Source organism: Haemorhous mexicanus, chromosome 8, assembly GCF_027477595.1.
Source record: "Haemorhous mexicanus isolate bHaeMex1 chromosome 8, bHaeMex1.pri, whole genome shotgun sequence".
Lineage (NCBI taxonomy): Eukaryota > Metazoa > Chordata > Aves > Passeriformes > Fringillidae > Haemorhous > Haemorhous mexicanus.
Genome location: NC_082348.1, coordinates 25,543,822 through 25,667,936, shown reverse-complemented (window position 1 = coordinate 25,667,936; position 124,115 = coordinate 25,543,822). Strand labels below are relative to the sequence as shown.

Genomic DNA, 124,115 nt, shown 5'->3' with positions numbered 1-124,115 from the left:
GTTAGGTAAATTTTCTGAAGCTTTGTTTTGTATATAGTCAGACAGTGTTTAGGCTGATTTGATGGAAAAGGCTAATGAAAAGCACAGGGCTTAAGAAAAGCTGCTTAGCAGAACTCCACACAGATTTTCCACGTAGATTTTCCTTGTGTTGTATGTTTCAGAATGAGTTATAGTCATCAAGATAAAGGGACTGCCTGACTCATTAAAGAGGCTAGAAATCTTATTTTCTGTTGGTAGCACCTCAGCCATCTTCTTGAAAGACCTTACACTGTGGTAGTGAGATTAATGAACGTTCCTCATTCTTTCTGCTAGTTTTGGTCAAAGGAGGCCTGAATTACATGTACTGCAAACACTTGAGAATTTACAGCAAGAAATAATGGTATGCTACTGGAAACTAGTGGTTTGTCTGTAGCAAAGGAAGTGTAAAGAGGGTGAAAATTTAAAAAAAAGAAATTTATTGAGGGAGGAGGGAGGACCCCAGAGAACAAATAGTGATGAGGTAATTAGAAAGTGGATATACCCATATCATAACATAAATAAACATACTGTGAGATAGAAGCTTAGTAGCTTTTGCAATATGCCAGTGCCAAGAGACATGCACAACAATCCAAGGAGCCTGCTTGTTGATTATGGGAAGATACCCATCAGCTTCTGATGAGGCTTTACATCTCCTTCTAGTGTGTGCCTCTGAATTCAGCTTGGTTGGAAACAGTAGCAACTGACAAATGCTGGTTTGGTGTGAAGCAGCATTGACCAGACCTGGAGCACAAATTCTTACAAATAGATATTGCTGAACTACCATGAATTGTTTTTTCATGTCATTATGTAAAGACTTAAAGGGTTGTTTTCCATGCTAAGAAGCAGTTGTTTAGCTCACAGATCCCTGTAAGATGAAGGGGACAAAATCACAAGGTCTTTATTTTTCTATTATTCAGTTCAAATGACAGTGAAGGAATTTCAGTCAGGCATGTTCATCCCATCCTTCTTCTGACACACACTCTGACTGAGAAACAGTAAGCCAGGAACAGTATCTGTAAAAAACAATCCTAGTTCATGCCAAGATCTGCCATGAATTTGATAAGGAGCAGTGCTAGGAGGCAATATCCTGTCTTTGAACACAGTGACAATTTAAATGTTCCTGTAGAGCAGATCTACTTTCATCTCAAACTAAGAGCTCTTGTTATTGTTTTTTTTTAATATAGAAACTCTTTTATCACTTGCACTCTATCACTTGCAGGTTTACATGTAGTTAGTTGCATCCCCTTTTTTATTTCAGCACAATTAATAACACAGGTTGCCTCTTTACATCAGCAATTTCCAAATGTTCTCCATAGTGTGATCTATCCTAGAGATTGATCTGTTTTGTCAGTCTTGCCTCCACATCCTTTCCTGCCCATTGCCTCAAAGGCTGAATTTTGCTACAGCCTATTAATTAAGAAGCTTACTGAAGCAGAGAAGTATTGTGAATCCACTTGAGCTAAATATTGTCTTGGCCCATAGTGGTATTTCTGTCTGAAGGGAGGCAGAAAGCTGACATGAGCCAATTCCTAAGGGATCCTGTTGTTGCAGGTGGGACCTGTCTAAAGTGGAATAACTAACAGCTGCCCAAAGGGCCCTGTGGAAATGCACCTCAGTTAAACAGAACCTCTTCAGATAATCTGTTTGGTTTCACATTTGTTAGAGTTTGGGAGTGTATGGGAACAGGTAACATCTGCTCTACTCCAGTACCAATCCTCCTGGGCTGAGGCTTCACACTCTTTGTCAGGTGCTGGTCTTGGTAGCTGTAGGGACTGTGAGTGAAGACTCTCTTATATTGATACAAAGTTGCAACAATAAGGCTTTTAGATATATTACAATAATATAATGATGAACAACATCAGTAGAGGAGAGAGCAGATCTGTTGTAACACTGCTCCTGCTGCCCTCCCACGGCAGCAAAGCACTCCCATAGCCTGTGGCTGCAACTGAGGGTCTGTTGCTGAGTACAATAAACTCTGTATTCCTGTGTTTATCCTGCTTTAGTGTTCCCTCTTAAACATTTAAATGGTTTGCTGCATGCTTAACTTGAAGCACGAATTCAGTGCCATTGAAGCTGCTAGCCCTCATACAGTTTTTTATTTGCTTCCTGAAGTCAGGATTTCCCTCAATTGGACTGTGATTAAGACTTATTTTGTTGGTGCCAGTAACCATTTCAAGGTTTCTTTACACGTTTTGTGACTTGAACCTATTTCTGCAAGTTGATGAACAACCAGGAAGACCATTTTTCTGTGGGCATTTGGGAAAAAGTAAAAAAAAACACCACCAAATATTACTACGTGCTCAAGGAAAGCAACTTTGAATTAATAACTAAATGTAATAGCCCTGGAAAGATGAAATTCATGGTTTCATCCAGCCAGTCTGGCAATGGAAATAATTTATACCATAAAAGCAATCAAATGTTTCCTGCCATAAGTTGTTTTGCATTAGTTTAAGGTCAACTTGCCTGCTAGGTTATCAATAAGAGTCAGAAAAAGCTGATTTTTCTACAAAGAATTTGTAAACTAAAAAAGAAGCAAATGCAAGTTATATATGAGGATTTTTGTAATTAAACATTTTAAGTGTGAAAGGAGAGAGTTGGTAAAATCTGTTAACCCTTTTACTGGAAAACTGAAAACATTTTTGGAAGGTATTTTTCATGTAGAAATATGCACCATTTTTCTTGAGTAGGATGATGTCTCTGTACAAGTGTACAGCTCTGCATGCAACCAAATATCACCATCTCTTCTCTAATCCTGTCTTGGAGCCAGTGGAGGTTTTTTGACAACTTCCTTCTCTGCTTGTCTATATTTTATTGAAGGATCAGTTATTTCCTGTTTTGGCATCCAAAAGACAAAATAGTTTGAACAGATCACATGTATTACAAAAAGCCTGGTATACACACAGATTAAAGTAGGCAACTGCTTATAAATCATGCAGTTTAGTAAGGAGACTAAATTCATAGGTAATTAAGAAAACTCATAAATCCAAGTTAATCAGAGATGCAGTGCTCAAGGTTACATGCCTTCTTCCACCACATAAATTGACATAAATGGGGATTAAAATACAAAAAATAAAGAGAAATAGTTAAAAATTATCTACAAATCAAAATCTTAGACTATATGTGTAATTTCCTCTTTTTTCCTAGCTCTCCAATGATTCTTCCAAGTAATATAGATCTACTCTTATGTATATGGATACTTATTAAATCTTCAAATGAGTCTTTCTTCTTCAGAACTGGTGACCTCTGAATATGAGGAAATGTCCCTGAAAAGTGACATAAAAATGCATATAAGTAAATAATTTCCAAACAGCAAAGAGCAGCTGAATACTCAATTTCCCACATCCATGTTTCCTCTGCCTTTAGCTGCTGCTGGTCCTATTTTATCAGCATTGCCCCCAAGCCTCTTGCCTGATGATAGTCATATCCCTCCATTTGCATGTTGCCTTTCAGTGTCAAGTCACTTTGATCTTTTCCCAGTATTGACCTTTTCCTTTAGTCTTCCTGTAAAACTCTTCTACTTGTAATTAGCAGAATCAAAGTGCTTAAGTCTGCTCAGAATCCTACTACCCCACTGGCCTGTTATCAACCTCTCTGCACAGTTGGTGAGATTCTCACAGTGTCACGTTTGTTATTTCCTTGAGGAACTATGGGGTGTTTTCTTTGCAATGATCTCTAAAAGGCAGCTGGTTGGTTTTCTTTCTTTTAGACATATTTGTCTTCTGAAAAAGTAACTGATTAACACAATACTGATTAACACAAGATTGTCTTCTGAAAAAGTAACTGATTACCAGACCTCAATTGTACAATAACTTTTGCCCCCCAACACCCTGCAGAGCTGGGACAGGAAATGTCTCTCTTGGGCCAGGTGCCAGGTGTGGTCTGAGCCTAATCACCTGCACCTGTGAGGGAGGTGTGCACAGCTGAGGCCACTGAGTGGCAGGGGGCAGTGGGACTGCTGGGTGAAAAGAGAAAGGAGAAAGAAAGGAAAGAAAGGAGAAAAGAGGCAGAGGGTTCGTATCTGTAGTCTTCAGATGTTTCTAGGGAGGATGTGCAATGTGGCTTCTTGAGGAGGATCTTCTTGTACAGCTGCTCTTCAGGAAGATTGCTGTGAGTACAAAAGCTATGTGTTCTTGGTGGCTCTAAAGTCTTATTTTGGTTAGAGTTGTTATAGCTGTAATGTAACTACAGTGTTGTCATAGATTGGAAATGCATTTATGAAACCTGCTTTTTCATGGTGTTTTTAGGGAAAAGGGATGAGTTACTAAAGATAGCTTGGCCAGGTATCTGAAAAACTCTCCCTACTTGTTTCTACTTACAGCTGATTAAGAATTCTCTGAAGAACATTTAGGGAAGTTGAAATGCTGCTGGGTTAAGTATGGTTTTAGGTTGATTGAGACAATTTGTCAGATTACTCATATTCAACTGTTCTGATATTGTAGTCTTTTTCATGGGCTGTGTAGAGTTTAAGATTATCTTCAGACTGTGACTACAGTCAAAAGCCTGGAAGGACTAGACTGGTCCAGAAAACAGTGTTTGAATCTCTAAGTCTGGAACTGGGCTACTTCTCCCACTTCTTGGTGCACACTTGAAGAGAATTGTTTCCCAGGAGGACCAAGTATGGGTAACTGTGAAAGTGCCTCTAAGATGTGACAAAGTAGGGGTTTTTTTCTCCTTAGAAAAGTTCCTTATTCTCCATCTTCACAAGTAGGATTTATCCATTAGTTCTGAAATGTAATGCAAATAATAGCACCTTAACTTGAGTATTTCTGTGCCAAGTTCAGATCTCTGTCTTGCTTTTCCAACTCAGTGATATGTTTAAGGAACAACAGAGAATGCAGGTTACAGATTGCTCCTCATTCCTGATTTATGATCCTATTTGCAATTAAAACAAAAAAGCAAACCCCAAACACATTGAAATTTTAACTATTTAAGAGGAATAAGATAAAAAACTTGAGTATGAAGCAATAAAATTACCAACTGTTACAAAAGCAACAGTATAAAACCAGGAAATTTTGCTTTATTTTTGGATTTCTGGAACAAGCCTACTGAAAGCTATTTATACCTGCTCATGTAGATGTGAAGTACACAAGGTAATTTAAGTGCTTTTAGTGCTGCTCCCGGGACTGAGGAAACAGGCTTGTACCTCTATGCATGAGAAGTGCAAATTCTATTCCTCATCATTTGCTATACCATTTCTAGCTGCAATTATTACCAATTGATTTCTACTTTCACTGGTGAAATAAGGCAGTCGGACCACAGGTTACAAAGATTAAAACAGCTGGCTTTGTTAAGAAACTGTGAGACTTGGATGAGAAGTTAGATAGCTCCTCTAAAAAAAAAAAAAATAAGCTGTCACTGCTATAAGCTGCCTGCAACAGACTGATGTTAATCAGCTGTATAGAGAAACCAGATTAAATGATTACAATTCACAAAACAAAGAGGGAGTGAATACTTAGTAGTACTTAAAATCTCTTTCTATAAGAGTGAAGAATGGTCAGAATTTATCATAAAACCCTTATCATAAAACCCTTGATTCTTCAAAATACATCATACTGTTACTCTTTAATCTTGACTAGAACAAAAACTCTTTGTGTAGGAAAATCACTGTGTGATATAGATATGTAGACCCAGATGTAAGCAAAAGGCTAAGTGGGAGTTTAGACAGTGATATTCAAAGCTGCAATCCCAAACAAAAAAACAGTTTAGTGCTGTAACACCTGGTGGGTTATTTCAGTTTTTGACAATACTACTGCTGTGTTGTCTAAAGCTGGATTCTCTTTGCACCCAATAGTGCGTCAGTTTGGTAAGGACTGAACAACTTGTTGCCTGTGTGATGTCCAAGACCATTTGGAACCAGAAGTAGGTTCTCTGCTGCATGCCAACACAGTAAAGATCCAGTCAGAACAGATTCTTTGCAGAGCAGGATAGGATCCAGTCCTTGCTTTTAATTGCAGGTGGTGGTTGTTTGACTCATAGATTAGAAATTGACCCTGTGTGTGTGAGTTTTTCAGTCTGAGGGGATTGAGTCAAGCTCAACTCCTATCTCAAAGTTCAGAATACTGCCTGTAGGTAATAGGACTGAGAGGTCCTTACCCTTTCTATCTCAGATTCTAGCTTTCAATACTCAAAAATCTTTAAGGTTTGTGGGCAAGAGTGGTCTCCCTGGGATGTGAGAACCCTGAGTTCAAATCCATTTTTTAGAGACACTCTAATGGGTGAGCCCTTGCTTATAGAGGCTCTTCATTATTCCACGAACATTCCCCCCAAACATCTTTGTAACTAAGACACTGCTCTAGGAAGTGGAGATAAGGGTCTCAATCCATTGAAGTGTAAAGGCAGTTCTGCCTCTCACTGTGGGCTCATGCACTACACTGTTGGTGATGGAAACAGCACTCGTACCTCTCCATCAAATTACATCTACCTCTATCTGAAAGTGGATATAGCAGGATCAGAGCTGAAGCCTTGGAAAGGACTGAGATTTAGGTAAAGCTATACTGTGTCTCCCTTTTGGGAATGAGGGTGGTAATTGACAGGCATATGGAGGGGGGTTGGGAACCTGGAGACTAGGAATTGCAGCACTTAGTGTCACGGGTAGTGGTGTTCTTTCTGAAGCTGTAGTTGTGTCTGAAAGCCTGCATGAATCTAAAGCTGAGATCTGTTTCCATTCCTTGTTGGGTGAAGTTACTGGTATGGAAATGAAAAGTAGCTAGTGACTGATTGCTAGATGGCAAGTAGACACACCTTCACCCTTCTGCCAAAAGGCTGCCACTCTCCCTAACAGCACAGTGCAATGCATTCCTTCAGAAGGGGGAATTCAGAGCTAGCCTGTTCATAGCACAACTGTGGTAAAAATGCTGCTGTGGAAGAATATATTGGTATATTCATATATATATTGCTGAGCTGCCTTCTTTGTTTGAATCCTCCTGTATCATACTTTTTGCTGCTTTTCTTACCCTATCAAACTGAAACTTAAAAGCTGTTGTTAGAGTTCAGGTTGTTTGGAGGTAAAATTTTTACTGAGATCACATTGAACCTAAACAGAGCTTTACACTTCAGTGGGAGGAGTAGGGGGTTTTTGCACAGCACTGTCCTCTGTTTCTGTGCTATAACCAAATAGCACAATAGGCCTCAATCTCTTTTCTTTCCACTAGACTCTAATTATTGCCCATGAAATGCATATTAAAGAAGTAGTGACCTTGGTTTCTCCCTGTGAACTGAGAACGTAGAGTAGCCATCTTTGTGCTTCTGACAGCTTCTGACAGCTGCCTTCTCCCCAGCCCATGGGTTCTGGAGAGCACACAGTCCACATAGATATCCCAGAAGAGCTGAGCCAGGTCCCAGAACAAAGCCCCATGTTTCAAGTTCTCTGAGGATTTCAGAAAGATCATGAAGTCCCAAAAGCCACTGACAGAGTCAGAAATGCGAGGCTTCCTCATCTCCAGTAAAACAGCTGAGGAGGATTCCCAGCACTGGGGGTCTGCCCGCCCAAGAGCCAGTGGATCAACTTGACTATGGCAGAGGAAAGGTGTCACACAGAACACTGCCATGAGTAGGAGAGAGCAGGTGAGTCTCATGGTGCAGTGGATTCTTCCTCTGCTTCCAAGATCCATTACATCACTGAAATATAAGAAAACCAAGAGAAGTTGAAAAAGTCTCACTCTTAGATGCAGGAATAAAATCCTGTTACTTTACATGATATGCAAGGCACTTAAATACTGTTTCTCTGCTCTTTAAAGATTTGTGTATGCTTTTTGCATGTATATAAATACAAGAGGAATGACAATGCTCTGTGCAGCAGAAGCATGTGTAAAAATTTTCAATCATCCTCAGATCTGAATTATCCTCTGTCTTATCTGGAAGTACTTAATATTGAAAGTTTTTTTGCCATTTTTGCTTTGGAGATCCCAAATCTTTTTCAGTAAAAATCCATTCCTTTTTACATAACTTAAGCTTCTTGGCAGTCTTGATTTTCTCAACATTTTATGAGCCCTTTCAAGTAGTCTTCAGAATCACAAGGATCAGTAGACAGCAGGTGGAAAAATGTTGTTGAAAATGTGTTTCAATGGTTCTAATTATTGCAGGTTTCAGATTCCTCCATTGACCAGGAGTGGTTTAGGTGCAAAAGAGCAGAACAGTTCTGAAAAGAGGGTATAGCAAAGCCATCACATAGCAGCTGGACTGTACAACATGTACCCATGCATGTATAATCATAGAACAGTTCAGGTTGCAAGGGACCTTTAAAGGTCTCTAGTCCAACCCTTCTGCCATTGGCAGGAACATCTTCAACCACATCAGATTGCCCAGAGTCCTGTCCAACATGACTTTGAACTGTTTTCAGGAATAGGGCATCTTCCACTTCTCTGAACAGCCTGTTCCAGTGTCTCACCAGCCTCATTGTAAAAGATTTTTTCTTTATATCTAAACTATATTGGTCCTCCTTCAGTTTGAAGCCGTCACTCTTTGTCCTCTTGCAACAGGCCCTGCTAAAAAGCCTGTCCCCATCTTTCTTATGAGCCCTCTGTAAGTACTGGAAGGCTGCAACAGGGTCTGCCTGGAGCCTGCTCTTCTCCAGCCCCAGCTTTCTCAGCCTGTCTTTTCAGGAGAGCTGCTTCACCCTTCTCATCATTGTCATGGCCCTTCTCTGGACTTGCTCTAACAGGTCTGTGTCTTTCCTGTGCTGAGATGTATTTGTGTATATTTAGAAGTATAGATATGTATTGCAGGTCACTGAGAATTAACTGTTTAAACTCCAAAATTTGCTAAGTAGTATCAATAAAGGATAGGTAGAAATTCTGACAATGATAGTTTTGTGGACAGAAAGGCCCAGTCGTCTCCATCAGATTTCATCTCTAGTACATAATTCTCTGTTATATTTTCTAACAAGCTTCTAGCATTTCTGATATTGAACAAGTTTGAGGGGTTGTTTTTAGTGTCACTCATGGCATATGGAGAACTTCCCATTTGTGGAAATCAGCTACATCTGAGATCAGCATTTAGGACAAAATTCTGCTTAATGCATGTGCTGATCTACTGAGTATTCATGCTTGTATATTTACAGTTTGGTTGTTGGGGGTGGGAAGCTACTTCTCTTAATGAACTAGATAAGCAACTGGCTTTTTGTGTAGAAAGTCTCTTCTGTGAGTGATCCTGAAGAAGTGTTCCTTTCCCATGTGAAGAAAAATGCCAAAGGCAGAACATTGATGTGCAGAGAGATTGTACATGGGAAGTAGCCCAGCCACAGCCTGTGTGAGATCAGGGAAGAGTAGTCTGCTTTGTGGAATATATTTCCTTATAGAGCTAAATGACTCTTCACAGATTTCAGTCCTAGAAATGTTATTCTTACCTAGCCCCCTGTCTGGCTACCTGGTCAGGTTCTGGGAACATTTTTGAGGTATTCAGACTATTCAGACTTTATTCCCCAGCTGCCTACAGTCACTTTTTAATCCGAGTTTGGGTGCTGTGAGAAGAGCTGGCTTGACAGCCCTGGACCTGAACATTGCATTTAAGGAACAAAAGAGGGACAGCTTGCTCTTCCCACACTGCACTGCCTAGTGGATGTCACTTATGACAGTGGTGGTAGTAATAGGGCTGTCCCCCTGCTGCTTCCAAGATCCCCAAGAAACATCATTCTTCTGTACCCTACTCCACAAGGCAGGCTTTGATTGCTTTCTCAGAAGCAAGCCAAAAACATCCTGTGAGTCACTACTTCGTTCTTGTTTGTGCATCAGAGTCCTTCCACTGGGCACAGACACCTGTGTGCCATGCAGTATGCACATATGTCTGTTTACTGAGACTTTTTCAAGGGACATAGCTAACTTTAGCAAGTTTCTGGTTTTCAGAGCAGTTTAGCTGTCTCAAATATGACCATGAGGGTGAGGACACAGACACAGGACAGTGGGTGGGGAGCTCCAACAACAACGAATTGTTAAAACAAAGGAATAATACTAAAAGAGGCTAATAATACTAAATAATAATACTAAAATCCTTCAAATTATGTTTCTGTGACTTTGACAGAGCCCATCTCATTTGTACAGGTTAAAAATGGAACTGGTTGCTTTGCATTTTCTGCTCCCCAGCACATATTCTAAACTTTGTAAGTTACAAAACTGGCTAAGACAAGGGTTCTGCATTTGTCAAAACAAGGGGACAGTCCTGGGCAAGGAGTTGGTAGGCATTAATATGAGAATCAGTGCCCTTGAAAGTGTGATGTGCGTGGCATTTGTAAGGGCCAGTAGCAACGGCCACTAACCCTTATGGTCTGGTCAAACTCGGGCAGCACTGTGCTGTTAATCTTCCACAAGGTTCAAGATTGTATTATTTTAGATAGTTGAGAGTTGGAAGGGATGCCTAGGAAATGCCAGATTGCATTAATCTCTTACCTGTGCGTGTCGTGGATGCTTCCATGCAGTTCATCCCCTACACCGTCCAATCTCTTGATATTTCTGTCCATATATTGAAGTTTTTGTGTGTGTGAGTGCTATTTACACTTCCTGATTCTGTCTTTTCCCACCCTCCGCCCCCATCCTTGCTTCTCCTTGCAGTGTAGTCTCCTGCTCCACTCCCCGGCATGCATAATGCCTTACAATAATAGTTCAAAAGTTCAAGTTAATCAGTTAATTTGTCATTATCATCTAACTTGGAGCTCTCGTTAGCTAGTCTCTCGGCCGTGCAGCTGCCGCAGCCGGTCCCGGGCCGGGTGCCCGCTCCGGTGCAGCATCCCCGGGCGGTCCCGCGCGGCTCCCGAGGCTCCGGGCAGCGCCCGCTGCCGCCGCCGCTCCCGCCCGCCCGCTCCGCTCCCGCCCGCGGCTCTCATGGCTTACCTCGGCGCTGCGGCCAGGGCAGGACTCTCCGAGCCCGCTGCCGCCGCCGCGCTCCTTAAGAAGCCGGAGCGGGCAGCCCCGCTTAGTTTTTACGTCAGGGCTCGAGAGCAGCCCCCACCCCCCGGGCCCGGCCGCTGCTCCCCGGCACACGGAGCTCCCGCTTTCTCTGTGCGGAGCTGTCCTTGCTGCAAGTCTGCTCCGCTTCTCCGTCCCGCCTGTCCTCCTCTGTTTGCGGACCCCTGTCCTCCCGGGGCAGCCTGGGGGCCATGCTGCCTCTGGCCGAGGGGAAGGGGGACACAGTGGGGTGGAAGGGTAACAGACCTGGCAAAGCTGCGGCCCTCTCCTTGCTGCACCGGGCAGGAGGGGAAGAGTAGAAATCAAGTCTGCCCTTGGAGCTCATATTGGCCAGAGCTGGCTCAAACCTCAGGTATCTTGCTTTATGTGCTTGGCTGTTGCGGATCCCTTCACCCCATAACAGGAATCTGCCTGGCACCATTAGAGCTATTTGCTGGCTAGGGCTCAGCCCACATGCTACAGCTCATGGAAGTTGAAGCAGAGACCTAGAGAAGAGCCACAGAAGGGCTCCACTTAAAGGCATTAGTTGTAGTTGGGCTGTGCTACCCACTGCAGCTCAATTTACACAACTTTATCTTAAGAGCTAACTTGGAGGGCTGTATGTTCTCCAGCAGAAGGGGATGGTCTGGTTCCATTTTCCCTCCCAAGAACAATAATGTGGTCTACTGTTGTTGCATTTTCTCTCTGTGAGGTTCTCAGCTGGATTATGACTTCTGTGTAGCAGCTGGAAACCCTCTATGTGTTGGAGAAATGAGTTAAGCTAGTAGGGAAGTGAAAGAAAAGCATTGATGAAAAGGCTGTCTCCTGTTACGTGCAGCATGGAGAGAAAAGCCTGAGCACAACTCTGCAACTGACAACTGTGCCTGTGCTCACTGTGCCTGCTGTGATCCCCTTGCATACAGAAAACATACTACTCAAAGAGCTGGGGCTCTGTGACCATGCTGATAACCAGTGGTGGGCAGAACTTGCTTAACACCAGCTGTTTGAAGCAATAGGCAGGTGAGACCATTCTTTTTTCCCTCGCTCTGTAGTTTCTAGGCCAAATCATGTAGCACCTTGCTGCATGTCTGAAGCCAGTGCAGCTGCATCTGTCCATACCAGCTGGGCAGCAAACTATTTGTTTTTCCAAGGCTTTCACTGGCAGATCTCTTTTATCTCTGCACATGGAATCATAATCCCTTCTCCAGAAAGAACTGTGTTTCAGTAACATAAGGCGTATCTTCGTTGAAGACAGTGGGGCTGCCCTGGTTTACATCGGCTGGAAAGTTGGCTTGAGACTTTGATTTCTCTGATGTTCATCAATACCTTTATAGTTTGCATTCTTTCTGTGCATCCAGTCCATGGAAATGGAGAAGCAACTTCCTTTCCAAACCCTTGGTCGTGCAGTTTGCTTGTCAAAGTGTATTTTGTGTAAGTAATGCTACTGTTTAACAAAAGTGCAAGGAACTTTTTGGGGATGAGTGAACACTGCCTAGAACAATTGCAAATAGCTGTACTGTAGGACTTTGGCCAACTTGCAAATGTTCCATTTATTTGGCTAGAAGTGTGAGTTTGGGAACGGTGGGAATAGTGATCACCAACTGCTGAACAGACTTCAGGATGAAATGAAGAGTGTAATACCTTGCAAGGGGCCCTTGCAACGTGCTGGAGGAAATGTCTCTTATGTAGGATCTCCAATGTTTCTTCTCTGTGCTATGGAATACAGGCTATTCCAGTAGACGTCCTTCTCCTGGGTTCTAGTGCTGAAATGATCCTTAAGGACCAGCTTTTGGTTTTGTTTCTTTTTAAAATCTGCTCTGGACCCATGTGCAATCTGGAGCCCCCTTGGCAAGTGGGTAGCCAGTGTACTTCTCCTTGCCTGTGTATGTGGGGGTTGAACGAGGCAAAGGAGAGAAGGAAAGTGTGAGGGTAAGATCTGGGTGTTGTGAAGGCAGTTCCTGGCTAGAAAAAGCTCTGGGGCTGCTTGTGTTCATGGTTGGCCTGGCTGCAGGGGCCAGAGCTGAGCAAGATTAAAATGCCACAGAAGTGGTTTTTGCTGCAGTTTCTGTATCTGTGGTGTGTCACTCCAAGGACTGTCCCCCATGTTGTTAAGTGTAGAGCCAAATGGAAAGGAATAGATAAAATGTTTCTTGTGAGTTGATAAATTTCTGTCAACCTGCAACCTTTGTGGAATCATTGTTAAGAAGTGAGTTTGAGTCCCCTTCTGGGGTGCACTTTATCTGGTTTTGGATCGAGAACAACATTGGTTTCATTCCTCTCACAATCCTGGCAGACCCAAGGGTATTGCACCAGGGGCTCTCACAGAAATGAGAGTTGCTGCTCAAGGGAAATACTGCTAAATAGATAAAATAGTTGGCTCCACAATTACTTCCTGAGTTTACTACATTCTGCTCCCTCTGAACCAGAGCACTTATATTCTATTTCTGGGAAAGAGGTTTTTGATAATTAGATTGATCACCTCAGCCTCCTAGTGGAGAAGAAATTTACCAGGATTGACCAACTCATTCAGTTCCACACACTTCCTCAGTCAAGCTTTCTGTGCCCTTCTTAAGCTATCAATAATCTTTCTTTCTTTGCAGCACATGATCTATTCCCCTGGCAGCCAGTGTTCATATCTTCTGTGGGTCTCCATATCTTATGAATATAATTCACATGAGCTGTAGATCATATGGAGTCATTTGCAGAAGGATATTTTTATCAAGAAAAGTTGATTATTTACTCACAGATGAGACAGAGGTTTCAGATCATGTAACACTACAGAAAGGATGCTATTTCTACCAGAAAAATATAAAAATAAAACAAAAAGTTAAATGATCAGGATAAAGGAATAAGGGATAAGTAAGAAAAGTAGGAGGCTATTTCACTGGTATTGGCATTTTAAATAGAGCAAAGGTGTAACTAAATAGAGTTGCTTTCTTCCTGCATTTGCTCCCAGCAAAACTTCTGGTGGTTTCAAATTAACATTTAAGTTAATAGGCAGTGGCTTATGGTTGCTTGAGCTAAGTAAGCATTTACACATAAAAAAAAAAGAGATTCAGCACTGAGGCTGAGAGACAGTAACATGTGATGGGATGCACAGCTCGCCTTTTATTTCCATAAGCAGCCACATCTGAATGCAGTATTAAGCTTTTTAAAATGTCCCACATCATGAAAGACACCTGTTTTAGGCTTACTAAAAAAAATGCTTTACAGACATATTCTTAGCTGAAAGTTTGAGTCCTGCTGAATTGGGTTCCAAGTTATTCCGGCCTTATGTGAAACTTGGCTAAGTGATGGCAAAGGCAAAACTTGTGATTGTCAGAGTGGGGGATACCCAGAGGTCTGTTAGCTTTAAACTCGTAGTACCTGGTAGAGGCTTGATTTTTCTTCAAAATCCACAAAGGAAGAGTGTGGAATCCTACTCCCATTTTTAACTTTTCCAGTTCTCTTCTAAGCAGAAGATTAAGCTGTCCTTAAAATTGGCTCCCTGACTCCCAAGAGCTTCTTGGAAATGAAATTGAATACTTGATCCAAAGTCTGCAGCTTTATTTTACTATATGTTAAAAATGATATGTAGAGAGCTTTAAGTATCTAAACTTGGGTATTTTTTAACTTTTCATGTCAAGTTTTCTTTTTTTTTTTCTTTTTTTTTTTTTTGTGGATTGAAATCTCTATTCCCAAAGTGTTTGATGACCCCACACTGCTCTAAACAACCTTCTAGGTCTATTCTCTGTTGAAATGGCCAGCAGGAAAATCACTGGGTGTGATGCAACACTTAAACAGTTCTAACCAGTGGGAAGATGTAGTTACTATACATTAGTAATGTGTAGAACATACAATTCTTCAGTGCTGTACACTATTGCTGATGACCTGAAACATTTCCATGGGGCTGGCAGGAGACCAGGGTATTTCTGAGCCAGGAGCTGGAGCCCTGTGGACACCCTGGCATGTCTGTGACCTATGCTGAGAAGTGGCCTTCTGCTAGAAGGTTTGAGGAACTGCAGCTCCCCATTAGACTAGCTTTGTCTTTCTGTAATAATGTGTCTCTCTCTATGCCTACCAACTGTTGGTGTGAGAGGCTCTGTCTCCAGTGCCATATTCAGAGTGTTTCTTCAGGAGTCAGTTTAGGGGACATGTCAGAAGTGTGAACTGGCTTCATTGTGGAAGCCACTTATTTAAATTAATTTGTGGAAGAGGTAACACTTCTCCTGGCAAATGTATTTAACACAAGCTTTGAAGAGACGTGTAGAGCAGGTATTTTTACAAGTGCAAGCTAAGCAATGTTGGTTAAAAATTAATATATATTTTTGAAAACATAATCTGGTGATATGTGACACTATAAATGCAAATGACCTTTGTAAAGGCTGTGACCATATTTCTCTCTAGACTTAAACATTCCCAGAAAATAAGAAAGAACCCCAAACTAATAGTATAGTACATTAAAAGTTAATTGTTTGTGGTACATTAAAAGTTAATTGTTTGTGTCTTTTGGGCAAGTTGTCTCACTTTAACCACTCAGTTAGAGAGCTTTTGATTAATTTTAATGGCATTCTGAGTATTTATAGCCAGACAACTATGAGTTTTTGAATTAAGGGATTCATTGCCATTTGGGTGCTGGGCTGATATCAACATGCTCCAGAATAAACTCATTGGTTCTTCCTGACTCAGCCCTCCTGCTTCCTCATGTCCCCACAGACAATGGGGAAACCCTTCAGCACTCCAGGCAGACAGTAGAGTCACCCTGGGTATGCCACAGCTAGAAGAGCAGTTCAGTAAAACATGTTTTCATAAAACTGCCACTAACATCCAAGAAAGCAAAGCTGTTAAAGGATCAGTTTCTCCCAGGGAGTTACAGCCAAATCTTCGGGGGAACAAAAGCACTTTCACAGTGCATTCTTTCCTGAGGCTGAGCAGGATTGCAATGTGGAACCTCCTACCTTTTCTTTCTCTGAGAGTGTTTCTTTCCTGCAGCTCTTGGGAGAAAAGGGTGTTGGAGCACACTTTCCTCAGGGCAGCTTCTGGGCTATGCCAGTGGGCCACCAAGGAGGGGTGCCAGCCTGCCACTGTCACACTCATCCCACAGCACAGACACTCCCCTGACAGCCAGGACTCCATGCAGGGAGCCTGCACACTCCCACTCCAAGTTGTTTGGGGAAAATAGCCTTCAAGAAGAAATTGGAGGAGGGGATAGCAAATTATTTAGGGCCAAGGAGTAGGTCACAGGAGATTCTGGAGAGCAATGAGGATATTCTGTCTCATGTGAAAGGCAGTTGGGGGGTCTTTGGCTCTCCTTGGTTGCCTGCTCATTCTCAGACTCTTTGCTGGACTATCTGCTTTGCTCTGTGTTTTGCTGGTAGCTCCTGCTAAGGCTCTTTGGCACTCATGTAGTACTTGCAACTCTTCAAACAACAGATGTGAAGCCTAGTAAGTACACTACTGCTATTGTCAGAGGAGAAAGTTGGGGGTTTTTGATGTGCATGATCTGTCATGAATAATTTACTGGCAGAGAAATCTGCCTTCTGGAATTATTTTCCTGAATGCAGTAGCACAAGCTCTGTCATTTAGAATAGGTAGATGAGTAAAACCCATACATTATCAGTAAGGAACCATGTGATAGAGGCAGATAGAGCATTGGTTTGCTTTTCTTAATTAAGTATATAGTTTATTTTTTTTAAAAGGTCAGGCCACTCAGCCTTTGAAACTTCCATTTATATTTCACAAATGTACCCTTTGAAACCTATTCTCAAAGGAGATGCTAAAAAGGTGATACTAAAGTGAATTTCTATGTAGTGAGTTTAATTTGGAACTTCTGAAAAGATTATCGTTTAATTTATCAAGGTCCTTTATTTCCTATCCTATTACTGATTAGGCAGAGCTGAAAAGCTGCATATTTCATGAAGTTTTTAATTTTTTTGAATACCTGGGGAGAGGGTTTGTCTCAAACTTAGCCAACCAGCTCTGCCAAAAACCAGAGCTCCCTGACCTGGGGGTAAAGGTCACCTTTGCATACAACAGTTCCTGTCCTAGAGATCTCGTGTTTGAGCTGAAAATGCCCAGCCAAACCACAGGAAGGAAAACTGAAGCAAAAATGTAATGAGACCTGAATCTTTTACCTACCTGCCCAGCCCTCTGGTCCAACAGCACACAGAGAGGGTTCTGTAATGTAAGGAAATTGTTTCTTTCCTTCTGCAAATGAGGCAATTTTCAGTCTTGTGTTCAGGACCTCCTCACTACGCAAAGAAGTTAAAAGATTTTAATTTCCTGAAGCTTTTCAGTGAATGCTGGAGGGAACTAGAATAGTTCCATTTCTTGGAACTGCTTTCTCATTGCACAGAAATCCTGGTCAAGCATTCATTGTCTGTAAACTATGGTATTGTTAACAATATCTGTAAGAGTAACTTCATAATGGAGCAAGTCTTGAAATAACAATACAGAGTTCAGATGTACATGAAATAGGGGAGAAGTGACTGACTCCAAAGGAAACAGGCTTGCTTGTGTACTTTGCCTCCATCTGATTTCATTGTGCCACTTCCAGAGTGGGGCATGTTGACAAGGGAAAAGGTATGGGGAGGAAATGAATGGTCAGAATACGTAAAATCCCAACAAAAATATATGAATGGAGTATGGAGGCTTAGACTGTGGTCCTTGTACTTACTTTTTACAAGTAACTTGAGCTTTCTCTTTGAAAGAACAGATTGAGACTGCTTAACAAAACCATAAGCACTGCTACTGCAAGTTCTGTACATTTATTCTCTAATTATACAGTTATTAGTGTGCTTTGGAGCAAACCAGACAGCTAGAAATCATGTTTTGGGAAGAGGTCCTTGTTAGGGAGATGAACATCTCTGTTTACATAAGCTGAAGAGAGGAGTGGAAGCATCTTGGTGTGACTGCACTAAGACTGAAAGTCAGGCTTTGCTATAGACAGGTGGAGCTTTAGGTGTCCCCAGTGGTGCTGCCACACAGCTCGGAGCACTGACCAGAGGAAAATAGGGGTGTGTTGTGCTGGTAGGGTCTGGGCACTTCCTTCAGCTTGACAGCACAAGGTGTTGCTCAGCACAGCTCCCATCAAGGGTCCTTAGGACATTGTCAATATGAGCTGCAGGCTCACAGGAATATCAGCTGGCACTGCTGGTGCCATTTCTTCTGTAACCCTCGGGCAGATTTGAGATATTTAGACACTTTTCATTCATGAGAATAAACTGATCACCATCTCCGTTGGAGATAGGACACCAGTCAAAAGCAGTTTGCCTGTGCTGTGTTTTGGCTGGACAGTGTCCAGGTTAGAGTGCAGGGAAGCAGCACATGTTATGTGTGGGGACCCTTTCTGCACAAGAGGCAAAAGCAATGTTATAACCCACAGCATGTTACCAGTGTGTAATGTAAGGAGTGATGGGAATGTAAGGAGTGTGTCGTGCTCTTTGTCACCAGTTAAATACAGCTGCACTAACCAGCCCTTCTCTCAGCTCCTCTGTGCAGTGCAGGTGCAAACACAGCCTCACAGTCTCCAAAGGAAACTCAAAGCCTCCAGCAGCTGGACTGATGGCTGAGGAAATCTGTGAATGTACAATATACAGTGGGGCAAGTGTTGTGCTTATGAAGTCTGACAACTGGACTTGGACCATGTAAAATACATTTAAGTTCCTCCATGCTTTGAGCTACCAGCTTTGATGGGGGCAATTCTTACACTGGCTCAGAAAGTGCCACACTAAAGCATGGCCTGTTAGAGTATTAGTGGTAAAGATGAGGCCTATCCCATGACTTATTACAAAACCAAGCTTTTTAGAAGAAAATTTTAATAAGAAAAAATCAACTGACACTTGATTATGGGTTTTCTACAAACTAGAGCATTCATAATTACACTGCCCTCAGCAGTTGCTCAGAAATAACATGTTAAGTGGCTGGTGATGCTGGTCTGATGTGGAGTCCTTGTACTTATCTAGGGGTTGGGTCCCCTCTTGTGTTGCCTTTTCCCACTAAATAACTTATTCCACAAACCTACAACAATGTGACCAATAAATCACTGAATTGAATTACAGTGTGTGTAGCTTTAAGATAATGTTTTTGTGAACTTTTCCTTTCAATTGCACTGGTTGGAGCATCTCTACTATTAAATTTCTTACTTACTTTTATTTAAGCTTTCCATGGACACTTAAACAGTCTCAGTGATATTAACATTAAATTAACTTTTCGGCTCCTGTAGGTAGGAATCTATAGGAAGTACATTTAGCACAAAAGAAGCTTTTATGGGTTTATACAATGTGGCTTTGTGTTGTGTTGCTTTTGTTCATAAGTGCCCCAGCAAGATCAATCTTCAGTGTTTGTGCTGAAACTGAGAAAGTTTTCAAAAACAATTCTAAGAATTTTTTCTTGTGAAATCAAAAGCAGGCATGCATCTGTCTCTATACTGCTTTTCTATTCATATGCTGCAAAAGACTTAACTTCTATTTTAAGGCATGACTGTCTATTCTAATTATAGCCAAAATGTTGCATGTTTATATTGAGTTTATGGATAAATCCTATATTTAAATGACAGGAAATAGATGTGGATAATAGTGGATCCATTAGTGAGAGTGTTCCCTCACTCTACCATTCTAAATGAGAAAGATGTTTTCATACAGAACCTTGGGAGATACTAACACAAAAGTGTATTTTGTTTCCCTGTCTGGAGCTGGAGAAAGCAAAACATTATCAGTAGTTATCTGGTAACTGTGACATGCACGCATTTAACTTTCCCAGGCTGGCTTCACTAGAGTTAGTCTGACAAAAAAAAGGAGAGGGAGATGAAGTTTCATACAGTATTCCATTAAAGTGATGGCCATAGTATGTGGTTGTTATGATGTAATTATTTAAAGAATACTTCAAGGGCCTTATTTTGGACTTCTTGTAATTATATAATTCAGATTTTCGAGCTGGAAAAGGCTTCCCTCCACTAACAAAAGCCTCCAGGTCTCACTGAACTCAGTGTAGCCAGCAGCTGGGACTGAAGCAGGCTGGGCCCATCCTGGGTGCAGAGGCGCTGGTTCCATGCACGGCAGAGAGGCTGCGTGCAACGTCCTCCCACAGACAGAGCCTCACTGTGAGATTTGACACAGTCTGAGATCTTTCATAAAAGAAAACTCCATTCAATTTCCACTACTACAAAGGTGATGATTCTTTGAACGCAGAAATTAAATTAAACGGAGAGAATAAATAAGAAAAAATAAGATTGAAAATTAAAAACTACTCCATTCCATGTTCATGACATTTTTAATACTCATCTTGCTAAGATGCAGAACAAGGACTATTGAATTTCCATTCATTAGCAGCCAACAGGATATGAATGAGTATTAACTTCAAACAAAAACTTGATTTATAACAACGAGTTGTGCACTTAAAAAAATAATTACAAAACATTTTTAAAAGGAAGAGTAACAGTGGAAGCAGTAATGAATATAAAATATGACTGATTAGGCTTAAAACATAACTTCAAGTATTCTATGGCATTTCCTCAGACATTTGTCTCATCTGTTTGTGCAATACCCATCTTTGCATAGTAAAGAAAAATTGGTTAGACTCCAGCCTTAAGTAATCTGTTTCTTGACCATGCACCTATACAGCTGTCACTTTGCCTGGCAGACTTCTCTTTTAGGGGTATCAGATCAAATCAGTGAGATCATGCAGCAGACTGGAATGAGCTATACAGTTACCACAGCTTCTTGTCCAGCTGAATAGGTAAATAATGGAGCAAATGCAGAGTGGATGAAATGGAGGCAGAGTCAACCTGGTCTTCTTGTGGTGATGCTTTGCGATGAACAAGTTACTGCTAAATGGATATGCACTTCCCAAAGCACAGCGAGGGCTTGTACAAAATCAACACCTATCAAATCCAGGTTTTTAACTGTCTACCAGCACAGGAAGCACTTCAGCCTGTACCTACTCTGAGCTGTATTGTCACTTGTGTTGTGTGCACACAGGGCAGAAAGTTTGTTCTTCCCATGCACACAATGGCTGAGGACTGGAGCATAAATTCAGTCAAGAAATCCTAATTGCTATGAAACTGCTGGTGTAAATCAAAAAGTTACTCCAGCACTGAACATATATACATAGTAGTTGGGGACCACTGTGGTCTGATTTAAAACATCACATCACACACTAACAATGTTGTTTGTGAAATGCTTCTCCAAGGTTTATTACACAGGTAGTTTATGTATTTCCAGTTGACTTTACTTATTGTAATTTTTGATAGCACTGGTGTTTCTGTTGTGGGTTATGCTTGCTTTGGAAGCAGAACCTGAAAAAAGTTAGACATTGTGTTCCCAATCACAGCATTTTTAGAGAAACAATACAGTTGCAAGTATTTTTGGTTTGTCATCAGAGAAATGTCCCTAATTTAATTCTGCTTAAAGCCAAACAGGAAATTTTCAGAATAAGGTTTATAATTTCTATTAATGTCAACTACCTGTGTGTGCAGCACCTTTTAACTTATAATGTAGTAAGTGTAAATGTGATTATGTTAAAGCTGATTGAAAATATTTAATAACAACTGTGAATCAAAACCAATATATTGAGAATGTTGAATTAAACATTTTCATAATAAGAAAAATAACTGAAATGAGGTTTTCTAACTCACAGGAAAATGTCTGCAGCATTTTTTTTCATGTTTTGGATCTTAAAGCTATCTTGGGAAATGTATTTCCTCTGAACAAAGATGCAGGAAGTAGTGTAACTGGGCTTCTGTTGTTACTAAACTACAACTTTTAAATTAGATCCAAAAGTCTTTAATTCTGATTATCAGTCAATTAATCAGCAATTAAATTTTCAGTTACTTCACTTACCAAATGATTTAAGTCAAGATTAAAAGGATGAGCCAGACTGTCCAGCTCTGTACTTTAAGGGAGCCCTAAACTTGACCTCTTCACAAACCTTTCTCAAGGCAGCTGCAGCCCGGTGGTTCCTAGGGACACTGGACTGCTGCCCAGGACTACTCTGTAAAAGTCTGTGCTGGTGCAGAAGGTGTCTCTAAAAGTAATGACAACACACCTGAAATTGCCTGGGATTTTGCACATATTGTGGTGGTACCTGGCTATCAGTAGCCAAGGGCCAAAGTATTAATCTTGCATTAAACTTTGAAAAGTGACATGCATCAAAGAGATACAGGGAGTGAGTTAAAAAGGTCAGTCACCTTTGCAAGCTGCTTTGAGTGGATGGGCAGAAGGCAAGAGAATAATAGCTCATTCCAAGCTTTAACATTTTTTTGAGTATTTTAAGGCTTGTTTAAGTTTTTATTTTACAGGATCTAGGCAGGAAAAAAAGTAGCTTTTCTTAAAAGAAAAAAAAGAGCTTGGCACTTCTGTGATTAGTTTGAGTGTGTGTTACTTATATCGTGGAAAAGTCTGTATAACAGCCAAAAGAAGTAATTCAGACTTATAGTCAATACATAGATATGCATTTATACATTTTAATTGTTTTTGGTTTCAAGCATACAAACTTTAGATCACATCTGTTTGGTGTCAGAACTCCCTGCATCTGCATGCTGTTATCTGCCTTTTTTGAGCAAGCCCAGAACATCTGCTGTACAACATGCTACAGAAAAAAAGGGGAAGAAAAAAACCCAAAACCAAACCCAACATCAAAAATAGATTTACATAAAGAATAGAACCTTTTTATATGGAAATTCTTTTCTCTCGTATATATATATTTATATATAATCTGTGAAAATGATACATCAAAATCTTATTTCCATATTTACACTTTTTCCTTCTTGGAAGAATTCCATCCATCATTGTCTAGCTTCCATACCCAAGAGGCTCCTGTCCAAGGTGGACAGTGAGCTCATGGAGCAGGGAACCCTCAAGTCCAGCAGCAGAATGCACTGCATAGCTGGAAAAGCTGTTGAAGCCTGGCACTGGCTTCCCAGTGGTTTGTATTTATTGGGCTGCAGATTCTGCTTGGGGTCAGCTTGCTAACTTGGTTGTTTTTATGTGAGCCATGCAGGTTACCCTTTCAAAATTAGCTCCTCATGCCACTGGAGTTTGATAAGAAAAAGGAAGTCATGCGAACTCAAGTGAAGTTAGAGTGCCAGCAGGCTGGGAAAGAATCTTTTGCAACTCCATTATTTTGGAACAGTTCTCTTATTGCACTTGGTCTGTGTGTCTCCTGCTTAATTTGAGAAAGGGAAAAAAACACCCAATTCTTTGAAGCAGTTTGCTTGTACCACTTGTCAGTTAATGTTAACAAGAGAAAGGTGAATAGAGGAAGTATTTCCAACTTATCTCAACGTCCCAACTTTGTGTTTATAGTTACTATTCTCATGTTCTTCTGTACTGATTTAGTTCCTGTGTAGCTACAGCAACGACATCATACCCAAAATCCAGTAGTGCAAGCAGCAGCTCTTTGAATGGCATTTCTTCAGATAGGGCCTTGCTGAGTTGGATCGAACCTTCGTTTTTTGACATTTCTTCCAGGTTGCATCAAAAGGAGATGGAGAGAGAAAAATGCAAGACATTAGTTAGAGATAACAGGAACAAAGCCATTGCTAAGGTCATAGTAAAGTAAAAGGCTCACACTGACAGTTTAACCAGGAACTTTTTCAAGGGGTAATTATTTCAGGAATTTGGTTGCATGCTTTCTACAGTATGATACCAAGCACAGGTTTCCTTATGCAGTTTAAAGATCATCCTGGCATACAGAAATCAATTATTTCTGTAGTATTTCAAGTGGTGCTCAAAATTTGTACAGCTTTTCAGCTCCCAGTAACACATGTGTGCACTAGGCCAAGAATGCACACATTTACCTAAAGAGAATGAGTCACAAGTGCCAGGAATGGCAACATTTCAGCCAGCAGAGGCTTGAGTTCTCAGAGCAAATGCCCAGCTCTGGCTACACCAGAATTTAGTTTGTGACAGAAGTGTGTGTGCCTTTGTGAGCTCTTACCACACTATTGACCATAAGTGCTGTGAATCTTAGTAAGGTGCAAAAGACAGCTGAGACATTGCATTCGAAGGAGACTGGACAGCTTTGTCAGTTGTGTGATTAGAACTGAATGTTAACAGTGGGCAGCAAGCTGGTGACATCCAATCTCCTGCGATGTTGATGTCCTATGCCACACAGCAAGACAGTAGGAAGCAACAACAAAAGTTGGGTGCAACCTCCCCAGTATCTGGCTTTATGTGGGGCATCAAGCAAGGGGCTCATGCATTTAGTTTTACCATTGGGCATACACACCACTACCACCACCAAACCAACATGCAAAAATTAGAGAACAGGAATTCATATATTCCCTAAAGCTACAGACCAACCCCTGAATTTTCAATCTTCTGTAGCCCTGCTAACCTCTACCACTGCTACCATATTTATTCTATACACAAGGTTTAACTGGTGGTTTGAGACTAATGCAAAGGCAACTTCTTTTAGAGAGGACTTCCAGAGGCTGGTAATTCTTGGGATCCTTGATTTTGGTTTTTTCCTTGGATACCTGTGATTGGATTTGTGCAAGATGAATGCTTAAGAAGTGCTAGTTTCTGAAAGAAGATTACTGTATTCATCTTCCAGTCTTCCCCTCCAGGATTACTGTACTAAGGCTCCTTTGGAATGAGGCTGACATTATGTCAGTATCTCAATTCCTCGTCCTCTACACTACAGGTAAATTTAAGATGAGGAAAATAATCTTCAGGTCAACTTGCAAAACTGCCAGATAGGAAGGATGAATATTACAGAACTTGGTTAAATGTGAGTTAAAGGCTGCTGTGTATCTGCTTGTTCTGCCAGTTTCAATGGGAAATGGATGTGTCTGCTTCTCTTTCCCCATCTCCTCCTTTTAAATACTGTCTAGCATCCTTGAATTCAAGTACTATTGATAAACTACTAATTAGTCAGTCCTTTTAAATCAACAGTACAGATGAAAAATCCAGGTGACATAACTTGTCCTTCCACTATTATGGGAAGTACCATATTCCTCTTTGCTTGAAGAGGACAAGTCCTTAAAACAGACACTGAATTATTGTTACCTGAGCTTATTTTAATTAAAGAAATGGACTTTATAAAAAGTCTTAGAACATGGAACAGAGGACAGATGCTATGCTAGCTTCCCAGTACAATCTAACTCTTTTGACTTTTAGCTGCTCTTTTCTAACCTGATCTTCACTAGTATAGTGTTCTAGTACAAACCTCATCATGCATTCTGTCCAAACCATATATTTACTTATTTCTTAGTTTTATTCAGCAGAAATACAGCCTTTGAGGAACAAGATACTGACCAAACCACTGCCTTTCTTCACTTAGGATATTCTGCTAACAATGTTGTATGAGGGAGAGAAACATGTGAAGAACTAAAATAAGAGCCTGAAACAGGGAACATGAGGTACAGTGTCAATAAGGAAACAGTACACACATGCAAAGCTTTAACAAGAGCTGCCATTGTAGCACTTCAGAGGTGAGCAGGGAGGTGTTACCCTGCAGGAACTGAAATTTTGTTCTGATTAACTGACCTGCTTTAACCCCTTCATCCTGAATTACCAAGCCTTATAATACTAAAATGAAGACAATTAGTAGTCTAACTTAAATTGGCAAATAGAACAAGTCTACCTCTTCCCCAAGAAAATTACAGTAAGGGAGAGTAGGTGAGTAGCAGGTTCTGGATATTTCCACCACTTCTAGCTTTGAGTTACAGCAAAACAAGTTGCCTTCTGCTACGCTTCAGTTAAATGGTAAGGAGCAGAAGTGTCCTCTAGGGAAGGAATAATGCTGAGAATGATTCCTAGTCCTTTGTTGGTTTATGTGGAAGATCTTAGAATATCAATATCTTTGCATTTCAAGTTTTAATGCCTCTAAATAACGAGGGTCAGCTTTTCTGTCTGTAATCCAACCAGAAACAGGGTCTCAAACAAAAAGAAAAGAAAGAAAAGTATAGGTTATTTTTAGTCAAAAAAACCACTCCATGCCACAGCACATCAGTGCCTAACATGGTCATGTTTACCCAAAAAAAAAAAAATTCAGAAAAGAAAAACTGGTTTCAAAAAGGGCAGGATGTATTTAAGAAATACCTTGCTGCAATGCACTGCATTCTTTTGTGCAACGAACTAGGAACATGGTCACAGAGTATGTTACTTGCAATGTGTGCCCCTGTACAAAGCTTTATTAAAGATTTTATGCAAACCCAGTATTTTAATCACTTCAACTAGCTAATGTTTTCATAGGCATTCCTAAAGCATGGTTCAAATCCTGAAGAGCAGCTTAAAAAATATTAACTTTTGCTACAAAACTGGCTAAAATTATCAAAATGAGTTACTAAAAAAAGCAACTTAAAATAAGACACTGAACTCCCATTTATTCCAGTAGTTTGGGGAAAAAAATTAGAAAATACCTCACATTTGATTCTAGCTGCTGTTTGTGCAGTGATGACTGCATTTTGGTCCACAATTCACAACTGACGGGAATTCTGGTAAGGGACCAAAACCTCTTCCTCACAAAACTGCCACCAGCATTCCACTGCTTTAACTTGTGGAAACCATTGGGGTCTAAACACAACAGCCCAGACCAGTTGAACCTCAGCATCTGTTATAGCTGGGTAAGTCTTTGGTTCCTCCATTAATCTCCTGTTAAAGAAAGTGAAAACCTTGCAGCTCTTTAGCTAAGAACAATTGCTGGAAATAGAATTGTGCCTACAGTCAATTCTCTATCTGCCACTTTTGTATTCTGCTATTAACAAGCAGCAGATTTTTATGTACATTTCCACATCACTCTTACTAGTATTACCTCTTAGCAGTATTTTGTTACCAAAACTGCTGTTAAAGTCAGTAACAAAAGCATTAATTGACTTATATTACTGCAGTAGCTTAGGAGAAGTGAGTGAATATATGCTAGGAAAAAAAGTGTAGGCCCCTGAGCTACTCTAATGGTAAAAATGTCCCTCCTATGTTAAACACTGTACACTGAAACCTTGCACAGACTTGCTGCACCAAAATCAAGTTCTTACTGCTGTACTTAAACAGATTTAAAAGTACTATGCAAGGCTCAAATGAGTACAATCTACTTCTTAACAAGGTTTCTACCCAGAGCCTTTAAGCCACCTCAAATGTCTAATGAGATTCTATATTCTGTAAACGTGTCAGTTAATATTGTCTTTCCTATTCTGTCCACACATTAACTTGATTTAAAATTAACCTTGGATTCTTCTTGAAACCGGAAGTTGTTTGTTGAGCCGTTTTTACCTTTTTTTTCTCTGAACTTGCATCAAGGTTTCTTTAACACTTCCCCTCCAACCCCCACCCCCCACCTCAGTTCATGAACAAAGTTTGCTTAGTTGCAGCTTACGTTTGATATGGACTTGACACCACAGTACCGTATGTTCATATGAACATCTGATAACCTGTGAAACAGAAATCACATCTCCCAGTTTGTAAAGCATTAGCTACCTTCTCTCATAGTTGCAGAGACTAAATATATCACTTGCTTAAAAAAAGGAAAAGTTAAAATCCCTTAATTACCCTCATCTGTCCCTCCAGATCTATCTAAAGCCATATATTGGGGGTCTACATGTGCTAGCCCTCGTTGTGTACAAGCTGAAAAGCCTCTTCTGTTCCCCTCTGGCCCCCAGAAGAAACATGCACTTCAAGCTGTGAGCTAGGCCAGGCCAGTGTATTTGAGGTTCTGCTACAGAATAAACAGTTCTTTCTTGCTCCTGTGAGAGTAGGAGCTTCAGGAGACATTTCCAGAGCAGATCCTCTATAGCCATAATGAGCTTCTCCCTTTGGGCAAAGAAACCAGGGTGCAAAGCTGAACACTTGTGAGAGCGGCTTGAGAAGTGTGAAACATGGAGAATAAATAATCAATTACATCCTGTATTGTTTCAGACAGGGAGGGATTGTCCTACTCCTCTCTTTCATGTAAGTTCTCAAGCTCTGTGTCTGCTGGAGACAGGGGCTGCAGTGCTGATGGCAAGGGGCAAAGATGGCCAGGGCACAAGACAGCTTGAAAAGACTCAGAGGAAAAACTGACTACTTATTTTATATTTTCATGACATGTATTTTATTTCAGCAAACTACCTTGTGCACTACAAACCTATCATCTAGGGATGCACACCCTGTTTCTGCAAAGTCCATGAATTCCTAAGTAATGGGCAAATGTCTCTTACTGTAGAAAACTCATCCAAAAAGGTAAGCAGACTTTTCCCCCCAACAGAATCTTGCTTGGTTAATTCCCATGGGCACCCTCCAAACAAGCACTGAGAGAACAATGAATGTGGCTGAGGCTTTCTGAGAACACCAACAGCAACAGGCAGTGTAATAGGGAGTAACTGCCTTGTCCAGGAGAAAGGGCAAAGCCTGATTTGCTGCTTTCAGCAGACCTGAAAGAGATTTTGAAATATTCTCCTTCTATACTCATAGTTAATTGAGGCCAGCTGAAACTTCACAAATATATGAGTATAAACCAGAAGTAAAACATTGTCAGGTGACCTTTGAAAGTGAATTACAAGATAAGACCTTATCACTAGACTCTACTTTGATAACTGCCTTAATCAATTAGGGAATAATTTTTCTTCTCAGCTTTGACATGAAATATGAATAGAGGCCATAGAAAATTTTCTTTGAATTATTATTATTATTATTATTACTACCTATTCTCCTTGAAGAATTATGCCTTATTGTTATATCATGGCTTAACCTTGATTCATGATATTGAAAAGAAACAGCAACTTTAAATGCCATGAAAAACCACTTATACTTAATTACTTCCATGATCTGTTAGGTTATAAACACTGCTTCTAAAGGGAGAACTTTTTTACCAAATAGGGGACATGCACATGGGCAGAATGGACACTACAGAAAGGGTAGGAATTAAGTACCTTTGTACAAGACTCTGGTTGCTTTAACAGAGCAGTCAAGTTAAATGACTAATCTGTTAGTCCTTATGGTTACAAAACACATCAAACTAGAAATGGGAAAGAAATGCTTTCATCTTTTGGAAAACAGCTCAGGATTTCAAAATGGTCTCTCTAAACCTGAATTTGTTTTTTAAATTGAGTATCAGTAACAAAAAAAAAAAAAAATTTAAAAAAATCAGTAACCACCAACAAGTTAAATCTGCTATTCTAGAGTCAACTACATCAACACACTTGTTCCTGAAAATGACTCTGCTCCTACCACCACTGACCATTTACATGACATCTCTTGTTGTCAAAAAGTTGAGCAGTCAAAAGTACTACTACATTCAGAATACAACCTGTATCTTTTGGGAGCTTTTTAACCAATGTAATCAGCTTCAATGCTATGGACTGGAGGTGAAAAAAGACCTTGTTCCTTAAGTGTTAATTCAATTTCCATGAATTCACCTAATTCTTTTATTTTTATTCAACTTTGCACCCTGATAACATTTGCTATTTTCAAATCCATTTCCTTCACTTGTTTACTGCATGTATAATTTCTTTTCTTGTTTAAAGCAGTCTGTTGGAGTCTTTTGGGTTAACTTGGAACTCTTGTAGCAGGAACTCAAAACTGAGTGAGGTAAGCAAGAAATAGAAATGCCAGAGCCACCGAAGAGAAGACATGCGGCATTGCTTACTTAAAGCCCCATCCTGTCCCCCCAAGGACAATAGCTGCTACCAGGATGGCACCAGCGATGGAGCCTATTATAAGATTGGTGGCACTAGGACCTGTGGTAAAGGATTAGGGTAAGAGACGTAAGAATCAACGACTTCATTCACATTATGTGAAGCATCTGAAGGGTAGTCAAACAATTCAGGGAATATGGGACAGCACACAAGGTGATGCCTCTAGACAGTCTCAACAAGCCCAACTTACTTTTCTTTAACAATTGGAACAAACAAAGCTGTTGGTCTCTGCATTGTGCTATGCTGACTTCTACCATAGATAAAAACCTAGTATTAGACAGTGAATTCCATTGTAACTTACTCCATTATCTGCTTCATGAACAGTCAGCTGAGGACACTAAGATAGTTGTGAATAATGCCTTAACTTAGAGGGAAAAGGATGAATGCTGTATGTTTTAAGACTACAGAAAATGAGAAGAAATAAAAAAATCAAAAAGCCCTCTCTTTTTTCATGGAGCTCCTGAAAAGTGAAGGTATTTTAATTTGAGCTGAGAGCATCTAGCACCACTTACTCATCAGAATCCAGACACCCTACAGTTACGTCAATGCTAAATTTGCAATTGTTTGACAAAAGCAAAGGATTATATAATAGGGAACGAAAGTTGAAATAAAAGTTTATTTTCACTAAGCTTTCCAAACATCAAAGCATCTCTTCATCATCCTCAAGAAGCTACTGAACAACAAAGTGGGGAAGGGTGGAGCAGAAAAAAGAGCAACAAAAAGAAGCAGCACAAAATATGTTCGTGCAATTTTCTGAAGAGGGCAAGAGAGCACCTAAATAAGATATTAATAATTGACCCTTAAGTGCTCTGTTTACACAGGACAGAGGTTTGAGTAACATTTGCTCTGTACAAAAACTTCCCTTTGCAGTCTTTGATGTAAAACATTGCAAAATGAAAACAACTCAACGGTTCTTCTGCAGCATATCACACACTTTGTTTAACCATTTACGTATTCAGGAATAGCCTTCAAAAACAACTCTTACCCCTATCCCACTCTTCCCAAACCAACACTTCTACACAGCAATTGAAATTTTCCTAATTAATTGTTCTGAGCTGAGTTTGGAAAACTGTCACACAGCTAATATAAGGAAGAAAGAGGAGCAGCCAGAGAGCAGCAAAGAAAGAGCAAGGGCAGCTGCAACAACTGAAAGTTTTAAGCTGTTAGGTTGATATTACAAAACCTCCTGCCCAACCCCACACACTGCAATAAGCACTTGCCCTAAGTTTTAAAATTTACTGCAGCCACCTAACTTTATTGGCTCCACTACATCTTTCTCACCTCAGTGCTTCTGGACATTCTGATTAGCGAAAAGAAAACCAAGTTTTAAAAATTGCTTCCTGCAGTTCTGACACAAAGAGTATTCAGGAACATGAATAAAATAGTTGGACTAAAGAAAAATGTAATGAGCTTTATGGATGAACAGTGCACAAATTTGACAACAAAAATCAAAAGGTAATTCTGCACAATTTGGAAGTCCATCCTATTTGGACTTAACTTTAAGTCACAGCTGGTTCAAATTAAGAGGCTTGAGCATGGTGGAGGGTAAGTGTCATCCTGCAGGCATTGTTGTTCCAATTAAGGCTTGCTTGTAACAGCAGCCTAATGAGCCACCATTTCTGACTGAGATCTACTATTTGCTCTGGATTTAATCAAATGATCTCACAGAACAAAAGACTGAAAACACAGCAAGTGACTTATCTGTAATAGATTTGCCTTGAAAATCTATAATAAATAAGCCTTGAAAAATTCTAAAGCCAATTTCTTCCTAGCCACAGAATGCCATCTTCTCACAAAATATGTACAATGATTAATTGATAGTAACGAAGTCATAAATTAGATAAAGATGTGCCAAATCAACACTTTTACATCCCTCTTCTCACTATGTTCCCTGGTTGTTAATGCCCAGGGATGTGTATCCATTTCATGAGCACATCTAATCACCAAACATCAGTTTATTCTTTAAATAAAGAAAATCAGGATTGGTTTTATTTACTATAAATATTAAATAATTCAATCAATTCAAACAGAAGATGAAAATATACTAAACAATTAGGCTCAGGTAATAGAAAATATAAATATTTTAAAAATCAAGCCTGTAGAATAGGTAATATGACTAAAGAGCAACCAGTTTTTTATGAGACTGGAGTACTCCAGCTTTTGAATCCCAGTTTCAAAATACAGAGATCTAAGAGGATCACTGATGAGTCATTTTAAGACAGACTGCACACATACAAGTACTTAAAATGAGATTATTTTTATGTCTTATACCTTACTGTAAGGATCTATGCCTTATGTTTTATTAAGCATTACCAAATAAATGGTATTTATTTTGCCAGTCCCAGTAAAGGGACTTTTATGAAGAAAGATAAAAATCCATATGTTTCAGCTCAATAAACCTCTTTAGTCACTGAACTCAGATGCTTGACAAACCAGAAGTAAGAGGAAGGTCTTAATAACCACCACACTGTGGGATCATTTTCCATCCAGACTATCACAAGAGGTGACACTTTGGTACGCTGCTCTTTCCACCACACCACTGCTATAACCTGCACAGATTTGTCAGGAAGAATCTCCTGCAGGTTCCTGCCTGGTACACCTCCTTTTCCTGCAAGGACACGGCCCCAGCATGGCTATCGTACCATCCCTGGCCATCTTTTAGGACCCTGATATGAATCCTACTAAAGGTGTTAAAGCAGAACACACCTGAAACTTCAGCAGACATCAGACTATTCCCAAAATCTTCATCATCATCCAATAGATTCTACAAGAATGAATACACACCATTTGAAACTCTCCCAGTATTAGAAAAGGCAAGTTTACTGCAGACTGTCATGCAGGTAACAACAACTCTGGTGATCTGATGTCTTTTCTTGCCTGTTGCTTTGCCAGCCAAATCCTCTGGTTTAAGTTATCAAAGCTAAGTATCCATTTTGGTATGAAATCTGGAAAAGAAACTACTGCACCATTTTGTCCCCCATGATTCCTGAAAGAAGTTCATACATCATTAAGTAATTAAAGTTATTTCAGCACTTTGAACAGGCATTTACAATTTGCAAGTTAAGTGCTTAGGAAGGAGGACAGGTCCTGGCATCAGGCTGTGATGCTCACACCCTGCCCTGCAGCTAGGCACAGCAATGGCCAGCAGGGCATTAGGAACACAGAGGGAATTTGCATTCCCTGCATGCTTTCTATAAACCAACAAAAAGTAGCAGTGGCTTGCCTTGAATGCATGGTTGTGTCTGAAGAAACGAGAGGACAGAGAAATATTGATGAGATGCAGGAAAAAAGAATGAATAGAAACAAAAATAATGAGTTGGATAGTGAGTGATAAAAGCAGAGAGAGATGAAGAAAAGCTGGCATTGGTATAGAAGGATACAGGAGCAAGAACAAATGGTCAGGGACACTGGTCAGAGATGAGTGGCTTGAGACAGCAGGTGAGGGAAGAGACAAATAGAAGAGAACGAGGCAGAATGTAAGCAAAAGGCAAGTGGTCCTCAACTTGTAGGTAAACTTTCTGCTCCAGAATCTGTCCCCCAAACCTCTACAACTTTCAGAGTCTTCAGTTTTTAGCAAACAGTTGTAAAAGCTACCAGTAACACAGATCTGATCTTTCTCAAGGAAATGACCTCTTACCTTCTTCCTTCTATCTGTTTTCTAATAATTGTCCTCTATGAACGTAAAGGTCTCCACTCTTCTGAGAATCTTGGATCAGTTTCATGCATGGACAGGTTCCTAGGGCTGCAGGCTCAGACACACAAAGTGCTGCCTCACTGGACTAGAACTGTGGGTGAATGCCTTTGCACTCAGCCTGACTGGAAATCACAGACTGTCCTGCTAGCGAGTGCCCCTTCAGAGAGGTGCCACTTGTCACATGCCAGATGTCATACACAGTACCAGAAACATGGAGAAGTTGGAAATCTCAGAGCAGCAAAACAGCAGTCATGTCATCTGTAGTTTGCACAGTGAATGCAGAATGAAGACAGCTTTCACATGGGCCTTTTGTGTGTATATAAACATGAACACAAATTTATATAAATCATAGCCATTGTTAAAATTGAGGTACTGGGATAACACTTAGGATTACCATTTTCTAGAACTATGAAGAGACAATAAAAATTGCTCATACGTATTCTTTATACATAAATACTACACTCCAGCACTGTGCTATCCTGAGGTAACAGAATCCTAGCAACAGAACCTTCAGAAGCTTTACTGTAAAACTACCTGTCTGTATGACTATCACCAGCTTTCATCTGCCTAGCTTGATCACTGGACTGAAAGCCCTGCATGTAATAAACAAGTTCACATTACTCACAGTCTATTTTGCAAAATAATCAAGAAATCCCTTTTTTTTTTTCTCCTTTTCCTTTTTTTCTTTTTTTGGTAATTTGGTGTAATGGAAACATTTAAACATTTAAATTTTATGGTGACAAAATTCACAAACTTATTGTTTTATGCCCCACATTATCCCAGACAGGAGAAGGTTCAACACTGCATGAGCAAACCACATGACACAGACACAGTCAAATCACACGACAAACACGGTCACCACAGGACAAAGCCAGGGGAACACACAGGGCTCAGGTGCATACGGTTACCTCACACACTAAGGCACCAGACAGAGAACTCAAACTGAGAAAAGTGCTTACTCTATTCCCCACCCTGTGCCTCCAAAAATCACCCCCAAGGCCAGAATGGTCCCTGCCACTGCACCTATTAGCCTGTTAGCGGCCATGCTCACTGTGTGGAGGGAAAAGGGAAGAATTTTTCAGGAAATCATCACGTATATGTCTGAAATGAAAACATGAAATAATTCCTCAAAGGAATACTTTAGAATATAATCCACCATTGGATTATACAATTATACAATAAACAATTCAAATCTCCTCACAAACTTTGTTTACCAAATAGTGTAGCTTAAAAATTCTGAAATGAGCTCTATTTGGTTTTCTTTGAATGCTTGCAAATATTTCAATGAGAAGTCTTCCTGTGAATTCCTTTCAGCTCGTGATTCTATTATTTACTCTAAAAGGGAATATCCTCAACCTACTGCTTATTTAAAAAATATAAATAAATTGACAATAAAAAACTGTTCTTTTTGATTACCAGAAACTTACTGTATCCATAATATAATTAAGAAAATGAAAACTGTTTGGAAACAATTCCACCTCAGGAAAAAACAAAAACCCACAACTTTTAAAGTAATTCCTTTACTAATTAGTAATATTTTTCCTTGTTACTGCATTTATCAATAGGACTCTCAGTTTATCCATATGACCTAAAACAGGTAACACCTTTTAAAAGCACAAATCTACCCTAGAAACATGCTTCAGGTAACACCCTAGAAATTTTGATATGTTCAGATAGTCTCTCAAGACATCGAGGCCTTACTTTTAATCCTTAAGGGAACACTCTTCAGGAAAAAATTCTGTACATCTCCTATGTTAGAGATGTAAAAGTTTGACAGATTCATAGAGTCACAACAGACCACAAGCAAAAAGCTGAATTCCTTGTCAAATGGGAACTTAGGGACAAAAATTTTATAGACTCCATGCCGAGTGAAGTGTTTTTTAAAATATTTTGGTTTTTTTATCTTATTTCATAAATATACACACACAAATACACACACACACACACACACTTGAGACATAAGTTCTATATGAAACAAACAGTACTCAACTAGTCAAATAAAGGCCTAATTCTGCAAATTAAATTGCAAAGAAGAATCTCATGTGTATATGGAGTCCCACTGATTTCAAAACTGCTAACCCACACTCCAAAGTAATTAAAAGTTTCTGCAGTAACCAAAAACTAACAGCAAGAACTCTTTATCTTCCCCAAACTGCCAAATGCTGAGTATATCTGCTTGTACAGGATACAGTAGGTTGCTGAGTTTAGAGTAATTAAAGAGTCATGTATTAATAGCAACATGATTAAGGACCACAATTTTTTTTATCCTGAAATAGAGAATGGAGCCAAAAAGAAATGGATGGACGATGGAAAAGTCTGAAAAGTGCAGCAGAATAGCAGTCAATTGTCAATTATCACAACAATACAAAATAAATAGCAACACACTCTATCTATACATGTTCTAGTTGTAGCAAGAAAAATGCTTGGAGTTTGGGTGTGAAAAAGATTCAAACTATTAGATGAATTTTCACATCCTGAGTGTTTCACTTCATTCAACCTTATGGCTAAGGAAAACTAACTATTTTGGTTTCCTTGTCTAAGACTGGTAAACTGGCCTATGACATAGGGAGTAATAAGGGATAAAAACTTAATGGAAGCTACTCTTGTGTATGTTGGGTCCTTACAACAAAGGAAACTACTGCTCTACTCTTCTGAAATCTTCTCAGAAATGAATTCCTCTATAAGCACACAGAAAGATCATAGTGTTCAGTCTCTTAAATTCATTTCTAGGTGATTCAACATCAGTAAATTACTGTAACACTGTAAGAAAAAGAATCCATCTTTTGAGATCATCGAGCCACCTTGAACAAAAGCACAGTCTGCTATTTTGCAGAAGACTCCACTGAAAAATGCAGTCTAAACTTTGCCTGTACCTGCTGTCAGAAATCCATGCACATACTATCCATTTAAGGCTCTTTCCCAGAATATTTCAACGTTGATGTATTAATTTTCACTAAGATATCTCCATTCTGAACTAGATGAGGCAATCTGACTTACAGTAATTTATCAAAGATAAGTGTACCTTCTGTGTTACCCTTCCTATAGACCTTTTCACAGAGGAGGGAATCATTTCTTACCTACGAGATTTGGAAATGAACAAAGTGAAATTTATATGCTCTCAGTGTCACAGCTGTAAATCCTACTCTCCTCATCAACACACTCAGAGAACTGAACAGCTCTGCAGTGTTGGGCTCCATAACTTTTATTCTTTTTTAAGACTCTCTAAGCAGCATTCCACTGTCAGGAAGGTTTTTAGAGGAAATGGAATGGAAAGTGGCTTGTAAGGCAGAGTACAAACCAGGCAGCTCTACACTGAGCAATGCTGGGACTGGGAGTCCAGGAAGCACCTGTGCAGATTCCTTATACAAATCTGCACTGGTCTGCAGAGCCTCCTTCACAACAGTAACTTGTTTCAAGATGATCTCTTCAAACAGTTCTTGGCAAAGGTCTACTGGGACCATTCTGCCAAGGGGTAACACAAAAAGGCACACAAGACAGATGTAGAGCCATTCCAGAGGGACATACCAAAATCCTGTCCTTCCTTGAAACCTTGGTACTTTCAGAGTAATCAGAGTCTGAGTCCTCAGGACTACCTTTTGAACAACTCTTTTCTCCATCTACCTTGCAAATTGAGCAAAAGAACCTGGAACTGGGGACTTTGAAAATGCATAAGACTGGATGAATATAGTCTGATGTTGAACAGTGCCCTGATGACAGGAAAGACATTAAAAAAACTGGACAGCACAACTCCAAAGATATTCTTTGGCAGAGGAGTCAGAGAGAAACTCAAATACTTTCCTTCCTCTTTGAAAAAACTTTTGGATTATTTCCTCAATACCTCCCCTTTGTATTTGTACTTCATATGTAGTTGAAATATGTACCAACTACATAAGAACAAGCAACAATGATTGTAAGAATAATTTAAGTTATCAAAAATCTTAATTTCTTTTTTCTTTCATTACAATACGATTTCAAGGAATCTGATTTTACCAGGGACATTCCACTTTTCCCTTTTTTATGCCACAGCTCTCTGAATTAGTCAACTAGGAAAACTGAAAATCTCTAGTAAAAGATAAATATTCAATTATCATATTAAAAAATAAGAGCTACACCATGTCAGATTCCAATCACAATGAAAATGATCATTAAAAAACAGAGAATAAGGGACAAAGGAAAAAAACATTACCTGTTGAAATCTTTCCTAAATTTAAGTTAGAAAAGTAAAAGTTTTAACAATTCTCAAAGTAGAAAAATCTACTTCCTCTACATGAAGCAGAATTTTACAGTCTGGGTCTAAACACTGTACAATAGTATTTGCTTTTTATATGCTAATTCTGCTACCATGTATCAACAGAAAAACATAAAAAAGAACATAAAAACTGAAACAAAACACAAACCCTTGGGTCCTTCATCCTTCTTGCCACCAGTATCCCTGACAGGATCATCAATGCTGCAGTCTGTCCCAGCCCAGGAGAAATTACAAATGCAAGTGGCTTCATTACTACAAACCTAGGGGGAAAAAAAGTGATAGCACTTAATTTCTAACTACATTTTATTAGTATGTCACACTGCATTTATTTAACATGTAATTAGACATTTAATTCAAGGTATAAAACTTACCTATTTATATATTGTAACAACAGCACTGAGAGTCTGGAATGTCATAACACACCTGGAGGTTTACCTCAACCCTCCTAATAGTCTCACATGCTAGGAGAAGCAGAACTGGTTCTACCACCACTGGCACACACTGGCTGTGAAAAATGACAGCAATTTAGCTAAACTAGCTGGATCTTCACCAGCCAACTATCTGGGCTGTGAGCCTGGGTGCCCAGAAGGGGTACAAACATTTGCCTTTGAAAGGTTCAGGACATGGCTACACTTTCCAACCTCTCATTTACAGCTTGCTCCCATGTAGAGCAAAGTCAATATATTTTCATTGATTTTGTCAGCATTTTTCCTAAGTAGCAATGAGGAATGCTTGTCTGGCTTCTAAAAGAGAGGGAACAGTTCTTCCTCAGTTTACATTTTCCTGAATGACCTCTAAAAAAGAACTCAGCACTCTAAAATTGGCAGTATATTTATTAGATACAGAAAAACCTATCCAGTGGACAAAACCTAAACCATCAAATCAATAGTAAGAGTTAATAGCTATAAACTTCCCACATGAAAAAGAACATGGAATGGTGCTGCTAGAAGAGGTTATGGTGGAAAAGAGCATGACACAAGAAATGGACAAAAAGGATGAAGTTTTGATTATAGGACTAGAAATGAAATCAATCCTTAGACAACCAGCACATAATGTCTTTTGGACACTGGAACATAATGTGGGGAAAAAAAAAACAACAGGAAACAACCTTCCCACAAATGATTCTAAGTAACACATGTGATTTTTTTAATTCAACTTTTATCATGCTCTGCTTTTAAGAAGCACTCACTGGAGAATCTTACTTGAAGATAAACACATTTTATGGCAGGTTTGACAAACTGAAATACCCTTTTAAAATTAGGAATTATATTAATCCAAAGCAAGCAGGTAAGATAGTCCACTCACCTTTCATGTCACTCCCAAAAAGTACCAAGATGATTTCTAATCTCCTGGATACTTTACTTTCAAATTTTAAAATTTTTATTCTTGATTTTGAACCTAACCCTCTACTTTGAAACACTCAATTTTATATTCAAGCATAGACAACAAGAAGAAATAATCCCTTTTTGTACAAAGTCTAGCCCTTCAGGTAAGTATTTGTCTCACTGAATCCCACAGTGGAAAGGTTTTATTGGTATTTAAAACAGTGATCTGTTCATGAAAACAGACCTAACATCTCAGACAAACGAACTTGTGGGCAGAATAACAGAACATAGTGTGCCCGAATGTAATGACACACTTTGGATCTGTTCAAGAACTGTTTGGAACTGTTGAAGAACTCCTTCTCTGCTGAGGAGCCACAGTTTGGAATTTTAATTATTTAAGCCATGGACTATAAATCTATGAACAAAAGACCAACTTTATAAAGGTGTTAGTGTGCAGGAAAAAGTTTAATTCAAGATGGCAAGTAGCTTGAAATATGGGTAGTACGTTGCAGAAGTCCTTCCAATAAATAATGTCAAAGGTCTTTCTCTCTACTTACAAACCCAATTCTTTGGATATAATTGCAGAACAGATTTGAGAACTTTCCTTTCTAAAAATTTTTTTATGCATCACAAAACGGCAGTCTTCCCCTGAATCCAACATTTGTGGTTTCAGATCAAAAGGTCTTAGGAAGAGTTTCAGGTGTTAGGTTCAGGTAGAGCAGAGAGAGCTGGGGAAGCTGAGCTGCTCACTCCCAGTACAGACTCACCCCATGACCAGAACAGACTTTTCCATTGGAACCAATGGGACAGCTGCTAATGTTCAAGGACTGAATTGGCAGGCACTTTTTGTCCAGACACATCATCTGAGGTCCACATGGAGCTCCATCCTCCACATAACCCAAATCCGTATCATCATCTAAAAGAACATGAGCACCACTAGGAGAAATAAGTTTGAAGACAGTATTAGTATTATGACTGGAATCTTTTGAAAATATTAAAGCATGTCAGTGTAGACACTGAAAGCTCCACACCTCTCTTTCATTCAGACAGACTGAACAAAACCATAGAGTTTTTCTGTCTGTCCACAGCAATGACAGTGTTCCAGTTGTCAAAATAAAAATAAAAATAAATCTAGATTAGGACCTAAATACTCAAGAAGGGCACCTTAGGCTTTGGGGATTTTTTAAGTCTCTGACAGACCATTTTCCTTTTTTTTTCTTTTTTTCCAAGTGCAGTGAAATATTGCTAGAAAATAAAAAAAACCTAACAAACTAACTTCCCATCTGATTTAAATAAAAACACTAGAGGAATAATGGAAGAATTAAGAACCACTGTTCACTCAGGACCCACCTATGTAAGAGAGTACTCTTAGGGTGACAAAAACTGCAATGTTGCCAATGTCTTCAAAATACAAACCCAGTATTGTGCACAGAGCCAGTAGTGCAGGAGACTGAAACTCATTTATCTGTTCTTTAATGGAACTGTAGCTGAACATCTTACCCTGCCACAACTCTGCAGTTTCCTCCCTCTCAGCCTTCACTTCACTACAGCTGTTTCTTTGAGTATTTAACACTCAAAATCATTCTATTTAAAATATGGGTCTTTGGCAATCACAGACTTTCTCCACCCCCATAAAAATGTAACGCTGAGCATTGAGTTCCAACTGAAGTTCTGCTATTGAGGGATCAAGCGAAAGCTTTGGGAGCATAATGCACATTTTACTCTCTTTAAATGTGGAATATTAGACTTTTTATGGTTTGGGGATGTTTTTAAATCAAAAGAAACACCACTCAGAATAACGATTTTGCTGCAATTACCTAAAATTCACAGACTCTCATATTTATGTCTCTCTTAATTCAATTAGGTTTGACAGAGATAAATCACGTTGGAACACTGCCTTGTCTTTTACCTGCAGTCCACTATGCGTCCCTGATGATAAAAAGAATTTGGGATAATTTCTCCTTGAACTTGACCAACTCGTGGAACTCTAGTAAGATTGGTACAGAGCAAAAAGCCACAGAAAACATCACTGGAAAATGAAAACAAAAATCAAAACATTACTGGAATATATGAGGTAAACTTACAAAAAAGAAAGTCTAGCAAAGGTGCTGCTGATCACAGTAATATATTACCATAAGCCACATGACAGACTTTGAGAGTGCAAGCCTGGAAATAAAATATTATTTCATTTAAATGACAGAAGGCAGAAACAAGTCATCATTCACTCCAATGCACCAGTGTGCACCAGAATGCTCTCATGAGCACAGAATGTATCTGTGCTCTAAGAACAATCCAGTACAAGTAAGAGGAGCCAAACTGTATAAAGCTTTGTCAAGTTAGGCTGAACTGCTTTTCTCTCTCTGGCAGCTTACACACCATACATTAATGTCAAGTTTGAAATCGTCATTGCATTTTATTTCCCTTGCTGGACAACAGAACCATAACAATTTTTAATGTGAAGTTGTGTGTGCCCAAGTCTTGGTAAAGAATCTCCTTTTTTGATGTTATTTTATATCTGCATATATTTAAATATATTTTAAATAATATATACAACATATCTTTTATATCTTCAATAGAAAGATATTAACTAACACTGATTGTCCTAAGTCACTGAAGCAGCTGAATGAATGCTGGAAATTGACTTTGTTGAAACTGAAAAAACCATAAATACCCCTTCAGCCAAATCATTGTCCTCTAAACAAAGAAAAGCTTTTATAGAAATGAGGGGTTTAACATACACAGTAGAACACACTATCCTCATCTAAATTAAACAACTCCTTTCCTTATGATCCTATCTGAAAACTAATCATATAAAAAATTCACTATACAAGCATCAAATAGTCAAAGAAGGAAAATGCTATTCCAAAACTGAAATTTGTATGTACAAAATTAAAAATTACAAAACAGAACTAAATCAGGAGAAATTTAACTCTATCTACTAATGATCATTAACTTGAAAAGTAAATTTAATCAAATCTTCATCTACTAATAATCACATGGAAATTAATCAGGCCTTTTCTCTATAGCACCCAAATGTCTAATGGTCCTCTCTGGTCAAAATAAAGGTTGGAACAAACTTGACACAGCATAATTTGATGTCAGTCCCAGAGCAAGTGAACAGAGTGTGTGTATTTGCAGCCTAATTTATCCCTGCCAAGGCTGAGGTGTTTTAATGTTATGAACTTGTGACTTTTTGATGTCTTGTCCCTCAGCTACTCTGAAATAATTGAAGTCTGAAAATCTAGAATTATTTGCAAGTCAATTGCTGAGTCACTTATAGAATTGTCAGAGCGCAATTTTTTCAAGATGCAAACCTCATGAGGGAAAAGAGGTTTGAAATAAAGCAAAACAAGCTGCTGAATCATGCATGAAAAAGTAGACAATATTAAACCATTACCAATCTATTTAAATTACAGATAATCTCTACCAAACTGAACTTACTGTTTGCTGCACTGAATCCATCGGTCTCCATCCTTTCCACAGTTTCCTTTTGTTGTGCCTTCTGTATTTAGCTTTTCGTAACAAAATTTGTCAGATCCTGAAGACTCTGTTGATGAAGAAAAAAGAAACATGCTTTTCACTAGCAACATGACAGCTTTGAAACCTGCATAATTTATTGCAGCTGTTCTCTGTAATTTTTTTAATACAAACCATCAATTTAAACACACATGTATGTGCACAGATGGTATTTTCCAGTGACTGAAAGGGAGAACAGGCTAAACTGAAATACCTACTGATATGTTCAAAATCTGCTCTGAACTTCTAAAAGTAGCCTCCATGGTGTCTGTATTGTATTCTGCATATGAAATTTATCTGTGGTCTAATTTTGCTCACTTCATAACAGTTGCACATAGATTTAATCTAGTTGTTTTTCAGTGCAATTTTTCCTGATCTGCATTTCAGAAGATTTTATATAGGACATTTATGATAAGCATATGTTCTGACATCAACTCAATGTTGATTTTATTCTATTTTTCAGATGTTCACAGGAAACCAAACTTGAACACAGTGCAATTTTTGCTTATTTTTAGGAGTAAAATTCTGAACTAATAGATTTTAAACCCATAATTATTTACTAATGAGCTCATTTGTTTCTTCTAAAAATGAATCTAAAAAAAAAAAATAGAAAAGCACAACAATTTTATAGAGGAAGATAAAATAGTAAGACAGAGTGGCCTCGGTGGCAGTTATGATTAGACAAAATGCACAAGAGCACACTAAATGCCAGAGCACAGGATGTCCTGGTAGTTCTACTCTGCTGAATTGTCTCCAAGTCATTACACAGAACATTCAGCCCCTCTCTGCTGAAAGCAAAGCATTTGCAAGAATTGCAATTGCAATTCTGTTTAACTCAACACCTCTGGACTTAAATCACACTATGCATATTTAAGTGCACACCAATGTACTAATTTTCCTGACTTGGAGGATGGTATAGGAAGGAGAGGCAAGGTGGAGCAGCTTTGGCACGAACCACTGATGGGATAATGGAAATGGTGACTGTCATTAAAGGAAAGCCCAAAACATCTGGTTTTGAACTATACCCAAAAAATCCTCAACCCCCTTCCCCCAGTAGCATTTGCTGCCCTACCCAGATCTGCAGCCACATCATCACTCTCACTGACACCACTCCCAGATGCAGAATTCCACTTGGCAATCAAGCCATTTTCTCACTGCAGTCTACTAATCAGACAACTTTAACTTGTAGTGACATGAGCAAAAAATAAAAACATGAAAAATCCAAAGCAAAGGCAGGAATGAACTAGAAATAAAACATATATAATGTAATTAAAGTCAACCTACTAGATCCCCAGATATATTTGCACTGATTATCTCTTGTCTTGCATTCACCATTATAGCAACGACCCTAAACAAAATACAACATGTTAGGAATGAGAACTGGAAACAACTTCATCTCCTTTCCCTCCCACAACAAATGTCTCATTGTCACCCTTCACATGCACGTTGGGATGTAGATTCCATGAATTTGGGTAGATGAAGTACACATTTTGGCCCAGATTCCCAAAGCCAGTTTGTGGCCAATACACACTGACATTTAAGCAGTTGCTTTGTGCCTTTTCAAAGTTGGAAAGAACTATTTAACATGGAGTCTAATAAAATATCTATATATAAAATGTAGAGATACCAAGTGGATTTCACTCAAAGTAGAAATTATTACAGTTCATAGAGTGCATAAAACACAAGCAACATTGATGTTTAAAGGATAAAATTTATGAAGAAATATGAAACACAGGATTTAAAAAAAATGCCAAAACTAAACAAGAATGTGTTGATTTCTATTTGCTAACGTGCAGGGATTTTAAAACACTGCATACCTGATTAGAATCACAGGCATACCCATCTTGTTTATGAAGATTTGGTGGACACTGAAAAAAATTAAGAATGTTTTTTGTCATGTTTACTGTAATAATACATCAGAGTATCACATATGGAATTTTCCTGCTTTTAACAAAATTGGAGAACATATGAAGGGGGTTGAAAACATAATTAGTGCAATAATCTTCATAGCTACAAATAGAAATGAAAAAATTAACATTTTGAGCCATGAAATACAATGTTCAAATTTAACTCCCTGCATATTCTAAGAAGAAATTAAGGAGGTGGGGCAAAATGAAAGCCAATGTGTTCAGTAAGAGGATATTTGGTAGCTAATACTGGGGTCATATTTGCAACACTGCCACCACATGCATTTCAATTCCACTACAGCAGTGAGGGAGCACCTGGCCACAGCCTACTAGTCTATTGCTCTAGAGCTTCAGGGGGCTTAATGATCTTCATTGCTATGTTCCCTTGGCACTGCAAATTCTTTTGTACAAACAAGTCACTAGGTGCAGAAACCTCAGACTATTAAAGTAAGGACTTACTTTAAACCATTCTTAAGGTTTTTCCTCACCTAAAAGGGACCTGTGAAAATTTGGAAAGAGAATGCTGCTGCACTGGACAGTGTTAGCCAATACTCTGAGGGCAGCTTGAGAAAGCCCTTCTCTCTCTCATTAAGAATGCTCCATCCACAGAGCAAAAGATTTACCATAAAATATTGGCAACAGCTACTTATCTATGTGTTGATGTCTCAGAGGATAAAATAAAAGGAAGGTATTGTTGATTTACTGGCATTTATAACTACAGCCAATACCCAAAGATATTGTGATTTGTCCTGAATCTCATTTCTTCAAGGCTAAGAACTTGATGCAGTAGATGACTGCATCAGTTATGAAGTTCTTATATAAATAGAATAGATATATAAACATTCAATATTGAAAAGGTGTGTATGTCACCTAAACCATCAAAGGTGCTGTGAAAATGGAAAATGTACAGGCTGTTGACTATTTAAAAGAAATAAAACTGAAACAACATTCTGGTTGCTGTTTTTTCCTATATTTTATATTAGCCAAATGTTTACAGGACAAATGCATAAGATCCACAACTTTTAAAATTCTCACACATGTGCACACTCTTAGGAAACATAACACACTTTATACAAGTCTTACAAGGAGCAGTTGAGGGATTTGGGGTTGTTTAGCCTGGACAAGAGAAGGTTCATGGGGGACCTTCTCATCCTCTACAACTCTATGAAAGGAGACTGCAGAGATATAGAGGTCAGCCTCTTCTGCTCAGGTAACAAATGACAGGGTAAGAGGAAATGGCCTTAAGTTGTGCTGGAGAGGTTTAGGCTGGATATTAGGAAAAACTTCTTCACCAAAAGGGTTGTCAAACATTGGAACAAGCTGCCCAGAAACACAGAAAAATCACCATCCCTAGAGGTATGTAAAAGACGTGTAGATGTGGCATTTAGGGACATGGTTTAGTGGTGGAGTTGGCAGTGCTGGGTTCATGATTGCATTCAATCTAAAAGGTCTTTTCCAACCTAAAGGATTCCATGTTTCTATACTCCTTTAGTTGTAATTTTCTACAATTATATTTTAAGCCATACCTGTCCAGAATCCCCAGGGCAGAACTCTGCAATGTCACACTCATTCACTGCGTATCGACAGTCATAACCTCGTGGGAAAAACTAGAAAATTAAAAACATAGTTCAGCACTAAGAATACATCTACATATGCTGCACCTTTTCCTTCTACCTAAAACACACTCTGAACTTTAACAGGCTGCACATGACTGCCATGGACAACTGAGAAGAACAACTGATATATGGCAGCAACACTCACAAGACATGATGTATTACAGCAGGGTCCATCACTACAGTGAGCTCCATTAGAAAGAGAACACTTCTTACAACAGTCTGCATAGCATTCCTGAAGAAAAAAAATAAGCAAAAAGTTTAGTTTTCCATTTTAAACAAGTTTTTTTTCTTCACAATCTTTCCAACATCAAATTATTATGTACCAGCAGACAAAAGATTCAGTTTAGCACTGATGATTTGAAATTATCAGCTAGAAGAAGCCTTTGCAATACTCAAATACAAAAGGGAAAACAGTGACATACAATGCTATAGCAACACAGGGATTCACACCTTCTGAGGCCTGTGCCAAATTTATGCTGCCTAGTTCAATAGTATTCAATGCAGAAAAAAAACCTCCAACCTCATTACAAGTGCAATTGTATTTAAATAATAGAATGAGAACTCAAATCTAGAGGGCAGATTTTTGCAAAAACATTATTGGAGTATTTCCGCAATAGAGAAGAAAACAACAGTTTACTTGTTCTGTCTGAAAACAGGCACCAGTCTCCAAAGTATCAGTAAGGAGTCTCCCACTCCAGATATGCTATCCAGAAAAGCAAAGAGGTAAGCACTTCTCCAGTGCAGCTCAAAAACTGCTGGGAAACAGCTGTATCTTGTCACTGGTGTAACAGGAACTGTTCAGAGAACACCGTCTTTGCACTCATTTTCATTTGAAAAGATGTTTTAACACAGGCTTTTAACAAAATTGTTCCCAAACAACAGGCAAAACGTACTCATTTCCACAACCTTTCCTCCCTCTCTTACCAATCACTTAATTTATCTTAATAAATTTTATAAGAAAAACTTGTGGAGGAATATATAACTCTACTTACCATTCGGAAACCACAATCACATTCTTCTCCTGCTTCTACGTATCCATTTCCACACTCGGTGGCTTCAAAGAGCTAAAAGAAAAAAGCCCCGACCCCAAAGTAAGAATAAAAGTAGTGTCAAGTGACTTCTGTGTCACACACAACCCATTTCTGCAATGCTACACAAACGTGCTGGCCCAGACAATGCGGGTGCCATGCCTCGGTGAAGAAAAGGCAGCGTGGTTTTCAAATGCTGCTCATCAGAATTTTTCAGAGTGAAAGGCATACAGCTAAATCACAGGAATGCTGGTCCTCTTTAGGAGAACACTGATCTCAGAAAAGCATGATAAATAGAGAGACACTACAATTATATTTAAGGGGATGACATTTGAATTTCACTCTTGCGCCATGGACTCCCAAGTTTTCTGACAATTCCTTCAAGAAAACGATCCACAATATCATTCTTGGGATTTGCTCAGGTACCCACACCTGCTCATGCAATGAGGTACTGTCTGTTCCTCTGCAATGTTTGTGCATGAAAATAATAAATAGAAAGAAATACTGCCAAAAGGAAGTCCTGTGTGCTTTATTAGTAAGTTATACACAACCACATACAAAGACTACTAAACAGCTAGCCCTAGTACCAGAAACATACAATGCAGATAAATTCTGCAGCTCAGGATGATGCAGATTCTATAGTGGTTTCACACATCATAATTTTGATTAAGGTACTTTTCAGTCTTGTCACAGAAATAATTCTGCAAGAAGCTTGTCTGTTTTAAATATAATTCTGCTTTAAAGTCATATAAGAATATCAGGAATCGCCAATTTAATTGGAATATTAGTAGCAGAAACACATCCACAAGAACACGGTTGAAATGAAGTTAGAAGTTAACAAGTTAAAATGTGAACATATTAATCTAAGGGTGAAAGATGTGAGTAAACTTTTCTGCATGGGCTTAGTGCAAATAAAGCTGTGGAGAACCAGCAAGATATGAAACACAACATAAAATACAATACAAATGATACATAAACTTGTATGGAATTCTTCTTTGGTAGTTTTGGTTGGGGCAGGGGGGGATTCATAATGCCTAGTAAAAAAGAAATACAACATTTCACTTTTGTTGTATAAACCACATAGGTAATTAATAGCACCTACAAATTTGGGTTTCAGAAGCAAAACAAGAGCGAAGAAATATCCATATGCACTCTTCTTCACCAGTAATGTTGACAGGATTAAAAAAAACATTTAATTTCTTCCCCCCTCTGTAAGCTCCTGTCTCTACTACACTTTGGTGCAAACAGCTAGATCTCTTACTCTGAAACTGAAATTAATTCCTCTGTCAAACAAGAAAATTACAGAACACAAGCAGGCACACACAATTTTCCTATGGGAATCAGGAACCCTTCAATGTCCATATACATGTCAGAGCATAACTTGGGATGTAATTTTAAAAATGGCATCATGGTCACTGCTTAACAATTCTGTTTTACTTACTTTAAAGGATTAAACACACAATTTTCTACCTTACCTCCTCACCTATAAATAAAAGCATTCTAAACACTGTATGATTATTTTTCCCTCCCAAAGTACTTTAAAGCTGTGAAGCACTGGCATAGATAATATATAAAAATAATTCAACCATTCCCCTGTAAGCCTTTTCCCTAAAATCAGATTTTTATTCTGTCAAATTGAGTCAAATGGACAACTTCTTCACATTACTTTGCCTGACAACTGTCACTAAAAACTGAAGCTGTGTTTTTCTATTTCCCTACTTATTCCTTCATGTAAAAATTCTTGCATTCTTATTCTATATGCAAAGATTGCTACCCTGGGAAAAGATTCAAAACCACTTGAACAGGCAAATTTTTTTTAGTTAATTGTGCAAGGTGATGGTCCACCAAAGGGTATAGCATAGTAAACAGAACAGCCTAATAGCCTCATGAGGTATTAAATTCTACAAGGACAGCAGTTTGACACTATGATTAAATAGAATATGAATGCTTTGGATTGCTCTTACTTGGCAAAAGGAGCCACATGGAATATTTTTAGACTGCTCAGCTTTACAGGGATGTCAGGCTAACATTGTCTTAGAAAAAATTATGACCTTGCTAAGTTTTTAGGCAAAAAAGCAATGGTAGAAGGAAACAGCTATGAATGATAGCTTGCTAGATGTGTATTTGAAATGAAATTAAGCTAACATTGAGAACAACCAAAAGTTACTACTGCCTACATGAAATCAGCTATGGATTGCTATTTCCTAATGCGGCATTCTTTTGAACAACCTCAGACACAAAGTCCAAGAACTGAGTATAGGTGGAGCATACACTTCTGAATTTATTTTGCACTACTTCCAGCTTAATAAGTAGTGCATTTATGCTGAATGTGGCATTTATCATTATTTGAGTATGAAGAATTATGGAAATCAAGTTGCATTCCTCTCGATATTATTTTAAAAATGCTAAGGGGCTGAACAGCCGATTACACCCTCAAGAAAATACCCAGACAGATATCTGAGAACAGATGACATCAGTGAAATGATTACATTTCCATTACAACACGTAGCAGATGACTACCAACTTATTTATTACCTTTGTCGGCCTGTTAAAAAGACAGGCACCACCCCCACGAAGTAAAAATTCTTTGTATTCTGCAATGCTGCATTTGGAGAATTTTCTGGAATGGTATACCCTAAAATGGCAAAGAATTAGGTGAGTAAATGCCTTGAAACACCATCAACTACTGGAAAGGGGCAAAGGGGTCACAACATTTTTAAATACTGTAAATCCCACTTTCTTACAACCACTGTGTGCAACAGTATAACAGCTCAGTCTTATTCTCAAATAATAAAATCAAAACAAAAGAAAAATTCTAAAACATTTTGCCTTTTTTACATTTCTGCTTTATGAACAGTATATAAAACTGTAGGCTTTAAACTTCTTAATAAGGTAAACCCACATTATCATAGTAGCTGCTATTCACCCTTTCTATTGCATGCATAATCCAGTATCCTCTCAGGTTTTTTTTCAACACTTACAAGATGCTACAGCAAGAAGTTTCACAGCTTAATACAGACTGGTATAAGAACAATTTCATCCCATTTTCTTCTGTCATATTTGCTAATCTCATTTCATGTCTCCCTAGTTCTTATATTAGAAGAAAGAGTAATTATTTTTGCATAATGTTACAGACTTCTCTCATATTTCCTCAACTCAATCTTTTTCCCAGACTATTGAAAATGTACTTTATTAGTAATTTCTCACTCAGAAGTTGCCTGACATGTTTATTAGTCATGTTTTGAGATCTGGGAATGAGATCTAGTCACACCATGAAAGATTGGAGAAACCATGCCATAAGGAGGTTTGCCACTCCTCTCCTAACAGCTCACTGCCACTGAGCTATTTCCCCACTGAATTATTCCATACAAAAAAAAAATGTCTCCTGACACTGATGGAGTTAAGTGAAAAGGCTTTAAAGTGCAGCTAATTATTCACTCATTTCATAGCCAGCCCTTTATCAGTTTCTACATGACCTCGTCTCCTCCTGGCATTTGTTTACTGTTAACCTTTTTTACAGAAGAGGCTTATTCCACAGCCTCTTCCTCTGACACTTCCATCCAAGACCAATACTTTGATGATTTCACCATATGAAGGAAGCCAGTATCTATTCTGATCAATGCTTTACCTTGGATTCCAGAAGCAAATTTATGGAATGACTTTCTGCTACTCTCCTACAGTGGCTGACAAAGTAACTCTACTGAAGAGCCAATTTCCAAATACTTTACAAAGAAACTAAGCTCCTTCTATCTTATTTGTAACTTAATTTTCTCCATTAGCTTGATTTTTGCAATCAAGCTTCCACAGTGAGCAAGATACTGACAGGAGGTGATTTGTAAGACTCAAATACCTATATTTCAGAAGTTATCCTTTTCAAATCAATTGCTTACAGTATAGAGAAAAGAATCATTGGCAGTGTGTGAGGGTGGAGGGCAATGAAATTCCTTCCACCTAGATGTCCTTTCCCTTCAGACTTCACTGACCATTTATTTACCTAAGGATTGAGTTCCAACTGTTTCTGGTTTTTTGTTTATTAGCACTAAAACACATGGATAAAACTCAATGCATAAATATTTCTGCCATAATGTAAACTATGAACTCATTCCAGAGCCCTCAATTACTGATATTTATGACATACCCTGTTTCCTCCATGATGCAACCACCCCAGGATTCAGTGCAGTCACACTCTTCTCAGACAAGACCAAAATACAACAGAAAAGGAGAGAAGTTATAAATATGCTTACAATAAATATAAAGTACTATAAAAATGGAGCTTGACTAATTATACAAAGATTTGATGGTTTCTTGGCTGTACAAACTCTAGCCCCAAAAAGGAAACCAGCCCACCTGAAGACATAATAACACCTTTAATACAGTACTTTCAGATTACTATATCAGCAGGTTCTTAAGATTCAACACAAAATTTTAGGCACTACACAAAGCTAAAAAAAGCTGGCAAGGCTCTTCCCTCCATGCTCTCAAAACAGGCAGCACAAGGCTATCTGCAGTACACATAATACTGATGATTTTAAATGTTCACATTTTCTCCTATCTAAAAATACAGAATACCCTGAAAGAGGATTCTTACTGGACAGGCCAGGCTTTTTCCCTTTGGCACAAAATTATTAACAGTAATATGTCAATCAGCCAATCAAACCTTCATTCGAAAAAGTAGTTGAATGAAAATGGATTTACAGTTTACTTACAGCTATAGCACGTAAGTCAGTGACCAAATTCAGAACATAAAAACAAAAGATCAGCATCTTATGGTTGGTAAAACAGAAGCTGCAAACTGCCCATAAAAAATGATCTACCAAAGATAGATGAACTGTAGTTACTACTGGAAATCCAGCGTTTCTCCATGGAAAACATTTAGAAATCATGTATGTGGTTATTTCTACTCTCCCCATGTCTTTCATTTATCTTTCTCTATAAAGGGCATCCAAATAAGGACACAAAGATATCAAAACCCTCTATTTTTCAGTTTAAAAATATTCTGATTTCCAAATTGTATGAACTCTGTTTTACCTCTAAAACAATTATAGAGAAAATAGTTTAGCAATTTGCTAGTTTACACAATTTAAAAGCAATGCTTTACAAAACAATATTCCTAAGCATGGTTTCCTAATTCACAGATTTTTGAAGTGATTCACAACAAAGTCAACATTATCATTCACATTTTTAAAGAGGAAACAGAGAGCAGGTAGCCAAACTCCTTACAAAATGCAAGTGAAAAACCAAACAATTTTCTTTGGCCCTGAAAAGGGGTTTGCAGCAGTTTTTGTACCAACACTCTACACATGTTAAGGTAACACAAATCTGGTCTGACTGTGAAGCAGCAAGATAACAAGTTGAGCAAATGTCACACTGGACTAGGTTACAACTCCTTACCATTTCTTCAATTGTAAATCAGGTGGTTTTGCTTTTCAAGAAGTCAGCAATTGTTCTATTGGATTTACTGATTTCATGAGGATAGAACATGAGTTCTAAATTAAATTAACGGTGTTCTTACCAATATACCTCTGAATATTGGCTATGAATCTAACCTCGACACAGGACATCACTGAGGTCATGCAAAGTGTCGCTAGACTGATGGCTTTTATTTGGTGAGGCTGAAATTTCACTACATATATTTCCAAAAGCAGCAATTCTTGCTCTATAGTTATAGCAACTTTGGCATTTCTTTCAAACATCATAAAGGAAGTGTTTGTATTTAGCTAAGGAAGAGAAAAGACTCCATGTACATACTCGGTTTCCTGGCAGCTGGCTCCCATTGTATTCCAAGATTCTGAGCAAGACTCTGTGCTAGTTCCTGTGCCATGGGCAAAGGGAGGCCATACTGCGTTCCAAGAGAAGCACAATTATAAAATAAACAAAAACCCATTAGTTATTGTAATGAACACTACACTGGCTCATTCTGCCCTACCACATTACTACTACTACAGTAATTCAGCGCAATCACAAGTCTGTGTGCATATAAAGAAAATAAACTCAATAAAGTACATAACAGATAAAATATTCCTCTCATAATCTCAGGCAATCTCTCCCCAATGGTTAATCTAAAGAAAGAAGTTTATTTGATATATATTCAACACACTTTTGTAATAGTAGGATTTAACCCACATAAAACCAGGAGAATCTCATTATCAATTTAACACTGCACTGAGGAAAAAACCCACAATAATAGTAAAAAAAAATCAATACACAGGGAAATTTGTTTTCTAATTTCAATGTTAAAAAATTTCAGGAAGAATCACATGACATTGGTACCTCAGAAGATCAAGTGTCTTACAGTGGTAAGACAAAGAGTATTCAGTGCTGTGTTTCAAACACTCCTAGCTGAGATTTTAGTGTCTAAATTTCTGTTAAATATAATAAAAGGGAATTTAAGCTCTTTTTAAGAGAATAATGCAGACAGGAGAAATACTTTCTAAAAAGAAAGGCAGTCTGAGCAGTAGTTTGATGATGATCAAGAAGGCTGGCTGGGAGAACCCTAACTTGTTAATATGTAAATTATCTTTAAAGCCCTGGATACTGAAACATATGAATTCTTGAGATTATAACGCAGAGATTCTACTTTATTTCACTTTAGTCATGAAAAAAAAAATTACCTCATTCACTCCTACTCCTCTGGCCACAGAGCAAACACCTCCAAAGTAACTTAAGCTGCTCCTTTTGTAATGAAATGTCACATTCCTTACAAACAAATAAAAATGAAGAAACTATAACATGTTGACATTGGGCACCAAGAGCTTATTGAAAGAGCATACTCTCACACATACTATGATAGATTGCATGTACATTCATCTATTTCTAGCATAAAAAGCACTGCAAGTTTACAAACAGAATACCATCACTGAAAGAGGTGGTTTTATGTAAGCTTTGACACAAATACTATTTTTCTCTTTAGAGTCAGATTCAGACTTAACTCACAAACAAACCAAGCACAGAAAGCTTGAGTGCCGGACTCCTAAGACAATACAGTAATAACATTTCTTTAAAAAGTTTACAATATATTCCAATTTATGATTTGTCATGAAGGAGTTCTGTTCTGAAATGTACCAGTACTGAAAACTTTAAAAATTATTATCTTAATCCAAACCAATTTAAGTGTTAAATCCAAATTAAAAGACTGAGAAGTACACCTAAAGGGAAAGTAATTTAGTACTGCTCTTTAACCTTGCCTCCTTTCATTTATTGTTAATAAGCCCCAAATAATTTAGTTAAGTAATGCAATCTGGAAGATCTAAATTATTCAATAAAATGCCTATAAATTACTATGAACTACACCTATTTTAACTTCATAGTCATAACAATAAATCTACAAAGCCTACAAACAACCTACAGTGATCCTGCATGATGCATGAATGACCTAACCTTTGAAAATTGATGTTTTTCTTTTAATGACAGGTTACAGATATGTATTTATTTTTCAGAACATTCTAACAGCCATCGGAACTTTCAGACTGCAGCTTAACGAAACACTTACAGCCAGGGGCTTTACAACAGACAGGATTGCAGGCACTTTTTGGAAATGTTCTAGTTCACCTCTCCCCAGCTCCAAGGAGGCTCAGCTGGAGCATGCCATGTTCCATTAGCTTTGGAATATCTCCAAGCATGGGCACTCCATAGCCTCTCTATGTTCCAGCATCTGACCAACTTCACAGTGAAAGGTGGTTTTTGCCCTATGTTTAAATGGAACTTCTTGTATTTCAGCTTGGATTTGATACCTTTCACCATGAGAAGAGCCTGCTGCTGGCAAACTCTTCAGCAGGTGACACAAAACATGTACGGAAGTCACTAAGAGTGCATGTCAGCAGCACTGTGCCTATATTACGAAGAACAAAATCAGCGTTGAATTGTGATGCCTGTATTAAGGAAATCTGGAGGAAATTCTTCATCCCCTATTTTTATCTTCTTCTGCAGATGAACTACAGGAGAAAATATATTCACCATGGAAGACATTAGTTACTCCAACCTTACAGTATGTCATGCTGCTGGGAGACAGCTTAAGATGTTTCCCTATGCTGCACAGGGGAACACACACTTGCTCCTCTTTTCTTGCAATGCCATGAAGTAAAATAATCCTTGCTCAAGGCTGAAGTTGTGCCTAGTGATGCAAGTGGAATTTCCCCTTGAAATGCTTTGTGCCTCAGAACAATTCATTACAGCTCCAAAGGAGAAGACCTTCCATTAACAAATCATCACTGCAGCCACATGTGTGAATAAATTTACTAACTGGAACACTCTTGTGGCAACACATAATCCTGTCAGCTCTGCCCTCTCCTGATCATAACTGGAAAAGCAGCACTTTACACACCTGAGTAGCAAAGCTAAGTGTCCTTAAGGGCTCATCTAAGGACACTTCACATGTGACACTGTCTCCAGGTTGCTTTATAGATATCTATCCACATGACCATGGCATATACTACACCTATTAAAAACAGGCATTAAACATCGATTAAGCTTCTTAAGGAAGGCAGATGTTGATTGATATAGAGAATACCAAGGAAAAAACATAAGAAAGAAGAGACAAGTAGAGCAAAGCAGCAGACAGGAACTAACAGTGTAAGCCATTGCCAAGGGTACATACGAGAGCAGGTGCACAGCATCAGCGTGCTGCTTGATGTAGTGCTGCCGGTACTTGGAGAAGTCGTGCAGCATCTGCAGAGGGTCGGGGTGAATGTTAATGCGGTCTCTGTCTGTCCAAGTCTCCACAGCAACGAGAACCACCCTGGTGTTCAGCTGCTCCTTGTATATCTGAGGGCAGAGACAGGACAGGCACAGGAGTAGAACACTGGGTCAAACATGCACAGTTAGCCAGTAAGAGTAAAGCGGAAGGACAAGAGGGATAAAGCAGGAGGAAAACATGGGGAAACAGTTAGCTGGCAATGCCTGGCATTTCCTAAAAGCTGATATTCTGATCCACTTAAATTTTATGTTTTAGAAGGAAAAAGAAACCAACCCCTGTTGCTTTTTTTTTTGAGCCACTCCATTTTCTTTAAAATTCTCATGGCAAATAATTTTGCCACTGAGTTTTGCAGAAAATCTGTGCAAAAATCAGCAAGGTGAAGGTGCAAAGGTACACTGGGTGATCTCAAAGAAAAAAACTACCTCAAAGAGTAGCCGAAGACAATTTTAAAGTTGCAATTAAATCATTTCTCAGTTTTCCAATAAATCCAAATTTTAATTAATGCTTGATTTCCATTTATATAGTATGATCACTTAATTCTCACATTGCATGAGTGGAATTAAGGAAAAATATTTATTTTTCAATAAATTTTAATGTTACTGTAGTAATAGACAAGGAAACAACAATCAGGCATTAATAATAACAAAACAGTTTTAAAATATGCATTTTAACATTGTGCACAATACTTGATTCTGACATAAAACTACAGCTGTCTTTGGGTTAAGTTCAAAAAATGCCAAATTTTAATAACCAAGTTTATGCAGAACTTGTAGGTCTACAAAAGATGTATTCCTTATCTGCCCTGACCAGAAACCCAGTTTTGTATCAAGGCAGAGTTATCCTTATTAAAAAGTCAATGTATAATATTCAGCTTAGGAAATAAAAAGAGAAATATAAAAACAAGAGATAGGAACCAGCTAAGCCTCGTCTTGTCCAAGACCTTGGAAGGAAAAGAGTATTAACATGCTTCAATCTCTGAGAGCATACACAGAAAATGGTTTACAACATAAGCAAACCCAATGAAATTAAACTGCCTGGAATGACATGGGGTCAATCAATAAAGACTCTACTTCTGTTTGCCTAGAGGAAAGCTCTATTTCCTGAAGCAAACAGCAACAAAAAAATGGAAGAGGGGGCAGAGAACCTGAAGGCCTCTGAAAGCCATTATCCTCTTCCCAGCAATAAATCAGTAAGAAATACAGCCCACACCCTATGGACACAAGGGAATAACAAGACAGAAAATCCTGCTCTTTTTCATGCTTCATTTAAAGAAAAAAACCATTAAGATGTCATTTTGTAAAATCACTATGAAGAGACTGAATTCGACACAAGAGTTAAGCTTGTGCTTCTGCATACACACACAAATAAAAATGGAAAAAATAGAGTAGAGAAAGAAAAGATGGATGAAATAACTTTGGTTAAAATGCAGAAGAAAGAGAAAGAAATAATTATCAGATGAGGAAAAAATAAAGATGCCACCTTTTCTTTGGGTATGTCCAATATAAATTGCAGAAATATTACAATTATTTACATTTTTACCTGCTCTAGTAATTTTTCAGATCATTACAGAAAAATATTCCAAAACACTTCTGGTATTTCATGTATTATAAATATATTCACCTAAATTTTGAATATACATCCAGTACACTTTATATGTAAGAACAAATACTGCACTGTTTACTCCAAAGTCAAACTGCTGACAATTTTGGACTGAATCATATCACACAGTTCCACTGGTATCAATAATCTCACATGGAAAAGGGACTCAGAGTCAGCATTTGGCACCCTCTGTATTCATCCCTACTAGAAAATCTACATGCTTTCACTACATACAGAGCTCTTAAACATGTGTGATCATTATATATGTAGCAAAAAGACGAAAAAAAAACCCCTAAATTAATTTTTCCACAAATATTACTTTTAGTTTATATGCTGTATGAAAAATTGTTTTAAATTTAGCACAGATACAAGTATGGTATCTGTGTCAGTTCCACCCATTTATAGTGTAGTACAGTGGCATATTGTTTGTTTTAAAGCTATAAATAGAGATTTATAAAGCAGATTATTTCACTCCCACTCACTTTTTCTTCCAATAGATATATGTATCTCTTGTGAGCTATACTCGCAGTTTCAATCACTTGTAGTTAGATACAAATATAAATTTGATTAAATCTCATTCTTAATTGGTGATAGATAATGAAATCACCCCTGCCAAAGGCAAACTCTGACAGTTGCAAGCTTTAAGAAAAATGCCACAGATAATCTGGTAGTTTCTTATACATTCACCCCAGGCTATTCTTCTGCAGAGGAACCAGAAGTGCACTTTAAAGTGTAGTTGAAATCTGGTATCTGAAAATTATAACATTTTTAACACAGTGCTAAAGTAGAAGTCAGTGAATCAGTTTTCAGAAGAAATATTGATACTTACAGCATCTACAAGGTTTACCACAGACTTTGCAAAATTGTTTGTGTATGCAGTTGAAGAACGGTGCCTTTTGAACTAAAAGAAGAGAAAGTAGAACACAGTGAGAAATTACATATTTATTACTAATTCTTAATTTTTACAGCATGAAAGCAAAGTTAATATTTTAAGAAAGAGTAAGGGGAAAACTCAAAAAACCTTTCAGATCACAGCCTATACTCATATTCAAGAATTCCTGGAAGATAAAGGGAGCCGTGTATGTTATGCAGCCTTTCCCAACTGTAAAAAGAGCATTTAACCACAAGAAATACTGTGTTTAGAATCAGAGTTCAAATGCTTGAGACAAAATTACAGGTAAACATGAGCTCAAAATTGAGAGGATGCTTTACCCATTAAAATTACTTAACCTGATGAGTTACATGTCAGACTGTAGTAGCCACATTCCATTACTTTAATTATAAGACATGAAGATGAAGCATTTACACTTATCCTGTGCACAGCTCTTTGCAAAGAGCAACAACAGCACAATACTTTTGTGACATGTAGCAGTAGAAATTAACCTAAACCAGTAAAAAACACAACAACCTAATTTAATGTATTAAGATATCTTTCCTGCTAGAGGAAAGGAAATGTTGTGAAAATACACAGCATTAATCATTTAACACAATGATCACGGAGGTTTAAGATACTTCTTCCAACGAAGACCTTTGCTGCAGAGGAAACATGCCCTCTCCTGGTAAGCAGAAAACCCTGAAAGGTTTTAGTGAGCTCCTGGACTGGCAAGCTGTGACTCCTAACTGGGAACACTTCCCTAAGTACATCCATTTTATTCTTTGAAAAGAATTACTATCTGCTTCTAAGTCACTGCTAACTATGAAGCAAAAAATCTTGTGCTGTAAGTTCTAACAAATAAACCTTTAGAGGAGACAACAGTGTCTGTAGTAAGTGTAGTGAGCACCTTCAAGCACGTCTGCAATACAAGAGGCCAGGGGAAAGAGACAGGCATAGGAGTATTTTCTCTTCATAAGGAACACCAAGCATAGACAAAATGGCCATGACTTCAGTTACTGTGCCCTACAAATAACCAACACCTGAACACTCTTAAGAGTAGTTTCCTACCAGGTGGCTTTACAAACGAAAACAGCTCAAGAAATTTGTCCTACTTTTTCCACCCATTCAAACTCCCTCCACAGTGCTAATACAGATAAAATATAGGTTATGTTTGCCCAGACTACTTGTATGATTAGACAGGTGAGGGGAGGGTACATTATCTGTCTATTCAGCATTGGTATGAATTACTGCATCCTCTTCTGATATCTTCAATTTCTTGCTCTTAAATATCATCCTTTAGTGTTGACAACAGAGCCCACAACTCCATAAAGCACTGGGAAACTTGCAGCAGGGTGGGAGACATGAAAAGCTCTTTCCTTGCAAATAAAATAAGTGAAAACTATTGTATCAGCAAAATTTGATTAAAAAAGAAAGAAGTCCTGCTTACAACAAATATAACTTAGTCTGACTTTTTCCAGTCAACCCTCAAGACAAAAAGGGGAAAAAACTGGGCTTTCCTCCCGCCATGCATTTTGGGTTTTTTTAATGACAAACACTTTCTGAATCAAATAAACAACTTACCTTGCACTCCATTATCACTCCTGTTTATAAGTATGGAATAGCCATGAAGAACAATGAGAGTTTTGTCTACATGTTTCGCTGCATTACAGTTTAAATTAGTAAAACTAAACTCAAAGTAACAAATTCTGACCTCTTTCTATAGAACTTCAAAGATAGGATGTAATTTTAGAACGTTTAATGTGTTTGTTCTGGACAAAAATGTTTTATTGTTTTACTGCATTAGTGATGGGCATATTAACTTATCCATATGAGACCAAAGTGTTCCAGATTCATTTTGAATATATAATTGCCCCAGAAATTCTTAGGTAACATTAAGTTTCATTAGGTATTATGGCCTGCAGTGTGTCTTACAGTACAAATGTTAATAGCTGTTGATAAATAAAATCCTGGGCCCAAAAAAGGGTGACAATTTGTAGGCTGTACATCAGCCTACACACTGTCACCAAAAAGAAGATTACCACTGAATTGATATACTTACCATTTTATGGTCATTTACTATCATGAGCTCCAGATATTTCATTTCTTCAAAGACACCACGAGATAACTGATGAATTAAAGAAATTCTTTGAGAAATCATGAATATGTGGTTATTTTCAAAAATAACTGCAGCTGATTTTTATTATATATACATATAAAATATATATTGTTTAGGGTATGTAAATCAGTAAACAACTGGATGAGAAATGCAAGCAGAGTAAAGGATCATAGCGCCAGTAACCTAAACACTGGCTGAGAATCTGAGCCACATCACTAGGAAAGTTCAGGGTCTACTCTTTTTGCTTCAGTGCAGACAGCACCACTGCTTTCCTCCTCCTTACATTATGTACTATTCACCACAGATTTAATGAGGAAGGAAGTTACTAAAAACATAAGCACCCTCAAACATATGGTGTGGATTGTGCAACTCAGTGAAGAAATTCACAATAATCTCCTTTAACTTAATTACTCCCCTAACTGATAAATATGCATATGAAGATCAAGAGGGCTGCCCACTTAGATAACCCAGTTTTGGGTGTCCTCATTTGGATTTTTGATGTAATCAGGCTACTTAATGAGCCAAGTGACAATAAAGTCAGATATCTATAAAGTAGCAAGAATTCATTCAAAATTATTCTTTATTCTCAAGCAGACAAAAAAAATTTAAATTCCAAAGTCATTTCCACTACTAAATTTAGATTTAATTGATGCATAACATTGCTGTGAATTTAGAAAGTTTATCATCTTTCTCCCAGATTTTCTATTTTTGAAGAAAAGTCTTGTTTTTTCATTTGATAACTGCATTATGGAACAATATCAAGCTCCTAAAAATACCTGTTTCCTAAATCCTATATTCTCTTGACATTAAAAAATACAGAAATTAGTGAGTTTGGGTTTATAAGTGGTATTAACTCAGGGTCACACTTCTACTTACTGCTCTCTTTCTTCTCCTTCTCCTCAGCCACTGCAGTTCAGACAGAAAAGGCCACTCAGAACTAGAGTCAGTCTCTGTAAAAATTACAATTTAACAATTATTTTAAACTACTTATGTACACCATCCAAACCAAAAGCAGATTAAGATCACAAAAATTAGAAACACCCTTGCTATTCAAAAGCTCATTTTTAGAAAGATATAAGACATATCAAAACTCAAGTAATTCAGAAATTTTAAAGCATGCAAGGAGAGGTGAAGAAATGATAACCTGGGCTTAGAATATACATTTTCTTCTATCTCAATGCCTCAGTAACAACAATATCACTGATTAAATTCAGTGATTTTCAGAGAAAAGCTAAATATAGGTCTGTGGATGAAAGTCTTACAGCTGCTTTTTGAAAAATCTATATTCTGTTGCAATAATTGTGAAAAAGGCAGGTAAATATCTATTTTTCTAGATTTTCTAAATAATCAGCAATTTTATAAACACTGCTAGCCTAATACTCAAATTTTCCAAGTTATATATATGATTATTTCCAATATTTAAAAACTCATAAGCAAAAACATACCAAGGTCCTGCAACTGCTTGGAGGCTTGTGTTCCGTAAGTTCTTTGGATTATATGGGGCCTACTTTTACTTTCCTAAAAAGAAAAATAGGTGACATTTTCTTCTAATTAATAACATCAACTGAAAAATGTGGCACTTCTTTTGGTATTTTTATTGTTTTTTCCATAAAATGCAAGCAACTATAGTACCAATTTGGGATAGTACTAATCTGAAGCCATTTGCAATCCTGAGCAAATCACAGAGTCTCTCTGCTGCAGCAAATTGACCAGTGACAAAAAAAGTGTCACAGATGTCTTTGAGATTACCTTAAAAAAGTCCTTTAAAAGCCTTAGCATTAGAGAACACAGATCCCTTATTCCAATAAATCAAAGTAGAATGTCTGCATCTGGTTGAAATCTTCCTTCCACAGATGAAACACAACTACTACTATTTATGACAAAAATCCTATCTAATTGCAGCAAATTGCAAGAAATCAATTAATATGCTATCCTTAAGAGGATCCTTTCACCCTGTTTTATTGGTGCATTCCGCACTTAAAAAGGACAAGATTTCTACCTCATATTTTCTTTAGAAATCTGACACACCCCAAATTATCACATGAGTATTTACTCTAGAAAACAACTCCTTTCTTCCATAACACCTCCTCTGCAGAGCCTGCCAAAACAAGCAATTCTATTCAAAGGGTAGGTTGCTACTGTTCTGTAACTTCCATAAGGAGTACACAGCACACTGAAGGACAATACAGCATGTATTTGCTACATTTTGGGGGGAAGGAGAGGGAGTTTTACATAGTATCTACTATAGCTGAGATTAATCAAGCCAAATAAAGTATATGCTTAAGGCGGTGTTCAAGATGTTTATCGCATGTATTGCAATTTAAAAATGAGCCTCTGAAAGCTCTCTGTAGCTGTATTATTTCCAGTATTTTTGAGAAAATTATGCATCTCATCTGTTTCCTTATTTAGAGTTCAACTCAAAACCTTGAGTTGGCAAATGGTATCTCACTTTTATAACCAGAACTTTTGCTGTACTTATAATTTTTTACTGAAATACCACTCCGAGAGATATCCTGGTTTCCTTCATTCACCCAAACAAGAAAACAGTTTAGTCAAATTTTCTTCTTCCTTCTATAAACACAATCTCCATGAAGTTACTGTGTCTGTGTTGTCAGTTTTTAGAATTGCCACCTTTATGAACATGTGCTACATCACAGATACACAGCATGTTCCTGGGGAGACTGATTCTTTTCGATGTAGTATTTTCCCATGTCTCTGAAGTTTCATCTGCAGCCCAATAACTGACTGTCCAAATGATACTGAGGCCTCTGAATGCTGATCCAATTTCTTTGACAGTATCAACCAATGATTTTGCAGATCTTTATTCAGACTCGAATTTCAGCTTTCCAGTCACTACAATGTGTCAGTTCAGCAGCATTATTAGTTATTTGTCACATACCATACAAATATTGTCAAATACATACTAGAGTGAGACAAGCTCGAGAACTGTGGCACAGCATCTGCAATATATCCTACAGACCAAGCAGGATACAAACCTTGAGAATTCTCTGTCCCAATGTTGCAAAATCATTTCACTGAAAATCACTCAAAGGATAGAAATATACCTAGTTTTACTACTGTCTGTGAAACTCTGTCAGCTGTATTAACAGCTAAAGTTTTAGAAATGGTTGTACACATGAAACATGAAATACAAAAAAAATAATAGCAAAATAGTTGCATAAACACAGTCCTAAATGCTGATCCAGCATAATTTTGTATTTGAATATGCTGGATCACAATCATTTAAGCTATACAATGATCACTGACTTAAGACATACAAAGTTTAAGATACCCAGATGTAATTATCTATTTAATTATGCTTTTTGTGGAATCATGGCAGGCCAAGAGCAATCTGATGCAGCTATTTAGAGAGGAATGTATTAATGAGTTTCAGAGATCCTTTCAATGAAATTATAAACACTTTAATTCAAGTACTAGAGCAAACTGGTAAACACTTTTTGACAGTCCATAACCATGTACTACGGGAAAGAGTTTTATTTGTCTGTTCCCAGCATCTAAATGATCAACAGCAAATAGGAAACAAAGGATTAAAGAAAAGCAGTAAAAAATCGTAGGTAAATCATAATTACATAATTGCCACCTTAAACAAATTCAAATCAAGTGTTTTATAACACTTTTCATTTTGATGTGAATGCATGAGACATATCACTTTTTGATTTATTCTAATACTTTTATTTGGCATTCCTTGAGCACTCTCCCAAACCAAATAAATTAGACAAAACTAAACTTACAGCAGTGTGGGTCAGATCCATTGGTTCTATCAAGTACAAATAAGTACTGTCTTCAAACATACCACTAGAACATGGAGAAAAAGAAGTGATATTTAGGATTGACAGAAGGTTTAACTCCAGTATATGAATTTTGATAAGACAAAACCAAACTTAGGGCTGAAAAACTGACCAATATTAAATATATGTTCATTAATACCACCTGTAGTTAGAGCCAAGATTGGGAGATTTTCAAGATATCTGGGACATTTTAATGGACTAACAGTAAATGTAGTGGCAATACAATGATAAAATACCAAAAGGGGTAAAGACCTGACCTTGGAAAAGGAAGTCCTATGACACACCCTGAGCATGCAAAATATAAACAACAGCTGAGTTGCACTTAGCAGGAACTACTGCTAATATCTTGCATTTTTTCCTTGTACAATCTAACAAAAAGATCCATTTTTCTATGACAGACTCATACATGAATACTGAGCATACAAACTGCTGAAATATAATTCTTTTTTACCTTTACCATATTAAATCATCTGGGGAAATATTTACCTGCACTTATTGTATTAAAATGTTTCATGAGACAGCATCAAAACACTAATTCCAATGATAATAAAAAAAAATTCAAAACAAAAAATTTTTGAGCCTGTAGTGTTTCAGTTCCTTCTATATTAAGAGACAATATTCAAGAATAATAAATAGTTATAGCCTTGCTTAAAAAATGAGAACATGCACTTACTGAAGTCCATTACAAGTTGAAAGAGCAACTTTGGAATCCTTCACACCTCTGATATTTCCATGGTAGTAACAATGCTCTCCCCCCTAATAATTTTTAAAAACAAACACACACACACACAAAATTATCCTGATTTAATGTCTGTTGCGTAAAACCAATGCCAGAAAAATCTAACAGTAACAATACACATTAACCTAATTTATATACTTGTCTTTACTGTCTATCAGCAATAAGCTCAGGTAAACTAAAAAGTATTCTCAAAAAATTTTATTAAAAACCCTGAAGCGTAGTTGTCTCTCAGCAATTGTTTGAAAAACCTACTATTCATCATAAAAATATTTGTAATTCTTGTGTCATGTCATCTGAACTGCAACATGCATATTAATCATTACATAAAGAATGGGTTTAAAACTTGAGACAGAACACAAAATGTAAATGCTCTTTGTCTATGACAGCATTATTTCCATTTTGCATCTTACTTAATGAGTTATTCAGATTCTGCTTTAAATTCCTTACAGGTTATTGTATGTAATTAAATCAAAGTACTTCACAGAAGGTAATCATTCTGTGTTTACCCTTCCATCAGTGAGAATGCATAAAACATGCTTTTTAACCGCTACTTTTGATTGTTTCTCACACAAAGTTTTTCAAGATTTTTTTTTCTTTAAAGATGATCACCTGAGAAGAGAAACTGCTGTTTGTTCTTCAGTCATTTTTGTAATTAACGACCTCTTTCTAGAAAATACAGTACTTTTCATTGAGATCTCATTTCTTTAGCTCCACATCAGGAAACAAAACCTTTTACTTGGGCATAAAAAGTATTACAAGACACTGCAAAGGACCAGGACACAGTCCTTATTTGATCTCCTACACAAATTGTGTGGTGTTCTGGGGTCTTTTTATTATCTAGAATGAAGCCTTTCACACATTAACGTGACCTCAGGAGCTCTATTATCGCTTCTAAATACAGCAATTCAGAAAACATCCCCTAGGAAGTTTGGATCAAGTTACTGCAGCATGCAAAGGTAGCCCATTTGCTGAGTCTGAAGTTCTAATATAATTTTCCAGTGAGATTCATGATTCAGCAACCGCAGTGCTCAATGCTAGTGCTGCAGCTGACAATTGCATGAGCCAGTCTAGAGGCCAGAGGGAATTGTTTTCTTGCATCATTTAGCATTTTTGCCTATTCTGCAGAATACCAAGTCTTAATGGAATATCCTCCTTTGTGTGTAACATGAAACTGTTTTTCTTCTTCAGTGGAAGAAAACAAAACAGCGTATCTCAGTAATTACATTGCAATGGAGTTGTTTAATTCTGCCCTAATCTGCCATTTATTATTTTATTTGAGATTACAGAAAGGGCAAAATAATAAACCAGACACAATACTCCAACAAACACAGTCTGGACTTTCTGAAGACATGAATACAACTAGAATGCTTGCTTCCCTCCACTCCAAATACAGATATAATTCATACATAGTAAGTTTGCAAGAAATATTTTGGCATTTCTACCAAATACAAAAAAAAGTAATTCCCGGCAAATGTAGTTTATAACCTTCTTAGGAACCTTCCAGTCCTCATTTTGTTACTACAGACAAACAAAAAGACTGGTCTGGTTCCCTTAAGGTTGAACAACCTTGCAGAACTTCAGTCTGGCTTTGGATCAATAACCCATGGCACTGAATTCAATTTGGGAGCTAGTCTGACAAACAAAATTAATTGGATGTCTAGCAATATGCTGATTTTGTAATAACTCCAGCGGTTAAGGTTTCAGTTAAATCTTTCATTTTCTGTTTCACGACTTTATAATCCTTGCAAACAAAAGTCACTGGAAGACTTCTGAGTTTGTTTAAATATCTTACATTACCATGATTCTTTCTCCTTGCACTTTGTGCTAAGGACACATAAATAGTTAATGAAGACTAATCTGATGGTGACTTCAACTCCTCCACCTCCTATAGTTTACATGATGTAACTGTCCTAGCAGTAATGGATCATCTTCACTACTGCCACCTACAAATGCCTACTCCTCACCCCAAAACACAGCTTCTCTTTTTCATGCAATTCCTCCTGTATTACTGAGATATCCATACATGATGAGATCACAGTTACCTTCTATGTGTGAAAAACACTTCTGAAGTTTGTAAGTCTTGCAAAACATTTTTTCTCCCTTTTTTTTTTAATATTTTATTGGCATTGTTCCCTCAGAATAACAATTTGAGAACACAATACCTTTGAAAATTTTGGTTTTCCATCTTCATAGTGGATCTCCACATAATTGGAAGATAACAAGTCACTGCCAAAGAAAGGATAAATAAAGATGAGAAAAAGCTGAGTACTTCTTCCATTGCTATGGGTAGGTTTGAGGGTTTTTGTTAGCATTTTCAAAGCATTTTTATTTTCCTTGTACATTAGTTTAAAAAAGAAAATCAAGGAGTTTGTATTCAGTACATGGTTTGAAGGTACACTGGAAGTGAGAGTGTGGTATAGAAGGGGGAATTTCATTCTGCAATCTAATCCCCTGTATTTTAGCTTTACAATTAGATTACCAGCCTTCTAAATATGAAAAAAAAAATACCCCTTGGCTTTAGAACTTTCCTTGCTGACAGTATATGTATTTTAGTTCATCACCATTTTCAAATAGCTTTTCCACTCTACCTTAAAGCGTAAATAGAATGTATGTAAGGCTGAACAAATAAATACACCATTGTTATGAAGAGAGGAGTGTATAATCACTTTCACAAGCTGCAAATACTTGGATTTTTTTCCAAAAGCAATAATGTTCCTTAAAAGAAAACACACAATGCAGAACCCAAAACACACTCCATACTACTATTTTCCTTACTTTCACTTTTTATTTTCAGATACCTTTCTCATTCTTATTTCCTTTCTAACTCTGGCTAGAAAATTTCAGAAACACAATAATTTTCCATAATGTATAATTTACAGTTTTGTTGATTTTTTTTTTAAACTAAGCTTAGCCAGCCTGTACACAACAACCTCAACAGCCCCATTCACAGCAACAACAAGTTGCCTGCAACAACCTCAGTGCCCCATTCACATCACACTCTGTTACAATCAGGGTTGCAGCATAATACCCAGGGAGAGCAAAGAAATTAAAGACATTAACTGGCCCCACCAAATATGCAAGATTAGCATTTTACTTAATGTGATCCAGAATTCTTAGCATTTTTGAAGCCTCTAATGTACACTTGCAACTAAAAAAAAGAAATTTAAAAAATCATTAAAAGGTCTGATACTGGTACATATATCAAAACAAAAATACGATTGCTACAAATAAAAAACACCATTATGGAAGGCTGGTGTGGCAAAATAGCTCTGATGGGAATTTGTGACTAAAAACAACCTATGATAATGGGTATCTCAAATTCAGATTAGGCTATTAGCAATCCTGATAACACTTTAGCTCTGGGACTCCTGGCTCCTCAAATCAATTCTTCATGCCATATTTATCAGGCACTACACGCATTAGAGAGCATCCTGCAGAAGTCACTTACCAGTGGCTCTCTTAGAAGTTCTTTCTCATGAAACTGACACAGCACACTCTGGGCCTGCAAAACCAATGCTAATAGCCCTGAATAATTACTGAAGTCTAATAATTTGCCTTAAACATCACTGTGAAGGCATTATTAAAATTATTCTTTTAAAGTGCAGATTTAAAAATAAATTCAGTTGCATGAATCAATTTTAACTTTGTGTCATAGTAAGGTATAAACTTTCTGAAAAAAAAGAAAAGTTGTATAAATAGTGTAAATACTTGACTGCAATACAAATATTTATTTCTTCAACATGGCAGGATTGAAGCTCCTAAAAAGGCATACATATACACAACAATTCAAGTTTAGAGTGTTGATAATGTCCTTTTATCCTTTGCCTTTTTCATACTTGTTATGAAGCATAAAGACTACTGTTCCCAGTAGGGGATGGTACAGACAAGGCTACACATAACTAACTTAAGTAAGAAAACTGAAAACTGTAATTACAATACAAGTATTAAAAAAATTACTGAGAATGCTTAAACACAGGAACTGTGCTCAACATGATAGGGCCCTGACCAGAGTCCAACTTTTACAGACACTTCTGCTTCAATTCATGAAGACCATTTGGTTTCCTCAAACTAATTCCTGGATCAGCAATTAGCTACCTGTTGCCAAATCAAGCTCATAGTTTCACACCTTCTTTGTTGCCCTCTTTTAGTATGACTCTTACATGACTGATCTCAGAACTTCTTTCCATGCTGTCTAGTGCTTTTTGCATCTCATAAGACTTGCAGTAAGTGATATCCCACTACGTGTACTGACTCACAACCAACTATAGTTTAATTACAGCATTTCTCTCAGATTTATCCTATTTTGTATGACATAAGAGCTGCTCAAAACTTCTTTAGTCTACCCTTTGCAGCACCTTTCTATAGTTTAGTACTCTTTTCTTGGATTTTGGTTGAGCTTCTGTTGTAACCTAGTTGGTTCCTCATCTGCCAACCTTTTCCATTCTTTAGCCTCTCATTAGTTCCAACTGCCAAAGAATTCCCAGTTGGGTTTTGTCCAAATACCGTGTCCCACACGACAGGCTATCTAACATGGAATACTTTTGATGGAAAACTCCCATATGTATATACACAAACACTACAAGTACAAAGCAGGATGCAGACAGTTTGCCAGTAGACTCTACACTTTTCTCATCTCTGACTTTCCAGCACGTATGGGGTCTGTGTGGCAAGCTTTTGGTAGTGGAGGGGGCTATGGGAATGGCTCTCTGAGAAGCTGCTGGGAGCTTCCCCTATGTCCAACAGAGCTGGTACCAGCAAGCTCCAAGATGGACCTCTGGCATCTGCAGGACACAAGGCACATCAGTGAAATTCTCCATACTGAACGAATGCCTCCAAAGAAAATTAAGGCCTGCTGTTTGTGATATACTTCCCAAATGCCATGCTATAAACAAAATGCAACTTTAATTTGTGAAGCACCCTTTTGGCAAACATAATACAGTATCCACCACCTAGAAGGTAGAGTGGGAAAATCTTGTATAAGACTTTTGGACTTCACAAAATTCTCTCTCATGCAAGGCTGGACTGGAGTGTTTATCTCTAGCTTCTAGCCATTACTACATTTTTAAGCTTGGCACACATAGCCACCAAGGTCATGCAAGGACAGTTTTCTCTTAACATTTCCTTCAGGACAGCCAGAATTTTGAACATTCCATTATAAAAAAAACAGTCAGCTGTTCCTTAAAGTGTATGCCTCCCCATTGCCAAGTACCTGACTTTTGTCAGGTACCTTGTATCACTGTCTCATTTCAAGTATCTGTCTATACTAGCAAAACATGCGAAAGAACACCTTGCTTGCAAACATTGAGTAAGACAGGAAGGGTAAGGAAATTTGTTCTACATTTTGCTAAACTCTGGGAATAACAACAGATGTAAAAATATACATAGAACTGCTACTGCAAATTTCCCCTATGAAACTTTTACCTGTTATTAACACTGACAAATCTGACAAAAGACAAAGTATTAAAGGGAAAAAAAAAAAAAGAATGCTTAACCAAAATAACTTTCAAAATTTTTTCCTACACAAAAGACTTACACAGAAGAGCACTGTAATTTCACCAGGAGGTGTGATGGGGTTCTTTATGTAAGTGGCATCAAAAAGAAAGGCCCAGAATACACTGATTAAGAGCTCATGAAGAAGAGCAATTGCCTGAGGAATGAGGCACAGAACTCATGCAAAAAGTAGCGGTCTTCACAGCAAAAAATAACTCTTCTTCCTTCATTATCACTTACAGAATGCCTAAATTTACCTCTGAAAGGCAAACCTGAATTTTAAGAAATACATTTGCATCTCATCTACACTGGACAGTGTTTTGTCACCTTTGATCCATTTTGAGCCATTCACATCTTGCTTAGGGCAGAAATGCATTCAGCACAGCAAATCTGATTTTCAGTATGACAAGCACCAGAAACAGTGCAAGCTTTAACTGAAATGAGTGTCAGTCATGATCACATCAGACAAAAGTCTGTTTAGATAGTGGCACATTAGTATGATCCTTTGCAATCAACACACAAGTTGCAACATATTGAATGAACTCATGACAAAATAATTTATCTGCTGTGTCCTTTTCTACAGTTCCTTCCACCCTGTCTTGTTTATCTCAGACAATTGTTCTTATTGAGCTGTCTTGCTCCCTGGCTCTTCTATCTGAGTTACACTGAGAAATGCAAAATAAGCAGCAAAGGGATATGCCATTCCCTGTAGCTGCTGCCTTTGAAGGCACAGACCAGCTGTTAAAGCAAGCAGCAGATGCTTTCTGAAGAACTCACATCCACTTCCCTGGCATGTACTTCACTGCTGATGTTTTCATTAGCAGGAGAGCTGCATAGTCAGTGGCTTACCTCAGCTGGCATCTAACTATCCTGAAGAAGAGAATTGATTTGGGTAGGAAAAGGCTATGAAATTACCAAAAGGTATCATAAACAAGCAAGAAAATTACCTTCCAGCAACCTAGTAGACAGCCTGCAGAAAATCAGAGTACAGCAAGAATTACCTTTCTTGCAAACTTCTTAAATTATCTTTATACTAACCTATTACCAGGCAATATATTATTAACTATTCTGAAATGTTTCAAGCTCAGTACCAGTGTCTGAGCAACCTAGTTTAGTTGAATTATTTAAGAGATCACCCATGAGATGTTTTCGTCCATTTGACAGATATAGTTTAGTAGCTCATAAAGATGGGAAAAACAAAGAGACCTTGCAAAGAGTATTTTTTAAGACAATCAAGGCACCATCATCTAATGCAATGCCCATCTACAGCCTTGTTTATATTAAAAGTTTCAATTATATTCACAAACTTTGTTGAACTCACTGTTTTAAGGTGAATTTTTAAAATTTCTAATGTTTATTTAAGAAATGTCATAAATACTCAAAGTTTCCTTCTAAAAACTGTGACTAGTTTTCCCATTTTCATTTTAAAAATAATTAAATTTTATTTTAAAAACTAATTATGAGAAAACCCCAAGAATCAAGTAGTTTCCCAAATAAATCCATTATTGCCCTATTGTTTTTTAAATTAGGCTAACATTGTAATCTCCTCTGGGACCATTCCCCAGTTAATTCAGTTCTGCAGAAACATACACCACAAAGAATAAACACCAATTATAAGGTTTAAACAATTAGATACAATTTTCTTTTATGTTGCCTGCACCTCACAAAAGAAACTAACTCTCCACCATAGTCATCATATTTTAATGTCTCAAATTGTTACGTCACATTATGGTCAAATGCAGCGGGGTTGGTTTTTTTCATTTCATGTCAAAGATGCCAAATATTTTTTCTATATCTTTATGGAAAAGAAACAGAGTTTCCTGGAAGGATGGACCTCTACAGAGGAAAGAAGGAAAAGCTAAAAAATACAGACTGATTTTGGTGATTTTTCTTTCCTCCCCTTCCCCAAGAATCCTAAATTTTGAGGCAAGTTATCCATAGGAAGGGAGAGAAATTTTTGTCTTTGGGTTTTCCCTCTGTTTCTGTGCATATCAATTAACTAATTTCCTATTCTTGGATGTGTCTCAGCCACCACAGTCCCAGTGGGTGAAGGTTCCAGTACAGCCTGAGCCCCCCATGCTGGTGGAGACCTCTTTATCTAGAGGCTGGAACTAGGCCATGGCTGCAAACTGCCAGAAAACACAGGCAACTTCCCTCCTCACTAAAAAAAGCAGCAAGTAAACATTTTTAATTCACTGCCTTTGGTAGTAGTGCTCTTTAATGTGATTTAGTACTACACCAGAACATAAAGCCTGTTTACCTTTAAATAGGACATAAAGAGTTACTTGCAAAAACTCTTCCCTTTCAGCATAAAAACAGCAAGTTAAAAGCCTTTTTACATGTTGCTGGAAATGAAATCATTAAAAACTAATTTTCTAGCACCTTGCAAACATTTGTTTGCATAAATAATGCAGCAATATAAGAAACTGGTCAGATATAGTAGAATCATTATTACCCAAATACAATGTTACAACACTGCCATTTGAGGACAAAGGTGAACTTACTGAAATAAGTGAACGAAGACTTTTTATATAAATTGTGTTTTATGACAATGCTACCTGATACTCATTGCATAAGACGTTTATTGAGTTCAGGCAGACAATCTTAGTTGAATTCTAACTTCTCAAATGGGATTGTTACCCCACTACAGCACTACAATCTTCCATTTTCGTACTCTGAGTGTTAACTAAAAACATTATTTAATCTATTACAGATTATAAAACTATTACTTTTTGCATCAAGTTATTTCCATAATCAACATATCTACAATTATGCATCATCATAACCAGCATCACACTGAGAGCCTGCAACTGGTCAACACTTGAGTGTAGCAAGGGGCAAGATGTCTAAAATTTCAGAGTTACCCACCTTGCTAAGGAGTTCAAGTGAGTTCTTTTTTTCTGACTCTTCTTCTCAGAAAAAAACCACCAAAAATCACTCTTAGGATAACAAATTATATTTCATCTAGTTTAGACCGTGTGAATTTGCGAAGTTGGTTACCCTTTCAAGCTCCACACAAATCTTACTTATTAATTGTCTCTGCACACTGGATTCAAGGGCTTGAGGGGCTCACACTTGTTTCAAGCTGTTTGTGCCATTGCATCATGGCAAGATGGAAAAAAAGTAAAATTTTCTAGTAAAAGGCTCCCTAAAGTTTCAGATTGCCACCTCTTCTTAAAAAAATCTCAACAGTTACCAATGAAATTGAATATCCAATTTTCTTCACTTAATTGTCAAGTTATAGTATTTGCTGTGAAAAAAGAGCATCTGCAACACAGAAGGTAGGCAATCACATCGTTTCAAACCGTGGTAAAGAAAACCAAAAACTAGAACCTGTTTGCATTTAACAACCATCCTCAATTTTAATTTTAATTAGGTGTAGAACATTCAAAAAAAACCCAGGAACAAAACCAAAATGCACAGAACACATACAGTGTAGGTGGCATTAACTCGCCATAGAGCAACTGATATAAATATATACTCATCATATACAAGTGTATTCCAAATTGTTCTGCCTTTGCTTCTGACTAGACATTAGCAGTACCAGTATGCCAACTACAACCCAACATAGTAGCAAAAGGCTGCTTTTTGCTGAACACATAAAAATAACTGAAACACAAGAATGGGTCTTTTTCAAATCATTGTCTACGGGTATTTACATTTTATGCTACAAACTTTATGACTTACAGTTTCAGAGTATTACGTCCAGTCAAAAACTAGCACAGGTTTTTGAAGTCATTTTCCAGAGCAGAGCCAGATAAAGAGTCAAACGTTTATGGGACAGAAGCCACTAAAGAAGCTAGGAGGAAACCTAATGTATAAAGAGGCAAGCAGTAGGGATATCAGTAAGGCATCCAAACACACTGTGCCTTATATATAGGCAGTAAGAAGACTCCTGCTATCACAAGAGCACAACTTCTTCAGCCAAGGTGCACAGCAAGTTCATTCCCTCTCTCTTTTTGAAGTGATAGACACTGCATTTCTTGATTGCTGAGAAAGCAGCCACAATTAGAAAAAATCTGTACATCTACTTATGAACTGCTGTTAAAAATAAGCAAGGACAAACAGCAGAACTGGACAAGGGGTAACATTGCCAGGATATGGGGAATGTCAATGGGCTTGTGATTTTACTTGGATAATAGCCATTCACCATGAGACTCAGACAGGAAATGCAACGAAACCCAAATCCTAATGAACAGGAGATAAGAGTTCTGGTCCTCATTATTGTCTCTGTTAGGCCACTGACCATCCGGCCATGGAAGAAGCCACTCAGGCATGGTCTTGAAGAGGTTCAGCCAGAAATTTAGAACAGATAAGAAGTGGTAAACAACATAATTTGTCTCCTGGGAAGGAAAAACTTATCTCAGGATGTCTGCCCAGACTTGTGGATATGTGCAATCATTTTTATGGAACATTCAGGGAATGTGCCAAGGGTAGAAAAGGTGAATCAGGACATAACGTGTCAGAAAATGGAGAGGAGGTGGCCTAAAAAGGAGTCACTAGTGTAAGCTGCAAGACAGCTTGTTTGGCATAGCCTGGCACCTGATCACTGCTGTCTGTCCTATGTTAAGTCCTACGTGTAATACTCCCTCTGTGACATTGCTCTTTTTGTGTCAGTGAATGCTGTCCTGCCTGTGAATCAGGAGAGGGCTGCAGTACCTTTCACCAGCAAACTTTCAATTCTCATCAGCTGTGGAAGAACTTTATGCGCCTGTTTTCTTCTTCTCCTAAGTGCTGTCAGCATGTTTACATGGTGCCAGTAAAGGCAATGGTTCTTCTTTGTCACTGTGTGACCAGCCATACCCTACAGACACTGCCATCTTGGGAATGTGTGCTCACACTCACTTCTTGCTGGATGTGCAGACAGGAGCAGTGGAAAGCAGACCAAGAAGAGGAATTCCCTGTAGCTTAGAGGGCACTAAATACTGGTTCTCTTCACAAATGCGTCATGGTTATTCATTGGAATTACTATGCACAGTCCAACCCTCATAAAACAACACAGCCTTGCATTACACTATAATTTTTCCAGAGCCTAGAGAACATCCAGTTATCTTCAAGCTTTCTTTGTCCTTCAATTGCGTGACATTCCCAGCCTTCACAGTAATTCATCTTTTGCCAGACATTCAAGACTTCACATAACATTTTGAAAGAAAAAAATGCAAGAGCAACCTAACTTCAAAATTATGCATGGATGAAGCAAATTGTTTCCAGCTCACCTTTACAGCAAAATATCTGATAATTAGCAGCCAAGAAGCCAAATATGTAAATTAAGTTCTGCAAATTTTCCAAAGCCATAACTTGCTGCTTTTAAAAGCTGTTAGATTTACTAAGTTTGCATCTTTATCCCTAAGAAAACTTACCTTATATGACAGTTTAAGACCAAAAAAAGAACTCATATGAACCTCAAGATCAGAGGAATGCTTTTTAAAATCAATATGCAATTGTTTCTGTAAATTTGTTTCTCCTTTTTTAAGCATGCTCAGTCTCAAGGGACATAGAAGGGGCAAATGCACTTTTGAGCATTACATTTTACCTGTCCAGTATTTAGTATGAATTTTATACTTCTACCTTATTCTTAAACTTTCAGCAGGCAAAAGAAAGGTCATTACAATTTTCAGAAAATCATAGTTTCACACCTTCAGCAGTGATATAAAAGCATGTGGGATATCCAAAACTAAACCACCACTGCCCTTTATTACAAGCCAGTTCTTCTAGACCAAAGAATTATATAAAATGGTCTTACAGCAAACAGACTCTAGCTGCACCTTTCAGTGCAGTCACACCTTTAAGAATCCCATCTTATTAGGAATTTCATGACTGTAGTGACAATAACATGATTTCCAGATCACTAAAGATGAGCTATTCATACAAGTATTTACAATATTTCTACACACTGACTTGAGCAACTAAAACATCTCATGATAATTCATCAATTTATTTAAAAAAAAAGCACAAGAAAATCCACACTTTCCAAACACTACCAGTACTGGAATTTCTCCATCTACCACAATTTATTTTACTATGAACAATAAAATTTTCAGGGTATCTACTTTATGGGTGTCATTTTTTATCTTACATAAAAAAATGTTAAATGTTGTTTTGTATTAATAAACTTGGATAACAGCATCTTTGTTCAACAGATCTTGGAATATTACATGCCCTGACCTTGTACCATAAGATGATAAGAGCAGGAGTGAAGGAAACCTCAAATCATGCACTTACTTATTCAGTGTGAGGTCAAGGATGAATTTAGAGCCAAAGGCCTCAATCTGGAAACTTGCCTGGGCCAGATGTACAGCCTGTAAACAGAAACACGCAGTTGTCAAAATATTCACTGAGTTTTATATACAAAACAAATGTGACTGTGAAAAACAAAGTTATGGAAAACATGCTTATTTTCATGAATCTCATGGGCATATGAAAACTTCTGCCCTTGTACCAAATTCTCATTCAAAAGCATTTTCCTTTTTAGAAGGAAGCAAATGGTACCTCAAAAGCATACTCTGAAATACACACTCATCCCTCACAAAAAGTAAAGGAAAAAAAAAAAGGATAAAAAAGTTTCACACAAATGTCTATATTTTGCTATAACCAGATGGCTGTGCAACATAAGCATAAGTAATGTAGCATACTGTTCTTTTAATTTAGTTATTGCAATCATTCCCTTTAAAAGGCTGAAATAATTAAAGCATTTGTAATACACACTTTCAAATATGAAAATCATGGCAAGGCTCCTATTACATATTATGAAAAACTCCTTCAAAATAATCCCTTCACAATTAATGGCTTTGTACTTGGCACTGTAGCTAATCAGTATAAAGAATACTATGCTGGTCAACACACAACAGATCAACATTTGCCTGTCTTGCATAGGGAGTTAACTTCACAACAGTCAGTTCTTGTCAGATAAATTGTATTCTTTTTTCTCTATACTGTAATAACTGCAGCCAAAGACATTTAAAACATGCTTATCTGTTTTCTAGAAAAATAAGGAAATGATAATAGATGATCCAAGAATTTCTTCTTGTGAAGAGCTGTTCCAACAGGGTTGAAGAGATTACATCTGAATTTCATAGTAGCTTTCCTGATAGTATTCTAATAAAATCATGCTTAGTTACACACTAATTGGATACAGTATAAATAATTACACAAAGCTAGAATATTATGACTAAGCCCATTAGCCAAAAGACAAAAAAACCCCTATTTTTTTATTAAACACCACAATTAACCCTCAGGTATGTCACAGAAAATATATCAAGTTCTAGCTAGTTTACAGCATAACTTAAATAATATGAAGGTTAGCTTTTATGGCCCACAGTTCTGTTCTCTTTAGGAAATTTCTCCACAAAAGATAAGTTCTTGATGTTTCTCTTCCATTCTTGTACTACACAAAGCAGCACTGATTTTAATCCTCCTTCTCAGCAAAGTTATTAATCATCTTTCAGAAAACTCTTCAATATAATTTTTTTTAAATTTGCTATTGTTACTAAAATCAGCTGTGACATTTCCCGTATTACTTTATCATTCTTTGCTGCCAGAATTATCATTTCCCTTTCAATAGGGTCACAGAGCTTTGTTGTCAAGCTTCTTTGTTTAAAAATAAAAGTCATGTACAAATATTTTAAATACCTAAAATGCCATTAAAAAATCTTAGCTAAAGCCTAGTTTTGTTCATTAAAAAAATACAATGATTCTAAGTGAGAACTAAAAAAATAATATTCTTAGCTGATATCTAAAATCATATAGAAGCAAACCACTACTAAGCTTTCTCTCAGTTCTATTTTTTGGTAAACGTATATTGTCATCTCACCAGTTCACCAATTGCTAACACTGGCCTGGCAGATCTGAGTTTACAGCTGCTCTGAATCAGCAGAGGAAAATGGTTTAAGTATAAACGCAAACAGGTGGCATGCTCAGACTCTGCTAGCATACACGTTAAAAAAAAAAAAGAAAAAGGGAATGTCAGGTTAAATACATGCCCAGTAGGACAGGCTTTTCAACCCCAAATCCACTTTTTTTTTTACAAATGAAATAATGGAATAAGTAACACAAGGAGCTTTCCAAGCAGCTGTTCATGACAAAAACCTTATTATGTTTTCAAAACACACTTTTTTTTTTTTTAAAGCATGAAATTTTGTTACAGGGAAAGGGCTGCAAATTAATTTTATGCCATAAAGATTCCACTTAGGAGTTACACAAGCTACTGCTTTGAATCTCCTCCACATGTAACATTTACCTAAAAAGATGTTCATATATATGTCACAAACAAGATTTCAATGTTAAATATCTGCAAAATTTACAAGAGCATGAACTATTCCATTAAGATCATGCTGAAACATGAGTAATCTCTCCCCAGGCATCAGCTACTGATTTCAGTGACAGATGGATGACTAGTCTGACCTGCTACAGCTTTCTGTTGTCCAACCAAGACTGTTCAATGATTTCTGTGTATCACCCTTCAAGTTTCTAAGCCATGAACTATGTATTCTTTCTGCAATTTCGAATTATTAAAAGTAATTTTTATTCTTGGTCTGCAATATCCTAAAACCCCTTACTCTTGTAGAACTACATATAGCAACATTGCTATTTCTGAAAACAACCACTTCTGTGTATAAAAACACTACTTGCTATCTATTAGTGTGACTCACTAGCAGATGCAGCCTGTACACAAAAGCAATTGCTGCAAAGCAGCTGACACTAATTTGATGACCTGCAGCAGGGCATGTTCTCCACCAAACTCAGCTGAAACCATGGGTTACAAAAAGATTTAAAATCCCTGGAGTTTAGCAAAAGCACTCTTTTGAATTCAGGTGAATGCAATACACTGCTGCTACAGCAAATTCAGATTCTCTTAAACTAGTTTAACAATAGATAACCACTCCCAAAAGCCATAAACCAGCTGAAGGTAACAAGACTAAATATCCAACCCTGAAACATTATTTTCCTGCAATAAGTTAGCATAGAAAGCTACCAGTGAACTATCACCAGATGTTTTAAGCATTACAAACATCATGTACCACAATGATGGGAGGAAATATTTCAGAACAGTATCTGCAATTCTGTTATCCACCTTATAATTTCTCTGTATTCTCTCATCAGCTACTGTGTAATACAAATACCTGAAGTATAATCTGAAATACTGTGTTCTTCTCATTGGCATAGAAATATAAATTCAAACAAGAATATAATGTTGATCAGTACGTATTTTGAAGAATATATGTATTTTTGCAGGAAAAATAATATACATCATCCTCTTGCATGGCTTGTGCACATGCAAATGCTCACACCTGCTTAAGTATTCTTTATTTACACAAAGAGAAGACCAAGTTCCTTTGTCTGTGTTTGCTTATCATCTAAAAACCTCTGCAGAGGTTCCTGCTTTGACAGCTATAGCCTATTCCAATGGCAAAGCTCCAAAATTATATAAAGTTTTTCTTCTGCAAAGACTTACTTATGATGTATAACGATGTGGGTTGAAGAAAGGCCTGAGTCTCTCACATTCTTCCTGTCCTCATACCCAAATCTTAGGAAAAAAAAAAAAAGTCTTTTTTTTTCTTCCCTGTTCTGGAAGCTCAAATTACTGGTATAGTAATTGTAGTAAGAGAGTCTTTATACCAGGGACATTCTAAGAGGGCTACAGGTGCTTATGCAAAGTAGTAGCTCTCAGGGCTTTTTCCAAGCTAAAAATCCATATGTATAAAGAATTCCAGTTTCCCTCAAATCAGTCATTAGGTTACAATATAATTCACTTTTTTCAGACTTTCAGGAAATTTACAATCATCATCACCAAAAATAAACTACTACATTACTTTTACTTTCTTCACAGTAAAACTATGCCCAATGCAATAATGTGTTATCCCTTCAAAAACACTAAGTTCCATCACAAATCTTTAAACAAAAGTAACAGCCTTATTTAACTGACTAATGATGGCTATGAGTCTTTTGCTATATTCATGCAGATACAATCTCCAAATGACAAGCTCATTGCTTTTAGAAATCTATTTTTTCATACAATTCTGCTGACTAAAACAATGGCCAAAAGCTACCTCTCTGAGTTTAGAAGCTGAGCAAGGGGTTTCATCACTCTCATTATGGAAATAGAAATGTAAGTCAGATTTAGATGGATTTTACACCATCAAAACAGTTTTTTGCTCTAGACCTCCATTCTAATAATAGCCTTAGTTTTGTCACAAGTAAATGTGACTTAGTACATAGCAATTCCTAATCCTGCTTTCAGCTTGTTGGCCTATCCTCAGACCTCATACAGAAACCATTGCCTCTTCTAGCATTTGGTTACATTCCACTGCATGTCACGTGCACCAAAACAACCTTCCAATACTCCCTGGAAATAAAGCATTTCATACTGAAACAGCAGCACATGAAAACTGATGCTTAAAACATACAGAATTTCAGAAAACCTCTTGTTGATGATTTGTCGCTGGACTTGAACAACAGAGGAGTTACTTCAATGCACTTGAACCCCAAGCCCTGAAGACTGTTCTTTGAAAGAAAGGTCATGGCCATGTGAAAAAAGACCACTGGAAGCAATGCTACTGTTGTGCATCTAAACCCCAGGGGCCAGAACTCACTATTCTCTCCCAACGTGACAATACTTAGATACCCTTCTGTAGTAACACTGGCTTCCAAAGCCATATCCCCCTTGAGGATTTTTTGGTAAGACTCTACAAAGTAGTGCATCCCTATCTTGGGCCACTTTCCTGCAGTATCCACCTTCCCACAAATGCTAGAAAATCCATAAACTTAATTTATTTCTATTTTGGAATAAGGCATACAAGTACAAGCACTGCGCTACCTAACACTTTTGTAGGTTATTGTGTGAAGCTCATGAGAGAACCCAGAAATAACTTTTTTTTCTTTTTTAAAGGATTTAAGAAGTTGTAGAAGTAACATTACCTGCATTTCAGCTAAGAAACAAAGCTCTAGATCTAGCTGAAGATGGCATAAGGAAAATCTCCTACTCCCAGAAACCAAAGACAGGAAGACCAATTTCAATGCTCCTGTTATTTACTTCTGAAGACACAGAGTCAAGATAAGACTTTTGCATTATTATAAATTCGGTATAGAACAGAAAAAAAATAAAAAGTACACACAATCTTCCATTTACAAGTAGTGCAAACTGAAGCTGCAGCACGGAAAGATCAGGGAAAAAGAAAAAAAAGACAAAGCCAGCTGAAATATCACAAAGATTCTTCAACAAAAAAAATACCTGCTTTTTTTTCAATACTGCTTCCTTTAAAATGGAAAAGAATTGTTTTTCTTCATCTCAAGTATGCTTTCCAGCTCAACTTTCATATGCTGCATGCTAAAATTACATAGAGGACTGAGACAGCACTGTATCTCAACCTTTAAAGCAAGGCAACATAGTAAAAATTATTGCATTCACCTGGCAGGAGTATTTTCTTTATGTAAATGACAAACAGCTGACCTGATCAGAAACACCTGGAGCTCCACCCCATGAAAAATAGCTCAAAATAAATCAAACTTTTCTGGGGAAGGGGGAACATCTTCATAGTCAAAAGTACTCTTGCTTATTTTTTCCTCTTTAGGATCTGCAAAACAGTTTTCCTAACACCTCTCTCCTTCCCAAAATCACATTAACAGCTTATAATTATGCATGAAGAGATGGCTTCTTTACAGCTCCTGAAAACTTCTGATTCAGAAACTCTCCAGCAGATATAGTCAGCCTCCATATGAGTCCATTTTTAGTTATTTTCCACTCAAAATTTGCTAAGGTTGCCCTGGGCTTTGTTTCTCCAGCAATCCTATTATGTTCAAACACCTTGCATTGCAGGATTTTTCCTTCTGCTGGCCACTGTAAGGACTTGCTTCTAGACTTTTCTGACAAGTTGTGCCCCAAGTTGTGCCCCATGCAGTCTCCCTGCTAGCTCCTAAAAATCTTGTGTATGTAGCCTGTGAAAACGAACCAAAGCAGTGATCCAGTTCAATAAAGAGATTAACAGTTCCTTCAAAATACTACCTCCACCTGCAGAAGCTTAAAAAGACAGAACACAGGTGACTCAGACCTCTACATCAATTTTATGGATTCCTGTGAGCTTCTTCAGTGTGTTTTCATAAATAGATGCTCATTTTTGAGCATTTTGCACTAAAAATAACTTCAGAAGAACTCAAAAGCAGCTAGCCTTAATTTGACTATAAGGAAACAGGTATACAGAATTATGAGTTTTCAAGTATCAAGAATTTAAAATCAGCTTCTTTAAGAGCACAAAGCTAAAATATATACTAGAACTCAGCCCCCTTGGAGATAGACCACTTTGTCAAAACTATGGTGAACATTTCTTTCTTTTAGCAGTGATAAAAAGCTTTTTCCAAGAAGAAGGAATGTGAGAGGGTCTTGATCACAAACACCTTCTCAATATGATGACATTTCACCAAAAGGGGATAGAGAAAAATCATTGCTAAGAAAGTAACATCTTATTTATGTTTTTTTCTTATTCTCTGCTACACTGTTTTCTCTTGAGTGTTTAATTTCTACCAACATTTCACAAAGAACATTGCAGACCCTTTCTTGTGGGAAGTGATTTTTAAAAAAATATTTTAAATAATTTTACATAATTATATTTCTCCAACCTCTTTCATCCCACATGCACACTATTTCTTCTAGTCTTACTCTCTCCTTAGAGTGACTCAGCATTTCTGAGGCATTCAGGCCTGATCTCACAAACAGGCCATATTCCATTATTCTGACCACTGTACAGAAGTTCCACAGAAAGGAGTCTACTGAATATTATGAGTAGTTAGGGACTGTTTCCACATCATATGCCTATAAATGGCATATTAACCTTGACAAGAAAATACAGGTTAAAATGTATAGTCCCAAGAACAGCAGAAGAACAACAAAAGCATTTTTTCCTCAACATTTTACACTCTATACATATAGAAGGCTGTCTTAACTTTTTTCACATTATTAAAAAAAATCCTAAATACACATGTCTTTCTTTTCCTAACTATATTTTGTTATTTTGTAGTTATTTACCTGACTACTTCTCTTTATTACCAATAAGAGACATCAAAATCTCACAGGTAGGATTTATTACACTATAGCCTTTCTTTTAATTCTGAGAAGGGTAAAAGCCAGTATTGAAAAGAATCCCCCCACTAAGTCAAAGCCAACCCCTGGGTATCTTTCACAATCAACTGCATTGTTTTGTTAATGGGTTGTTGTTTGGGTTGTTTTCCTTTTACACCTTCCAGACTTCCCCCGGTCCCCAATTATTGCTCTACAGAGAAGACACAGAAAATCTTAGACAGAAGAAAAGAATATAATAACAAATATTTCAGCTGTTGTAAAGTAGATGAAAAGGCAAAGAATTACTTCATGCAAGGAAATGCACAAGATGCAAGCTGGGGGTGAAGGTGTCAGGTACGATGATCCAGAAGCAAGACATACAAAAATCCATCCAGACAATGAACATAATCAACTCTTTCCTTCAATTAAATATAAACAATAAATATAAAACAACTGAAATTTCATGCCAGAAGAATGAAGTCAACATAACGTCACTCTCCATGAGGGCCCAGGACTGAGGAACCCTTCTGTGGGAAAAACTGCAGCATTAGCATTCCCTGTGCTTAAAAGGGACACATGAGTAGAAAGAAGATCCACTTTACACAATAGTCAGCAGCAAGCATGCCCAAGGAAATCAATACCAATTCTGTCAGCACTGATTTCTGCAGAGCTTTACTCCAATGTGTAGATACAAGGTAGGGCATAGGAAGGAACAGCAACGTTCTCGTGGGCAGGGCTGGGTAAGCATAGAGATCAGTGGACATTGTCCCCAATGGATTTCAAAACAACATGGAAGAAGCATTATTCCCATAGGCAAGTGTGCAAGCACTTTTAAATCCCTTTCTTCCCAAGAGAGGAATAGAAAGACCTTAATGTTTTAAGTGTATTTAAAAGAGTGGAATCACTTGAAAGAGTATTAGTTCTGAATGTAGTGTTCTCTTAAGTAGCTCCAGTTTCCAACCAAAAGCTTTTCTGGGCCAACCATAACATATTCATGTACTGAGATGCATCCAAAGGCACATACCAGCATCCATGTTCAATAAGCTAGGAAGTAACCTTTCTTCCTATTAAAACATGAAAATTATACAGGTACCTCAACTTTTTTTTTCAAAGATTATTCAGTGCCTTCTTATTAATTCCACATCTGAAATGGCACATAATCAGTATCAACATAAGGACATATAACATGTATTAAATTCACTGTCCAAAATTTCAAGAGAAATGCTATTCAATAGGTAGGAACTCCATTATAGCTAAGCCCTTCAGTAATATGCTACACACTGATTTGCTTTGTTGCCTCTTCCCTACCTCTTTATATCCCAACCATCTTTACCTTTACTTTATCTTTTACTCTGTAGGAAGAAATTAATTTTTTAAAATAAAGATTTATAAAAATAGGATGAAAATAATTTAAAGGGTACTAAGTGACATAGTTTAGACAGATTTATTTCTTTACAAAGTTATTCCCAAAACCAAAGTATGTTTAATACCATATAATTTCAGGCAGAAAAAAACCCAAACAATTTACTAGCTGTATCCATACAAAATGTAACATTAGATCCTGCCACTAAAAATGAAGAATGCAGGTACTGTTTGACAAAAAATGGTAACATTTACAGTGGTCTTCGCTGGCCATGCAGTGGCAGGAAATGAATGCTGCATTTATTAGGTAGTGCAAGCACACTCAAAGCTAAGTAACTCAAGCTGCAAGTTTAGGATTCCAAGGAAGCTCCCTATGCAGGTACTTCTGCAGTCTAGAGCTATTTTGGAAGAAACATTTTGCTGATGGTTGTGTACCAAAAGTGAAGACACCAGAATCTATGCTGATTAGTCAAGTCAGCTTCACCTAATTCTCATTTGTTTTACCTACAGTTCAGTTTCTGAACCATTCTGAAATTCAAAATAATTATCTTTAAGTTAACACAAGGGAAATTACATTCTTGTTTAATTACATGTACTCCCTTAATTCCTAAAAATTGTGGTAAGGACCACCATTAAGTCTTGAATACATACAGATCAAAACAAACACAGCTTCACATCACATATCACTGTTTTGAAAATTCTGCAGATGAGCCTCTTTTACCCTACCTTGTCATGTTTCTGCTGGTGCCTTGCCCTGGTATCCAGGATATGGTAAGGGGTCTCAGAGTCTCTGTTGATGTAATAGATTAGTCTTGAAGGCAGTGTGATTTCTTTCTGGATTGCATTGCTGTAGCTGTTATTTTTACTGTTACTGCTGTTACTCTGTTGAAATGTACTCTCTTCATCTGCCAGTACTTCCTCTATACCGCTTGCTGTTTCATTCCAGTGCAGGCCTGGGGAAGAAAGATATGCCAGCCATAAATTCCATGGCAGAATGTGTTTATTTCCATGAAAAAGCTACATATTTGCTTGCAGTTTCTAACATTTTACTAATCATTCAAGCAAACAAAAAGATAACTTACTCACTGAGCTAGATTTGATTCATTTTTTACACACAAAATGGTTTCAGAAAGAACCTTATTTATTTAAATGCATTAATCTACATTTTCATATGCAGTCATAGATTATAAATATTTTAATACCTCTCAACCTTCAGGAGGAAAAAACCCTCAACTTAATGGATATGTAGTCACCCCCTACCTCCTCTTGCACAGCTAAATTCTTTCACAAAAAAAAAAAAAAATCTACAAAAAGCTAAGAATACTCCCAGTGTTGCTAACATAGAATCCAGAGTCCATGTGCACTGAATGCTAAACTTCCTATTATGTAAAGGGAATTGATTTCTACTTCTTTTAACTTTGACAAGAGCCCTTTTCTTCTGTAGCAGCTTTTGAAAAGAAATCCTGTATCTTTCTTCATTAAAATTTCAAGACAGTCAATCAATGCGATGTAACAACATAACAATATTACAAGGTAACGGCAATGTACCAACAATAATAACACGATGCACAAACAGAGTGCCTTCAGAGCATTCCACATGTCACCTATATGCAACCGAGAGCAAATAAACAACAAAGCACACACGAAAATCCGACCCCAAGCAGACAAATTAGCGGATCGCCGTCCACATGCACCGTGACACATCCAAAGCCCACCGGAGCTTTTTGTGTCGCATCCCTCACGGGCGTCTTTCCACGCACAGCATCCCTACCCAACACACTGCAGCACCGGCACCGCACGTACCCCTCTTTTGTGAGAGCAAGCAAGCCAAGGAAATCTTAACTGAGCCCCAGCTTCACACACGCTGACACAGACACGTACACAAAGCTGGGAGCGGGAAGGGAGGAAGGAATGCTTGAAGGGAAATGGATGTTGCCAGGGTTTATCGCGGGCGACGGCGACCGAGGTGCCGCAGACACCTCAGGCACCCGCACCCCGCCATACCCACCGGCGGCCGCGGCAGCCGCGCGGGCCCGGGGGCAGGAGGAGCCGTGGACGAGCAGGAGCAGCGAGACGAGGCGGCCGAGGAGCGGCAGGAGCGCGGGGCGGCGGCGGCCGCCGCAGCCAGGCTGCCGCAGGGAGTTCCTGCCGGGCGGCTTCATGGCTCATAGCGCCCCGGGGCGGGGGGGCAGCGCGGTACAGCCCTCACGGCCGGCGGGCTGCGCCTGGGGGGCGCGGGCGGAGCGGCGCGGGCAGCCGGGTCCCCGCAGCGGCACCGCCCGTGCGGCTCCTGCCGCCGCCACCGCCGCCGCCGCCGCGAGGGACACAGCGGCACCTCAGCGCGGGGGCGGGCGGGTCCCCGCAGCGGCACCGCCCGTGCGGCTCCTGCCGCCGCCGTGAGGGACACACCGGCACCGCCTCGACACCTCAGCGCCAGCGCGGGCGGGCGGCGGCGCGCGCGCGCGCGCGCGCACCTTCCGCGCCCGCCCCCGGCCGCGCGGGCCCGCGCACGCGCGCTCGGGGCGGGCCGGGCCGGGCGGGGCAGCGGCCGCTGTCCGATGTGCTGCCGGAGGGCACCGGCGGGACCCGGCTCCCCCGGCTCCCCCGCGCCCCGCCGGTCGCGGGTGCCGCTGCCCCTATGCCGCTGTGCAGCCGAGAGTGAGGTGGTGCCTGCCGGCGGGGTGACAGCCGTCAGCTGCGCACAGAGCCGCTCCGGGCCGGGGTCCCGCGGCCGCGGCCGGACGGGCTGAAGCGGCAGATGGGAGCGGTGCGCGACTGCCCGAGGCGTAGCGCGCAGACTTGTTCCCCCCTCACGTGGGCACAGCTGCAAACAGCTGGGTTTAGGAACTGTTTTAAAGAACTTTCACGCCGGGTGAAATTACTTTGAAATGCATCAGCCCTGAGCACAGTTCGGAGGAGTCTCCGGAGACGCTGAACAGCAGCAGGGGCCGCTTTGCTCTCCTGAGAGCAGGGCCAGGCCGCTCTTCGCGCCCCGGGCAGCGCTGCAAGCTGAGGCATTTCGGAGCAGGCAGTCCCCAGCCACTGCAGAGGGATGCAGGAGCAGCCCCTGCTCCACGTGTTGTGCGGAGCTTCAGGCTCCCCCCTCTCCTCCCTCCCAACGCCTCCAGCTAACAGCTCTGTTCCTTGCATCGCCCCGGCGTTCTCTTTGGTCCCTGGGTCCCGCTCATCCTCACTGACTGCAGATAATTAACCCCTGCAGTGAAGGGCGGTGGAGGTGAGAACCAAATGCCGCCAAAAAAAGTGCACAGATACTACACAAAAATTGATATGTGTACAATAAACCAAGAGGAGGACTGCAGGGTCAGATTCTGACTCTGACCTGGTGTAAATCCACTCTGCAGTGCTGAGTTCAGCAGCAGGCAGTCTGGACCGCAAACACAAGGACTGGTGCGTTTCTGTGCAGTGAATAGTATCTCTCATAGTTCCAGTCCAGCATGCCTGGGGTGAACCACTAAGATGAAGAATAGTTGCAAAGATAAAAATAACTTCAAAGAGATATGAGAAGATGAATCTGCTGTTTTGTATTCATACTGTGACTTCAGGAGTCAGAAAACCTGAGTTCAGAGACAAGTTTAGATATGAATTTCATAGCAAACATTTTGCCCGGCAGACTTCTAATACCCAAGAACAGATATGCTTTATTTATTTTGATGCAAGTCTTGCTGCTGAGGAAATAAAGATGTTTCCTTTTTTTTTTTTTTTTTTTGGTCTGGATATCGCTTTTTGTTTGTCAGTTTATACCTTCTAAGCTGAGTCTGCATACCACATGGATTTCCAGGAAGATAGGTAGTGTTCTGTTTCACATAATTTTCTCTACATTCCAGCCTGACTTCATTATCATTGTTAATTTAGAAAGTATAAGCAGTTTTACAGATCATTACCATGCAGACTACTTTATAACAGTAGTGTTCTTAGTTTTTTAAACAATTAAATCTGAATTCTCATGCTGGTTAAATAGAGGCTGCTTGTGGAAACTCAAAATCTAGGTGTGTAGCAGCAACAAACACTTTGAAAAGACAGATCCATGGTATTGCCAGGGGTAAAAAAAATATAAAATGTGCCTTAGGATTTCACTGTTGTCTAGGTCTAATGAGAAAGCTATACCCATTTTCTACATAAAATGTTCTTCCTTAAATCTCACATTTCCAGGCATTTTCCATGCAGCCCACCCAGCCCAGCTGTTCCTCATCATTAGTTATCACTAGAATATTTCAAACAACAGCAGCTCATGTTTCTCCCCATAAACATATAAACAGAACAAAGGATCAGTTATGTCAGTGCATTCAAATCTAAAATAAATACAATTTGAAAAAATATTTTACTCGCAAAGAGAAAAAGAGTAGAATGACCACACAATTAAAAAAAATAATAAATCCAGAAACTTTCACCGCACACAAGAAACAAGTCTAGCAACAATAAACGCTGGAAACACCTGCTCTCTGAAACTGTTAGGTCCTGAATTTGCCAGCCAGATTTTGAGGGTAGAAAATTATTTCCTTTTTGTACAAAGGTGGTCTAGGGCAAAGATTTTCTGAAGTTCTTTTAACTCATGTACAAGCCTCCAGCAGAAATAATCACCTGAAGAACCATCTAAAGCATGCATGCTTACTCTCCAAAGCCCTGATGGACATCTAACTCAAGCTGTGCCTCATAAACCTGCTAGAAAACTTCAGATGGTCATATGCAGTTCACAGAGTATAATCAGCTCAAGATGAAGTGTCCTACAACAAATGACAGCTGCTTTTTTTTTTTTTTTTTTTGAACTTGCTTTCAACTTTGAAAGATGCTATGAAATAACTCCAGATATATTGCACTGCAGATGTCTGAAAACAAAATACCAGAAGCATGGATTATTGCAGCATCTGTATCCAGTGAAAGAAATTGAAACATCTAAGTCAGAAGCACACAGGAAACAGCTGACAGCTGGAGCCTCAAGACTGGCTGGGGAGCAAATGTGTACCATGCAAGGTATACACATACTTTCCATCAGGGTGTTAAAGAGACTTTACATCACAGCTTCAGATGATTGCCCAGAGCTTTCCAACTCCTTCGTCCTTTTTCAGTGTGGGGGCAGTGAGCACACAGAATGAAATTTTGTAGTGTCACAATTCAAATAAAAAAGGCTTCAGATGCAAAACTGCTGATTATAATCTTGGCTGTTCATATTGATACTCAGGTGGAAGAGGTTGGTCCAGACACTGTTAATCCAGCCATAAAGATAACAAACTTCCAACACAAACAAATGCCTTTTCTGATGTCACCTGAAAAAAACCACCATATCACTTGTTTGTCCTGGGAAAATGTCTATGTAAAATACGGGTTTAAAGAACTTGTTCCTTACCAAGCATAAATAATACTGATCTTTCTGAGTGAGCACAATAAGACAGAATCTTACTAGAAAATAAAGATAATTTCTAGACTTCAACAGTAGTTTTTTATCTAATATTTATTTTGAGAATCCATGTAACAAGTCCTGTAACAAATAAGCAAGTGGGATATTCCTGGATATTCCCCACAGAGAAAAACTGGTTTTCATTTTAACAGAAAGAGGACTGTTTCTGTTGCAGAAGGAATATGAAGGAGACAAATTCAGGAGATGAAAACATGAGTGACTGATTTATCAAAAAGTCTTAGCAAGGATGCCATAAGAACAAATCAAATTTACAACAGTGACGCTCATTAGAAAGGAGTAAGGCACTAGCATAGTCTGTCACTTTGGCAATAACAGGTGATTCCAGCTGGGCAGCTCCAGACTGACCCTGGCAATGAAAGGTATAAATGCCACGGAGTGCAGGCAGCACAAAGAGCACGGCAGAAGCAGCTATTGCTGAACTCTGTCCCCAGAGAAGAGCAGTAGTCAGATCTGATTCTGATTTACTCACATTACTGCCACACTAGCAGGCTCAGCTAGGGTCTTGCTGTGCTCTGTGCTGTACACACAGGACAAAATGACAGACCTCTGTAAAGAGAAATTTCCTTTTTATTTGCAATAGCAAATAGCCCAGCCAATGCTGTAAATCACAGAAGAAATCTAACAGCTCTAGGAGGGGTACCAAGCATGCTGCAAGTTTAAAAAGTGGTAATTACACGGGGGACTTTGAACAATAGAACCTCATTAGCTGGCACCTAAGTAATGCACACAACCTGTAATCTGCATGCAAAAGAGGGTGGTAGCCATTCTCTATTTCTCAACAGGGGGTTAACAGTGAAGACAAAGCTGTACTGAAACCCCATGCCACCCATATTTCCTTACTTTGTATCATATGCAGTGTAAGTATGGATAATTTATACTGAGAAGAAACCTGGTAATTGCAATGAACAACGCATTGCATTAGCATAACTGCTTTTAATCATTCATATTTGAATACTCACCAATTCTTTACATTCAGCTATTCTTAAAGAGCTCCACAGTAAGTAGAGTGAAAGAGAATATTGCTGTCAGAATTTTTTGTAATTATATGACCATCTCTTGCTACACATCCCACCACCTAACAATGCAGCAGCAGCACAGCATTTAGTCAGAAAAATCAGCACTTTTCATTTATTCTGTTTATTTTTGCCTCTTTAAATACTTTTCAGTAACTGAGGGGGCAGGGAAGCATTAAGTGACACAGTAATGTGAGAAACACATAAGACAAATTCAGGAAACAGAGCACTGACTCTAGATTGTTCATAAACGGACATCACTTTCCAAACTGTAGATCTAACAGAAATGGGTTTCCATTACCCTTCACTTTTCCATTTTTGTTTCAACCTTATACACTTAAGAGGAGGAATTTTCTCCTGCTACTTCCTGGTTCAACAGAGCCCTAAAAACAGTTTTCCCATCTATGTACAGTAGTGGAACTATGTACACTATTCAGCACAAAACTATTTTAAACAGTAATGCTATAGAATAAAATACAGTAAAAAATGTCACTTTTCCTTCAGAACTGTCACTCATTTATTGAGATCTGTGTGCACATCTTCATTAATAACTCCACTCACCAGTGGTACTGCACAAATGAACTCTTTGTAAGTACTGTATGTTTCAGCACTCCAGGGTAGAATATACACAGTAATTAGGACATACTTGCCAGCCCTCTCCCCTTAATACTGTGAAATATTAATGTTAAGGTCAAGTAAAATGATATAAGAATGTATCTTACCAGTGTTCAGCAGGAAAGGAAAAGGAACAGAGCTGTGCTGCTAATAGCAAATGGGTCAGAGGGTTTATTGATTGCAGTTCAAATTGCATCCAGGTGAAACCTTAAAAAAATTGTGTAATTCTGGATGCAGGAAAAATTATTTTGAAAAATGTACCAGAGTAATTTCAGAATTAATTCACTGTGTCCTCCTCCTGTATAATTAACTAAGCCTTCATGGCCAAAGGATTTTACAAGCTGTTTAGTAGGATTCCTCAGCAGCATTTAAGCAACTGCATGTAAGAAAGTGCACACAAGACACCGCAGTGAGAGTTTATGCCATCAATGGAAATATTCTCATATTAAAAGCTCCAATTATTCACCAAATGAATATGTTTCCAATTATGTCCAAATTATTAATGAGAGAGAGAGCAGCAGCAGAAACATGTTGGTCAATGAGGCTACCTAGAACACATTTGTCAACTGTTCTGGTACAGATATACTTAGCAAGTAAAACATATGCCACCAGCAGGGAAAAAAAGGGCTGCTTTTCTAATAAGCAAGCACTTCTAACTCTGGCTGTGACAGTAGCCTGCTTCTCACTAGCTTGTTTCACTTTTGTGAGGTAAAATGTAAAAATAGTGTCAAGAAAGTAGGATGGGGTGGCAGGGGAAATCTTACTTAGATATGTACTTTGATTTATATATCCTTCCAAAAAAAATACATGGAGTCTACATCCCAAGCACTTGCCACAGCTGATCAAACATTTCCAAGTGGTAGGTTCTAAAAAAGCTAGATTGCAGCTATTCCAGTGCAGTTTTGGAAAGGGAGGGATGATGTCATCACTCATTCCCTGACACACTTGTGCAGAGAAGAAGGAGATTGCAAGGATTTCTGGAATCATCAAGTCCAGCCCCCGGCTATTTCACTGCACAGTTCCTTCCACACATTGCCCTCAAGATTAACTGGGGAGTTTGTCCTTCTACTTCCACTGGAAGGCTGTTTCAGAAGCTCATGGTTAGAATCACTAAGCAAATCCTCTTCTTTCCCAGACTAAATTCATTCATGCCCAAAAGAAACCCATTTTTTTCTTGTGCCCCCCTTTTGTTCCTGAGGCAACACTAGCACTAATAGCTCATTCCCTCTACTGGTAGAAAGAACCAGGCTCTCAATGCTTACAGCATGTAAGCCCAAGTGGTAGGTGAAAATTTCATGAGACTGAAGCTGAAAATACCTTTTTAGCACAGAGAGGCCCTGAAGAGTAAAGGCTGCATTAGCCTAAGAAGCAGAAGGAATATGGCCATGCCAGTACAACACATGCTTGAGCTACTAAACCTCACTGGGAAAAGGAACTTACTGTCTATAGCTGCTACTGCTTGGAAGATGGTTCACTGGGTGTGGACACACAGCATTTAAAGGTGTTACAGTTGCTTTTCCAATGTCCACCCCAAAATAGAAATATTCTTCCTTCAATAATTGGCAGGTGCTGAGGTGCTGCTCAGGTACACAGTCTTGCATTCAAGAGAGACACCTGTGCTGCTGCTGCTGCTGTCATCACTGCTGTCATACTGTGCTGTAAAAGGCAGGTAAAAATGCTGAGAAGTGGCAATGTTCATCACATGAGGAAAATCCTGGTGTTTCCAAAAAATGCAGCTCTATGAAACAGGCAGAAAAAACCCCAGAAGCTGTTACATCCAATTAGGCATCCTGACTTTTCTTTCAGACAAATTTGGATCAGTTTTCCTGCTCTTTTCCTAATTAGGCATAGGGATGAATCAGACATGAAACACGCTATCCTAAAAGATTCCTCTTTGATGCTGTATCTAGGCTTTGGCACTGACTCCCCTAAAGAGCCTAAAACATTTAACCATCATCTCTCTAGAGAGATGGTCTGTATTTTTAAGAAAAATCAGTGCAAAGTATAATCAAATTGTCACACTAAAGCCTTAGGGTGTCCCCTACATATATGAGTTACTAAAATATATATTTTATCACAAAAATAACTTGCAATATTGGACATGGATCACAGATTGGTGTGTTATGATCACCACACCAAAGATCTTCTAAACTAAATTCCTTTTAAGTTTTATATACAACCAAAGAAAGTCCTCTTTCAGCTTCTCCCTGCCAGTCATTCTGGACCTGTGGATTCCCAAATCTTAGAGGTTAGTCAGAGATTTGGTCATTCTCATGACCCATCTCTCAAAGACAGCATCAATGTAGTTGTTTTGTAACATTGCATTGAAATTATGCACAGATCCCAGTGAATGTTTTACATTATTTCTGATATTAATTTCTTGCTTCCTAAGGAAGCTTGAGTAAATTTTCAATCTCTCAAAGCATAGAAAGGATCATGACCCAACAATATTTTACCAGACTCAAGTTGCTGGTGCCATAATGCAGCAGATAATTCAGGGACTTACTTCTTCTGCTTTGTCATCTTGGTACAAATGCAAATAAGTCTTTCCTCAATGGAGTGTGAACCCCTCAGGCTTCATGTTAATTTTCTGGACAAAAATCTCAGCCACAAATCTTTAGAGCCCAAAAAAACCCCTGAAGTCCTCACAACCATGAAAGAGGGTACTCCTCTTTCACACCCACAGAAGCCACACACAGCCCTCCCATGTGGATTGTCATGTCAAGAACCCACACCTGGGGGATGTGAAATTATGTCCTTTACCCCGCTGCTTTCATTTTTCCTTTCACCCACATGAACTCATGCTTAGTCACCCTTCAAAGATCTTATTATTTCTCTATAAGCATATGTTCCCCATGGTTTTCTGGAATTGCTTATCCCACTAGTTAACCACAAGTTTAAACACACATTATTATTTGTTGTTACTATGGAAATGTAGCATGGTTTTTAAGACATCCTTGGAAATTAAAGCAGCACTATTTTATCCTGCATGGAGTATCTTTGTAGCATACATGATTGAAAAAGTGCTACTTCTCCTATACCCCCCCACTAGCAAGAAAAGGTTTATTATTCAAAACCTATAGCTCAACTTTTTCTATTATTACTTATAGTACTGCTTCCTATGAGGAATTAATTCATTTACTTTTCTCTTAAATTCCACCCATATTTTATGACTAAGAAATTCTCCAACATTAACTACCTTTCAGTTTCTCTTCTCTTCATCCCATTTTTTACCTGTGGACACCAAAAGCCCCATAAATAAAGAAGAAGGTTGCTTCTTTTCTCAAGGTTGTTGCCTTGAGAAACCAAAGGTTTCAATGTACAGTGATGCCAGAACAATTTCTTGGTGCAGATGAGCACAAGGGACATGGCACAGCTGTCTGTGCACACAGGTGCCAGCTACTGCTCAGAGATAGACACCACCAAAAGCAGTCCATACCCATAATTCAGGGTTACTTGCACCATCTACAGCATCACAGCTGAAGAATTTCACATAAATACTAAGAAAACCATAGGAATGCATTAACTTGCAGCAGAAAATGTTTGCTTACTGCAAGCAGCTCCAGAAAATTAGCTGTTCCTACTTGTAGCTGAAAAGGACCAGTTTGCTGATAATCAAAACATTGCAAGCATCAAGTACCTAAACAAAACCCAAAATTTAAAAAAATCTCACTGCTGAAAAAATTTGATTTCGGACCAAATAGTATTCCCATATCAAATGCATACACAAAACTTGGATTGTAGGGCTGCAAAAGTAAGTATTTACTCAGAGAAACTTAAGTTATCCTTAATTTTATTAAAGTTCTCATGTTTTGATACTGCATGTGGAGCTTGGATTGCAAAAAAAAATTCTTAAATAAATAAACTAATATACTTCAGCTGGCAGAGCTTGATGGATTGGAGCATTAAACAGCAGGAGAACATGCCCAAGGTAGGAAGCAGATTAGCTACACAGTATGAAGGACAGTCTGACCTCTGCTGGCCAAAGGCATTTCAAGGCCCTTCTCACTGGACAGTGTTTTCTTGCCTGTTTTGGGGTTTTTTAAAAACATTATTTCACCCCCATCTCAAAAGTTATGCTGCTCTCCAATATAGTTGCATAATCCATGAAACCTCCATTACCAAAGAGATCCTGCTGAGTACTAAATAGCTCTTTTTGCTCATTCTGCTTACAGATAAATTGACTTTTCTTGTAGAAGAGAAAACTACTCTTAAACAGCCTTTACCATCCATTGCTTCAGGCTCTGTTTAGGCAATACAACAGTATATCACAACATTAGACCACCTACAAATTCTAAGAAGGAAATAACAGTAGATGAATGGATGCAGACAAGGAGCATCGCTGTAATAAAATAATAAAACAATTCCTAGATCAAAACCAATGGGATCAGAATTATTTCTTTAGCATTATTTTGCTAAGCAACAGTCACAAGAAACCCATGCAATTATATTTCTGCTTCAGGAAGTCTGGCCTCTCAATAATTCCATTCAAAATGTCAGCCTAATGCTAAATAAAGAATGACCTTATTTTCTTCAGCCTAATTGTTTTAAGCCTGACTTTACCTATCTACACTGCAGCCCAGCACCCAGAGCAGTGTAAAAGAGCACAGGTTACCTCCTAGGAGGTACCACACCTGAAACCTCCCTCTCTCTGGTTTTCAAATGAATTTAGTTATTCCTATTTTGAGAACAGCCCTTACAGATTTGGGCATATGGTAACAGCCCTCAGTCTGGGCTTAGATAAGATACAAATAGTCTTCCAGTAACATTTAAATGCAGGTTTCTGGAACCCTTTTTGGTCACAGACAAATGTGTTAAGGCAATCAGTTGTAGAGCCAAAACTAGAATCTGTTCTGGAAGCACTAATGTGCTTATCCAGTCAGGGTAGAAAATGTTATTTGGCTGATATGAGCTGTCATGCAGCTGAACTGAGAGCTCAAATGTAAAATATTCATAATCATAATCCTAGCAATCTTATCATCCCCTCCCTTCTCCAAGAGAGCAATGAAGAAACAGCCTTACATTTCCAGAGGTAACTGTTTAACAGAGGGAACATCTTTTGTTGCCAAGCCTGAGTCATCCCTACAGACTCATTTCTTGAAGAAGCGTGCACATAGAACTGACAGCTGATCACAAGCCATCTCCCAGCTTCCATAAAATCTTATTGGTTTTAAAGCAACCTAGTAAAATTAAGACACAGTAACCTTTTCTTTATAGTGGCAAACATTAATAAAATTCTCTGTTACTGTGGTTATGAAGAGGGAAGACTTTTTTTATTCATAAAACTAGGTCACTGAGCAAATAATGTGCTCACATAGCAGGGGTGTGCAGATAGCATATTTGCCAGCTTGTTACCACAGCCTGGACTGCCCCATTTGCCTCTCAGCTGCTCCCAGTGCAGTTCTGGCACTGGGCCTTGCAGGGCTCCCAGCAGCAGCGATGACCCCTGAGCCCGAGAGCTTACCCAGGCACTGCTGTGAGCAGAAATGAGGTCTTGAGGGGCAAGTGAAAAGAGTCAGCACAGAAGCTTTAGCAGCTGGTATGTTAAGAGTATTAAGATGGTAAAAAGCAGGTGGTAACAACTTCAACTTCTAAAAAGCACAGATATTGGATAAATAATATTCTTTCTTTGGCGTTTCTTTTGGCTGATGCCACCATACCAGCCAGACCATGTCAGTGTTGGCCACGTAAACTGTGTGCAGGGTGATTCTCCCAGCAGACCTATTGCCACAGAGGAGCTCCAGATTGACAAGTGCCATCAACCCTCTGGGGACAGGCTTTGACAGCAAGTCCCTTTTACCTGGGAACTTACTCTGCTAAACTGATTCTTAACAAAAAAAAGAATCTTGTAGAATTTGCAGAATTTGGCATTCTTTTTTGGTAAGACTCAGTTTAGCAGAGTAAGTTCCTGGGTAAAAGACTTTGAGGATGCACAGGGAAAAGTGCTAAACACCACACCCAAGACCTGCATGGTTTGGGTCTGAAGGCTTTTGCTGGAAATATGAAAAGACAAAGGAGGCCCTTGGGTGATTGGCTCCCTCCCAGCAGCCCAGAGGGTTCCCCACCACACACTCACAGGTAGGTACATGGGTCAGGCACTGAGCTCCTTCTCTGCCCCATGACCATGTTCAGGCTCTTCTTTGGAGGAAATCTCACCGCCAGTGAAGATGTCAGTCAGCTCCTCTCTGAATTTCCCTGCTCCTGGCCAGATCAGGCAGGAGCAGCCCCACAGCAGAATCGCTGTTGTGGCCAGGTCACCTTTCACACTCACTGCCATGCTGAGTGCTGGGGCAGGAGCAGATAAGTGCTCAGTAAAAGCAGGAGTTAGGCAAGGACAGCCAGGTCTCAGCAGGTGCTAGGGCAAGTGCTGTCTCCTTTTGTCTTTCCCATCCCTTGGCTTCCTGTCATGTCGCTGCTGGAAATGAGGCAGCTGCAAACAAGGACCTTGGACCAGCACTAGGGGTGCCTTGTCTATTTGTACAGCTCTGGAAGGACCTGAGCTCTCTGGGTTGCTTTCATGGTGGAATGTCTCAGGTTTCATTGAGCAATTTTCCCATGCTGGGCAAGCAGTTTTTTCTGACCTCCTTCTGGCTCCTTTGCTGCAATGCTTCACTGTCAATTCACTGAAACTGCAAATAATGAGACAAGAAGTGCCAAATGCTCATCTGGTAACCCTCCTACCACATCTTTCACAGGTCTCAGATGGCTGTGTCAGGAGGAGACAGAGATATCCTTTGCTGCCTCTCCTGAAAATTGATTCTGTTTTGATGAAAGCAGTTGTAATCTCTTCCCAATTATCCTGCCAAGCTCAAGCTCCACCCAGCATGAATTCTTGGTATGATCTGCATTAGGCTGCCAGCAAGGCCCGTTTCTTTTCCAACTGACATTTGGAGATAGTAGAGACTTCTTAATTTTTTTTTTTTTTTTAATTTTCACAGTAAAGATGTCCTCAAGGAATTTACATGGAGATCTTTCCATTACATTCTCCAGCAGACATTCTTGCCCCAATAGGAAAGGCAGCTGACTATCTAGAAGGCTCTTTGCTCAAGGCACATAGTAATTAGCATTCCTTGTGCCAGGAGGGAGAGGATTAGACTCTCTCCAGCCATCTGCTGAATAGGCCTTGCCAATGTCAGGAGAGCATTTTGCTATATAAACAGCACAGAGCATATATCCATACACAATTTTGAAATTTAGTAAATTTCCATGGAAAATAAAATCTTATTTTGCACAGTGCAAAGAGGAAAAGTGGAAATACAACACAGCATAATGAGACACTGAAAGTGATGTTATTGAATCTTAAATTTTAATTTTGGGCATGCTGACACTAGTTAAAAATGGCCATGTAATGCAAGTTCTCAAGAGATTTCACATACCACCTTCATGACATCCATACTTGTTCAGCATACTTTCATGATTAACCTTTTAAATAGGAAAATTGGAACAGGCATGTGAAATGTAAAACAGGGACTTCTAAATTTATTTGGAAAAAGTAATGTGGTAAGGCCTTGGAGGAACAACACCCACGTTCTCTCAACTCTAAATTGTTACACTGTCCTTCACCAAAATATTTTCAGTTACAACAGACAAGTTGCACTCTGCAGAAAGGTAATTCCATGTTCTGGTGGATTTTGATATATTCTTGCATTGTATTTCATTACAGTTTGGAGCAAAACAGAACTGTTTTGTTTGCAGTTGCCTGCCAAAGAGGAGGGAGCTACATGTCTGGAAGAGCCCATGGCTTTCATGTCCAGAAGCTGAGCTGCTCACGATCTGACAGACATCATTACAATGACTTCTTCATGCCTGACTACACTCCACTAGCCCGGGATTTGGAATTTATGGATAAAAGATACATTGGTAAATGTATGCAGGTAAATCATGGAGAACTTGGGAGTAAGGACTTCCAAATATTTAGTTGAGTGATCCACTTAGCTATGCCCCTACAGCTGGACTTTTTTCCTGCCAGGCCTTCAAGCAAAACAAGATCTCAGTGCTTCTCTCCCTGCAGCCTCTATTCCAAGGGATAGAAAAAGCAGAAGAGAAAGAAGATTACATACAGCCTACTGCCAACCCATGTCTTGTGTCAGGGCAGAAAAATACTTATCATTAAATGAAGATTTAAATACCAGTTTCCCCCTTGCTTCAGTATTCACAGCCTACTAGCCATATCCTGAAATATAATAAAAAACTTACCAAGAGCTGCAAAACAGCCTCAACATCCACTGGTTTCAGAAGCAGAATATCAAATACACTGCAAACACCAAACCTGGATGGAGTTTCATGCCTTAAAAGAATATTTTCTATCTCTAATTTTTGTAATTCCTTTAAAATCAGTACAACAGCTCCGTTAGGCTTCATGAGCCTTGTCACAAGTACAAGCCTTCACATTGGCACATTTTAAAAATAACTAGTGAGTAAGATCCTGCTCCCATTTCTATAAAAACTCCCCTACCGATGATAAAAACTGGTTAATAATTTAACAAAGTAATCCAAGTGTTCTAAAAGTGGCACAGAGCTGTTTATATTTAAAAGAAAATGCTTAGTTATAGGAGATTAATCTGTGAGAGAAGTCTATTATTTAATGCAGAAAACCCTCCCAGAGCAATTTGCACAGACTCCTACCATCACTTACCCATGTGGGTAACTACAGTGTACTGGCTCCTCGTGCTGCCCTACCCTCCTGTTCAGAGAATGGCTCTGCAGAGAGAAAAGCTGGCTGCTTTCAGGCTGAAATGTTATCCACAGGCCTTAGTGTAGAGTTCAGCCTCTGTAATCCACATCTAAATTCCACAACTTTACCAGGCCCCTACAAAATAGTAAGAAAAGGTGAGTCCTTCCAATCAGTATATATTGATCTATAAATCAGAAAGAATTGGAGGGTTAGTGTTTCTTTTGTGGAATTGGGAAGGTTGCTTAACCCCACATGATGAAGGATCTCCATTTATTTTGAATGCCATTTTTGTTGATATTCATTTCAGGTTCCCTAGGGCCTGATCCTCATAAAAATCAAGCAAATACTTGGACCAGCATCCAGACCATTACAAACTTCTAGCATTAGTCAGCATGCATTTTGATTTGAAACTGAAGGAGGTCAAAACTAGTGAGCACCTCTAAAATGTTTCTCTCAAGCATTTTACCTTACATAAACGTGTATAATACCGGTTTCTTAGTAAGAAATACTTTCAAAAGAAACAACTAATTGGAAATTATGGAAAATGGAAAAAATAAATATGAATAATTTTATTAGTGCCTCTGCACATTCTTCCTGATTCATCTTACAGGTAAAGTATAAAAATATTTTAAATGGTTTTTGACTGATACCTATATTCCAAAATTTAATAATTTAACAGGTGGTTTTGTTTTGGCTTTTCCAATATATTTTTTTTTATTTTCTAGATAAGTTCCAATTTTGTTGCCAAATCTATGTATATGGAATACTGAGCTTCTGGATAACTGGAAGTGGAGCCTGAAAGAAAAATTACAGTTCCAAGGCATTTTCTAATTTGGTTTATAAATAGATGGCTTTGACATGCCACTCACAAAAACTAAGCTATAGTTAGCTTGCCTGGAGCAGCTGCACAGCTGGGAGGAGAACACACACTGGCAGCCAGGCTGTGCAGTCCCCTGTGTTGTGATACATACTATCAAAGCACCAGTTAAGAACACAGGAAGAATTAGCATTTTGTCTCCAGGCAGAGAGATAGGAAGTGGTCTTTGGTTCTACACCATCCAACATGTAAGCCACTGAAGAAAGGCAAGCTAAATAGATCCTTAATTGGAAGGAGCAGGTAAGAAACTAACACGACTCAACTTGTTGGGCTCGGCAGGTGACTCACGGTGAAATTACTGTGTGCTATAGTTGTAAAGCTTTTCCTCTACTGATAACTATGTATCAAAATAATTCCTATATTTAAGTAACTTGAACAAATATTCTTGGAGTAGGAATAGTGAACTGGCTACCTCAGGGAATGGCACATCATGCTTGGGACCTGACCCAGGCTCCTGGCTGGCGCTGACGGTCCTTGCGTTGACACCAGGTGATTGCAGCCCAAAACCACGGAGGAATATTCTGCTATACCTGCAGAGCTCTGGCTCTGAATCAGCACAAAATGGTACAGATTCCAGACACAGCTCAGAAGTAGGTCCCCTTGAACTGACTAAAGCTTGCTGAAAAACAGAAGTTAGCTCTTAGATGATCTGGGCTGTAGCTTACTGGATTAATGTCCTATTGCTCTCCCTCAACTGGAACAGATACAGCAACACTAAAGTTTCTTTTGTATTTATTAAATTCACATATTCAAACTGCAAAATTAAAATCCACATCCAAACTTTCCAAAATCTCAGTCACCTCAACATAGTTTACTTCAAATCCATCCTTCACTTGGATTCTTCCTAGCTGACAAATAAGCCCAGTGCATGCACAAATATGAATGGATAAAACCTTGACACCACATAGTGAATGCCATCATACAGGCCTTTCATACTATACACAACAATTTTTTTTAATCAAGAAGAGTGTTTTCAGCCTCTTAGTACTTCTTTCAACATTAATTTTCAGTGTTGTAGACGTGTATTTTGCAATTGCAAGAGAAATTCTGTGTGCCTTAAGTGACAAAATACCAAGAGGCTGAAAAAGAGCAAGCATCCTCCTGTGGGCCTACAAAAATGATATCTGAGATGCTCCATGATCTTTCCTTGCATCAAGTCCATTAAGCTAAAAGATTTACTTTAAATAAAAATAAAAATAAAAACTGCCACAGCCTTTCCTCAACCAAGCAGCCACACTTAGCATACAAACACCTTTGTAATTCATCATTTAGAAATAAAATTTTTCTTTCTCCAAAGTACAAAGCTGAGACTGTGATACAAATGGTAGTCCACTTCTAAGTGTTAAAAACATGAAAATGAAAGTTAAAATCAAGTCAACTTGCGCTTCAATTTTAAATTTTAGTACTCAGTCCTTTAAAATACACTAGAGGGTGAGAATTTTGACTGTCAAGACATTGTTAAAAGCACAAAGTAGCTCTTTAAAACAGTGCTGAAGAAAGAGAAAGGAGAAAAAGAACTCAAACCCACCACAACTGAAGTATTTCACATAACATTTCAGAGTGAGTTGCAGACTCATGTCTTCCCCATCTCCTCAGATGTAATTGAATTACTAAATTTCACACAAACTGATGATGGGAGCTCAGATTTACAAGTCACTTTTTGACAAATGTTAATTATTTCCTCCTAAAAACTTAGGAGAAATAGGTATTTTAACAAAGAAAAGATACAGCGCTCTCATTCTAAGAGAGACTAAGAGAAAGAACTTAGACTGGTGACAGAGATATGCCACAGTACTCAAACAAAAAGAAAATGAAAACAAAATGCCCTCTTAAAGAGACATCTAAGCATAAAAGGAGGGACAAACATTGCAAGCTCTCACACTGGGAATGTTTGCAACATCGTCTGATATCTGACACAAATTTATCAAGGTTTTGTTCACAGCAAATTTAGGAGAGAGTGCAGTGGCAAAATGTGCTAATCTAATGTTACTATTCTAGCTGCTCTACAAGATTTTTAATCTACATACCTATATTTTTACAGAGTTGACATCCCTTATCCTTAATAAAGGAGATAAAGTGACAAAGTGATAAAAGCCTGGGTTTTTGCACAATGCCAGTAGCTGCTTTGGAGAAGGCAATGGCAGCACAAGTCAGCTCTTTTAACTCCTGTTCCTCCAGCCCTCCTCATTAAAAGCTATCTAATTATCAGCAGTGGGAAACCAAACAGAAGCTCTTTATGAACACAGGCAAGAAAGTCCATGAAAACAGAAAGAAACAAAACAAATAAGAAACTTATAGTGTAAAAAACTGTAACAAAATCAGCCACAGCAAGTTACCCCAAATGCCATGTTTGTGAAATATTTATCAAACCAAATTAATACTAAGTCAGTTACAGCAAAATCTTGGACTTGGTGTAAACCAATACAGAAGTCTCAATCAAGAGCAAATGGAGCTAAAAGCAAACAGGGAAAAAAAGGCATTGAGAGAGCATACATAAGAAGTGTAGAGATTTGTAACAATATTATAATTGTAGCACATAAACATGAAGTTTTAGATCTTCAGTCAGCAAACCCGTAGAACTTCAAATATTCAAGAGAATAAAGGAAACATCTAGTGGGGAAAAAGAAAAAAAAACAAACAAAAATGCAAATGACCCAACTCCTGTAGGATAAAAAGAAGGATCAAGCTTTAGAAAGGTGGTTTAGAGGATTCAATTTGGCACAGAAGCCAGGTAAACCCAGGAAAACCAAACCTCACATAGGCCCTCACTGGCACCTTCACATTTATGAGCTGGGCTCCCCACTTGAAGAAAATCTCCCCTGGAACAGCTGGGCAAGGGTGTCAGTGCCAGCTGTTCCCCACAGCCCCTGAGGACAGTGCCAGCACCCCGAGGGACACACGGCACGAGCCCTGGTCCAGCTGCCACCCAGGGAACAAAAGTGCAGAGCTGGGGGAAAGGACAAGACCTAGTGAGCACAAACTGAAACACATCTGCTCAAACACAGAGATAAAAACCCTTTTAACTCTGAGGGTGTGGGTGGCCAGGTGCTGGAGCTGCTTGCCCAGAAGGGCTGTGGAACGTCCGTGCTTGGAAATGCTCAGAATCCGTGGGATGGGGCTGGCCCTGAGCAGGCTGCTCCAGCTGAGCCTGCTGGGAGCAGGGGATTGGAGCAGATGGTCACCAGAGGTGCCTGCCAACCTCAGCCCTTCCTGCGCTTCTGTGAGCTATGGGGAGATGGTGGGAACACAGGGCTTGCCAAAATAGAAGTCAGAATTTTGTTGTTTCCCCACACATGCACTAGAATGTGAGTATTGCAGGAAAAACTGGTTGAAAATGGTTTTGACTCATTTTTTCCAGTGAATTAAAAATGGTTGTTTTTCAGTATACTGTAGAGCTCAATGAAATAAAGAGGAGCTGACCCACTGGCTGCATAGGGAGCTCAAAAAGGATGGGGTGGGCAATAAAACAAGACAGAAGGACGAGGACCAGACAGAGATCCTTGGCTCCCCTTTACAGCTTCCATGAAAAGGGAAAGGTAGTTATGAAGGCATATGCAATAACTACATAATTACATAAAACCATCTTCGTGATACAGCCGAATGACACTCATCACACCCTAGTCTGAGAAAATAAAGATGGAGAACTCTGCATTGCAGATGAATTCTTATTTTAAAATGGTGGAGTATGAGGGAGGAAAACAGAAATTTGCTAAGCACAGAAAAAGTTAATAGTCTCTGTATATTAGGAAATAAAAATACGTAAAACTGTTTCATTAGTGCTCTCCTTTGAGCTCTAAAAATAAAATATTGTGCTTATCAATGACAAACACACATTTATATTCACAAAAATATAGATGTATCCGTGCATTTTTAAAAATAAATTTAACACTAATGTCTAAAATAAGAATAATACAGAAGATAATTCTTGATAATATTAAACACTTAAGAGTTCTTTACATCCACAGAAAGTGCTGCATGAACAGTAACTAATTGTGGTAGGTAAAAATATGCTGACTTTCACTCCATTATTACCCTGACTCCAGATTCAATCAGAACTAGAGTGTGTTGGCAATAACGCAGGAAATGACAATTTGCTAGAACAGATCGAAAAATTAAAGCACTAGATACATTTAGAAATCTATAAAATAACTGTCACCAAAAAGTCAGTACGTTTATTTTTAATTATATGCAGATTGCAGCTAATGCCAATAAAATGAAAAGTGTTTCTATCACCATTTGGGCAACTGATTTATTACTCATCATCAGACCTGAATTTTAACAATGTTCCTTTTGGCATGTGGAGAAATCTGCTGGTAGCTATGTACTGCCTTACAACTTTTCTCTTTAGCCTTCAAAAAGATGTACATGCACAGCCTTTGTTAAAAACATTTAACTCCTCTTACCAGTGGCTGAAAGTATGAAACAAGCAGCAATCAGCTGTAAAGAGAAGTATTATCCATGCATTTAGCAAATAAAAGTAACATACCAAAAGAGTGAGTGACAGATTCTGAGCTGCACCACTATAGGAGTAGATGGATTTTGACAACTCTTTGCCAAGGTTCAGATAAAATAAACATTAAAAAAACAAACCAAACCAACCCCTCCTCCCCCAAAGATAAATCATCGATCTAGTTCCAGTCTAAAATACATATTTAAGTCTTATTCATTACTTCTACCTCCCTCTTCATCTTAAAATTTCAGAGTAATAAAAGGCAAGACACACACATGCCTTGCATCCACAGCTTCAGCTTCTCTGTTAATTCTTACAGCACAATCTCCAGGCCAGCACAGTATTTAAGCTCTCTGCATCAGCTAGCAAGGGTGTATTTTGATTCTGCAACTTTTTTGTGCAATATTAATCATAATTCACTAAGCTATAACCAACATTTTCAGATGCACCAGTGCCAACATTAATGCAGTATGACACAGCAAATATGAGAAGCTGACCAGCTTTAAAACATTAAAATACAATTATATTTGAGGATGTGTGATGCTGAAAAACCTGTTTATGAATCCCAGTATTTGGGAAAAGCTGTTTTTCAGTTTTCCTTAAGGGTAGAACACTGACAAAAAAGAACCTAAGTTTAGAAATGCTGAAACTGTTAAATCACAAACATAATGATGTGTTCATACGTTTCATGAAAAATGCTTCTGCACTCCAAGAAATAATTATGAGTTCCAGAACCATCAAAACACAATAATTATAACACTAATTACTCCAGTGAATCCCAAGCCAACTAAAACTGTGCTATTAATTCCATCATAACTCTCAAACACACCAATTTGGACTAGATCTCCCTTCTACCCCCTATAGGCATATTGTTAACTGCTTTAATTTCCCATGAAAGAGCGACCACCTGACTTAAACTTTGGTTAGAGCATCATGCTTGTAACTCCATGTTTAGATGGCTGAACAATTATTTCTTTAGTTAATCACTATTTGATAGCACAGTATTAACTTTATTCAGCCAACTACATAATACATGGATACTTTCAAGTATGGACTGAAAACTGTGTCCTGAAATTTTATGACTTACTAAAGCCTCAGGAAACCACAGGCCTCTGCTTCTCAGCCATTTACTGATCTGACACATCTCTGTGTGTTGTTCCTGTAAAAAAATCACACTGGCTTAAACAGGCACTGCTACAAACATCAAATGACTACCAAATTTATAGAACAAGGTATTATACTGTTCAAGGCATTCCAGTAATCTGTTTACCATACTCTTAAAGTATTGTTGCACAGTTTTGAAGCGGGTTCTGCCTGCAGTAATTTGGTCTATGACTACAGATGCCAAACTGTTTTGCATAAAGTAGAAAGCTGCTTAAGACTATAATATTTCCAGCCCCTACCCTCATATAGTAAGTGCACATTCTCAAAAAACTCTTAATGAGTAAGTTCTGCAGGCATCTGGCTTGCCATGTGGTTGGGGCTTCTTGGTTTCATGCTGCCAAAATGAAGTTAGACATTTTAAATGTATCTGTCATCTTTTCCATGCCATCCTAGGGTGTCATTGCTTCAGCTGGCAGAGAATAGGATGAATCTTGGCTTCACTGAGTCAAGATATCACACCATTGTGAACAGTTGTTTAAACTATGACTGTCTGCCTTCATAGTAGTGCTTATTCCATAGCATTCTGTTGTGTTCTTTCCACAACAAATTATAGCAAATAGCTTCAAGGTGAACTCCACTTCAAGAATAAAAAAACTCCAAAAGCACATATTCAGTCTTTATTTTATTAAAACAAGATTTGTTCTGCTGAAGGAATGAATGAATTTATAAGTGCAAAACAAACAAGGAACAAAACCTTTGCTTCTGGGCATGCTCAGAACTATGCTATTACAAATTTTTCTGAAAAATATTATCAGGAATGCTGTAATTCAGCAGGTAAAACATTAAAGGCAAAAATTCAGTGATTTTAGTTACATTAGTGAAAGAGATACATTTTACTTTTCCTATCTGTCCCCAAAACACCAAAAGTTACTTATTTCCAGTATGAGTTCAGATTACTTTGTTCTCAGGCAGAGTGACCCCAAAGTAAGAAGAAAGGAAGACTGGCAAAGGAATAAAGAATCATCATCCCACTCCTGTTTCCCACTATTCAGTGACGTAAAACAGACTCCCAAGCACAGGAGCACCTGTGCCAACCTGCCCTCTGCACTTCAGACTGGGACAACATCCTCTTCTGTCACCTGTCACTGATTTACTTCCAAACAGAACATACTGCCCTGAAATTTAGCTCTTACAACATAAAAAAAGAAATCCAAATACGTGACTGGGAAGAACAATGGAAACAACAAATCTGAAATAAAATGAGCAGAAGATACAGAGAAAGAACATCCAGCAACACCACCAAACCAGTCTGTAGTATCGCTGTATCCTTACAAAACCACATTGTGTCAAACAACCACAGAAAAACGAGATAGAGAAACAGGTAAAAAATTACAACATCAAGCAAAATTATTGCAAAATACATTATCAATAGCAACAACATGAAAACCACAAAACACATTCTCATTTGGGCACAAACTCAGCATGAAACTTAAAACACAATTTCAGATGAACCCATAGGCTCATTATAAACAGAAATAACCTCATTTATCTGAGTCCCAGAGAGAGGTACTTTCATAACAGAATTACCAGAACATTGGATACAAACCTGTCAGAAAGAACAAGAGAGCAAAAAATCCTATCAGAAAATTAACTGAAGAACTGCGAGGTGCAAGTGTTATATATCTGAAGTTTTGGGGGATTGCTATTTTATGTTTGGTTAGCACCTGGCACAATACGATGGAGTCACACTCATGGTTCACAAGCCTGATGAATAATAAAAATCTAAATCTATCTGCTTAGAATAAGACTGTTTTGAAAGGCTGAATGAGTACTTTATGTGGGGAGAGACTTTTTAAAAATTATGAATGTGTAATAAAAACAACAAACTTACAGGTCAAAATTGCAGATGTACTGAAGAAATGGTAACACTTTTCTCTTCTATTAAGGAAGATACTGGTTCTAACTGCTGCCAATTTAATTCAAAAAGCATGACTTTACTCTTCTCTACTCCAGCTTTTTTTCTTGCTTCTCTATGTTAAGACATGCAAACATACTGACAAAACCCCTTTGCCTCTTTGTCCACTAACATCAAAAGAACCCAGATTGCAACCCCCTACCAAAAAAAAAAAAAAAATACAAAAGGGAAAAAAACACAAAGAAAAATAGAAACAAGAAATATCACCCAAAACCAACCAACCCACCCACCAATTTTGGAGAGAAAGTATTTCAGTTCTCAAGTTGCCATTGCCGTAGACTTCACAACAAAGCTTTGAAGTACCAGCCATGCTGCTAATGAAACAATGTTCTATCCCATAATGGCAGAAACTCCATTACTTATCTAACAGGAAAGTACCTGCCTATTTCTCAAGACCCCAGAATCTTCTCCTTCTTGCACACGATACTGAGGATCTTTGCAATATTTTGTTTTGCAAATATGTTCATAATTCTCATTCCAAAGCAGCTTCTGCTTTTACTTCTCATATCAGTCTTTCCTCTTTTTCCTAGTGGTCATTGAGCATGCACAGAAGAGGGTTCTGAATATTCAGAAGTGAGGCACAGATTAATATCCAAGCCTACAGTAAACCTTAGTTTGACAATATGAACCACATAAATGTTTCCAGACTTGTACCTCAAGTCTTATTCTTCCAATAAATTCTTACATACTTTTTTTCATTTTTTTTCTTTTTTTTAAGAAAAATATATAGCTACTTACACTCTTATTTAAATACAACGTTTTTCTTCTAAAAATCCCACCCTGATAAGAGGGTCTATTACCAAAAACAAAAGAAATTACAGTCTAAAAATATTAGTAATTTTATAGTCCTCAACACATCTTTATTACTCAAGATTTCAAGGAAAAGTTGTGCACTGGAATAATACAAATGTACAATGAATGAGTATGGAGAACAGTATTTTGACTCTAAACAATTACACACTAGTGTTCTTTAAGTACAATGTACATTAAAACTTATTCACACACAAAATAATTCATGCTCTTCACGTGTGAAATACTGTGAAAAGTAAGATGGAAGAAGTTAAATAGGAAAACATTCTTGTATCATAAAAATATGTTAGAATGGGACTTATCTATAGTTAAAGCTTTGCTTTAAAACAAATTTATTTAAAAATCTTCTTTTGCTTTATCTAAAAATTAGCCTCTCTATAAAAACCATTCCTTTAAAACTTTGCTTTAAAAACATCAGTTTTATATTAGACAAAATATTAAATTATACAGGCACAATTAGTTGAGGGCTATAAAAATTTATATTACAGCCCTTCATTTTCCAGTGACTTGCAATACAGTCATAAGATTCTGTGTCTACTGACAACCATAGGAAAATTCATCCAAAGAAATCAACTTTTATATAAAAAATAAAATAAATTAAAACAAAACAAATAAAAAAATCTGTCAGATCATATTTGACTTGTAAAGGAACTTACTTTCCAGCTGACACATGCACATCTTTTATTTATCTTAGGAAATATGCACATACATTAAAAACATCCTCAAAATATTCTCTGAACATGTGATTTATGATGACAGCTTTTATATTTCCTTCAGATACTGCATATTAAAATAAACCATTTCCAAGTCCACCTTTATCTCAGCCCAAATCTGTGACCCTTTACACTTCAGAAAGAAGTGAATGAAGAATCAAGAACAGTTTTGTTTTCTGGGGGGAAAATGCACAGATATGTTCAATGCCAGAGAGGGCAAAGTCTGCTCTTTTCCATGTTTTTCTTGTGTTCTGAAAAATGTATTGTATCACTGGAGAATTTATGAAGACCTTCAAGGCCAAATAGATTATATAATATATCAAATTCAAGATTTGAAAACCGAAGCCTGGATTATGATGATGTTTAACTGTGTGCTTAATTTACTGTAAATGAACCATTAATCTTAAGTTTTAAAGCACAGAAACATCTGTGAGACTGGCTTTATGTCTCCTAACCACATCAAATAAACTGTCATCATAACAACTATTAAAAAAAGAAAGAAAACTAAGCTAAATCACCATGGGTTTGGGGCTATTTTTGCCATAAAACCATAGTAGATGGAATACCAGGGGCCAAACTTGAATCTCTATGGAATATAATTTTTATTCAACCAGGTTTTTTAACCAAATATTTGAACTCTAATACATTTAAATGGATGCTGTGTTAGGTTTATAAATATTTTACTGAAAATTCAGGAAGGAAGTTTGAACTCTAGTCCATAAAAATTTAACCAACACTACACCAAATAAAGCCAGGAAAGCATAGAACCCCAAACTGAAGCCTGACATTCTGAAACAACTTGCTGCTATTTGTTTGCATTACAACTTTTCCATCCCCCTCACTAAGGAATGTGAAATTCACCTACAAACTTAATCAAACAAGGTTTTAGAAACAAACAAAAAAGCCCCCAAACATAACCCTATATTTCTTTTAGCTTCAGCTACCACCATTTGAACAGTCCCCTAAGGAGACATATTTCCTTACCAGCATGGTCCATTATTGCTTGATGAGAGCCCACAGTGACTTTCAGTCCAAAAAAAAAAATAAAAAAAAAGCTTTGGACATGATTTCAGGAACAAAAAAGTCAATACAAAAATGTGTAAAATTATATTTCATTTCAAGAAAGCACTGAATTGATCTGAATTGTATCATACTGTATTAATTTTAATGCCATTCCACAGGCAAGTATATATTATGTGTTGAAGAAGGTGCACATATATACAAACACAAAATACATACACAGATTTCAGCCCTGACTGATGTATCTTCGTTATATTTCTAGCATAGCAAGTGAGTCATCTTCTGCACTTTAGAATTACGTGAAAAAATTTAAATAGGCACAATTAATTAACACAGCTTCTAAATTACCTTATTATAGTGCACTGTTACGCACTGATAATACCATAATAACAATATGATACCATTCAAGGTCATTTTGCTGATGGACAGTGAAGACTAGTAAATATGATTATAAGTGCTTTTAAATCAAATCCACAACTTCTGCAGCTTTACACAGTAGAACAGTGCAATACATTGTGTCCCCATATTCCAGGAACAAGAGCTGAGTTTACAGTTTTATTTATTTCACATTAGACTGGCTTTGCGCTTTCTGGAGCTCTAGCACTTCACTTCTCTATGGCCTCTTTTTTTCCTCCTTCCTTCTTCCAGGTGCTGGCTATAAAAAAAAAAAAAAAGAAAAAAAAAAGTTCTTTTGGTAGCTAGCTCTCACCTGGTAGAACAAGGCAGTTTCGAAGTAATGGTACAGCAGAGGTTCTCCTAGAGCGCCGGCTCACAGTGCCAGGATGACCCCGATCTCCACTTACTTCCCAGCTCCCGACTTTGGAGGAAGCTTGCTCTGGTTTCTTGGGAAAAGATTCTGATGTGACTTTCTGCCTTTTTTCAGGAATCCCTGTTACAACTGTTGAGTTCAGAAAGGCCCTTTTTGGTTTCCTCCTCACCTTTAATTTTTTAGCATCAGGCTTTTCTTTCTTAGGGTGCTTTCCCACTGTAGTTTTCCTTGTCTGGCACCTGTGGATGGAGAAAGCAGATTTCTGGGCACAAGGCTGAAGTTGTCTTCTCATCCCCTCTTTCTGCTGTTTTTTAGTTCTGGACGTTTGTTTGCCTGTGGTCACTCTGTTTCCTCTCCTAGCAAGAGTACATCTGACAGAGTTAGATCCTGCAGCCTTTCTGGGAAAAGCTGGTTCTTTGTTAGTGCCTTCTTTTCTCTTCCATATTGCTTTTGGAGTCTCCCTCTCTGACCACTCACTCCTGATGGAGGTCAGAGGAGTTTTGGTAATTCTATTAAATGGAATTAATCTATAATCTCCTTCTATCACAGAGTTCAAAGGTGAAATGATTAGGTGTTTAAAAGAGTTCTCAGATACAAGACAATCTGGTTTTTCTGTGGCAACAGATGGTCCATCTGCCTTTTGACTTGAAGCTGCATCATTGCCTTTATCTCGATCAGGCAGGAAAGATGCTGAAGAAGAACTACAGAAGTCTGACCAATTGAGTGACTTTGATGGCGTGCCTTCTCTCTGTGTATCAGCTAGTTTCTTCACGTTTGCATCAAAGCTGAGACTTCTGAAAAGCTGTCGAACATGAGAGGGCTTTTTGGCCTTTTCTCCAACTGTACTCTTAGGAGGAGTTTTCAGAATTCGATTTGTCAGTGGGTCATAATACTTGAGAGAACACTGTTTGTATTTATATCTTACAGAGTCCTTGCTATCTGTGGAATGATGATTCTTCCTCATTTTGGGAGTATCTAGAGGTTTACCTTTGCACTGTTTTACCTCTGGGCACGAGAGTACATACACCACTGTCTTGGGCTGTACAGGACTCATGATCTTGCTGTAGGACTCTGGAAGTTTAAGGGCACATAGTCTAGTTTTCATGTTTGGAGTTTTTTCATTCTCCAGCAGCGCAATGCTTGCTTTCTGATCAGCTGGATCAGATTCCCTTCTAGACATTTTCCTTTTTGCTACAGGGTAGTTCAGTAGACTTGTTTGGGTGCCATGGCTGACTTTAACCACCTGACACCTTGAAGCCAGGCGCCATGTCCTTTTCCTAGGCATTTTTACAATTTGTGGGTTGCATAGTGTATCTGAGGCTAAAGACGGGTTATCAAAATCAGAGCCAACACTTAAAGCATCATTAAATTCTGGCAGTGCTTTAACTGGTGCACTTTCTGTTCTATTACCCTCAATAATATTGATCCTTTTTTCATCCTTCTGCTTTTTTTTCTTCATTCTCTTCCCTGCACAATTGGCTGAGGATTCACTGTTAAAGTAGCAGCGAAAACGACCTTCCCTGAAATCACGCACAAGTTCTTCAATTTTTATATCATCTTCATACATTATTTGAGACCAAGTTTTTCCCACAAAAGAAGGAGGCACGTGAGGCAGGGCTGGAAGAACTGGTTCTTCGGTATGAACTACGACATCCTTTTTCACTGCTTCTATTTTCTCTAATGACTCAGTTTTTAAAACAGAAGAGAGCTGTGTTCCATAGTCCTTATCTTGCAAACATACTTGGACCTCTTTCAGGAATTCTATATCTTTTATAGCTGCCTTGGGTAAATCTGTTCCTACCTGTACTGGTGCATCACAGTCAAAACTCATTTCAGAGCCCTCTAAATTGGTATGGTCCAGAAGTGATGAAAAAGGTACACTGGGATTATTCTCTTTTTTGAAATAAATTTCTTCAGATGTAGTTTCATGGCAGTATTTCACAATTACATCTTCAATAGTTTCATCCACTGAACTTTCATCACCTCTGTTTGTCTTCATGTTTTTGCATCTTGCTAGCTGTGGGGATGTCCCAAGATCTAGGGAGCTGCTGATACCCACAGTATCCCTGAGATGGAGATCAGACACCAAAGTTTCATCCTGAGTTCGTAAACTATCTCGCTTTGAGAGAGACTGACCTGAGGTAACAAAGGAAGAATTGCTGTGGCTGCGTGTGGGATTCTGATGAGAAACTGAAGGGCATTTTGGGTGAGCCAGTGCTGGAGCAGGATTCAAGCGTGGGTTCAATAACACATCCCTACTGCAGACCTCCACTGCTCTTTCATCACATCCTCTACGCAGAAACAGATTTGATGCTGCCAAATCCCTAACATTTTTTCCTGTTTTAGGATTAACAGAGGAACTGTGGCTTGTAGGACTGAGAGAAAACTGCTGAGGTACAGAGCTCACAGCTGTAGACTGACCTCCATGGCTATGATCTGCAATTCGAGCATGTTTCATATTTACCCATTTCTTATCGCTACAAATGCCAACAGACTGCTGGGATATTCCTGGAGCACGTTCCTGGCCTCTTTGAAGTTTTTGAAAACCTGCTTGTGTAACAGAAGTTTTCTTTGTGCCCTCACGAGACAGGCACGGAGCAGAAGAGCCTATTTCACGAATGGACTCCTGGTCTTTGCTGGAAATCTCCTGTTTCTCACTATTCCTCTTTTTCTGCAGCTCTTCTGAGGACAGGCAAGAAATCCTAGGAGCCTCCAGAGTGACGGGGAATGGCATGTCATCATAGGTTGGTCTAAAGGAGAGAGGAGAAAAAAACAGCTTAAATAAATACTGTAAATATGCTTAAAATTTTTCAAAAAACAGCAGTGTAGGGTTTTTTTAAGAGTCATTACCTAGACTGCACCACTTCTAATGAACAAACTGAAATTACTATTTCTGTTCTTCTTTCTATCTCAGAGATATTAATTTTTTTTTAATTATGGAGGGGAAAATGCTCCACAAAGCTCAAGATAACAATTTGGGCATTAGTCTAGCACCCTCTTTATGCAATCATCAATTAAGAATGGCCAAGCATAGATTATTGTAATTTTATAAATACAGCAGAGCAAAGATATTTCCTTTGTTTGAAGTGGTAAGCCTATAAAGATGTGATTTCACTGGTCATACTATCATTACTTAAAATTGAGCTTTTGTAGAGAAACGGAACATAATAATAGGACACAGTATAAAACCATTGTTGAGTATAAATGCCCTTTTCCCTACAAATTATGGCTGCCTGATAGGAACGCTGCACATGTGGCCAAGGAATTCCATGTTTACTGTTTCTCAGACATACCACAGCTTCTGACTCACTCCTGCAAGAAGCCAAGTTAGGATTGTTCAGCCTTGCTGTGACAACAGATTTTTATATATTCTGTAACTGGCAGTTCTGTCTTTAAGACTGCCTCAAACACAAGGGTTTGTGTCTTCCAGAATTAACACAGCTGACAGAGAAGGACTATTTTTCCTATGCAACACAGGAACCCACAAGGCTTTCATGTGTAGCAGCCAGGCAAATGCAATGAAAACAATTTTTAAAATATGTAAATATAACTGAACAAGAGAATATTGTGTTTCACTCAAAAAGTATAACCATCTTGTGAGACCCCAATGGATGCTTACTTTAATACATGGCAGACATCAGCTAACATTAGTATTGTAAACAAATTTTATAGTACAGTAATTTCCTTGGTTATATAACTAAGACGACATACTGCTAAGGGATATAGGACTGAGTAAGCAAGAGAAATCTCATATAAATGAAACATTAAAAAAGAACTATTACTACATGAATGCAAAGTAATCAAATACATCAGATGATCAAACAATGCCTATCATCTGAAATGCTGCATTGCCCTTGCATAAATTCTTGGTCACCTAAGCTCTGAAATAGGACCTAAAGGGAATGCCAGATGCAACAGAATTAATCTTTTAACTTCCTGACTTCAGGGTTCTTCCATCTTTGTGTGAAACATCTTTGCATCCTGGCATCTGGACCTTGCTGAATGACTGAATATAAAAATAAATAGATTTTCATATGGAGAAACTATAGCAAACTCCTAGGTCTCTAGCTCAGTTAACAGCCTACAGGCACTTCTCAAAAATGACTTTTAAGCAAATGTTCCTGGGGGAAGAGAACAGAACAACAGTTTTATATCATTAGGAACTTTTGACAGTTTTGCTACAAATTACCCCCTTAAAGTAAAATGAAGATTTACTTTTTAAAATGCTCAATACTATTTCCTTAGGTAAAAAACTTACATACCAAGTGTTTGGAGGAAGGAATGATTTGATGGTTTGTGGGTGTTTGGTTTTGTTTTGTTTTTTTACTGGGGGAGAACAACAATATCCTTTGAAATTCAGTATAAGGCAAAGCTCTGATGAATTTTTCCTTTTTCCACATAACTACTAGGTATACTGGTTCTGTAAAACAAATCAAGTCTTACAAATATTTCCATAATCTTTTAAAATTGCACATAAAGATCCCTTGTATGAATTCAGCTAAACAGTAAAAACAGGTATTTAAAGAACTGTGTGAAACTGTATATAAATCCAAGTGTTTTAACATGAGAAAGAAGAGAATCAAAATCTTACCTCAAGTGTCAGTTAAGACCATGACTTTCTTTTCAGAGCAGGATCACAGCATAAATCTATTCATGCTTTCTTTTCCATCTTTGATTTTCTTCCTACAAACTCTGTCTAGATTTGGGATTACTGTTCCCCCTTCTTCCTCCAACATAATCTAGATTTTGTATATTATTTTTCTCACTCTATTCCTTCTACCAACAAGTTAGAGGAACCTGGGTAGATTGTTTTTCCTTGTTAGTAGGTTTCATTCACCAAAGCAACAAACTTGTATTAGTGACACCTCCAGAGAAGCCTGTCTTAAAGTGAATCCTATATTTTCTCCACAGCAAAAAATGCTGAACATTCTTGATAGTGCGATAAAATCTATTTATTTAAGATGGAAGGACAATTTATTTACTTGTAGTGATGTGTAAATCATGTCCTGGACTAGTCTGGCATAGACATGCATGTTAGCTAGCTCTGGCACATCCCTGATAATACCAATGAGTGCTTTCAGACAAAACACCCTTCTGCTTGTTTGTCAAGACATATAGCAGAGTTGCATATTCAGAAACACTGTACTCTACTGGGATCAAACTGGGATTTTTGTCTGCCTTTTAAAACATTACAAATGAGGTTTAATTGATTTTCCTTCAACTATAGAGAAAAATTTAACACACTGATCCTCTTATCACTCTTGAAACATGCACATGATAAATAAAGAGAACACTTTTCAAAATTTGAGCATTAATGAACTGGCCAATTAATGTGATTCAAGTATTAATTGAACAGGCGAATGGCAAGGATAATGAAAAAATAAACATGTAAATATATATATATATATATATATACATGGCATGTAAGGCCCAGAATTAAAATATTTGGAATAAAACATCTAATGCTCAAATTTTAAGAATTTGTAAATGCATGTGAGATTGTACAGTCTGCCATTCTGCTGACCTATATATTCCTCCTTTTCCAGGTCTTCACATTTAAAAGCTATTAGTGGTGCTGTTTCAAATCCATAACTTGTGAAGTTTTGTCTTCAAATAAACAGCAATTGTCTCCATTGAGCAAGTTTCACCTCAGATGAGCCAAATTTACTGCTCAGCAGTAGAACAAATACAGGAATTCATAACACATGCATTCCACTAACACATATTAAAATAAAAAGCCTTCTGTATTATACCTGCTGTCATGGTATCTGTGGGGATGATGCTGCAAAACATCCTGAAGGAAACGCTCCATCAAGCTACTGGCACCGGTACGATTCCTACAGTATGTTGTAAAATGTCTGTGCTGGGAGCTGAAAATGTGCTGGGGAAAGATGCAGCAGATGATTAGTCTAGTACTACTGCTAACACACAGGCCTATTCCTAAAAATTCCTTCCCAAGTTAAACATTACACCATTGCTATGAAAATATTTAAATTAAAAGAAAACAATCTCAATTAAGATTTTTAAATAGTAAAAGAAGATTTAAGTATGTTTAGGCAGTCTCAAATAATACTAGAATGTATTGAAGCATCTTTCTGAGTTGGAACTTAAATTAGTGGTTCTGGTAGCTGCTGACTAATCTCTTACAACTAGTAAAAATAATCTCACAAATCTCACAGCTGCTCACAAGTCTCTTAACCACAACAAATATTATAAATCAATCTATAAATTACTTATAAAATTATTGAACTTCATATGAGCAAACATCCTATCATTCACTCAAATTAACAAGAATTTTCTTAAGTGTAGAAGATTAAATAGGCTTCTACTTTCTAATTTAAAAAGTCTATAACACAGGAAACTGACAAAAGAACTGAAAATGGTTGATCAAACGTCTCCAGCCTTGATATTTACCATATTACTAAAACCCTAATACTTTAAAACATATAGAGATCTCAAGATTAAAGACACAGAGAAAACCATAATGGATGCAATGCAGAGCTGTGTGGCACTTCAGAAAAGCAGACTGCACCAGCTGTGCCACTCCATCGCCATCTTTTACAACAGGTAACAAATAAGCAAGGGATCTTCCTCAGGGCACACATCATGCAATTCACAAACTGCTCATTTTTCACTCAGTATTGGTTGTTTGGTGTAGAAAGTGATATTTACGAGTTGATAAAGCCTTAGGCACTCCTTGCTATCTGCTGCCAAATTATGCAGAAGCTGTCTCACCTGTTCCAGATTACTGTAGTGTACGTGGCAACAGTTGCAGTATCCTTGTCTATTTTGCACAGTGGATGCTCCAGGCCGAGGATGTTCTTGTCCTCTTCTGTGTAAACTGAAAGCAGCAGGTAATTTTGTCAAGACATGTTGGGTTGTTTAATCCATGTCCTTAGCATCAAAATTCTAAATATCTATCTTACTACACAGATGGGAAAAACTTGCAAGATAAATATTTCCATTTTAGAACTGTAATGGTGAGACTACGTATTTTAAAGTATTCTCAAGCAAATTTCACTAAAAAACTTTTTTCTTAAATGCAGAACAAAGGATAACAGCTTGAAGGCACAGTTAGCTGAAATCTGAAAATAATTGCCTCTAAAGAAAAAGGCAGAGTCATCTTTTCATTTTTCTTTTGTTAGTATTTTGAAATAAAAGAACAACGGCTTTCACCAGTGCATGGGTGTAAGATACAAAGGACCTCCAATCATACACCTAATCCATTTTGTGTCACTGTCATCCATTACACAAGGTCACAGACAAGGCTGAAAAGCAGATTCTTCCCATCTTTGGTAAGCAGTAAGCTGGATGCCAGTTAGATCATCACCTAACTTACCTGCTACTGCTGTCCTGTCGTGGAGAGCCCTCAACACCATGTCTTTGGATTCCTACAGAACAACAAAAACAACAACCGAGAAATAAACCAACCAAACACACATGTACAAAACACAAAAACCAACAGAGTATCAAGGAGATGAAGAGTTTTACCTGCACCTAGCTACTTCTCTAACATTGCATTTCTCTAACATTTGTCAAAACTACTATTTTAAAGGAAGGTAAATGGTTTACTAAGTTTAAAAAAGCACGAAGAGACCCTTTTGTCAGCAAAGTTCATCCAACAACTTAATAAAATAAGCTTTACTCTTTCATAGCTGAGGTGAGTTTTTCTACTGATTTGCCTGGGTTCAAGACTAGGCAATCTACATTGGTACTGCAACATCCATGATTACTGAGATAAAATGTAAAGTGTCTCATACAGCTTACAACAGGACAAGAAAATTACACCTTCATGGAAAATTTGTGGATGATTCAGAAGTCACTCCTTCCATCTAAGTTCCATAATGAAATTTAAGAAATCAAAGTAAGCAACTGAACTACAAGACAAATTAATACTTCTATTGCTAGTTATTACATTTTTAAATGTAACTGCAACAAAAACTACTTTGAACTTTTTCAGCTTCTTACCTTGTGCTGAAGAAGCAGAAGCTTCATCAGATCGTTTGAGTCTCTCAAACATCTGTAAGTAAAAAATTCTTGAAGTCAGTCCATCCTCATACTCACTGTATCCTAAAGCTTCTTTAAAAGCTCTAAACTGTTTCAGCCATAGACCAATACCTGATTTAAATGAAACTGCATTCTAATCAGAAACTTCTGCTTTACTAGGTTACCCTAATATTACATTTAGCAGTACGTTTTAGCTTTGATAGAAGGGGCTAACTTTTAATTAATGAAATCAAATACTATACCTATGAGCAGAGCACACACTCTGTTAGGTTATTAAGCAGTAACCTTGTCAAATTAATTTAATTACTTAATTTCCTAAGTTGCCTTAACAATTAAGACAAGATATATGTAATAAAACACATATGAGACCTGTACTACACAAAGTAATTATCTAGGCTGGAAAAATAAGCCTTATTACTCAAAAGATCAGCAAATCAATTTTGAATCTCACAATTTTTAATAAAAATATGACTGCAGCGACAAGCAGTTACGTGCTTTAGGGTGTCCAAACACAAAGGACTTCCAGGTGTCACACAGGCCTTTTATGCTATGGAATGTAAACATTAAATCAGCTTTCTAGTACCTACCTTAGAGTCACCAACCTTCCTCATCCACCAAAGCTGACTCCAGACTAGCAAGCAATAAATGTCAAACAGGAGGCCATTTGCAGTGCAGGACACTTCTCTCATCCCATCTGGCAACATGGAAGTTAAAGAGCCTTTTAAAATAGCATTAATAATGCATGTTTTCCATGCCCTAAGGCATGTAAATTTTTCTGTACCATTCTGCAAACAGTTGAACAAATGGATAAATCTTTTTGAAGTCTGCAGCACATTTTTTTTAATATGGAAGTAATTTTGACAGTCTTTCCTATATAAGTGTTAACCATTCCTTCTGGAATAGCTTTTTCTTCTTTCCTCCTCATGGGCCCCGTGTACTAAACATTGTTGTCCTTTCTGAGACTATGCACTGCTCATGATAAAATACTTCAGCTGTTACAGCAGTTATGGTCAGAAGGAATATTTTAATAGCTCAACTTTAAACAGCCCCTCACCCCCCAAAACAACACAATCCACCAAAACACCAAACTCCTTCTACTTCCCAACGTGTTGCAATTTATGTAATAATATTAAAAAACAAAATAAACACAAAACCCCAGCTGTTCCTATAAACCTTTTCATCTGGCAGCTGAGAAAAGCTTTTTTGACAGATCAGCTCATCTCAGTCATCCTGTTCTATTTCCTATCCACTGCCAGGATCTGAAAGAAAGTGAAGGAAAACCACAGAAAACTATCCCTCATGAGTGATGCTCTATGTAAAATCACTTGTTCTACCTGCTTGAAGTCAATTTCCTGTTATTTTAAGTGTTACTGTACATATACAATCTTACGATAAAGCTGAAAGTGTGACAAGTGTAGCAACCACAGAGGAGACAACCCCACGGTGAGGTGGTCAGACGGCTCCACAGCCAGCAGGGGACACCACAACCATTCATCCCCATCCACTGCCCCAAAAGGAGATTAAAGCACCTCGACACACCAACGTTTAGTTCCATCTCAAAGATGCTAAGGACTGCAGTATGTTGGAGGATGGAGGAAAATCTGCTGTCTTAGAGGAAAACCTATTCTCTTTATATCAGTGTTTTGAAAAACCACTAGTGTACAGGATATACAGCTTGCTTACCAACTGAAGTCAAGCTTAACCCACAAGCTAATAAAACTAAGGAAATCTGCTTCGTAGATGCCTTATTTATGTTGCCAAAATCTGGGTTGCCTGAGATCCTTACTTTTTTAAAAAACCCACAAAGGATTTTTCAGATGTCCAAGGAAAGACTGCATAATTCTGCCTTAGTTAAGATATTTACAGTGGGCACGATCTTAAACTGTTGGATTAAGAGTAAATAAATACTATCTGTTCAAGATAAAGCTTAAATGTTTTACAACCAAAAAAATCCTTTAAATTGTAACAAATGTATAAACAACCAGTTACATACAGAAATATTTGGTTTTGCAAAACTCTAATAAAGCTATTTTAGCAGATGTCTCTAAAACCAATGCTTCGTTTTGGCTTCATTGAACTACTCTGTGTACAGCAGGTAGAGAATGAAAATCTTCAATCATATTTAACAATACAACCAAAAGGTATGAAACACATTGAAATTTAAAAAAATAATTTAAAAGAAAAACAAAAAAATCAGTGTTGCATTCTGATAGTATCTGGGTGTCAAGGGCACCAGATAAACTCTCCACAGCGTCAAGAGTGACACTCCAGACAGTGTCACTCTTGCACCGCAACAAGTAAAATAAAAACGGCAAAAAGGCAATAAAAACTGCTCTTCGAAATGCACCTCATAAACACCTCTGCCACCCCTTCACCTGAGAGCAGCTGTGCAGGGCAGGCAGGGGGAGAACGAGTCCCTCCCCTACACAGAGGCACAGGCAAGTGCCTTCCCACAGCGCTACCACAACACGGAGGCGGCAGCTCCTCTCAGCAGCGGCCTCTGCCCCGTGGCCTCACCGCAAGGCGCGGCTCCGCTCCCGTCCCGGCTGCTCCGAGCCCGCGGTGCCCGCCCCGCCTCGCCCCGTCTCCCGCGGGGCCCCGCCGCCCGGGGCGGAGCCGCAGGACCGGCCGGCAGCCGAGGGAGCAGGGCCGGCCGTGCCCGCGGGAGCTCCGCCCGCCCCGCCCCGCCGGGAGCCGCCACCCGCGGCCGGGCGCTGAGGGGACGCTGAGGCGGCCGCGCTCTCGTCCGCCCGCTCCCGCTTCCCCGCTGCCGGCGCCGGCTCACCTCCATCACTCCCCGCTCTCTCTTCAGTGCCGCCCTGGGGTCAAGGGACGCCATCCTCTGCTTCCTGCTCCGGGTCGGCGGGCCGCGCCCCGCGAAGGGAATGGCGGGAGCTGCGGTTCCCGGGCCGCTGCTCCCCGCCCGGCTCGGGCGCCTCCTTCCCTCAGCGCCGCGCTCCGCCCGCCCGGGGTCCCGGCGCGCACCCGCCATGCGGGCCGGGCTGTGGGGAGCCGGCTCAGCGCGGCTCGCACGGAGCCCCGGAGCGTCGCTTCCTGCAGCCCGGGCTGCAAAACTGCTCCAGAGCTCCTCGGGGTGGCGTCTTTTGTCAGCCCCGGCAGGGTGCTTTTGGTTACGGAAAAGTAACCTCTTAGCTAAGTTTCATTTCAACAACTGTACTAGTCATGTTCTCCTTCAAAACACACTATTTCATGTACTTGAAAGTGAGCCAAAGCGTTACCTTATTTTATTTTATTTTCGGCCGTTAAAAGTAGCTTGTTTTGCGCCGTGTGGGTTGTTCAAGTAGGTTTTTTCAGAACGTTAAAGTCTGACTTTACCAGAGGTAGTGCTAGAGCTGCTTTGCTTCTAAGTGGGCTTAAGAATGTGACCTTACCTCAAGTTCTCTTTTTTTCATTTTTAGGGTTTTGAACGTTTATCTCATCTCCTGTGGGAAACCAGCCATTGCATATTTCTCTATGCTGAAACCGCAGGGTGTTTTAAGTAATCCAGGCAGACACAAAGTCAGCACAACGGCCTTATGTGTGAAGACAGGTGCAGATACAGGCTTGGATTGTTCAATGGAGGGAAAACAGTCCTGAATGCACTGCAATACAGAAAATTTAAAGAGGTTGCTGTAAAAAGGAGCTGCTGTGTGGCTATGTGATTATGAAACCATGGCTTAGAAATGTCCACCCACGCTGAGCAAGTAATTCAATACAAATTTCACATGACAGAAGAGTAGAAGGCCTCTCTTTAGGAAGGCTGAATTTAGTTGCTGTTGGATTCTTTTGATATATGTATGCCTATGAATATATCTTGCTGAAAAATAAATATTTATTACAAAACAAAAATTGTCTGATGATACTGAGTTGCCTAGTATGATACACAATTTGGGAAAACTGGAACTTTCAGCTGAGAGCATTTGCACGCATGGAAGGCTCAGGCACGTGCCCAAATTATTGCATGTCAGCAGAGCTTCATTGTTTAAACATGTGGCAAACACATATATAGACACGTTATCTTAGGCTGAAATAGTTTACTTTTATGGTGGTTTATGGCAGGATTAGTGAGTTACTGTGGCTCTGCAAGCTCCATCGCTTATTGAAACAAA

The 124,115-nt window shown here is 38.4% G+C and overlaps 3 protein-coding genes across 7 annotated transcripts; all 3 read right to left on the bottom strand.

The window, feature by feature from the left end:
- Positions 1-3,132: 3,132 nt before the first annotated feature.
- Positions 3,133-7,628, bottom strand: FAM237A (family with sequence similarity 237 member A). Its single transcript, XM_059852305.1, has 2 exons — positions 7,214-7,628; positions 3,133-3,281 (listed from the first exon to the last, which is right to left on the bottom strand). The coding sequence occupies exons 1-2, from the start codon at positions 7,626-7,628 to the stop codon at positions 3,133-3,135; spliced, it is 564 nt and encodes a 187-aa protein (XP_059708288.1).
- Positions 7,629-22,318: 14,690 nt separating this feature from the next.
- ADAM23 (ADAM metallopeptidase domain 23) lies at positions 22,319-86,752 on the bottom strand. Of its 5 annotated transcripts, XM_059853279.1 has the most exons (27): positions 86,554-86,752; positions 85,272-85,498; positions 76,358-76,434; positions 66,808-66,871; positions 64,580-64,662; positions 63,850-63,913; positions 61,543-61,615; positions 60,974-61,047; positions 60,041-60,106; positions 57,937-58,008; positions 55,410-55,576; positions 53,428-53,512; positions 52,565-52,655; positions 50,955-51,003; positions 49,352-49,451; positions 46,781-46,852; positions 45,934-46,020; positions 45,699-45,779; positions 44,083-44,133; positions 43,550-43,613; positions 42,191-42,296; positions 40,659-40,778; positions 39,517-39,685; positions 37,573-37,684; positions 29,433-29,523; positions 27,186-27,240; positions 22,319-23,331 (listed from the first exon to the last, which is right to left on the bottom strand). In XM_059853279.1, the coding sequence occupies exons 1-27, from the start codon at positions 86,705-86,707 to the stop codon at positions 23,218-23,220; spliced, it is 2,568 nt and encodes an 855-aa protein (XP_059709262.1). In that variant the 5' UTR covers positions 86,708-86,752; the 3' UTR covers positions 22,319-23,217. The 5 variants fall into 5 exon arrangements, with proteins under 5 accessions (XP_059709262.1, XP_059709264.1, XP_059709265.1 ...); XM_059853281.1 differs by lacking the exons at positions 27,186-27,240; positions 29,433-29,523 and adding an exon at positions 34,135-34,225; XM_059853282.1 differs by lacking the exon at positions 27,186-27,240 and having other exon boundaries at positions 86,554-86,750.
- A 20,629-nt stretch (positions 86,753-107,381) lies between these two features.
- On the bottom strand, positions 107,382-122,998 carry ZDBF2 (zinc finger DBF-type containing 2). The gene is made up of 8 exons (XM_059852304.1): positions 122,524-122,998; positions 120,594-120,700; positions 119,968-120,019; positions 119,339-119,390; positions 118,735-118,840; positions 117,753-117,880; positions 111,940-114,749; positions 107,382-111,233 (listed from the first exon to the last, which is right to left on the bottom strand). The coding sequence occupies exons 1-8, from the start codon at positions 122,996-122,998 to the stop codon at positions 111,151-111,153; spliced, it is 3,813 nt and encodes a 1,270-aa protein (XP_059708287.1). The 3' UTR covers positions 107,382-111,150.
- Positions 122,999-124,115: the final 1,117 nt, after the last annotated feature.

Excerpts from the sequence above, each read along its gene's own strand:
- ZDBF2 (XM_059852304.1), bottom strand. The coding sequence starts at position 122,998 with ATGGCGGGTGCGCGCCGGGACCCCGGGCGGGCGGAGCGCGGCGCTGAG. Across the intron at positions 114,750-117,752 it reads CACAGATACCATGACAGCAG|ACCAACCTATGATGACATGC; the intron begins GTATAATACAGA and ends TCTCTCCTTTAG. Across the intron at positions 111,234-111,939 it reads AAACTGCCTTGTTCTACCAG|TCACTGTGGGCTCTCATCAA; the intron begins GTGAGAGCTAGC and ends TTGGACTGAAAG.
- ADAM23 (XM_059853279.1), bottom strand. The coding sequence starts at position 86,707 with ATGAAGCCGCCCGGCAGGAACTCCCTGCGGCAGCCTGGCTGCGGCGGC. Across the intron at positions 46,853-49,351 it reads TTTTTAACAGGCCGACAAAG|CTCTTTGAAGCCACCGAGTG; the intron begins GTAATAAATAAG and ends TTTTTCTTTTAG. Across the intron at positions 46,021-46,780 it reads GTGATTGTGGTTTCCGAATG|GAATGCTATGCAGACTGTTG; the intron begins GTAAGTAGAGTT and ends TTTTTTCTTCAG.
- FAM237A (XM_059852305.1), bottom strand. The coding sequence starts at position 7,628 with ATGGATCTTGGAAGCAGAGGAAGAATCCACTGCACCATGAGACTCACC. Across the intron at positions 3,282-7,213 it reads GTTCACAGGGAGAAACCAAG|GGACATTTCCTCATATTCAG; the intron begins GTCACTACTTCT and ends GTCACTTTTCAG.